The sequence below is a fragment of the Phalacrocorax aristotelis genome, chromosome 7 (assembly GCF_949628215.1).
Source record: "Phalacrocorax aristotelis chromosome 7, bGulAri2.1, whole genome shotgun sequence".
NCBI lineage: Eukaryota > Metazoa > Chordata > Aves > Suliformes > Phalacrocoracidae > Phalacrocorax > Phalacrocorax aristotelis.
Genome location: NC_134282.1, coordinates 41,768,900 through 41,876,473, shown reverse-complemented (window position 1 = coordinate 41,876,473; position 107,574 = coordinate 41,768,900). Strand labels below are relative to the sequence as shown.

The window sequence follows — 107,574 nt, the reverse complement described above, 5'->3', positions numbered from 1 at the left end:
AACCCTCTTTTGGGGTTCAATCTTGTCGGATCAGGGGTTGAATGGGTTATTCAAATTATAATTACACAAATACTGGGAAAGGGAAATGTACACTATCGACAAAGAGTGAAAATGTTTGTTTTTTGATAAACTTCTGCAAGTTTTTAACTCAGATTTTCCTGTCACACCTTAAGAGGTATTTGTTAAGTTGGAACTCTTTCTCCGCTGATATGTGTGGGAAGAACCCTTCCCATGCTGACTTTTCCTTTTGCAGTTGCCTTGTATCTGCGGACATATTTACTTCATATTGGTTTCTGTTAGAAACGTAACAATGTCAGACCTCTGCAGGGAGTGCAGAGTTTGGCTGGACTCCCAGTTCTTTTCTTCTTTAGCTGTGGTTTCGTGTTTCTTTCTTCCTTTCACCTCATACATAGAATTTGCAATCAGAAAAAACAGAAACATGATCAGTCTTTGTCTAAGAAAAGATACAGGTCGCTTGTATTCATGAGACATATAGACAAAAATATACATAGTAAAAATATTAAATTCAGATGTACACATCAGTGTTCTTACATTCTGCTTAAAACCACAGCATACAAAGCAAATGGTACCACACTTCAATCTCGTGTACAAAGTATGTGTTCTAAATAATTTTTCATTCTTCCCAAACTTCAGAATTAAAAGCCAAAAGCATTCAATACAATTCACAAACGTGAGCTACATCCCACCTACGGGATACACTATATCCCGTGTATGGGCTATACCTGCTATGATTCACATCAAACAACTGTGACTACCTGGACCGACTGTATTTCCAATGTGTGGGACTTCGCAAAATGGCACCCTGGAAACACATCTGACAGTGCAGAGTAAGGCTCCAAAACAGTCCTTTTTCCTGGTAGGAATCTTTGCATAATATTTTGCCCACCTAGGCTTCTTATGTATTTATGTGTTTGACTTGTTCAAAGAAGCACAGTGCCAGGGTTAATGCCCTAAGGATACAACATGCACAGGGACAGCTACTCTGGAAAAAGTTTTCCTCACTCCACAGGGCACCTTCAAGAGCGAGTGGTCCTGTGGGTCCCAAAACAATATATTTCCTGGCTCTGCCTTCCCTTTGACCAGTGACAGTTGGGTTCGGAGCAGCTGCATGGTGAACACAGTGCAGAGGTTTGGTGGTTTTCCAACACTGCCTAAACTGAACTTATTACCAGCATGGTGCACCAGTAAATCTCTAACTGGGGCACCTAAAAGCAAGTTTTATTTCACTGAACTATTTGTAGCCAAAATGTGGTCAGTTGTTTTAAATTGTTTGTTATATTTTTTAAATAAAAAAGCAGAGGGGCTGTTGTGATCTTTTAATCTGTTTTTCTTACAACACAGCTTGTAAGTGTTTGCTTAATTAATTCCTGCTTGAGCTGCAGCATGTCTTTTAGACAAACATCTGGACTGGATTACTGTGTTGTGCAGGTTTTGATCTCTTCCCTTATAGACCAGCTGTTGATCAAATTCAGTGACCTGTATATAAAACCCCTTGGTTCAATGCCTGATCAGCAAATCTTGGACCTAGGGCAGAGAGAAAATTTTACTCTTGTTCACATGCAAAATTACTGAGTGGTGGTGACACTGCTGAAATGGCTTTGAAAGAGAACCAATGTATGTAGTCAGCCCCAGTTCATAAGAGCCTGGTGATTTGGGCCTTAAAATGCTGGCCAGCAGCATCTTGAGTGGTCAAACAGCAACTATATTTAGGCTTGGATTTTTTAATTGCATTGGTCTGACAGATGATATGATTTTCTTGGACTGTTTTATAAGGCAGAGTACAGTAATACATTAAATAACACTAACTTCAAGTCATCTGCTATTTCACCCAAACTTGATTTCTGTGAACCCTTCTGTATCCATAGTACACTAAATCCAGAAGAAATGCATTTAGATTTGGACACTGCCCTTGCCATGGTAGTAACAATAATAACAAATACCTCATCTGTAGCAATTAATTTGCAGCAGTAGGTCTCAAATCGAATCACCATTTCCATTTTGCAGGTGTGGAAAGTGAGACACGGAACAGATGGTTATTTTAAGTCTGTGGCCCACTTGGTGGGCATGCCATCAGGGACAGGAACATGGGTCTCATGCTTTGGGACTCCAGAAAGCTGAAAGATGGAAGGAATTGCCCAAGGACATAAGACCACTGCTGACCCTGGGACTAGACCCCATCAGCTCACCACCCTCTATGCCCCACTTACAGAACTACGCAGCACTGCTCTGCTCCGGGCAGTGTGTCCAAAAGCGTGCCTTGGGTTGGGTCACACTTCCCCGGTGCCACCCCCGAGTACAGGCAACGTGACTTCTACTCCATCTGCTGGGATATGGTTGCTCCTCCTACCACCACAGCTCTGCTGTCTGCACTAGTATAAGAAGGAGGGGTCTTTGGAGGTATAAGCCAACTCTCCACCTCCTTTAAACTGTTCCGTTTAAAGTGGTTCACTCCTCAGAAGGAAGCAGGAGCTAACAGATACTGTCCTCCTTTCTTTACAGGATCTGCTAATGGTGAAGATCTTTCTGCTCCACCTCATTCTCCATGAATGGATCTGCAGGATAGCTTGTTCAGTGTTGGATTTCCTTCCTTACCTAAAGAGCCTGAGCCTCACAGTCAGACAAAGGCCCTCTGCAGCTGACTGATATGCACTGGGGATGCTTCATTTAGCACGTTTCTTTTATACAGCCAGTTCACAGTGAATTGGATCATTTTGGGTGTGCCTAAACTGTCTTAACGGTGCACTCGAGAAACAAAACCCCCGTGCAGTGTGGTGCCAGATGCTGGGCATTGCACCCAGCATGGATGGGAGTGCGTTAGACAGCATGTGGGCTCCTGCAGATAAGGCTTAGAATGCCGCGAGTCTGACAGTCGGTGCATGAGCTTGTCTCCAGACACGCCTCGGCAGGCTGGCCTCTGGCTGGCCACAAGGCAGCTGTCTGCAAGAGGGAAAAATTTCAAAACGTGTAGGTAGCTACCCCTCTGGCCTCCTACCAAAGGCTGTGTAAGCCAGCCCGCTTACAGAAATGTGCTCGTCTTAACCCTTCATGTTAGAATGTAAAATTCTCAAAGCATTAGAATTGTGTGTCAAGAGAACCAGGACAGAACCATGTCCTTCTTTGCTGCCACTGGAAGGGATATGATTTCTTCACTCATAATTTGTTTTAATCTGAGTTTGGCCACTGTCATAAAAAAATTATATAGGATAGATGGTCCAGACATCACCTTTTATTATCATCTAGTTTACTGACAATATCCTGCCTTGTCTATATCCTGTGTGAATTCCACAGCCAGGAAGATATTTCTGTCTTAGGCCATATACATTGAACCCATGTTCTTCATTAGTACTGCATCAGCATTGTAGAAAGTAAATATATTATGATTTAATCAGTTTAGGATTATGTCTGAGGCTTTGGATGTTCCTCTCCTGCCATGTGCAGCTCAGCTCAGTGAACAGCAGTGAGGACGCTTCATGCAGTATCTGCTCTTGCTTTGCATGTGCATCATTTCAGCACTAGTGCAAGTTCCACTGCTCTCCAGGTCTCCTACGTCCTTTGTGTTTTGTATTTGCAACACTTCCCTCACCATGTATGATTGTCTTAAATTCTATCACAGCCTTTGAAAAAGAAATCCCTCTACTGATCCTTCTGAGAGCATTATGTTTGCCCTCTGATACACGCACTGGTCTGTCAGCTTGGAAAATGCCAGCCTTCTAATGACTGAAGGATTATGAATCTATTGCTGAGCGTTTGCAGAAGTGGTCTTGTGATTACAGATGTGTCTCTTCATTCACCCAGGGGCTTGGTGCCAGAAGGGCTCAACGTGGCTTTGTGGGTCACTTGCCTCCAGTGCTGAACAAGGGGGAATCTCACAGCGGTCAAAAGCCCAGCCCCATCACCCGCTGACCGCTCCCAGCCTCCTCCTTTGCACGCACTGGGAGTTCCTCTCTTTGAAGCGAAGCACTCTTAGATGGTTCAGCCCAACACATTGGACTGTTCCATTTTAAGTCTGCACAATTTTGATTTTCGTATAATTTATCAGGTTAATTTCTGTCTCTATTAAAGTTAGTAAAAGCCTCACTAATGACTTCAGCACAGCCAGGACTTTGCAAAATATCTTTAATTAATGTATTAGTCATAGGTTGCTAGAATTTTACATATTTTAAATAAACTCCATAATAAATAAGATGGATTATGTATGTCGTTTTACACTTTATTTATCTAACATATATGAAATCATGGCACTACTGAAGCAGATGGCAGAACTTACACTAACACCAGTGGGGCCAACATTTCATGCCATTTCTCTTCCCAAATCTAGCAAGAGTTTCCGGTGACTGAACAAATTAGTGTCTTCGTATTACCTACTGTGCAAGCCTCAGAATAATTTTTCTGTAGGTCACAGCAGTACTATAGGGCCCTTGATATCTGGAAAATGCTTTGAGGTTCAAACTGCTATAGCTGTACTAATGATTACTGGTTATTTTCCTGCTACAAATGCTTTATTCTCAAAGCAGGAATGGCAATATCTACTAGGAAGGTTATTCAACAGTTTCCATTGTAAAACCATATTTTCCATTACTTTGTGTTGCTGAAACTTAGCCATTCAAATTCAATGACACGTGCCAGACAACTGCCTTAATTTTGGGTTTGTCTTTTTTTTTTTATTTTGAGGTGTGGAAAGTCTACGTTTCCAACATCAAGATAAGAAGAAAGTAAACCCACGGTAAAAAATAAACCTCTTTAGATTGCTGTCTTGAGGAGCTCCAGCTTTCATGTACAATGAAATACGATAGAGCACAGACTAAATCAGATAAGAGCTTTTACTGTATTTAAGACAATTTCTCCAGATTGCTTTCATGTTATAAAGCTTTAAAAAACCCTGTACATAGCTAATGTTTACTAGCACATGGTGTTTACGAGCACATGATATTTGGTAGCTGCAACATCTAAAAATTCATGCTCATTTAGCACAGGCCAGCCCTTAACAGGACATGTTGCTGCTTGGACTCCTGCCTCATGCCAACGGGAGGGAGCGCCGAGGGTGCTCTCAGCTCACAGCTTTGCAGAAGCCACCATTTCCTGGTGGTTGTGCCTTTTGTGGGGTCAGGGAGAGATGGGGCATCGAACCCAACCGCTAGGGACTCATCTCCCCGGTGCCCTGCCTGACAGACTGGGGCAGGGAAGCTGCATGTTTTGAATGCAGAGAGAACGTAACGTAGGCAAAGGTGAAGGCGAGGAGCCTGGAGAAGCCACACGAGAGAAGGAAGCTACCAGCGAGATCTACAGGGACGCAGAGAGCTGCACAAGCACAGAGGAGCTTCAGGGACACCCCGTGTCCGGCAGGGCGAGCAGGCCCCGGCCACTTTGGTCCCGCTGGCAGCACCCGTCGTGCCTGCCTCGGACAGGAGCTGGCACAGGCACACCCCGGCCTAAGAGCGAATCCTGTTCGTTCACTGCATTCGCCCGTGCTGCGGCCGGGACCTGCCAGCCTCCCTGCCGGGCCGACGGGCACCGCGCCTCCCGAGGGGCACTCTGATAACGGGTGTGAACACCAGCTCTCCCTCATGCAGGCGCGGTTTCGGGGGTGTCGGGGGCAGGAACCCCGAGGCCGGGAGCCATCGAGGCGCCGCACCGCGAAGGCCGCCCGCAGGCGAGGCCGTTGCAGAGCGGGGCCGGGCGGGGGGCAGAGGCGCACAGCACGGCCGGGGACACGCTTCGCCTCTCGGCGGCTGCAGCTGGGTCTCCCAGCGCCCGCAACCGCTCTGGGCTTTGCGAGGCAGCCCGGGTCGGCCCCACACGGCACGGGTAGACCCGCCCGCCCGCGCCGCCCGCGCCGCCCGCCGCCCCGCCCCCGGACTACAGCTCCCGGCGCGCTCTGGGGCGGCGCGCAGGCGCCGGGGCGGGCGGGGCGCGAGGCTGTTGGTCGCGGCTGAGGGAGTTGGGTCGCTGCCGCCGCCCGGGTGAGTGGGGAGCGGCCGCCGGGGCCGGGGCCGGGGCCGGGGCCGGGGCCGGGGCCGGGGCCGGGGCCGGGGCCGGGGCCGGGGCGCGGGCGCCCTGGTGGGAGGGCCGGGGGGGTGTGAAGGGGTGGGCGGTGGCGGGCGGTGGCGGGCGCAGCCCCCCGCCCGCTGCTACAGAGCGGCGGGAGCCCGCCGGGAGGGGCCGCTGCGGCGGGAGGAGGAGGAAGAAGGGGCTGGGTCGGCGCCCGCCTGCCCCGGACCCCAGCGGCTCACTGAGGGGGGCGAAACCTCGGTTGGTTTTCCGGAGCGGGAAACTCAGGGCTCGGTTAGCGCGGGGTGGAAGGGCGCAGGGCGGGGTTTTGGTGTTTACGTGGGGAAATGGGCTCCCCGGCAGCGGGGTTTTCCTGCTGTCGGCGCTTAAAGGGGTTTCGTGGGTTCAGGGGCCGAGAGGAGCTGGGTGGGTGACTGCTAATATTTTTTAGCCAGCACCCAGATCTGCTGTGAAATCCGAAAACTGTGACTTTAAAAACTTTACCTGTAGATCTGGTTAGCGTAATTCTTTCAATTTGCTGCATATTTTTTCTACAACTTATAAAGCATGCAAGTTAATGACGGTTAATTACGGAAGAAGGTTCTTCCGGTCGCTCGTGGCCGGCGGAGGGCTGTGCTCTGCAGCGCTGGCACCGGGCTCCGGCTGCCGGGAGCCCCCGGCGAGGCTCGCCTGGCGGGGAGCCGGCCCCGAGCGAGGCCTGGCCTGCCTGCGGGGGAGCGGACGGGAGGCTCCCCTGCACATCGCGCTTTCTCTGTTTCCTGAGAATTTTGCACCTAAGCTCGCAGGAGAAGCCTCTGAAAGCTACCTACCTGCTTCTTTGTGGGTAGGCGCAAGCTGTGTTGAAAATAAGGGATCTTCTAGACTGGTTGCTGTATGCTTTAAATTTGCTATAATATATTGACTGTATCCTCAAGACTAATGTTTTGCTGCTGTGTCAGGTGTACAGAGGTTGAAAGGCAGCCTGTGATGTAGGGGAGAACCTGAAATGGGCTGGTATTCCCCAAACAATGTGATGTGAACAAAGTGAACTTCTATTGTCCTGTTCTGGGATTGTAAATTTCGCTTTTCTGTAATGGACACAAATATCTGAATGTTTCTATAAGTGTTCAGTAGCTTGCATCTGATGTTTCTTTTTGACTGAAACACCTGTAGGCAGTTCCTCCAGGAGGAGATACTGTGTATCCATGTCTATGGGCGGTACATCTCTAAAATCCAGGTACTCTCTGAAAAAAAGTTACATCAAAACGTCCCTCCTGGTGGTCAGTCAGTAAGTCCCGACACAGTGGTGCTGCCCTGTGTGTTGGGAGGACTGGACAGCTGGAGTGGTGATTTCTGCCGGAGACACATCTTGGGGTGGGCAGTACCTGTGGTAAATGGGATTTTTAGCTTATCCCAGCCTTGTATTTATTTGTGATCATAACACCTGCTCTGCAGCTAGTTTAATGAGCATGCCTGGAAAGTGTCATGGAGATGGATGTGCTGAATGCATGCTTCAGGGCTCGTGGCTCCCCACCTCTGCTCTTGCCTGGGCTGGATGGGTACATCCATACAGCCCCATAGTATGGGTGACCGGTTCTCCAGAACAGGCACACGGGAGTAAGTTTTTATGGGATAATGCCAGCTTGGCACTTAGCCATCACTCAGAGCAGCACCCTGCCTGCAAGATAGCTGTGTCCTAGTTCTGTGTAGTTGTATACAGGACATATAAAAGAGCAGGTGGGCTTTGTCTGTTCCAGATGCCCTCCAGTACAGAGGAGGAGCTGGTAGGAGCTGGAAACACAGGTGTTCTCTGATTTCCTTTGTCATGAAAATCTTCATGGTCTCTGTAGTTACTCAGCAGTAGCTGTCTGTCCCACTCCACTCCTGGGGTTGCTGTATGGACAAATGTGAAGTCAGGGAACCTCTGCTTGCCATCTATAAAACTTAATAAATTGTTTCTTTGAACAGAATGAAGCCTCAGGCTTGTTTTCAGCCCAGAATAGCTATTCCTTACTGCCTGGAAAACACAATTTGCCCTGAGAAAAAGCATAGGCAAAGACAAGCTGCCACCTGCTGGCTCTGTAGAGCTTTTGGCTGGGGAATGTCTGCTGGTTCCCTGGGCAGGAGAACCTGGTTTGTGTATGCTACCCGAAGCTGGAGGCTTGGAAGTCTCAGGTGGGCTCTTGAGAGCTTTCTGTGAGGAAAAGCAGCATTGGGCTGTTAAGCAGACATATGATGAGGTGTTGCAAAACCATCCTAAGGGACTTGCTGGGATTACGGTAATGTTTACATTTACTCATTTTTCTCCTAGCTTTGGCAAATAAAGATAGCTCTTTCAAGTGCAGCACATTTTTCTTACAGTTTTGTATAATCTTGCCCACTGGAAAATAAAGTTGTTGCCATCACAGGGGTTCCCTGGGGAAATGCTCAGATTAGGTTCCTCCAAGTAGCTGGGATGGTCTGGGGCCCTGACTGGTGCAGGAATGCCGATAGCCCTCTGAACCCACCTGCCCTGGTCAGGTTCACCCAGAGGCTGGATGGAAGGAGGCTCTGAAGGAACAAATGAGATTGAAGTGAACTCTGCAAGTGTGCTAGTCAAAACCGGCTCAGTTCGTTTTTCATGATGTCACTTCTATTTTAAAATCCAAGTTATGGAAACCATTTACAGTGGACTTTAAAAAGACTGTAGTTTCCTGTGGGGAAGATATTTCTAAAGAGTTACTTCTGATAGGGTCCCAAGAAATTGTGTTCTTAAGTATCACAGAATCACAGGTTGGAAGGGACCTCGGGAGTCATCTAGTCCAACCTTAAAAAAAATTTCGGGGGTGGTTGTGTGAATTTTTAAAGAAAATTGGAAGCTAGCTATTTTTAGAACCTTGTGGTTTTTAAAAACCACACTTTCAGATAGGGGAGAACAAAAATATTTTAACTTGCAGTTAAGAAGTGTATGAAAGTTGCTTGACAGTCTCAGGGGATGATTCAAGTAATTATAAAATGGCCTGAAGTTAAAGTTACTGCTATCTTCTCATTTCTTGAGTTGCTCATTGATTTCTCAGGTGAAGGAATAATGGCAAGATTTTTGTCTTTGTGATGTCTAGCAGAATATTTTCATTTCTGATTTTTCAACTTCTGCTTAATAAACAGAGAATGGAAATTTGGTTGATTTAATGGCTTTGTATCCATTGCCCCAAATGTTTCTCATGCAGCTATGAAGTTGCCAGTGTGAAGAACTTAGTTTACCCCATAGTTATATATCTGAAAAAAGAACACTAGCTCTTTTGACTTTTAACATACGTAATGGTTTCATTCTAAAGCTAAGAAGGATAGAAGAAAACTAGCTCCGCTTATCAAAAAAGTGCAAAGCATTTGCAAAGCCAAAATTACTGGTTACAGCTTTGCCTGCAATTTTGCAGTCAGATGTGCCACAAATATTCATAGTCTAAATAACTGCTCCTTCTAAAAACTTTTAATTTGTTACACGTGTCTTTCTCAAAGCTGCTCTGCTACAGTGAGTTATTGAAAGCAGAGTAGTGAATGTGTTTAATGGGAGGTGAAGGGGCTTGTTTGATTAGATTAGGGCTTCGGCTGGCCTTTATGCCCTTTTTAGGCAATGAGAATTCCAGATACCATGTTTTAAAACCTGATTTTTAGCACGTTATATATGAGTGTCATATGCTGTGGTTTCTTTTGTAGGGAATGTTTCTGAAAGTTGTTACCAAGCAGTCCCTATGTAGTGCAGACATGCTAATCAGTGCTACCATCCTAACTTTTTAAAGGTGTCTCAAGTTAAGTATGCTTTCATATTTTAAATAACACTTTTGATAGGTATTAGAAAATGTGTCCAAAACTCTGTAAATTTAAATTTGCCAGGCCACATGCGATTCTCTTCCTCTTGCTGAAATAAAGACTCAGTTACAGAAATAGCGGGGGGTTTTTTGCTCTGCTGATTGATTTTTCACTTTTTTGCACACGTGAACAATGTAACTTTAGGATTTGAAATGTCTACTTTGATCATATTTTAAAAACAAGCAAGGCTAAGGGCTATGACCTGAACATTAATTAATGCATTATAAAGGATGAGTGGTTTTCCAATGTAAAGCATACCATTGCAGTAAATAAAAGGTAATTAATTCTGTGTTGACAGCATTTTAGAGTGATTCATGGAGAGGAAATATAGCCTATGTGAATGTAATGTATGGTTATGCAGTGCTGCTCTCCATCAGAGTAAGGGGAGCATTATTCTGCAGTATGTTAACTATTCTGCTCCTTACAATTACCTGTTAAAACTACATATTTTAATATTTGAATGCAAATGGACATGCAGAAATGTGGGAAATAGCAGTGTGTTGATGTAGGATTCAGAGGGTGCACCCTGGTCACAGACAATGCTGTGTAATTGGCTGCAAGAAATGTTTTTCTCTTATGATAGTGTGTAATGACTTAAACCGTAAGGAAGGGGAAGACATTAAGGCTCTAGGAATAAGAAGTTTGCATACAGATCGTGTGGCATCTGCTGCAGCTATCAGCTAATTGTCCTTCAGCTGTTATGCACCTGGAGAAATAAATACCATGAGACTATGAAAACTGTAGGAGGTGGCACACTAGACCACAGAGACACTCCTTTGGTTACTTTTGGAACACAGCTTTGAAAAACATAGGTGTGCTACCCTCTGCGTTTTTCTGCAGCCATTGAACTCTGATGTTCTTGGCTCTGTGGCCTCTTGCAAAAGGTCCAAGCTCTTCCAGTGTGATTGGTGTTAGTTCAGAGGAAGTCGGACAGTGTTCTTTTGACATAATTTACCATGAAATTGAGAATTCCTCCTGTTTTTTTATGTTTGAGAGAACTTTACCTAAGTTGATAGTTCAACGTTAGACTTATGTCCTGTCAATGTCAACTCTGGTTTACAAGCAAGCTCTACTGTTTATATCAGTAATACTTTATAGATATTTTCAGGATGTCTGATTTTAAAAATATATTCCTCATTCAGCTGTAGATGTTGGTAGGAACCGTAAATTCACTGATTTTACAAAGGCAATTGTTAAAACCAGATTTACTTTACAGGTAAACTTGACTGAAAGGTGTGGATGAACCTTTATGTGCTTATGTCTGTCTGTTCAGTGTCTCTGAATTAAAAATCACTGTATGAAATTGTGATGGCCAGGGAGACCTTTTTTGATGTAAACAACTGAGGTGAAGGAATGACTCCTGTAAGCAGGATTCCATGGTATAGCAAGTATATACAGCCCATCTTTTCCTTTTCCTGAAGAGGCAATTGATCTTTTTGAAATACAGTGTAAGTGTGGGTTTGTAGTAGTGCAGTTAGTATATGTGGTGTGAGCATCTGAACTGGAATGTCTGCTATTAAGAGAACAAATAATGTTTGCTGTATTGTTGTTATTGCTGATCTGTGTTGAGTATTGCTGTAGAGCTGAGAAAGGGGTTAGAGAGGCTAATGAGCCTGAATGTACGGATCTAGCTTTTGCTCCCCAAATACATTACAGACACTTGCTCGCTTACAGTCATTCAAGTTACCTTTTTTGTGTGTGTGCTCAACTTGAAGCAAGAATTTCGCTGAACAAAATGAGAATCCCAGAACTTCTTAGAGAAAAATGAGAGAAACCTACTTGTCTGCTTCAACAATGTCATGATTAGGTGGGTTTTTTTCCAAGTAAATGCTCAAAAATTGTGGCTGTTAGAAAAAAGGTTCCCTGTGCTCTCCTTGTCCCTGAGGAGTATTATATAGACTGTACATCTTGTACATCTTTTGAAGGACCCCAGTTTCTTTTAAGTATAATATTTAGTGAGGATTTATGTAGTCTGTTCTGTATCTTTGGGGTTTTTTTTTGGTAGTAGGATTGAATGGAGTGCTGCTACTTAGGAGCTGTATTCCCTAAGTCTTTAATCTTTCCTCAAGGTATTTTAGTTTTCCTCAGATAGAACAGAATGTTACTTCAATGGTAGTGCTATAATTAACTCGGAAGCAAACTTCCTTTGTTCCCTCTGTAGGTAATAGGCAGGGATGTGAGTCAGTAACAGCCAATTAACTTGTTTATAGTGAAGTTCCCCTTTACTGACCTCAAACAGCAGCAGCAACAATAAATGCAAAGCATCTTAACTCTTCTTTTGACTGCAGTATCTGTAAAAAATGATGGCGTTAAGCTGGACTCAAAAATACTAGGTATAATTGATGTCTCTTCCCTCCCACCCTGCAGCCTGCCCTGCTTTGTGGGAATTATGGGTTTGGAGTATTCAAGTAAACTGGGTACTGCCATTCATCTGAAAGTATATATAGCTTAGTTATTGATGGAAAAGGGCATGGCACGATGGGATTCTTGTAAGTGAAGCAGCAAGGTGTAGACAGCTTCCAAGCACACTTTGTTGTAGAATAACAGATAGATATGAATACTGGATGAAAAAGCCTTTTTTTCAGATATGTATTTGGAGGTTGAAGATGCTTTGTAGTTGGGATATTTACCTTACCTATGGTTATTTCTTTTTGAAACTTTTTTTTTTTTACAGATCTGCTTAAGAATAAGATTTGGGTTTTTGAGTGTTTGAGCATCTTGCTACTGCCCAAGTCATGACACTCCCATTTCGAAAGGATTTGGACAAGTACAAAGATCTTGATGAGGATGAAATTCTCTGCAAACTTTCAGAAGAAGAACTGAAACAACTGGAAACTGTTTTGGATGATCTTGACCCTGAGGTAGGTATGAGCCAAGAGAAGTTTGAATTTTTTTTTAATTTGTTCAGAAACTAGTCTGAAATAAATTGAGGCTCTTTTTACTTGAAAATATACTTTTGCAAAGAGCTTTTTCCTAGTCTGCTAATGATCTTATTTACAGATATATATGTGTATATAATGTTTCAGCTGTTTACTTCCTGTTTGCAATGTGAATACAACTGCAGTAGAGGAAAATGGAAGAAGGCATTGTTAGGAGGAGCTTTCTGGGATTTATTTAGATGTAAAAATTGCTCTTAGTCATGTTCTTGAAAAGTTGATTTAGAAAGGCCCGTTTAACTTTCCTGTTTCCAGTGCTGTCTGGTAAACAGCCCTTTCGCATCCATTTTTATTTTGTCGCTTTTGCTGTTGGAATTCGATGGGAGAGGGAGGGTGCTAATCTCTTCTGAAGATTTCTGGTCCTGTATCTAGTAGCCTATATCTATTCCTGTCCTTGTGCTAACTTTGCAAAGAGGAGGCAAATAATTACTCAGATCCTGAATGCTATGTCAGCATGGGGTATTGAATAAGGAATATTTTAACTCAGCCCTTTATAACAGAAAGCTATGTCCTCTACTGACACTGCAGCTAATGTCAGAGTCCAAGACTTGTATTTTCACCTCCTGATTCTCTGTTCTTGCTTTTATAGGACCAGGATTAAGTTTAATCTTTATGTTCAGGGATCAGTTAAGAATATTGTGATCACCTATTTTGTTGCACTTGCACTGCAAGATATTCTTGATATTTTAATTGGCTTTGGCTTTATACACATTTTAACAGAGGCGAAAGTGATTGGTTGTCTTTTATGGTAGTCTGAGTTTCAATATGTTCTGTTCTTTCCATACTAATAGCCTCCATTTTTTTCTTTTTTTTTCTTTTTTCTCTTTAGCTGAAATACATTGATGATAGCAAAAGAAAACCACTCCACGTTGAGTCAGGTCAAAAGTAGAAATGATCTGTGTTAAATGCCAGACTTAAAGAAGTCTTAAAGACTTCAAAACATGTGGATGTAAGTGATGGAGGAAGCAGTCCTCTTGCTGAAATGTCTAAACTGTAAATAGCTGAGTTTTATTTACTACTACTCATTTAAACAGTGTTAATTCTGGAAAAGAAATGCAAAGTAACTAGCAAGTCTAGTGCTGGGAGTTATTGTACTTAGAGAATTGCTTCAGTCCTATTCAGAGTGCAGCGAGCTGTATTTTTCATTATATTCTTGGTATCTGAAGAACAGATTACCTTCTGTAATCTGCCTGAAAAACCCTTACCCTGCCCTGAAAAAAAAGGAAGTTGGAAAGGGATCAGAGATTGCCTAAAAAGGAGGATGTACTGGGTTTGAACCTTGGGTAGAGGGACAAGGAAGAGGGAAATAAAAATTAACAGGTGTTCACTCAGCTTTCTAAGCTGTACTTGTTTGCTCCATTTTGTTTTGCAGAATGCACTTCTGCCAGCAGGCTTCCGACAGAAAGACCAGACTGCTAAAAAGGCTTCAGGTCCCTTCGACAGGGAACGACTCCTTGCATATTTGGAGAAGCAGGCTCTTGAGCACAAAGACAGGGAAGACTATGTGCCTTTTACAAGAGAAAAGAAAGGTAACACCACCCTTTCCGGTGTAGGTGGTTATGAAATCTCTGAAGTAGACTAGCCAGAACTACTGTGAACCAAAGTTTATTGAAGCACTGGCAGCTCTAATGCTTTTTAACTTGCAGCATTCCCAAATGAGTGCTAGTGTGCAGAGGTGGGATGCTTCCTGTTCAAGCATTTTGTGGCACTGGGGCTGGCATGCTGTTTGCAAGTAGCGCAGGAAGGAAATAAGGCTCAAAGATTTTTATCAAAGATTGCAAGGTTCTGATGGGGATGGTGTACTCACAGTAAGAGCTACTGCTGATTTGTGTCAAAAATAACAAATGCTGTCATTGTGCCTGTGGCTTATTGCCCTGTGGCGCCAAGTACAGACAGTAACATTTGTAATACTACATTGAATTTAAAAAATAGCAGTAGAATGATGTAATGGTAGATACTCAGTAATGTTCAGAGACGTTGTAAGCTGATAAGGCCAGGCCAGTGGTGTATGCGATCATGTTATCTTTCTAATATCCTTCCTGAGAGGTTTAATAAGATTGCATAGTTATTATTAAATAATTACACAGTTAACGTCACAAGAAGCTTTGAAATCTTGCAGTGGTTTGTGGTCTGAAAACCATGGAAACATTGACCCAATGAGTGGACACATTACTAAAGCCTGGGAATTTAAACCTATGTTTTGGATCTAGTCTTCCTGTTGACTTGATGAGAAACATTTTCGTTTTCAGGAGAAAATTAAAAAGGAATGTGCATCTTCAATATTGTAAGAATAGATTTTTTTATATATATATATATATATTTTATTTTTTCCCCACAGAACAAGAGTTCCCAAATTTGTGCCTTACTAAGCACTGTTGGTAGGGACAGAAACTCCCACTTCTGTGCTAGGTACCTATGCATAGGAGGAAGCTTTTGCTGTTGCCACAGTGTTTGTGTGCTGCTTGTGAATCCTACCTTGCCTGAACCTTCCCCAGCAGCTCGGCAGATATGCTGCAGTAAGACTTTGGTAAATTGTTTTATAAAGTTGTATTCCAGCTGACCAAGATGATCGGGTTCCTCTGTTCTTAAGGGTTTGAACATTTTAATTCTACTTAATTCTCCGGTGTGAGTCATTGCTTATTTCAGACTTGAGTCTTCATTCATCTCTTGAGTTTGTATATATGATTGTGATTGTGGCATATATTTGGTGAAAATTTTGTTGGGGGTATTTGCATTTTCTCTGCTTGTACTAGATAGCTGTTACTTGTCAATGTTGGTGTGTCTTATTTTCCTTGCAGTAATAGAGAGATTGTGACTTTATAACGTGCTGCACTGCGTATGATGTAGTACTTCCTTAATACACCATGTTTTGCCTTATTTGCGTAGTTTAACAGCACTTTTGTGGAGATATAACTGTGACACTCCTTTGCTGGCAGGAGAATTGGAGTTTGCTGACTGACTCTGTAAGAGTAACCAAGTTAAGGATAACACAATGTACTGAATGTAGAAGGCAGTCAAAGATACCTATAGCAGCAGTACCCTTATGGTACTTCTGCTGCTGGCAAGTACCTGTTGATCCCATGTTTGGCTCTGTAGTGTGCTGCTGTTTCCTCCCCTGTTCCATCTGTTGCCAGATTATTTGTTAGTATATGTTGGAGACAGCCTAATGGTTTAATGTGATTGAGTTCAAGTATATCTGGGCCTTGTAGCTGGTTTGGGGAATCCCTTGTGGCTTGGCGAGGTTGTACACCACTCCTTCAGGAGATGAGGGTGGACATGGAGGATTTGCTGTAGTTAGTACTTTTTCTGTGGAGTACTAGTGCTTCATTCAGATAGGTGGTTCTTTAGAGTCAGCTTATGTATACATGCACATGGCAAAACTATTTGTTTGGGTAGATAAAATCTGTGAGAATCCTGTAGAAAAACAGAAGGGTCCAGCTGTAATGCAGATCTTGGTTAAGAAAGATCAAATGTCATTTCCTTTATGTAGTAAAGTATTACTAAATAGCAGTCTGTCTGGATGTTGCAATATGTCATACCAGTTTAGTTAATAAAATTTCCCGTATATTGTAAAAAAAAAAAAAAGTTGCTATTTAATACTTTTTCTACCATTTATTTTAGTACCATAGAAAAAGAGAAGATAATATGAAAAATGAGATGTAGCTTACTTTCATCAAAACTAAAAATGTGTAAACAGATGTTCAGTATGGAAATTCATGCTCTGTTAAATGGGTAGCAGGAGGCAAGAAGGATAAGCTTGTTTTATAGTAGGTGAGGGATAACCTTTTATTTCCCCCTCAGGAAAATGTTATGGTTCAGCTTTGACTTATTGCCATGTTTGTGGCCATTTTGCACAAAAATGGCAAACCTGTGTACTTAATCTTTTAAATCAAGAAATCATGGTCTTTATCCAGATGTAAAAATTGGAAATGGAGTGGAGCAAAACTTAATACTTAAACAAATGACTAAGCTGGCTTGTAATTTTTCTCTTTGGCTAGATAAATATACTATGGAGAAATGCTAACAAATTGTAGAATGGGGTAGGTGAAAATCTTGCTTGATTATCCTGTTAATTTAGAAGAAAGCAGGCAATCATAACCATCAAATCTAGGGTATTTGAGGGGAGAGAGATGGATTGGAGTTGCAGCTATTTTCTTGGTGCCATTTCTGTGGGTTGGGCTTTACTGAAATATTTCTTTGTGCCTTGCTGGTCTCGCTGCTCTAACTTAGTCTAATTATTCATTTCATGGAGTAGGAAGGGGAAAATATGTCCTCTTCTCTTTCCTTCTCTTATTTTAGTAGAACTGATGTCCTGCATGGCAATTTGGCCTGCAGGTTTATCAAAGAACTTTACCCTGGGTTAATTTTAAACAACATGGCTTGCTATCGATTCTGGTAACCTGTTTCCCCTACTACAGCGTGAAGGAAAATTCTCTCTTCCAGTTGTCCAAAGTAGCCTGTTTTGGGGTAACATTATTAAAACAATGTGGCATCTTTCACTGATAGATAATGTGATTTTGCCAAGTCTTTGGAACCTTTTTTTGCTGTGTGCTATGAAATGTGGAAGATCTGAAATCATGTAAAGTGTCCTGATGTAGCAAGATGAAAAGCGCTAAAGAAATGTGAAGCTTAACAATCCCTAAATTATATTCTATTGCATTTTCCTAGTGCTTGATTTTGTTTCTAAAAGCATCCTTAAAAACATACTTTGTTTTTAAACATGATTTAATGACTTCAGTCACATTCTGTTCCAATTAAGTGTTGAACCATACAGTAAACCATTGTTCAAGAGATTCATCAGAGCAATGTGGTAATAATTTCCACAAACCTAGCTTTGTCTCAGTTTGCATATGTAAGTATGTCATAAAGATTTTACAAGGCATACTGCAAGGAGAAGGATCTCTCATCTAAACAGTGAAATTCAGCACTGGAGTCTGTTGCCCTCTAGTGTGTTCCATACATCTGACCAATGCTCCTCACCTCTCTTGGAACAGCAAAAGATGAGAATTATTAAAACATAAACCAGTATAAAACTAACATCGGTAATGTACTTTGTGCTGTATAGAGCAAGGCATTATCAAATTATGTAAACTGAGCTTTGTATTTCTAGCCTTTGCACTCTCCGAATCATGGCTTTCTTTTCCAACTCTCCCTCTGCATTCCTGCCGCGGTGTGTGTGTTCTTTGTAGATTTGCATTTCATGCAACTTCTGCTTTAATGTTGTGTTGTGGTTTGGTTTGGTTTTCCCCCCTTCTCTATCACCCAGGAAATATTGTTAGGCTGAAACTGTAGTCACATTGCTAGAGTGCTCTTGGTTCTGCCTGCTCAGTTGTTGCTCTAGATCACCGTTTGCTCCTGTTGCAGCAGGATTTGGGATGCTGTGTTCTCTGTCTGCCTTTCAACCACTGGTCTTTAAAGGAGGTGTGTTACCTGTTGTAGAATGAAGCTAATATCCTGTAGGAGCTTTGGAGAGACAACTTGTCAAACTGACATTCTCCATAGAACACCACTAGACTAAAATAACATGTGCTACTCTAGCCTCAACGTAAAACAGTTTTCTAACTCACTGCTATGTGCTCTGTAATCAGATAACGAATAACAGTACTGTTTCTACAGCAAGACATTAACGAAGTCACTTGTAATTTGAATTAAAAAATTAGTCTTAAATTGTGCTGAGAAGTGAACTGATGAACCTAAGTCTGTCACGTGGTAAGAACTAGTGACTGATGAATTGTCAATTATATCAACTTCTGGATTGATGAAGCTTTAAGGAACATAAGATGTAAGGAGTATATCAGATGTTGCTCTCTCTTCTTCATGAAGTCACTGATGAGATGAGCTTGTATTTGATTGCCCTCAGGTGACACTTGATTCTTTTTCTGCAGAGTACTGCAAAGTAGATTTTCTTCTTCTCATCTGACTTTCTTCTGATTTGCAAGTCATGGCTGCTTGCTGCCTAGTAGCATGGGGGTAGGACCATGGAATGTGTGCGAATAGTACCAGCAATATGCAGTGCATGGCCACACTCAACAGATCTGATTTCTGCAAGATTTGCAGTCCCACCTTAGATACTGTGAGTCCGTGTATGAAATGTCTAGGGCACTTGAACAGATGTTATCCAGTGTTTTGCCTTTTGAGCAATGCAATTGTGTGAAACTTGGAACTGAGAGTTCATTCTGTAGCAAAGAAAGCCTGTGACTTAATCCTGGAATGTGCATTGTTTAACGCGTTAGCTAAAGGCATAGAAGACCTGAATATATAATTATTACAGAAATCATGTGAACATCTCTGAAATTTGCCTCTTTGTGTTGTATTGCTTGATCTTTGCAGTATTCTTGCTGGCCGAAAAGGAGGATGTCTTATTCCTTCATGTGATCAAATCCCATCTATTTGGAAACGTTCTACATGAGGCCTGAGAAAGCTGCTTATCTCATGGGCTGCACAGATGTGTTGTCTGTTTTTTCTTTTTAAGCTTACATTAGTAAGAGGGGAAGGGAATTGCCAAACTGTCTTAGCAGCAGGCCTTGAGTTAGATCATTGTCCACAAAGAGACAGGGGTCTTTGCCTCTTTGAAGTAAGTTCATTACTAGAAGGGGGGAGTGGGGAAGGACCTGCTTTTGTATGTCCATTGTAAGCCTCTGAACTCTCTGGGCTAGGATGAGGTGAAGGCAATGAACAAGAGATTATATACACAAAGGTGTGTCCTGTTTTATAACAAAAACTGCTCCTGAACCAGTTCGTGTGACTGGTGCTGGCTGCAATGAACATTTCTGAAGGGGAGCAGCTTTTAACATTTTTGCTTTAATTAAAATCGATATACTTTTTTTAGGTTATCTTAGTCGGGCGTGTATGGATAAACTTAGTCTTAGTCTTCAGAAGCCAGTGCTTAGAAGCAGAAGGTCCTAACCTATGAACTTAAGAATTACCTAAAGTAACATCAGGAAAATTAGTTCTTTTTTGTTGGTACTGTGTGACAAACCAGACAGGAGGCTCATCTAGGTTGAAATATATTTTTACAAAGGTGGTTTTAACTGAGATCAGTTTCCTTCTCCCACTCGCTGCCTGCTGCACTGATGCTGCAAACAGGGTGACATGAACAAAGGCTGAGGAGCAAAAATCACTCTTTCCTTCTCTTCTCCTTCCTTGTACTCTGAAATACTCATGTTTTTTTACTAGTCTGTATTACTGAGGGAAAACAACACCAACATAACAAACAAAAGGCATTAGATCGTGTGTATGCTGTTCAGAGTGTTTCATGGGTTAATGAAAACCTCATCAAACATTCTCATATCTCTTCTGAAAATCACAATTTAAGTTGAAAGTTATCTCCCCAGTAGGTGATGCTGGTAAAATAAAACAGGGCTAGGAATGTACTGTTTCAATTATATCAAAATAATCTTAAACACTTACTACCTAAACCTTCAATTTATGAAGGTTTTCTTTTAATCCTGATTCACCACAAACATTATCTCTGTTGCACTGTCCATCAAACTTGAGGTATGGGTGGTAATGCATGTCAGCTGCTTTCAGCTACTCTTTGTAGTCAGCACAGTTATGTAAGATTTACTTTCTGCTTCTAAATATGGGTAATGACCATTTATACAACTTTCCAGAGAGACAGCAACCCAGGAACAAAAATACTCTGTTGCTAGCAACAGATCTTGGTCATCAGACTGTTGTCAGAGGAAAACCTGATACACTTTGTAATCTGTGCTAGTGGTAATGCATTCAGTTCCTTTAAAAAGAAAATGAACCACAAACTATTGTAATCTAGGATGGGAATTTGGAGAGAGAGAAAAGGTGGATGGATTTTTCGATGTCTGTATCTGCTGTGGGACACAGGAGCTGACTTCAGGCATTGCCTCCCGCAACTGGTGAAACCAAAATCCTACTTTGTTAGGATTTCCCAGAACTAAAAGTGAAACATCCTTATAAAGTTTCTTGTCACTGGGAGGTATTTTAAAATGCTAAACATAGTCTGTCCAAACATGTAACAAGATACATTTCTATGCAGTATGTGGAAAAAGAATCTTAGGCTTCTGGCGTCTGCCCAGCTGGTCTGATTCTGGTGCATGGTGGGTTGTCATCGTGTAATTGGGATGAGCTAGTGTGGTTTGTGTAGATGCTTTTTAGCTATGAATATGGAAGAGGTTGGGCTCCTGAATTAACACTGAGCCTTAATAGGAAGATTGTCGACACTACTTGCTACCCCAGGAAACAACAAAAGGAAGCTGGAAGCCCTTTTCCACAGCTCTGTCTGCTGGTAGCTTGGGCAACTTGGAAAGTTTCAAAAACTTTGAATAACTGTTAAGGTTAGATCTACAGTTTTCTAGTTGTGAATTACTTCTATCAAAGGCATCAGTTTTGTTCTGTCATACAGTACAGGAGCTTTCTTTTACCACATTAATTTGTCCTGAACCTAAGCACCCCTTACATCTTCTGGGTTCCTAACCAGTGGTAGACTTCTTTGTTCTGAAAGGCCAACTCTAAATCCTTAAAATCTGAACTGTTTTCAGAGTAACTGTTAGAATAGCTTTCTCATTCTGCTTTCTTACTCTAACTTTCAGCTGACGATGTATGCAGGAGTTATGCTAACCACACAGACCTCTATTTATAATGCATGTCTCCTAAAATAACTTTTCCCAGTACCCATCTGTAATGACTAAAAAGCTCGTGCAGAATGTGATGTTACTACTGCTCCTTTTCCCCACTGAATCTTCTCTGACCTTTCTAAGTATCATTTCAGAAAACAGTGTCATTGGCAGAGAAATCTATTCTCTTGGTTTGTGCTGTTTACAAACCATGGTTTTCTCAAGCAGCTCAGGCATCCCCCTTTCTACCTGAAAATTGAGTTAACGTCTGAAATTGGAAATATCGTGTATGCAGTAAAACTGCAGTGAATACTCAGGTCTGTGATTTCAGATGATTCTTCAGCTTTTGTTTCTCTGACACATCCAGATTATGGTTCTGTCTGCGTTCCTTTCTCCCTTGAGAGAATATTAGTCATCATTCTCTAGTAATACTAAATTTTCCATACAGGCACTTTTTCTAGGCTGTTTAAAAGGTATAATGGAGGCTTATATTTTACTTTCTAATATTTAGAAGAAACAAATAAGATTGGAGTCATCATACAGAGTCCTGAAAATTTGGAATAAGTAATGTTATATTCCTGCTTATGCTCTTCCTTTATTTCTGACTTTAAAGAACAAATGGAAGAAACCTCATTCCTTTACGTTGTCTTGGTGCTCTTCTCAAGATTTACTAAATGTAATACATATTCCTTAGGTATGGAAAAGTTTAAAGATAAGTAGCTATATAATACAAAGTAATGTCAGACTTTCCATTTTCTTTACTCCAGGGAAAATATTTATCCCCAAGCAAAAGCCTGTACAGACTTACACAGAAGAAAAATTCTCTCTGGATCCAGAACTGGAGGAAGCCTTGACCAGTGCCACAGACACAGAATTAGGTGACCTTGCAGGTTAGTTTTTTTAAGTATTAATGGGCTGGTGCATATTTAGACAAGGAAGATCTATAATTGAGGTGGTAGTGTGTTTGTTATCTGAAATGTGACTATATGAACCTGCAGTGTGATAGAAACTAGAACATGTTATATGCCAGTTTGGTTGCAGCATATCATCTTTGATTTTTGATAATTTCTAGGAAGGTAGATTGTTTTAGCCTGTGTATGATATCTGATTTTCAAACTCAAAACCTTTAAGTTCATTCCTTGGACGGGCTGGTTTTTGTTGTGTATAAGAATGTGCTGCTATGTGCCTGTATTCTTAAAGCTTCAGTCAAGAATTTTGTGACTGATCTGCACTTTCAACTTTGCTTGAACCCGGTGAGGTCAATTCTTTCTAAGATGTGAAAGCCAACTAAAAAGTCTAAAATTAATTACCTTTTTTTTTCTACTTTTATTTCAATTGAGAGAACGGTGTATTGTACTGATAACTGGGTGTTTTACAAACATTGGTTATTATTTAAAGGAAGTCTGCATTTGAGCTGAATTATTCAGGAACAGTAAAATTGTTTTTTTGCCTTTTCTTTTTCTCCTCTTACAGCTATACTGGGAATGTCCAACTTGATAACAAACAATCAGTTTTGTGATGTAGTAGGAAGCAGTAATGGGATTGACAAAGACAGCTTCTCAAGTAAGTATGTACTCAAGTGCCAGATAAATGAATTCTTTGTACTGTACACAATTACTATAGCATTAACTATTTTCTCTTGCACTAGCATTCTTTATAGACTATTGAGTCTTGATTTGAAAATGTGCATGCTCGCTCTTGAGGGGACAAAAGTAGGCATAAACATGCATTCATGTGTGTTGGTTTTTAAGTTTTGTGTTTGTAATTCAACTCCTACCTGCTTTCTGAAAAAAAAGCTGGTGTGCGAGAAAAGGAGAAAAGCTGTGGGGGCCTTTGGAAAAGAATTGAACTTTATGAAAATGTGGTCAGGAGAGGATGGTATGCTTTTTGGGTGGGGGAAAGATGTAAAGACTGGTGAAATGATCTTTAAATACAGCAAATATTTTGTACGGATATCATTTATTGACAGTGAATGCATGTGACCTGTTTGATTACAATTAATGCCTTTTCAGATATAGTAAAAGGTGAAAAAATGTTGCCTGTTTTTGATGAACCACCAAATCCCACAAATGTGGAGGAGGCACTGCAAAGGATTAAAGATAATGATTCCCGTCTTACTGAAGTTAATCTAAATAACATTAAGGTAATTACTGAAGTCTGCAGTAAATACACTGCTTTTTCTCAGTAGAAGGCACTTTAAGTTGTAAAACTGTACAAGAAAGTACAATAGGCTTATTTTAAGTACAGCAGCCTTTCTGCTAAATGTTGCAGCATGTGTGATCTCAGAAACCTGGAGCTAAACCAATAAGCCATCTTAGTTCCTTTTGCCAAATGTGTATTTAAAAAGTCTTAGATTTTCTTACTGCCAGCCCAGGCTTCTGTTGCTGCCAAGTTGGCAACAGTTCCAGCAGATCACCACTGTGGAGTTAACTACTGCTTTGAAGCCTTTGTCCTTGATGAAGCAATGTGCTCTCAGTTACTGCTGTTGCAAACAGTGTGATATTTGTATCTGACATCCTTCTGATTCTTGTACAAAAGAGCTGTCGGCAAATCAGGGCAGCTTCTCCTCATAGGTGTAACAGTTGTGTTTTTAAACATGATAAAACTTTTGTATATTTGGGTGAAAGAAAACAGAACTACAGCGCTCCTGATTTACAGCACAGACAGCAGTGATAAGCTGCTAGCTGTAGCCTTGCTGGAAGTCAGGGCTATTTGTTGCCTTACCAAAGGAAGAAAATAAAACACATGGTCTAAGAGTATTGTACAGTAGAGAAATGCTAGCCAAAATAAATGCCTAAAAGGCAACAGAACAAAATTTCGGATATAATAGACTGAGAAATTTGCTACTCTAATTAATTATCTAAAATTATCCCTTTTAAGCTTGGTTGCTACTACACTGTAAAAATTATCAAACTATGAATTGGCAAATTCTGGAATTATTCTTACTAGAACATAGAGAATGAAATGCTAATGGTTTCACCAGTTTCAAGCTCTAAATATTTTTATATTTGAGAGGTTAATTTGATGCTGATAGTTAGCAGAATGTTCAGTTCATTTAAATTTTGCTCAGTAACAGTTCCAAGTCAACTAAATGTATTTTAACACTTCTATTGTGGCAATGGCATCAATGTAGTAAAGATGACTTTGCTTTATAGAGTTGGTGACTCTAATAGCCACTGCATCTTACCTATAGCGTTGCTACACATGTAGGCCTTTACTTTGAGACTGGAGACCAGTGATAGTTAATACTATAGTACGTTTTGCTCTAAAGAGAGTAAGATGATGGAAGAAGTTGGGGGGGGAGGGATAAATTTGTGTATCTCAAGAGAATGAAATGCTATTTTTAATTCAAGAACATACCAATTCCAACGCTGAAAGAATTTGCAAAAGCCTTAGAAACCAACACGCATGTGAAGAATTTTAGCCTTGCAGCCACCCGAAGCAATGATCCTGTTGCTGCTGTAAGTACTCTTGCTGACATGCTGAAGTGGGGTGCAAGGGAAGTTAGGGTGGAAAGACAATGGTAAGGGATTGAATTGAATCCTCTTTGAATATTATGGGATAAAAATTATTAAATTCCATTATAGTGTAAAGTATGTTTTCTTTAACACACCTTTGTTGTATCAAAGTTGGTAAATGATTACTAGTTGATTAATAGGCAGCAATGCATCAGATGTATGATATGAGTGAGTTTTTTCCAGTCCCTCCCCCCAGTTTTTCATTTTGCTAGCCTCCTTCCTGTTTTTCCTTCTTTCCTAATTGTTTAGTTCCTGATGCTCATTCCACGAGCCAATAGTATATTCAAAATTAACTTTAAAAGAAGCATATTTGAGGACTGAAAACACTCATCTTTTTCAAATAATTAGAGTTGTAGTTAAAGAAAGTTGTAAAATACCTGTTTCTCTGATCTTCGTGCTACCAAAAATTGTCTTAAAGCATTGGTATATAAAGCCTAATATTAGTCAAGGTATCTAAGTTGAAACAATTGAAACTTAAGTATTTATCATCTGGTCCTGTTTTTCCTATGTTGAATCAAAAGCAGTACCTTATTTATTTGCAGATAAAGAAGTAAAAACTAGTTTGAAAGACTCCATTAAATGAACAAATGAACATTTGAAAGATTTGTTTTGGACCAATTAAAAGGTTCCTTTTCAGTAGAACTGACACAGTTCTAATAAAAATCTGTAAAGGCTTGTTTTCTTGGGTGAGGTTTTGTTGGTTTTTTTTTTTTTTGCATTGTGACTTGATACAAAAGAATTTAAAGGTTATGATTTTTGTGACAGTAAACCTAAGCAGTTATCTATTCTTGTCGTCTTATTTTCTCAGAAATAAGATCAGGTATATGCCATTACTATCAGAGTGCTTTTAGCTACATGCTGGTACTGTGCTTAGAGCTTTGAATTTTACCTCTTCCTACCAAATCTGTAGATGCAAGCATTCTGAAAGTCAGATCTCCTGTTTACAAATTAACCATGTCTAATTCTCCTTTCAGTTGACTAACGCCCTTTCTTTGGCCTTTACTTAGGAGCTTGCATTACTCATTGTATGCTGTGAAGCAATTACAAAATGGAATTGGTCCAATATGCTAATTTCAGACAATTTATATTCTGTGTAGCTTTTTAGTTTGTAACAAGAGAAAGACAGGCCTTTTCTTGACTAAATACTGTTTAAAAAGGGAATGTAGACAATGACTGGTTGAAGACTCACTTCAGTCTCAAAAGCAAGTGAAAACTTGCAAAGTTACACCATGCATCTGTGTACTTGTTGCTGCTATTGAACTAGTTAGTGCAAATGGTTATCACTGCGTCCTGTGATGTACTGTAGCAAAATTCAAAAGTTTAACGATGCTTTCTTGCATTCAAAGGCTCTTGCAGATATGCTGAGAGTAAATACAAAATTAAAAAGTTTAAACATAGAATCAAACTTCATCACTGGAGTTGGAATTTTGGCACTGGTTGATGCACTGAAAGACAATGAAACATTGACAGAGATAAAAATTGATAATCAGGTAAGCAAGATGGTGGTAATGTCAGAATTAAAATCAGTCTATCTCAGTTGACTGAATATTTTTGAAAGGCAGCTTGGGATAAACTTTCCAAAATATTTTACTTTTACATGTCTTAACCCCATGAATGATTGTCCTTAGGATTCTCAGAAGCATCCAGTTGAAGTTGATTGCTGGTTACTTCTGTGCTTGCTTGTGCTTTGAAGTGCACAAACATATTTTATGACCTTCTGCCTTTTAGATTAATCAAAATAAAGCTAAGTGTTTATTGACTAATGATGAAAGTATTCTGATCTCTTTTACGGTGAATACACATATGCTGTTTTGTCTTTGTGTACCTTTTGTGTTATCAGAGGCAGCAGCTGGGCACAATTGCAGAAGTAGAAATTGCCAAGATGCTTGAAGAAAACACCAAGATCCTCAAATTTGGATACCATTTCACACAACAGGGACCTCGAGCCCGGGCAGCTGCAGCTATCACAAAAAATAATGATTTGGGTAAGATCTGTCAGTAGAGAGTGACTATTAAATGAATGTGTGTGAGGCACAGGTTTCAAAGGTGTCTGTTTTTTCTGCTTTTATGTTGACGTAACCAGGGTAGAAAAACACAAGTAGATCAGTTTCAGATTTCTCCTGTGCTTTACTCCCACTATCCTGTTGCTGCTTGATGTTCTCCTTTTATTTTGTTGCAGAGTGTTCAGGTGTACAAATTGAGGATTTATAGCGTAGTCTAGAATAAGAACATTCAAATTCTACCTGAGTTGTGGCAAAGGGAGGGAAAATAATAGTTTTGATCAGTTTTATTCAGATAAGATTAATCCTTTCTTTAAAGGCAGTACTTGAAGTGAATAGTGCAGGATGCCCTGCCAGTACACGGGTCTCATTTTGATTGAGCAAGGAAACTGAACATACTGTCATGTGCAGAGGCCGGGACTGGGTCATCTTATGGTTAGCCTTCTGGTTCTGTTCATGCACTGGTACCTTCCCTGCCTCTCTTGAAGGCAGCTCGTAGCAGAGGCATCTTTATTTGCTGCAGTAAGTTTTGTTGGAGCTCATCTGATAGAATCCAAACTAAATGGACCAGCAGAAAAAAGGTTAATAGTATAGCATAGGAATGGAAATTGTTTATATAATCATGTCAAATACCTGAAGCTCTCAACTACTGCAAGATAATGTGGGCCATCTGTTTTAATAGAATTGCATTTTAGAACTTTAATTAAATAAACCTTTTGGCTTTAGATGCTTTGTAGTAAGGATTACACATCTCAACAGTGTGAAAGTCGTCTAGTAGTAATACATTAGAGGGAATGACATAGGAAATTGGAATTTGGTTGAAAGATCTGCTTCACCCCTGAGTAATGTTTAAAGTGGAGGAGAACAGATCTGAAAGAGATGGAGGAGGAGAAACAGAATAGAGCATAGAGAGAGATGAAAGGCAATCAGACACTGCATAACTGTTTCTCAAAACAGATTCTAAACCAGTTGTTGGGGTGTTTTTTGTCATAACACTTCAGGTATGTGTCTCTTTTGAGGTTTCTCTTTTCACTAGTTCTCATTTTAGGGTTTGACTGTTGGGAGTCCATGTTTCTATTGATATCTTGCCTTTTTTTCTTTGCTTTCTTAGTCTGGAGTATGCAAGTAAAAGTTTCTGCAAATACCTTTTCACCTCTCCAGCCCTGAAGCTACAGAGACAGGTTACTCTGAATACCCAGCTGGGTATTGAGCACTGAAAACTGAGCTGTTCAAAGTATCTCACTTCTGTTTTTGTACGTTTTTTCTAAAAAAAAATTATACATCATCTTTGTCCCTTGTTTACCCTGTGTTGTACTACCCTTTTCTTTGTCTGAAACTGTGTACGTGTTGCTTTTAACTGCATGATTGGAGAAGTCTGAGGTTGGAAACTCTTCCATCTGTTCTTGCTATTTGATGAAAGCAGGTATGCCTAACTTCTGTCACTGATGAAAACAATTTGGATTCAAGTGGAGATAAGCCTATGGGTTACTCTCAAAGTGAGCAATACATCGGCTTTGTAAAGAGTAAAATTCTAGTGTGATTCTATTCTGATTGTTTCTTTAGACTGTATCTAAAGCATTTCTTGAGACAGGAAGAGAGAGGGGAAACAAAACAGCTTTCCCTCAGTTATTTTTATTGGAAGGTAAAGAAGATCAACTCACGATTGCAAATATCTGTAGAACTACATAACTTCCAATGAGTGGTTTTGAGAACAGAATCATTTTCTTCTTATATAGATGTGCTTGCTCCACTTTTAAACAAAATGGATATGCCCTATAGAATTTCAAAGACCCATAGCCTCATTTGTTATGTCTGCAGAGAAAAAGAAAACATAATTAAAGAAAAAGATTAATTAAAGAAAAAAATTAAAAATACTATAAATATTGAGCAAAAATCCAGTCATTCAGTCAATCTTGTGTATTCTTAAGTCTAAACAGCATGTGAGCTTTTAGTGATTTTATTCACAATTCTTTGTTGCTTTTGCATTTTCTGACAATTTAATATTTCAGGCTATTGAATGTAACTTTTTTTCTCAAAGTGCATAAATCCTATTGGATATACTGTGAAACTCTTGTACTGTTTCTTTTGAAGCCATGAAACTTAATTTTCCACCACTGGAAAACTGCAATGTAAAAAAAGAGTACTGGCTAGATCTGCTTACCAAACATAAAATGATTAATGTTTCCCACAAGTCTCTCCTCACAAATATTTGAAGCTGTTCATGAATAACACAATAAGCACTACTAAAGCATAAGCCTAAAATTAGGATAATACTAAGTGTTAATTACCTTAAGTTGTACTATATGAAACTTTTATGCTGCAAAGTAACTCTTGATGTAGAAATATGAAAAATCCTTACAGTGATTAAATAGTTAAACATATTTTTTCTCTCTTGTCACAGTTCGCAAGAGAAGGGTTGAAGGAGACAACTAGCAGATCTTGTTGTCAAAACTGTGGAGATTTCAAGGGTTGTCAAGGCACGCTCATCACCATGGGCTCTGGCAATCTTGGATTACATTTACCTGGGTTAGAAGGGAAAAGACTGGAACCCCCATCCTTTTTAAAGCAAAGCTATATTAATAATCTGCTGGTATGTATCACATTTTTCAGATTGAGACACAGTAACTGCACCAGTCTCTACCATAGTTTCTGACTGTTTAAGAACTTTTTTGTATTTCAAGACTTTGGCTGTGCTTTGTACTAAAAATGTAATTGCAAATCAATGGTATAATTGTCCGTAGTCAAAGAATGGGACATTCAAGATCATTGGGCAAACTGAAATGTTTGTTAGAAAATCTGGGGCTGCTTATTTATGTGGAAGGGTGTGTATATTCTTGAAAACAACGCATTAGTGATAAAGGATTCTTCACAGAACAGTTGGACTTACTGTGTAGAGCTGTTCAGCCTTGTTCATATGCACTGAGGAGAAATCTTTCACAGCTGTCTTATTTGTAATTCTACTTTTTTTATTAGTTCTTGATACTGTGATTAAGTTTAAAGACATCCCTTTACACCAAACAAAAATAAATTGGCTAAGGACTTCTCCCAAGAGATTTGAGGGACTAATAAAAAAAGTGGAAGCCTTGGGTGGGAGGGTCAAAAAATGTAGGAGCCTTGCAAAATTACAGTTTTTCTATTACAGCTAAATCCTTCAAGTCTTTTTAAAAAGGTCCCTTAACTGTATCTTGCTCTGTATTTAAACTGGATATGTTTTTAGATTGATTTAATGTGTTCATCAGCATTATTTAGTTTATATTCTCTGTTTAAAAATCCTTATCTACGTTCATAAGTATCAATTTCTCTAGAAGTAGTGGACATGCATTTGTTAAATTTTGCATAATTCTGTACAGGAACAGCAGCCTTAACTGTAAAACCACTGTCCTAAGTTGCTGGCAAATGGAAAAAATCCTTTTTTTTCAAGCTGTTGTATTAAGCTATTAGTACTTCATATAAATCATATTTTAATAAAGCAATGGAGTAACACTTTTAAGAAAGGCTTTTTCTATTTATGTATGTCTTGATGTTGAAATGCTACATAAGACATGCAGAAATTAACAAATATGCAGTGTGAAATCTGTGTGGGATAGTGATTATTAAGGCAAAAGAATCACTTCAACTTCTGTACATAATCAGTAGACTGAAATACTATGAAAAACTAGAGGCTTTTTGGTGTAGGTCTGGACTGTACTGTACTAGTTTTCTCAGTGTCATGAGATCATAAACTCAAACATCCTAAAGGATTGCTTGGCTATATTTATAGCAACGGAATTCAACTGACAACTGTTTTCATTAAAGGATCATAATATGGTGTTTTATGTATAGAAAACATATTGGACTGAGATTTTTGCATGAGGTTGTATATACTATAAATTAACAGAGCAACTCACTGACACTGTGCCCATGTTATAATTTGCTGCAAATCTTATTTTGGATCTTTAAAGACAGACTTTATTTCAGAGTTAACTTCAAATTTTACTGCAACTGTACAGAAAATTTTGAACTACAGTGCTATCAGTGAGGTTGTATGTAACTGGTTTATACTTGCAGAAGAACACTTTTTTCCTATTTTGAAATCGGTCTTTTGTTATAATTACAAATAAATGTGTGCTCTGATAAGCAAGTCAGAAGTAATTCTGTTAAAACCAAAGACTATACATACTATAACTTCAGAACAACTACAAGTGATCTGACTAGTAACAAGATGGGCTTCTTTTGGTTTTTGGCTTTTGTAAATTGTCAAGAACTCTCTAGGTTTTGAAATTTAATTTTTTATATAGTATGAATAAAGTCGCAAGTTAAGTGCCTTTTTACAGGCAGTGCTGTATAAACATAGCCAAAACATGTCATGTGCTGAGTTGCCTAAAGCTGTACTTCACTTTTTATTTGCTAGGTACCATAATAATTTTGTGTCAAAAAACAGGCTGTAATGTCTTCCTTCATTTGTTGAAGGGCTGCATGTTCATGTATTGTGATTCTATGATGATCTATTTTATCATTATCTAACAAGATGAGGTAGTTATCGCCTACTTGAAGGAGAAAAATGAAAGGCTGGATTATGGAAATGAGAGCCCAAATCCCTTCCTTACTTTCTTAAATCAAGTTTAGCTGCTTAATGATTTATATTCCAATCAAGGGCAGGGCCTTCTAAGGTGCAACTGTCGGGTGTTCTGTCACAGATTATAGTAGTGGACCTTAATAATTGGTTTAGCTCTGTAGACAGCAGCTAAGTATTTGACTGCTTATTGGCACTTTCAGGATGGGTATCTGGCAGACTGGGCAGAGAAAACTAGGGTGTGTGGGGTTTTTTCCAACCAGAAGGGCTTGGCCTTGTTGCAAGACGTTTGGCATGGTGCATGAGAACAGTTACAACAATCACTTTTGAGTGTAGAATGTATATCCTTTTTGGAATAAATGAAGGACTTCAGTCTGTAGCCAGGAATCATAAACAGTTTCAACAAGCAAACTGAACTCTCTGATGTAATGCTATCAAGCGTAGTGAGATCTTGTATATGACCTTATTTTTTCCTGAGTGCAAAAGTCACTATTTTGATAACCGGCTACCATAAACACAAGGTCTTTTTCCCAAAAGAGGTGATACTTTTTTCTTCTTGATTATTTTCCAGACTTAATGCAGAAGTGAAATGACCACATACATTGATTCTCTTGGTTCCAAGCTAAGCATGGAAACGTTAGGCTATATTCCAGAGCAATTATCTATTTACTGTTGTATTTTTTAAAAATAGCCTCATTCTCTCTCAAGCTTGAGTAATACTGTTTGTAAGCTACAAACGAGCAAGTGTTCAATGTAAATTTCCATTGAGGAAACATGAATTGAGTGTTTTAGCATATCAGTACTATATGCTGTCAGATTGTAAACCAGTAAAAATTCTGGATTATTAAAGTACTGTGTTCTTGTTGTGGTTTTGGTTTATTTTAATTTAATTTAATTTAATTTTTTTAAATAGTGCACTGACTTGCTCAAAGTCGACCCGTGTGTTTATGTCAAGTCATTACTTTTTCTTCTCCAGTAGGAAAGTGAGTGACTAAATGGCCCCTCTGGAAGTAAGCATGGAATTGATGGAGAACTTGTATTTAAACTACAGGTCAGTAGAGCAGGGTGACCTGTACTCAGCAAGCACTAGGTGTGACTAGCCACCTGGCTGGGTGAGTTCCTACAGAGAGCATACCTGTAACTTAGTTTTTCTTTTGCTGCTGGCCTTTGCCCACTAGCTGTCCTCTTCCAGGCTTCTCTAAGGCCTCAGGGCACTGATGGAACCTGCATGTGCAGCTGTGACCAAATCATTGAATCATTAAGGTTGGAAAAGACCTCTAGGATCATTAAGTCCAACTGTCATCCCAACACCACCATGTCTCCTAAACCATGCCCTGAAGTGCCAAGTCTACATGCCTTTTGAACACTTCCAGGGATGGTGACTCCACAACCTCTCTGGGAAGCCTGTTCCAATGCCTGACCACTCTTTCAGTGAAGACATTTTTCCTAATGTCCAACCTAAACCTCCCCTGATGCAGCTTGAAGCTGGCTATTCTTGTTCTATTGCTAGTAACTTGGGAGAAGAGACCAACACCCACCTCATTACAACGTCCTTTCAGGTTGTTGTGGAGAGCAGTAAGGTCTCCACTCAGCCTCCTCCAGGCTAAACAACCTCAGTTCCCTCAACCTCTCCTCATCAGACTTGTTCTCCAGACCCTTCACCAGCTTCATTGTCCTTCTCTGGACACACTCCAGGACCTCGATGTCCTTCTTGTAGTGAGGAGCCCAAAACTGAAGCCAGTATTCAAGGTGAGGTCTCACCAGTACCCAGTACAGGGGCACAATCACTTCCTTGCTCCTGCTGGCTGCACTCTTCCTCATACAAGCCAGGATGCTGTTGGCCACCTGGGCACGCTGCTGGCTCATATTCAGCTGGGCTGGCTGTCAACCAGCACCCTCAGGTCCTTCTCCACCAGGCAGGTTTCCAGCCACTCTTCCCCAAGCCTGTAGCGTTGCATGGGGTTGTTGTGACCAAAGTGCAGGACCTGGCACCTGGCCTTGCTAAATCTCATATAATTGATCTCAGCCCATCGAATCAGCCTGTCCAGATCCCTCTGCAGAGCCTTCCTACCCTCGAGCCGATCAACACTCCCGCCCAACTTGGTGTCATCTGCGACCTGACTGAGGGTGCACTTGATGCCCTCGTCCAGATCACTGACAAAGATATTAAACAAATCCCCCTTCACTCTTTTCTCATAACGCCGCTCTGCGTTAATAAACGGTTCCCGGTTCCTCTGAGCGGGGGGGTCGCAGTACCGCCCGCCCGGCTGGCGCCGACACGCGTTCGTCACTGGTGGCAGCGGAGGTCGCCGTCATCGGTAACGGCCACGGGTCGCGGCCCCTTTAAGAGCAGGCTCTTCCTCCTCCCCTTTCGCGGGCTCAGCCGTCGGCGGCGCCGCGCGGCGGTCCGAGTTACGTCACAGACCAGCGCCGGCGGTGTGGCCGTGGGCGCGCGGCCGTTGTGGTGGCGGCCGGGCCGGCTTCTCGCCATGGCCGACATGGAGGAGCTCTTCGGCAGCGACGCCGACTCGGAGGCTGAGCAGAAAGGTGCGGGGCGCGGGCGACCCGGGCCGGGCCGGGCCGGGCCGGGCCGGGCCGGGCGGGGGGCGCCCCGCAGGCCGGGGGCTCGCGCGCCCCTCCGTGCGGCGCTACCCCGCGCCGCCTTTGCACCCCCGCTTTTCTGAGCGAACAGCGAAGGAGCCGCGCTGGCGTGGCTGCCCCCGCCGCGGCGCCGGCCGGCCCTGGGCGCGCTCCGAAGGGCAGGCCCCGGGCTCGCAGCCGGGGCTGCGCGGAAACGCAGCCACGGAAAACTCGCCATCGGGAACAAAAGCAAAGCGCGCTTCTGGGTTTGGTGACGTTTAATCGTGCGCTTGCTGTTTGGATTTGAGGTGGTGAAAAGAAGGCGCTTTTCCTGTTTGTCCCTTGTTATCTGAAAAAGTTTTAGCTGCCATCAGCGTCTAAAGAACAGCAATGGAACACCTCCCGATTTAAGTAATTTCTATGTTTTTAAAACGCTTGTCTTAATTTCTATAAATTATTTTTCAAGGCACGCGTTTCTTTTTTTTTTTCCCCCTGCTTGAAACTGCTTTCAACAACCTCAGCTCTCAAGAGTAGGTCCATTGTAACAGACGTGTCAGGGTACAAAAGGCAGCTAACTTGGATTAAAGACACGACGACAGTTTTAGATTTGTAGGATCTTGTAAGCCATATGTATGTATCTACTTACTTTAAGCCCTATTTCAAATTCTATTTTCTTTTGTACAATTGCTTATTCTTTTTACAACTTCAGAGCCTTAGACATTAGCTTGCGGTTTGTAACTTTATGTGGCATCCATAATTTTTTCGTTGTGTCTTGCATTGGCTGTGCCTGTGTTAGTAGACACTTTATTTTATTTTTCGAGGTAACTTTTTTCTTTGCTGTAAATTTTCTTTCTGGGTTTGGAGGCTTTCTTTTTTTTTTTAAAGCAATGCCTGTCACCTTACGTTGTTGTGGTATCCTTGTAGGGACAGCTCAACTCTTGAAAGGGTGATGTTTGTTTTGCAGATTCTGATTCTGGATCTGAATCCGATTCCGATCAGGAGAATGCTGGCTCTGGTAGTAACGTGTCTGGAAGCGACAGTGACCAGGATGATGACAGGGAGGCAATAAAACCTAGTAATAAGGAGTTATTTGGAGACGACAGTGAGGATGAAGGGGCATCTCATCACACAGGGAGTGACAACCACTCTGAAAGATCCTACAACCACTCTGAAGTTTCGGGACATTCTGAGCATGAAGATAATGATCAGTCAGACATGGACCAGCACAGTGTTTCAGAAGCTGCTCATGACGATGAGGAGGATGACCGCGGACATGGGTCAGATGAAGGCAGTCATCATTCAGAGGGAGATGGTTCTGAAAAAGCACATTCGGAGGATGAGAAGTGGGGCAAGGAGGACAAAAGCGATCAGTCGGATGACGAGGAGCGACGGCAGAACTCTGATGACGAGGAGAGGCAGCAGAACTCTGATGATGAGGAGAAAGTGCAGAACTCTGATGAAGATGAAAGGCCACAGATGTCTGATGATGATGATAGACTCCAGAACTCAGACGAGGAGAAAATGCAGAACTCCGATGATGAGGAGAGGCCGCAGGTCTCGGATGAGGAGAAGATGCAGAACTCAGATGATGATGAAAGGGCCCAGCATTCTGACGAGGAGAAGATGCAGAACTCTGACGATGACGAAAGGGCCCAGCACTCTGATGAGGAGGACCAAGAGCATAAATCTGGTAGGACTGAGTACAGTGGTAATGATGTGCTTCTGGTTTGATCTCTTTTTATTGTTTCATTTATATTGGCCTGAAAAGATTCAGACTTCAATATAAAGGCATTAATCACGTAGCTTTCAACTAGAGTCATCTTTGTAATGTTTTTTTATGCAGCACTTTTAAATCAAAGGATATTTAAATATGTGGGACAAAATTTTTAATTTGCTGAGAATAATTATGGTCCTTACCAGAGTCTGTGAGGGGCAGTGATAGCGAAGATGAAGTTCTGCGAATGAAGCGGAAGAAACCAATTGCATCAGATTCAGAAGCGGACAGTGATACAGAAGGACAGAAAGGTAAATGGTGATGTTGTTTTGGTGGTTTTTGGTTCATTTAATACTGATCTTAAGCATACCATTCATCTGCTACAGAACTTGATAAAATTCACAGCGCTTGCTGTATGGTGTATCTAGAGTGCCGTGGAAATAACAAAACAGCACAGCAAGAATTGTGTGTGGGGAAGTACACGCTGTATTTCTGCTGATTATCTCTAGTTAGCTTTATCAGTTTTTCAGTGTCCTCCATGAGAGACAGAGCTTTTCTTTTGTGAATGTTGTTTCACACACTTTTACTGAAGGATGTTAAGAAATGGTTCCTCTACTCAGGGCAGCCCAGAAAAGCTATACTGGTGTTTGTGATGTTTAGCTGGCTGAGAAAGAGGTGATGATTCTTCTGAGAAGTAAAACCTCCAAAATGCATAAGTTGCTTTTCACATATATTTAAGTTGTTTACTTGAGTAAAGGATGATCTTGTACTCGTGATTCTTCTGTTGCCATTTTTCAGGTAGATTCCCTTATTTGGTAGAGCATTTCCAGGAGAATATACCTTGAATCCTTAGCTTAAAAATACAAAGAAAAACTGTTTTTCAGGATAAGAGAATAATGTGTGCTTCATAAACATTGCCAATTTTTAACCTTTGTAGGTAATCTTAACTGGTAATAAAAGTGAAGGCTATGTTAGTCTTCTTTTCTAAGTGTGCTTGCATGTAGTGGGGTGTGTGCACTTATATATGTATTTTTAAATAGTAATTTTTCTGCTCAAGAGCATGCAGATGTCATGGATCTGTTTGGAGGTGCAGATGATATTTCCTCAGGGAGTGATGGAGAAGACAAGCCACCAACTCCAGGACAGCCCATTGTGAGTAGACTTGACTTTTGAAAAGTTTAACATACCATTCCACTCTGAAAAGGTAAACACTGATTGAGTTTGATAATATTTTAGTGGAAAAAAGATTTAAGAGCGTTAAGTAAGCATTACGGATAATTTTGCCCTACGTAAAAGAATTATTAAAGTTGTATACATAGCAATATCAGATGGATTCATTTATCTGACTTCCCCCTTTGCTGCTCCACTTTTTGTACTAAACAAATACACTGAATAGCTTTGATTTGTCATTAACATACAAAGTCATAGCTGTCTTTGGTACATTAGTACAGCTGTTTGACAAATATTATCATTCTGGGTCTTGATGATAATACATAATTATTATTTTTTAACCTGGGAAAAATTGTACCTCAGTTACTGTCCAGCACTTAGCTGAAAACTGTGTGTCAGCTCCTTTGCTATTTCCTTACTGTCTTTGGTGTCTTGAGTTTGCAGTGGTATTTGAAATCACTTAGGTGGCATATGAAAATGATAAATTGAATTGCTTTCACTGAAAACGTGCAAGTTCTTTTGCCCAAAGCTTCCTGATCTCTCTCTGTGCATATGGATGATTTTTCTTCAAGCAAAATATAAGTGCTTAATAGAGCAACAGTAGCCAGATAGACTTCTTTCACTTATGCTGCTATTCTCCTTCTTTTCATTAGGATGAGAATGGACTGAGTCAAGAACAGCAGGAAGAAGAGCCTATTCCAGAGACTAGAATAGAGGTAGAAATACCAAAAGTAAACACAGACTTGGGTAATGATTTGTATTTTGTGAAGCTGCCCAACTTCCTTAGTGTGGAGCCCAGGTAATTGTACATTGAATATGTGATTGATAAGGTTTTTCTAGTGTTTCCCTATATTGCTGTTGTTTTAGTAGCACAATTAAATATGTTGGCCATATTTAAAATGGTTGACATTAAGATCCGTGCTTTTGGTTGTGATCAGTCAATAGTACTATCTGTTGTTGTCTAAGCAAGTGCTGAGTAGTTTTCTTATGAGCTTGGGTTTCAGCTTGACTGAGTAACTTTTTGTCTTTAAAAACCAAACAGAAACACGATTTAACTGAAAGCACATGCAGTCAGTTGAATTTTAAACATAGGTTCAGGCTCTCAGAGATGTAAAAGTCAAATGCACAGGATCTTCATGCACTTCTGAGTGATTAAAAATATAATTTTGAATTTTAGAATACGCCCTTATTTATTTGTGTACGCTAAATGTACTATTTAGTTATGAAGAGGCTGGTTACTCATATTCCTATTTACTTAACCCAAGCTAAAGAAATTTTCTGTAATTCATAAAGAGAAACAAATTATTAGAGCTGTTGGTCATGTTAGGTTTGGCCCTAAAGCCTCCCTTCAGCACTTCTAGTAAATTGCTGTTAAATCTCTCTCTTTGAGTGTTTCGTTAAGTAATTTTATTGCATTGTTTAATAGGTGTCTTGTTAGCTGGTAGTGTAGCATTGTTTCTGTTATACATTAGTTAAATCATTCTTCCTGGCTTTCATGCTATAATTTCAGGAGAGAACTGTTAAAAATCCTGTTAGTGGCTGTAATCAGTGAGAGAAGCCCTAAGGATTTTTTGGGGTCAGACAGGACTGAAAGTAGAATTGTACAATAGCAGAGTCTGTTTATCACTTCTTTCCCTTGCAGCAGCCACCTAGAAACTATTAGGAAGGAGGCTAGGGAATGGCCTTCCCCCACTCACTCTCACCCTGGTGGTCAGGTTTTTTTAATGGAAGAGAGGAAAAACAATCTCATCTTCCTTTCCCTTTGGTTTGAGATTCAATTAAAAAAATGACAAAGGTTGTGCTCTCAGAAAATCCCTAATTAACCACATTTATAAGATGATAATTTTTATTTTTTCTGTACAATATTGTACATATTTTGTTCCAGACTTAACCCTACGTCATAATCCTGATACTAAGGAAACAGTATTTTCTGACTTGTTTCTTTAGCTAGAGCCATTTAGAGGGCCTGAATGTTAAAGTGGCTGTAATTGATGGTAGTGAAGACACTTGGGTAGGCCTCCCGTGCTGTAGAATCAATGAAGTAAATTACATTACTGCAGAAATGGCTGTCTCACAGCTGCAGTGCATACTGTTGTGTGCAGTGTATAAATTAAACGTTTCAAGCGCCCGTTATTTTGCACAGCTCTAGAATGATCTGGATTGGTTTTTAGAAGAATAAAGTCTGTGTTATGTAATTTATTGCAGACCTTTTGATCCTCAGTATTATGAAGATGAATTTGAAGATGAGGAGATGCTTGATGAAGAGGGTAGAACTAGGTTAAAACTCAAGGTATGATGTTAATGTTCCTTTTACACTTATCTAGCCACATTTCTTCAAATTCTATTTCTAAAAGTATTTTAGAATGGCATTTTAAGTTATGGTTCAGATTATGAATGTGTGGAGCAGTTTAGCACTGAGGAAAGTTGATCTATTTCAGTAACAAATTTAAAAAAAGCTTGACAGCTGCATTTCACCTGTAAGAGCAATACCTTTCACCTTTGTTTCTTTGCATCATGCAGCAAATTACCTAGCATTTCTAACTGTAATTTTCGATCTATATAGAGAATATTTTACCACAGTATGCCTTACTATGAGCTAGAAAAAGTGGTTTGGATTTTTTCCTCGCAGGTAGAAAACACAATACGATGGCGGATGCGACGAGATGAGGAAGGGAATGAGATCAGAGAAAGTAATGCACGGATAGTCAAATGGTCGGATGGAAGGTTAGTTTGGACTTTTTGCTATTGAAGGAATAAAATTGTTCATACAGTGAAATGCCATCACATGCAAAATTGGAAGGTCAACAGGCTTTGATGTCAGTTCTGCACAGCAGAAATTATTTTAGTCTCAGTGTTTTGAAAAATTTTATGCTCTGCTTAGTTTGGATTGAGATAAAATTGTTGGCTATATATAAAAAAGAGACATGAAGGCTTTCTCCATTTATAAATGAGGCAAAAAATAGTCTGTAGTGGCTTTATCAAGTAACTGTTATATGAATTTCTTTTAAGCATGTCTCTGCACTTGGGCAATGAGGTCTTTGACGTGTACAAGGCACCACTGCAGGGAGATCACAACCATTTGTTTATCAGACAAGGCACAGGTCTACAAGGACAGGCTGTTTTCAAGACAAAGTTAACCTTCAGGTAAACAGGCTATTCTATATCAAATGTTGATACTACTTTTGCAATTAAGTGTTTTAACTAGTATATAAAAACTAGATACCAGTTTTTAAATCTTTGGAGCTTAACTGTTGAATAAGAATGTGCTATTTTCCAAAGTCAGTATTTTGACAAGATTTTTCCTAAATTAGGTGTCCCATTTTGAAAGGTTAATATGCAACTCACTGCAGTATGTAGGCTACATGTATTTTTAATAGGTATTTTAATTTGCGTTTTCAAGTGCAAGTCCCTGTCTGAATCAGAATGAATATTAATATTCCCTGAAATGAGCCTTCCTTCTGATGCACAATTGCTATCAAGATGATGATTATTTCTTGGGATATTGATGTGAAATGTGAGGATGATTATTTAGGCTGGTAATGGACTGCAGATGGTTTGCTGAGAGAGGAATTGATGTCTCCAGTAGCTGTTATAATGCACATAAATAAATTAAAAAAAAAAAAAGTATGATGCTTTTACTTTTGTGTAGGTGAATCTTTGAAATCTTAAGTATGCTGGCCTTACTGTTGTCCTTTAAAAATGGATTTGTTCCTTTAAGAAGTATTTAACCCATAGTAATTTTTTAACAGGCCACACTCTACAGATAGTGCCACTCACAGGAAGATGACTCTGTCTCTGGCAGATAGGTGTTCAAAGACCCAGAAAATTCGCATTTTGCCAATGGCAGGGCGCGATCCAGAGTCTCAGCGCACAGAAATGATTAAGGTATTGTGGCATGCAACTCTCTCATCTGCTGATTTTAATCTAAGAATCACAACTGTAATATAGCTGAACATTTCTGAACGTTCTATGCCTTTATGAAAGCCAGAGTCTATTTTGGAGTTATAGACAATAGTTGTTAGCCATGGGCGCAGTTTGCTTAACCTTACAGATCACAAAAAAATCAGAGTATATACAATCTTTACACTGCTGTGAAATTATTTCAAAAGCTACAGTAGAATACATGGTGTTGTTCGGTATTTTTTTTCTTCATTTGTCATATATTGCTTCTCTCTTTGGATAGAAAGAAGAGGAGAGATTAAGAGCTTCCATTCGTAGAGAATCTCAGCAGCGAAGAATGCGGGAGAAGCAGCATCAGCGTGGTCTGAGTGCAAATTATTTAGAACCTGATCGCTATGATGAAGAGGATGAGGGAGATGATGCAATCAGTCTAGCAGCTATCAAAAACAGATACAAAGGTGGCATCAGAGGTAATAACAAACCTTACCAGCACGTACGTAGGGCCTGTGTGATTCAGGTGGATTAATTTCACAGGCGAGTCCTGGTGAGATTGTATTTTCCAGTTCATTTGATACATGAGGAGATATGAATTGAGTTTGTATAAGTTTATTTTGTTTACTCTGGGGTTAGATTCTGCCAGCTTTTTGTGGGACTAAATGTAAGAGAATTATTTTTAATACTTTTCTTCCTTACCAATTTCAAGTAAACATAAATATTTGTCTTTCCATTTTTCTCTGTAGAGGAACGTGCTAGAATCTACTCTTCTGACAGTGATGAGGGCTCAGATGAAGATAAAACACAAAGACTGCTCAAGGCAAAGAAACTTACTAGTGATGAGGTAAGAAAAAGATTTTTTTCTTAAGGTACTTGTTTTTGGCTGGGACCATTTCCTGCACTAAATCTAGTTTTTAAAGCTGAGACTTTTGTGGTTTCATTTATGCTGTGATGAATGTGTTATTTGACTTGGCGTGCTTTCCATGGTAATTAATCACCAATTTCTTACACACTGCATTAGTTCATAGACCTGAGTTATTCCCAAAGGAGGTCACTATTGTTATTGCTGATTTAAAGGTGGAAAAATTTATGCAGAGTTATGTAAAATTACTTCACTAAAATTATGCAAGGAGTAAGAAGACTTAATATCAGAATCCTAGTGTAGTGTTGTCTCCTAAGCTACTTGGTCCTCTCCTCTTTACTATGGAAATAGCAGAAGCACTTTCACATAGTATTTCTGCTCTTTTTAAATAGAAGAGTTAAAAAACTGTGTTAAAAACAGTTGAATTCCATTGCTAAATAGACATTATTCATCACCCAAGAGTCATCCTAAACATTAGGCCATGATCAAGTTAACTGTTAGCTACGGCAATAGTGCTGTTTCCTCTTCTAAAATTGTGTTTTATTGGTTTGTAATTTATCACTGCTGGGTATGAGCAAATGAATCTCTGTGTATATCACATCTTCAGGTTTAGTTCATTTCAACTAACATCACTGCTTCTGTTACAGCACTGCAGTGTAACACTTTCCAAAATTGATAGATACCATTTCTGAGATTAAAACTTAACTATTTTCAGCCAGTGATAGAAGTGGAACCAGGAAGTACATGGACTCTGTCCTATATCTGCTATACCTGTGTAATCTATTTTCCTGACCCTTGCTCCTCGTAAAATGCTCCTGTGGCAAAGAACCATGGGACATTTACTGTGTACCTTGGGAAGCTGAAAGAAGAGGGAATTTTGGAATTCATGGCAAAGGACAATTGATGCTGGCTTCCTGGCTTCCCACTGCCCTGTCGAAGGGGGAATTGGGTTGGGTCAGGTGTATGGCCTACTTAGTTTTAGTAGCCCATTAGTTTGCTTTCTTTTAGACACCACCAGTTCTGTATTACTGTACTTGTGCTGTTGATCATGACAGTGCAGCTGTGAGTTGCAGCTGTGCTTGCATTTCTCTCAAGCCAAGCATGGCTTAGGAGTGGTAGTTTGGACACATCTGAACTCTGCTGATAGGCACCTTCGCTTATGTGGCAGAATAATAAATAGAAGCTAACTTAGCTTAATAGGTTCTTATTACTCCCTTGTAGGCTATAAGAGATATTTTTACAGTGGCATGCTAGTTTGATTGATCTTCATGTCAAATTATATTTTATTTAAATGTTCATGTGTAGAATATCATGCAGAAGTTAAAAAAAGGAGGTTTGAGTGGGTCAGTGTAAGCTTATGGAATTTTTTTAATGCTTTATATCATCATTTCCTTTAAGAGATTATTTTAAATGTTTACATTATTTTAACTATTAGCCTAGGATTTCTTTCAGTTGGTTTCCTACGGTCATATCTAGTGTGCTGCTCTGATAGCTGCTGAAGTGGCTAGAACCTTATCCTTGGATTTGAGAGGCTTCCATAATAAAACATTCTTTTCTTCTTAAAAGAGTAGTTTTGCAGCATAGCTTGTTATGTATCCTTCTAGTGAATGAATGCATGTCAGACTTCTGTAATCACAGCTGCTGAAATTCCAAGGTTGTGTTTAAATGACCGATATATGACAGTTTTTAGTACAATACATACCTCTGTAATGTAAGAAATCTTCATTTTTGAAGGAGTAAGTTTGCTTGCACTTGCATTTCTATACTGTGCTTCCTGTAACTTGGGAGGCATATCTTATTTCCCAGCCTGTTGGATGTTTGCTAGTCTGAATGCATGTTCTTGCTGCTGTGACGCTAATCCTCTTTACTGTCAGCTGAGTATTTGCATTAATAGGCATTGTAAAAAAAATTAGTTTTTCTTTTAAAGACAAAGATTCTGGCTTTTTATGACACACTGAGGAAAAGTTAATATTTCAGAAAGTATGACAGTAATCCTGGAGACAGCCATAGTGAGGCATATATGCAAAACTGTAATTTTGTGAGCTCCTTTAGTGTTTGTTAGTAGAAATAGAATTGTTTGTTTATAAGATAAATAAACTGTTAGTTTATGATACAGCAATGTCAGGACTTTGTATTTCCAGTCTCTTGGAAGAAGAGGTCTAGTCAACAGTGTTTCTCTGCTGCTTTTGAGGAACAATAGCCTCCATTTTAAAATTACGTGAATTCAAGGTAATATTCCCATCAGGGCCACGGAGGGGTGCTACAGTATTAAAAAACCCTCCAGTGATGCCTAACTACTTATTTTCAGTCATCGTGTAGGAAGTATGGTATTTGCAATATGTATCCACATACGTGAAACACAGACTTCCTTGTACACACACTTGCTTTTATGTGCTCTCAGTCAACAACACAGCACAAATCTTTGTCCTGATGATAGTTTGTTACCATTCCTGAAAACGTCAGTCTATTACTGATACACTTTATCACCACATGGCAAGTAGTTTTACTCTTACTGTAGTTAATGGGGATAGTCTGCTAAACAGAAAGATGACTCATTTAACAATAGACTAGCTAGACAACAAGAGAATGCTTGTTCTGAGCAAGAAGCTGTCACTGAAATTCCCACCCCTACTAATTTCTGTTTTCCATGTTTAAAATTCCTTCCTGAGAGTCTCACTGTACTAACTTGATATGTTAATATAGCATAAAATGCGTTGAATAAAAAATCGTTCATTAGAGTTCTGAAACTCAATCTTTGCTGCTTATTAAAAGCCAAGCAATATGAGTTGCTTTAAAAAGAAACCAATAAAAAAAAAACCCAAAACCAAAAACCAACCAACAAATGGAAAAAGGGGTGAGGTTACTTTAGACCTGAGGGTATTTTTAAAGATACTCTTTTTTTTAAACAACAATTGTTACCACTTGTTCTTCATGTCAAAATTGTTGAGTTTTGCAATAACAACTAGTGATTTTTAGTTTGATTAAACATTTCATAGCATTCTGATTTAAAATGTTGTTTGGAAGGATGATTTAATCTGAACTGGTGTAAATGCACATGGCATAAAAATCAACCTGTTGACTCTATATTTAGGTGCTAAAAATTTGGCATCCAGCCTGTAAAAGTCATTATGGTATTGCTTGCAAACAGGTAATCAACTCAATGATTTGAGTTCCTTTGACCAGCTCTTTGAAGCCTCCTATTTCTTGGACTGTGAACTGTTGTGTTGATTTGCAGTACTAGTGGTTTCTCATCAGTCTTTTGCCTTTATGCCAGAGAGCAGTTTAATATTTTTTTTTTTAATTTAGCAAACAAACAAAATGCTTACCCACTTACTGAATTTCTTCTTTGCTTCAGTAGCTCTAACTTAGGGTGTACAAGAGTCAATAGTCTGAAAACTTAGCAAGGCTACACAGGCTGCCTGAAGAGAAAGATTCTGCACGTCAAAAAACTCACTACAATTTCTAGGTATTACCCATGCTCTTAAGACTTGCTGAGAATAATATTGTACGTGCCATAAATCCAGATTATGATGTAAATTACTTTCATGCCATAGTTCAATTTGAAGCAGATATGGTTGCATGTCTGTTGAGGTAAATGGAGCTGCAGCTGTGTTATGGACCTTCTTGGATCGGGGTTTGAGACTGGTAGCAAAGTTGACTGAAGTCCTGCATCACAGTAGCATGAAGTGGAAAAACTGGAATTAGCAATTTTGCTTTTCTTATAAAAAATACTTTGAGGTCTTTTTGCTGTTCTTCTGAGTTTATTTTAGCTCAAAGTATGTTGAGTTTTAAAAATTTTTGTCCTCCTTTGCCTTTAGGAAGGTGAACCTTCTGGAAAGAGAAAAGCAGAGGATGAAGACAAAGCAAGTAAGAAGCATAAGAAATATGTGATCAGCGATGAAGAGGAAGAAGATGACGATTGATATTAAGGAAGCACAAAAGTTGATTTTCTTTTTTTTAAAATATATATATTTATATATATATATTGTACAGTTCTCTTACAGCAAAGATGTAAGTAACCATAATGGGGTTATTTTGATAAAGGAAAATTCCATTGAGTTCTATGTTTCTGGTGTGAATAAAGTTTTTTGACTTCCTTTCATTTTTTTAAGATTTTCTCTTATTGCAGCAGCTGTTGCACTAGGGATCATCACAGTGGCATTTTTTATCTTGCACAGCACATTTCAGTTTTGAGAATTGTAGTACCTGGTTATCCAAATGAATTAATTGGTGATTTTTACTGAATTCTTTAGGAGAAACCCGTCTAATCATTATAGAATGCTTAAATGATAAGTTTGCCTGAGAAGGATATGGCAACGTAGCTTACTGTTTGTATGGAGGGGTTGGAAGTACATATGAGTGGTACAGTACAATTCTGTTTTTTTCCTAGATATTCCTTATTTCCTGTTGACTGTGGACAATACACTACTATGCCAGTATATTTTGATGACTGAAAATATTTCTTGTCATGTTTGAGTAAACTGTGAAGTTCCTGCAGTTAGAATAGTTAACTGATCACGTAAGACATTTATTTTTCATGCATTGAAGCCCAGAATGAAAATCTGCATCCTTCTTGAGCATTAATAACAATAATAATAATAACATAATAATAATTGGCACATGTCAGAGTAAAAGCACTTACTTATATAAAACTAAGAAATTTCTGCCAGCAGAGGTGGTGAAATGAACCACAATGCAAAAATAGGCCCTAACAGTAGTGTCTCACAATCTTTTATAATCCTTACGGTGCTATTTCCTATTGTTCCTGGTTGGTTTTATAAATAGTTTTGTTTAGCTGGGAAGTCACGGAGGAGAATGTTCTGGACCGAATCATTGCTGCATTTACACTATTTCTAAACACCTTATTTGTTGATGCAATACCAGTTGTAAAGTGGGGAAAGGCTAGAAGAAATATCTGAACTCTTCCACACTTTCCTTCCAATATGAAATACCCCATATGTAGTTTCTCTCGGTGAGAGAGCGTTCAGGTGTTATCTGTGTAGCTTTTTTAACTGACTTTTCATACAGTCCTACAGAGTTTGGATGCGACTTGAAAAAGGTAACAGAAAGAAAACAGAACTAGTTTAAGGCCTCTTTAAACCATTGACTGATGCTGTGAGAAGTTTATCATGTGGATTTGTGTTATGTAAGATGAAATAAAGTAGCTGACAGTTGTGTAAAAAGGACTGTTACCGAGCTCTCTCCTGCCGAGCTGAATTCTGCTTTTTTATAGAATGGTTGATGTGCACAAGTGCCTCGTAGTGAGAATATTGGTCTCGTGACATTCCCTCGTTCTTTGAGATACAGCTTTGAACCTGGACATCTTGGTTTTGTCATCTTTAATTAGACTAGTAGTATGTCAAAATACTCCACTTCCATTTCTCCTGCCTGGAAGGTACAGGAAGCATTCTAGCTGCAGTAGCACAGAGCTCTGCATGTGTTAATGTATTCTGCTCAGCAGCTGACTGCAGTGTAGACATTTGCAAGTATGAAAACAAAGTGAAAAATTTCAACTCGCAAGTCTCAGTGTCTGAGAAACTGTTCTTTTCTTCTATAATTAAATTGTTATCTAAGAGTTCCTGTGCCTCTTTAATGTGCAGATAAAACCTTTCTCCATCTGCTGGAATTTTGACCCTGTAATCCTCTTAGTTTAGACTTCTGCTGGGAGACTGGTTGCTTACATGAGTTTACCTGCTTTCCATTAGTAACCTTAGGAAGAAGCCAGCTGTATAGAAAGGGACTCATTCTGTATGGATGTAACATGCTGTACCTGCAGGTAAAATCCTGCCAGATACCTCTTAACCAACAAACTTGGCATATGTAAACACACCACCATTTCACTGGTGAGGTGTTTGCTTTTATGTCGTTTTTTAATTAAAGTGTTGGCTATTTTTATTTTTACTACACCCCTAAGAGTGAAAATGTTTTAATCACTTTCATAGGTTTGATGCTGACTAAGCCTTTACTAAGTGGTCTATTTTAGCTTCCAAAAATGAGGCTTTTTGTGGATTACAAAGATAAAAAGAAATAATTTTTTACACTGTCTTCTTCTGTAAATTGCTCTTTTAAAGTCTTATTTAAACATGGAATTTTAGAAAGTGTTTTCTCAGCTTAAATTGGTTTAACAATCATCTTGTAATTAAAGTCACTTGAATGAACTTAGCCTTATCCACAGTATTTTTTCAGTTGTGAGTTCAATGTGTAGTTTTATTTAACTCAAAGAGTTTTTGCTACCCCTTTTCCCAGTCTCCAAGTATGTGAGAATTACTTGGAATTGTTTCTTTTTACCCACACTAAAAATATTAAGCCAAAGGAAAGAGCATGTAGATTGAACGTTGTTTATTCTTGTACTGACTGGTCAGAATACTGCCAGAAAGAGCATGATTTGATCAACTTCCAACAAAGAAAAATTTTGTTGAAGAGCTGCTATTAAGCTATGTGAGTACTAGATTTTCTGGCTAGTAGCAGGATGTAGGATAAACTTTCTTGAAACGGTCACTGAAAGCTGTTCTTGGCTATATGGTTTTGTTACTTCATGTGTAGCTTTCAGCTGTATCCTGGTTTCCAGTTGTTGGTCTGGAGTCTTCTTTCTAGTACCTGGTAGCATTTTCTACCAGCCATTTTTCTCCATCTAGCCATGCAGCTTGGCATGGATTTCATATTGTAGCACACCTGATGGATTGGGGGGTGCCCACTAAAAGGAGCAGCTGCTCATGCAGTCCTTTGCTATTCCTAGTGGGAGGTTTGGCAATAAATAGTCAAGCTCAGTGAGTCAACTTGCTAAACAGTCAGGAAATTTATTTTCTGCTGAGTTCTTGTGTTTTCTGCCAGGCATGCCTGCAGAACTGCCTTATTTGCCATGTGAGCATCAGAGCCAGCTCAATAAATGGGTGTGGTTGTGACTTGGGGGACATCAGGGAAGGGTGATCTCTTTGGCAGAGGTAAACATTGACTTGACTTTCTTTTGAAAACTTCCCTGACCATACAGAAAGAAGTGAACAGTTTTCTACTGGTGTAGCTGCCTGAACTGGCATGTTGAAAAGTCAGCTGAGCTTCGAGGTGGTGCAAGGGGAAGCAGAGGTGGAACAGCACAGATCCTGTATATGGCAGCAAGTTTTGGCTCAGCTCTGACACGAAGCTGCAGCCTGAGGAATGTGTTAAACATGAGATGGTGACTTTCCTATGAAGTCATGGGTATTTATTTCTCAGCCAGTAGGCACAGGGGCCCTCACTGTCAGCCCGTTCTAGTAGAGTGCTTTTGTTTAACAGCATTAGATTGCTAATCAGGCTCTCTGGGTGTTATTGAGATTGTTACGTGGGAATGACTGAGAAGATGATTTGTGTCTGATGAACATTCTTTTAATTTTTGCTATAAGAGGTATAACATCTTACGCTTGTGAAACTTAGGCTATTCTAATGCTCAGGAACTTGCAGGTGGCTTGACTTGTAATTGCTTCTTGGAGAGCAATGTGACTAATACTGTTGCCTAGTGATCCCCTTTGACTTGAGCTGGGGTTTTCTTAATACTTGTTTGGACATAAAAGATGCAGAAAAGCTGCAAACCGGTATTGATTGATAGCTTGTCTCTTTAATTGCTTTAAAACTCCTGGGCATTCTGAGGAATTATATAAACAAAGTACTTGAGAAAGTAACATAAAATTAAGGAAATCTATGCTGAAACGATTCTCTGACACAAAGCCTTTTTATTTAAAAAAAAGGAAAAAATTATTTGACAAGACTTTTGTTTTCTTGAGGGTTTTGGTCGCTGTTTTTAAAGGGTATGTTTATGCTTTAAAGGCCTGTGACAGTCTACTGGGCTGATATTTGGAAGAAATCAGTTGTTAAAGTAGAAGCTTAACTTCAGAGAGTGGTTTTTGGTTTGGTCTGGGTTACTTTTCCATTAAGGCTTAGTCTTGAAGAAATGGGAGGTGGTAGATCCAGTTTACCAACAAATGTAACTTCATGTCTCTGAGTTATGTTGAAATTTCCTGGGAAGCACTAGTATTCATGCAGTTATTGTTAGTCATGGAATCATAGCCATGATGTATTCCTTATTTGTTGTAAATTAAAGATAAATAAAATCCTGTGAAACAGTGGAAGTATTGACTAACATACTTTTTTTAACATCCTATGACTGACTCAGGTGATACCTCATTTTATATTGTTTCATGCTTTTCCTGTTCTTTGCAAGATACCTCATTTCAGAATATAACTGTGGAAGTGAGGTGCTAATCTTAGCCTGATAATTTAGCAGTTTTCTGAGCCTCTGTTTTTCATCGAGTGTAAAGATTTATGATAAACATTCTGTATGAGAAAGGTTGTTACAGTAAGACTTATTATTGATCCTACGATAAATCCATTTCTGGAAAATATACATGGATACAGAAGGAGCACTCTCATTTTCAATATGTAAAAGAAATAAACATTAGGGGTTTGGTAATAGCAGTACCAGCCCTTCCATTCAGGTGTTTAGTACATTTGTATTTAGTGTTCGTGTGCTTGGTTGGGGGGGGTGTAATTTTGAGCTCTGGAGTACTGCTATAGCTGTTGGTCCGGTGTTGGTTCTGATCATGTTTACTGCCTGCAGCTTTGAGGTTTGTTTACTGGTATAGGATAATGTAACTATTTAAACTGCGTGAGCTTGCTGTCTCCTAGACTTAGTTTTCAACCTAAAATAAACTGCTGCTTGGGCTATGTGTGAAGGGGGGAGTATATCCCAGAGAAGATAAGGAAGGATCAAGCCAGTGTTGTAGCTAAAACATGGTTGGTTGGTTTGTTTGTTTTCTTTTCCCGGTTTTTCCCTCTCAAAAGTAACTGGAAAAAGCTGAAATGCCAAAATCACAGTTGTGCAATTTAAAATTGTCCCAGGGCAGTTTCGCATTTCCAAATTCACACCTGATAATATTAGGGGGTTTCTTCTTTCTTGCAAGCAAGTTAATTTGTGTTGGTTTAAGGGAAGCGGTTAATTTAGCCTGAAAGGTAGTTTTCTTAAAGTAAAGATAGGTTTTTCACATTTTTCTTACAGGATATCTCATTTTGTATAAACATTAACACAACTTGAGTTTTACCCCTCTTCCATACCCACCTTGCTACACTATGTATGTCAGATCAGTAATTTGTCTTTTAGATTGAATTTTCTGTGTTGTTTCTCTCAGTACCGATTTTTCTGGTGATTAGGGAAGGAAATGAGAAAATTCTTCCTTTAGGGGGAAAAAAAAAGCAAAATACCTACTGTCAGTTGGAGAAGCACTGGTGATCATTTACAGCTTCATGTCTGATGATGAAACAAGAGGCTTAAATATCAGGGACAGAAATAGTGGAGTGTTAGCTTACTGACTAAAAATGTTTGTCTGTTATTCTTCCCAACAGTTCTATGAATTGCCTTGGGATGTAGATGGTGTTCCTCTTCTTAGAACTTCCACCAGTGCTTTATTGAACATGGACAGTCTTAGTCTGATGTAAGAAGCTCATGGTTTCATGGAACTGCAAATTTTGGTCCAAATATGTTCGGTTTCTTAAATCCGTCCCCTGAAAATAACCAGTACATGTTCTTATGTAGGGACTAACTACATTTAGATCATCCTAATGGGAGAATATAGGGTACAGATCAAACTCTTGCAGTACCTACAGTAAAGACAGTTAATCCCATAGCATCTCCTGTACTTTCAAAAGAGTTAAATTGATGAAAGCTAAACTTTCAAATTATAGTTTTAGGAAAGTATGTAAGTTTTGTAACAGTCCAGCTATGTATAAATGGTCCAATATACCTAAGATGATCATTGCATTGGTCTGTATGTAACAAGGAATGGAAATCAATTTAGAGGGAACAACCTTGAAGTCGGGAAGTTGACTTGACAGGCCTGTAGTTTTTAAGGTGGGTTGACACTTTCAGAAGCATTTGGGATTATGGTGAAGGATAGCCAACCCAAGCTAAAGTATTGTAGAGATAAAATGGAATTCCGGAATAAACACACAGGATCCTTAACCCGGTGAACCATAGGCACAGGGTTGAGGATATGAAAGCCGTCTTAAGGAAAGAATCTGTCTATTCATCTAATGAGGGTGTATAAAGCCTGTTATAGTCCCTGGTGAGTTTTTATGGTAGGCTTGTAAAAGATTCAAGAAATGTGTTGTGCAGTGGAAACACCAACTCAGCCTTGACCTGTCACTGTGTGACTAGGCATTGCTATAAAACCAAAAGATCGATTTGTTTCGGGTAAGAGGGGGATCAGGTTCCCTGAGAAAATAAGTTTTCTTTTTTGTAAGTAGGATGTGCAAATAAAGCATGCTTGGGGAGGAAAAGATAGACAAGTACCTTCAGTAGAAAATACAGGAATTTGTTACTAGCTCTTTTCTGAAGTTATCAAGACAAATTGGTCTTCATTTCAGCACCCAATGAAGTGTGCAGTTACAGGACGCGCCCGGTCACTGCCAGTATTAATTTCAGGTCTGTACTGAAACTTTTCCAAGGATTTACAGGATGAGCCAGCAAGCAGCAATACAGCTGCCCTATGGGCAGGTTTTGAACAGGGTCCATCACATCCCAGAGCGAGGAATGCAGCATCATACAGGTAGCAAGTTCTGGCACCCAGTCAGTTGCTATGAACATGTTTAATGTTCACTTTAGGAAAGAGAAGTCTCACTGAGCATAGCACCCTTAAAACATTGCTATTCAACTGAGTCAAAGTATTCCAATATAGGGTTACATCTTCACTAAACTCCGGAGCACTTTCTTCTTTTGTAGTCATGCTTAGTCATGGAGAGTGGGATATATATAGAGAAGAAATTTTTATCTTGACAGCCGACTGACTTGATCTGGCTGCTGTTACTCTATGGACATGTTGGATAGGATGTTGCTGTAAATAAAAAGGAAAAAAAGATGGGTATTCAAATATCCATGTCTGAGTTTAAATATACTTAATTGCAATGGGATAAAAAAAAATTATGGGGTAGGGGAATGAATATTCAAGGATAGCTGGAGTTGTCCTATATCAGCTGAATGAGATCCACAGTTTTCGGCAGATATAACTGTCCCTGTTCTTATCACAGAAGTTAACATCTGTGCATCTATTGAGGTTATTTATGGTGCTTGTCTGGTTGATAATTAAGTTTGTGTCTTCTCTAACCATTTAGATAATGTTTTCCCAGGATCTCCACTGGCAGTCGTTTTCTGCTTTTGGATGGTGTGGGATAGAAAGCTCCCATCAGAAGGGTCCCTTCTTGCCCTTCCAGTGATGTCTGCGGTTTGATGCTGCAAACAGTCAGCTTAGTGCACTGAGCAGTATTCTCCCATGGTCAAAGTGGACTGGGTTTTCTTTTGGAAGCAGTTCATTCACAGTTGCCTTGGGTGGAGGCTTTTCTGTTGTGAGCTGAATGATAACTGATATTTTCATAGTAGTGGCAGAGCACAAAGTATTAAGAGCAGAGGCTTGGAAGTTTCATATCTAAGCTATTTGCTAAGGACCTTGGCAACGATGAGCTCTGGGAAGCTCTTCAGAACTGTTAATTGCTGTAATTGCAGGTTAGGAGTATAGCTGTGTGCTGGGTTGTAAGATGCATCAGTGCATAATTTTAGATTCACTATGAATTAATTGTAGATCATATCAGCATGGACTTTGCTTAAACAACTGACATTTTGATAGTATCTTTAAATACTTTCATCCTTCTGAAGAAAACCTTATTTAGAAATATTGATTACTAGAGAATATTGATGGGCTTTTCTTTGATAAGAAAGAGATGCTGTGCTCTGTTGGTGTGTTCCCTTTGTCGATAGCACGTATGGCTGTGGGAGAACCTTCCTGTATCAATGAGCAAGTCAAAATTTGTAGGAAGGATAGGTAAGGGGGGATGGTGTTTTATGAATATCATTCCCAGTTTTTTTCATATATGTTTATATATATGAATGTATATTTTTCATGTAATTCTACTGTCTCTGGACATGGTCAAGAACTTACTTTATATCTACAGATAAAAGTGCTTTCTGAAAATGATTGCAAAGTGACTACACTTAAATTGAGAACATTTCACTAATCTATGAGTATGTTACCCTTTTACAAATCCTGTTCGATCTCTCGGAACTAAATAGGATTATTCTCGCTCTCAGACTTTCTCAAACACTAAATCTGGAGTAGCTGCTGGCACGTAGCAGGCAGCACCCTGTATGTGGTTGTCTGTCTTGAGATTTAGTCCTACCATAGCATGACATTTCTAGATGCTGGGGAAAACTAAACCTGTGGATGCTGCACTGCTGGTTTGAAGACTTGAGTAATTTTGTAATTTGGCACTTTACTAGCCTTTAAGGCTGCCATTTTCCTTAGTTATTTACTACCTCTGCTCCTGTATTTTTAGATTTTAGGACAACTTTTCCTTCAGTTAGCCAGTGAAGGCTTGGCATAAGCAGGGTAATCTGAGGTTTTTCAAGTCATTTAAAATGTCCTTGATACATGTGTCAATTACATTTGTTAAAGGCAATTCTGAATTTACATCATGTGAATTGCATTGTGATTGCAATATATTCATTAAATAATACTTGCACCTCTGCATAAGTCACATAGCTGTGTAGAGCAGCATTTTTAAATCTGATTTCTGTCTCTGAACTTACTTGCAAGGGATCCACACCATGTAACTAAGAAAAGCTGGCCAGTTGTGAATAGGCTTATGTTGGAAATGCAGAAGAGCCAATACTACTGTTAAGAATTGAGGCTGCAGGATTGGAAGAGGTTGACAGCCTCTGACTTGGACGCAAGGGACAGTCCATAGGTTTGTATGTAATACTGGATATGACAGGAGTTTGCATCCGAAATACACTTGGCTGCATAGAAAGAACAATTCCCAGAATGGCTGGAAGGAAGCTTTTTTTAAGGGAATAAATTATTTTGGGGCATCTTTCATAAACTCTTTTTGAGCCTATCTTTATCCCCCTTTTTTGCCTTCCTTTCACAACATCTTATTAAATTTCTTCAGACCTTCCTAGGCCAAACAGGTTTTTGTTGTTACACAGCATCATTCCAGGTGCACTGGCAGATCAGCTAGCATTGCTGGGGAGCTAGAAATGAGAGCTCAAGCTTTTTCACAGTTAAGGAAACAAGGTGTCACATTTGTGTTGAGATATCTCGGAGTAGTTTGAGAGACACATTGCATGCTGCAGGGCTGAACTCTGAGCAAACACGCATTTTTTTTTCAGCAGATTCTGATTGTAAAATTTAAAAAGAATATACAGCTTTCAAAAGTTATTAGTCATTTTAGGTAGATTGTCTTTTAGAAGGCCTTTGCCCTTGAAGGGGTTAATCTTTTAGATGTTTCTTAAATCAGGTTGTGTGTTTCAAAAACCTCAAAAGCTTTAAAATTAAAGGAAGTCTGAAATAGATGGGGGAAAAATCTGTTGTTTTGGAAGCAGAGAAATGGCAGAACTCTTAGGAGGTGTGTGATCTAGCAGAGTGGTTTTGTTGGATGAAGCTACAGCTGTCTGAATCTGCAGTGCTTGCAGCCGTTTTGCCTGCCCATGGAAAGCCACCTCCCTGGGGCAGAGCTGTGCAGGACCACCAAAGGCAAATGTACAGAAGATGTGGGGGGGAACAAAGGTGCAGGTCACTGCCATTTATAGCACATTATATCTTGGCCTTGTACACAGGGATTTGTTGCAGCTGAGTTTGAGAAAGGCAGAATGTTACTTCTCACTCTTTGAAAAATATAATTAATGAAGAGTGGGCTCACAAATAAAAAAACTCAAGCATGCCCTGTCTTTCTGTAAACACACACTAATTACTCAGAAGTACACAAGCTGTCTGACAGAAGGATGTGTTTTTCAGGACATGATTCCAGATGGTTCTTTCTAAACCATATATGTATTTTAAAACTAGTAACAAAGAAGACTAAAATAAACGAAAAACCCCAAACTTGCATAGAAAAACGTTTTAGAACATATAACAGTGCGATTTAGGCTGAAAAATTATTTGGATTCGACAACGAAAGTATGTGATACTTCACATATATCTGCGCACACAGGTTCTGTGCCTTTGCACCCCAGCGATTCAACCAAGGGGTGCATCTCTACAAGTGCAGCATGCTGGGGTGCAAAGCAGACTAATCCAGGCAGATCCCTCTGCTTGTGCAGCAGGGCTCCTTGTGCCCTGCTGTCCCGTGCAGGCCTGCCACGTGTGTCTCCTTCCCTATTAGTCATTTGTTTATTGTTCCATCTCAGTGGCTGAGCTCTCACGGTGTGTTTCTGCTCTTGCAAAGCAGGGCTGTACTTTTCTAGATATGAAATGTTTGGCTGTTGCATAAGTTATGGTCTGTTAAGTGTTCTTCAGACAAGGTGCAATTTTATTCTGCTCCAATATCGTCAATTTATGGGAAGGATCCTGTGAGTGTGTGGAGTCTGTTGGGGGGTTGTACATTAAGTATCCCTCTGAGGCTTGGGTTGTGATATTAGGGCCATGGTGTGGCATGGCAGTGAAGGACCAGCTGGAGGGCCCGGTGTTAGATGGATGGGACCATAGCTTACAAATCCGGTAAAGAGTTTACTTAAATATTTAGAAAGCAGGTAAGTGTTTGCTTGGGTGTCAAAGTAGCAAATATCTACAGCCATACCCCTGCAGTACTGAATACTTTGGTTCTTGAGTTGCTCAGCATCAAAAACCAGTGGGTTTAGGTTCACAGAAAAATAGACTTGCGTCTTTGAGAGGTTATCTAGCCCACCTCTAATCTCTGAGACAGGATAGCTTCACATAAGCATTTCTGACAGATTTTAACCTGTAAATTCCCAGTGATGATTGTGCTGCTTAGCTGTCTCCAATTTTCTGAAGGCTTTCTGAGTCTCACCTCACCTTTGGCTACAGCTTCAGGCAGTACGTTTTCTACGCTTAGTAGGCAAGGACAAGGTGCAATTTTCATAGCTACTTTTTGAGTGTTTTTCTAACTGTGGTGGTGTCTCATTCAGTTGTGGACCACCGAGCTTTTGCCAGCTCCCATTTGCTTGGACTTTTGGATTATTCCTGCTTCCAGGAAAAAACGTGTCTTAAGGCCTTACAACTTAAAGGTCTGTTGTCTGTCTGTATATGGGGATTCCATTCTGTGAAGATGAAGCGAGGCTGCACATTGCATGAGGCCATTTGGAGGTGGCAGGTGAAATATCTTTGTGCTTTTTTGTGACCCTTGATAATGCACTGGCAGAGCTTTCATGTGAAAAGCTTAGGTTGCTGCTTTGGGCTGGCTGTAACTAGTCCATGTTGCCATTCATCAGTGTTAGAGTTTCAGAAAGGAGCAGGGCAGATCAGGAGAGAGCAGCACATGAAATTCTTGTCTTTGGGCAGCTGTTTAGTTCTTGTGACCGGTTTCCATAGCAAGAAAATACGCAGCTTTGGTTAAACCTGTTATGTGTGACTTTGTTGTGCTCTAAAATCGTTCCTGTATTTAACAACAGTGCTGAGCAGTTTAAAAATCTGCTGTTGCCAGATAGCGAGTGGGTGTTGTGCCAGTGTGTTTGTGCAGATAGGAACTGCTCCGGCAGCTGAAGGGCAGCTGGCAGCTTTCCTGCCTCGTCATGCATGCTGGCGTGCTCTCTGCTGCCTGGTGAACTGATTTACCTCACCAAAATAATTTGCTGGTCTGGGGCGTTCTTGTGAACCCTACTGGCATCTCAGCATGATCAAGGGTAGAAAATGAGATGGCCTTCTGTATGCAGCTGATAGTTGTGAGTTTGTGTATCATTAGTACTGAGTATGAAGAGAATTTGTATTTTGAGCTGAAGATCACAGCATATGCTGGGATTCCTCTTGTCCAAAGCCATGCACCTTTTGGAAAATGAGTTAAGCAGTGATTTTGCTGCCAGATCTACCCAGGTGATCCCACAGAATTGTTTCCATGGAGTGTGGCACAATTACAGGGGCTCGTGTAGCATGCATGCTCTTCCACTAGCAAAAGAAGTCTTGTAATCCCAGTGCTGATCAAATTATCATCTGTTCAATGACAATTCCATGTGGCAGCTTTTTGTTTCTCTTTGTGAAAATCCACCAAGTCTGTACAACAAGAACAGTGGTTCACAGCTGCCATTTGGAGAAAAGTCATGGCAAGGAAGGATTTAAGATTTCTGTAGGACTGAGAGATGTCCCTGGGGAATGTTTGTAGTAAAAACCTGGTAATCCCGCCCCCCAGGAAATCCCAGGAGCTACTTCTGAAGTGGAGGGATGGGTTGCATAAATTCGTTTCCTCTGTTGGACGTGGGCAGCCTGTTGCATTAGGCTAGCTATCTGAGCAGCCTCAGGAAGGTGCCAGGGCAGCTGTGCAGATGGTCCTCTTGCCAGGGCACTTTCTGCGCTTCACTGCTGCATTCCCCTCCTTTGCTTTGGGTCCTCTAACTTCTCTACAGAGGTCAATACTGTTGTCTTCCTTCAGCTTGTGGTAAATTCTGAATTGAATCATGTATTCAGCAGTGGTTTGAATCTCTTTAAAAAAAGATTGTCATGTTTGTTTCTGTTTTCAAGAGCAGCTAAACACCTTGTTTCTCTCCAACCTCCTTCTCCTTCCCCAGGCTGCTGAGGTGCAGAATCGCTCTCTCCATGACTGCTTTTAACTGATAATAGTTAATCACTGCCTTTTGCAAAATGACCTGTAATATATTTTTTTTCTCTTGCTCTTCTGCTGGCCTGCTCTGTTCTCTCATTTTGATTTATAGCTCTACACGTGGGTATGTTAATGGAAAAACCTTGAAGGGACAGATTGTGTATGCTCAAACAGCCACGTCAGGAAGAGTATGCATTTAGCTGCTTAGATTTCCATGTATGTACCGCATTAGGGCTCAGCAGAGCAAGTGGGGTGTGCATTTAATTTAGTAAGTGTCTTTCCTAAGCTGTCACATTGCTGCTTGTTTTTGCTAGAGCATATGCTCTGATGGAGGCTGTTGATTCAGCAAAAATAATGATAGCCAGTAGAGCTGATCAAATGCTCTAGAAATAGTTTATCACATAAATTATTCAGTGACTGTTGCTGTTTCTTATCACATAATGTGTTTGACCGCTTGGAGGTTGGTGTGCTTGTGCTCTTGTGCAGAAGCTTGCTGAGGAGGCTTTTCTCCTTCACTCACCTTTGGCGCAGGTACAAAGGTTTTCAATGTTCCTCACGGGCCGTACTGGTGGGGAGGTGAGAGCCTCTGGTAAAGGCTTGAAGTCCTCTTACAGCAATTCCCAGTTGAAGCTCTCCAGTTAGCAAAGCCACAGAGGGCCCCTGAGAGCTGCTAACCATGCATGTTAGATGTTACCATTCATTTTTGCTCACCAGTTGGACAGTTTTGTGACAGTTGTGCCAGTAAAAGGGACCATTGAACATGTATGGGTGGTGACTTCAGGGAACCTGTCTCGAAGCTGGACTTGCACAACCTCTGGGGCTGACAGAGCTGAGGGAGTGGTAGGCAACCTCCAGGAGAAGCCAACAGGTCCACTGGTTGTTCAGGGAGTGGGAGTCTGGCTGTGTTGCAGCATAGGGTTGCACACAGCTTTGCCAACAACAAACCAGTTTAATAAGTTCTCATGCACTCCAGCAACCCATTCTTGCCCCCTGCCACAGCAGCTGTGGAAATCAGGAAATTTAGGTTCAAAAGTGTGCAGCAGGTCTTGTTTGGGTGAAGAGATATTGTGCCTCATGTTTTTCTACAGGAAGTTTGTTTGCTGTCTGATGTGACAAATGTATACTTGTATCAGGGCTTGTGGGTTTGCTTTTTTGTTTTGTTTTGTTTTCTGGGCCAGCTAAGTTATTCACTTAATGCTTACGTTAATTATACGAGTATAATTCTTCTATGATACTGATAAATGGATTATGTATCAAATACTGAGGGCACTGTGTAAAACTGCACTTAAGAAAGATCTTTTGTTATCTTCCATATGCAGTTGTTCCTGTCACCTGCCTCATTTGACATGGTATACCCCCGGGAGCAGCCTTTTCCCCAGTGCTGGAGTCAGCTTGCTGGGGATATGCGACATCAAAACACTTTCTGATGCTGGTGGGTGGCTTGGGTGTTGATCTTGGTAAAGTAAAAGTAGGCAGTAACAGGAATGGGTACATCAGGAGTGGCAGGAAAACCCCCAAGAGTTTGGAATTTTTTCCAGAGAAATCTTTGTTGAATTGCAGTTGAAATAGCTGGCTTGTTCCTCCTCTAGTAGTTGGCTACTGGGCAGTTGTTTTACTCCATGAACATCCATGGTGAAAATCCCAGTTTCTGTTTTAGAAGCAAAAGAGGATCAGGCCTGCAGATCTGTCCAGGATGATAACTTGCCTATGCGCGGTCAATTTGCATTGCAGATGTGGTTTCCTCACAAGCCAGGGGCTGGAAGGCAGGCTGTTCTTCACAGGCATCCTGCAGTCGCCACACCCATCCTTGCCTGTTTTGCACCATCTTGTCCCTCAAGCACTACAGCTTCTCTGAGCAGCCTCTGCTGTATTTTAACCAAGCACTTCTCCTTGGGATGGTGAGTAGCTGAAGCGGCCAACTAACCCCTGTTCCACCAACCCAGCACTGTTTCCTTGGCGTTGAGATGCCTCCTAGTTTGGTGGAAACGTTGGTTTCTGTGGTTATTTTTGATACATCAATTCTTGCATCCTTTTTGAAACAGTCGTTAAGGAGGTGTGGGGTCCCTTAGATCTGTGAAGAAAGGTTGAGGCGAGCAGAGAACATGAAGCCGTGATCCTGACCACGCTCCAGCATGCTGTCCTTGGTGTGCAGAGCTTAGGAGGCACCTCCCATAATGCTGTGCTTTTCCATGGCCACCTATGTCACATGGAAGAACAGGGGAAAGGAGGCTTCCCTTGAAGGGGTCTGGATGCTCTGTGGTCTGAAGGCTCTGCTTCACTCCTTGGGAGGTCTCTTGGGAGATCTGTTCAGCTGGGGACCTGTGAAGCAGCCTGCTCCTCAGCCCTGTCAGTACTGCTGCTGCCATCGTGGTGGTTCAGTGGGAAGTTGTCAGTGAAGGACAGGGCTGTTCTTGCAGTGGGCTGGTGTGGGTGTAGTTCCCACTCCACCCTTGGCTTCTCATCCCAGCTTCTGAAACTGAGTGAACCTCCCCTCACAGTGACGCAACTGCGCATGGGACTCTGCACCAAGCAGGTCTGCTTTTAAAGCAAATACAAAACTGATTTTATCTTTCTTGCATTTAATATTATCAATTTTAAGACCTAGATCTGTTCCTTAGTGAAGCCCCATAAAAAGTTCCATCACTGACAGTCCATGGGGCAGCCTGGTGTGAGGTGAGGAGGAGATGTCAGTCACTGCTGCTGCCCAAGTGGGGTGAACTCCCCCTTGCTTCAGAACCAGGCAGGGTTTTGATCTTTTTCGTGATTGATCATCCCTAGGTTATGTGGACCTCGTAGTCAGTGGACCTCACAGTGAGAATTTCTGTGGCAGTTTGTGCTGCTTATACCATCTTGTGCACTGAGAATTCAGCAAACTGTTTGGAGAAGGAAGAATTTAAAAGTCACAAGCCAAGAGCCAAATGTCTCCTAATGTTACCTCAGTGCCTATAACCACCACCCATTACATGCCTCTTGGCTTTTGGTGGGGTGGGATTTAGTCTGCTCTTAATACATTGGCCTGTGTAGGGAGAGCAACAGGGAACTGCAGTCTATGAGAATTATTTAATGTATCAAAATGTGACTCAAGGTGCCATGTTTTCTTTAGCAACAAAACCTTTTGACAAAACAAACCAAAGCCACTTGACAAAACTATTCGTGATCCAGCACCCTGGACTTTCCCTCATGACACTTTGCTGATAGACCTACCTGTGGGGCCACAGTGTAAGTGGAAGTACTGAAATAATCAGAGTTTATTTTTTAAAAAATCCTTTCAAAAAGAGGAAAATTTGTTCTTGAAGTAAACTCCTCCATCTGTGAACTGTATCGTCCCTCAGCATCTGATAACACTGTAAAGCAGTAGAGAGCGTTTCTGGCCTTGCAAGTGTGTGACTGAGGAATCTGTCTCCACCCTGAAACTGGGGAGAGGAGGAAAGCAGGCGCTGTATTTTTGGCAAAGGCTTCTTCATGTATTTACATTTTCTGCTGAGACAAATGGCCAAATCTGAGCAATTCAGTTCATTGGTTTTTTGGTTTTTTTCCTCCAGCCTTGTGGTAGTTCTGCAGTTGTGCACGGAAGCAAAACTGAGGCTGTTTAAATATTGCTTACTTTCACAGTTTATCACAATTATTCTTGATCTTTCATCCTGCCAGTGAAGTGATGCCTGTGTCGGGTGGCAAGCATTCAAGTTATTGTTAGGGTCAATTTGTTATTAATAGCTGAGGACACCATGCTTGACTACCTCAGCGTACTCAGGGCAGTGGTACTGTGGTACTGTGTTGGTCATACTACAGTTGGGAAAACCCCTCTAACAGCTGTGATACCAGCCTATCCTTGAGACTGATGAATGGCAGGTAAGCTTAGAGGAGCACTGTGGTAATTCATCGGGGAGCTGATGCCCTGCTTCCTCAGGTAGATGTTTTGCAGCTGCTGTTGAACTTTCCCTCTTTGCAATGCGGCCTTGTCCCACCTGGCAGTGCCAGGTCTCCCTCTCCGAAGGCAGCAGCATGTGTGGAGTGAGGGCAGTAGTCGCAGCAGTGGTTCTCCTCTGGTTATGCTGGTTTCTCCTGCAGCCTTTACGTTACTGTAGCTCTGACAGTCCCAAAGGCTGCCCGAAATCAAATTCTTGGGACAAAGCATGACACGTGGAACAGAGCACCACGCTGTGCCAATAACCAATGTGCTGTGGTGGGTTAAAATACCTGCTGCCCCTGGGCTATTTGACGAAGGACGGTGCGAGGAACCTCGGTGGCCTTCCCACAAACCTTCCCGCTGCACAGATGTGCCAGGCAAGCTGGTGTGGAGGCTTGTAAGAAGGATCCAGCATCTGTTGAGAAACTCTGCCTGAGAAGGGAGCTGCCTGCAGGACCGAAGTTTACAGGGTGAGGTGTGAAGTACATAGGCAGACATCATTGTAGACATTCAAAGTCAAAGCTCACACTCCAGAAGGTATGTTGCTGTTCTGACTTGCAATTTACTTCCAAGATGTTACTCTGACCAGAATTTTATTTTTCTTTTATTTTAGTAGCTGAAGGAACATCTTTGTCCCATGAGAATGTACTGTACTAGGCAGAGAGGAGTTACCTCTCTGGAGTGATACTAATTTGGGCAGTGCCAGGCTTTTCATTGTCATGGCAAAGGGTCCTATGTGGTATGAAAATAAGATGAAATCCATTACCTTCTCCATCATCAACTTCAGCAATAATTGCAGCATCCACCAAGGACTGCGAGTCCTGGCATTCATTCTGCGAAAAGCAGTGACTCTGCGAGGCCATACCAGATAGGTTACACACAGGTAACTTAACCCAGCAATAGTAAGGGGAAACGGGCTTGAACATGAGAAGGTCATGTTGTGTTGCTTCTCTGGTTTCCCAAGCTAAGGCCCACAGTCTGTCCCCGAAAGACCTAGGTAAAGCTAAAATTAAGTCACTCATAAATATTTATAGTAGATATGTTAGGATATAATCCTCTAGGGGTGTGATTGCTCTCTCTGTGCTCTAAAATGTACTAAAGGGGAAATAATAGCACTATAAATACGGTCGTGTTTAGCTAGGTCATTACCTTAATGGTGTTTACGGTCATTCTCTAGGCACTAGAGTTGGAGCAGTGAAAAAAATTAACAGGGAACTGAAAAACCGGTAGGGGGTGATCCCTTTGCAAATTATACTTTGGTTGCAATGCTTCAGTTATGCAATGATTCATCATTACAGTAGCAATAAGGTTTAAAGTCCTTGTATGCACAAGTCACGGCAGTAACTAGTGCAGCATTTGTACAGGCTGACCAGGCCTATACAAGGCAACCATTTTGTTGCAGATTTCTGTGGAGAAGCCGAGGCCATCAGCTCTTTTGGGTTGTTTGTGGTGGGTTTTTAAAATTTCTTTTTCCTTACATTATAAAATAGAACAGTGCACCAGAGTTGGAGGATTCAGACAGAAATATTATTATGTTATTTTTCAACTGTCAGTTTTCCACACCAATTTACTTAGACAACTTCCAAAGTATTTAATATCTATATACAAAGTGCAATGTTCAAATTAGTTTCTTTGATTTTTTTTTTAATACAGAATCACAGATTTGGTTTTGCTCTTTCTTTTTATAGGAGCAAAACTTGGTGAGCTGCTGAGTATGTGCTTCCCTTGGAACAGGCTGCTCCAATTTCAGTAATAAAGTGGGTAGAGTTTGCAAGGATTAAAAATGGCTTTCACAGAAAATAAAAGGACCTAACGTTCGTAAACCCGTGATCCCCAGCTTCTGTGGGAAAAACTTTGAGGTTAATGTGCTGCTCCTTTGACCAAGAAGTTCCTGGTATGTGAAAGTCTTGCTGGGAAACGTTTAGTTGTTAATTTGGTCCGATGATCCCCCGTGGAGGAAGGGAGGCTGGCTCCCCGGGTTAGGAATGTGGGGGTGTGCCTCGTGCCTGTGGCTGCATGAGCCTTTCTGCTTGCGTATTGGAAGCGCTCTCCAAAAGAGTCAGGAGGGAGTTGTGCAAAACGATGCTTGCTTTATTTTCCGAGAGGGAAGCCAGCGTACATGCAGGGACTCTTTATCCGTCCTCTTTCCTGTCTGGTAACTTGAGCCCATGTTATCTCCTTAATGTCATTTAGTCAGTACTTGTTAGACCTTAGCAACCATGCCACTTTAATTTCTATTTCTCTGTAGTTAACTCTGAAATTTAGTTTCCGCAGTATAGCAGCCTTTATAGCAGTGTAGCAGGTTTGGATAAGCGTGTATTGTTTAACCTACATATGACACCAACGCTGAAATCCAGCTAGCTGGTCCACGCATAGTGTTTTACTCTATGCAGACAGTACATGGGGTATATTTAGGGTTATGACTATATTTAGTATGTTGTTCTGAAACATCTGACAGCCATAAGGTCTGGGTTACGGAGAGTTTGGTTTTTGAGTATCAGCAGCGAGCTGAAACTTCCCCCTGTGGCAACAGTGTTTGGGCTACATAAACAGCAAAGAATTGGTTCTGCTTGAATTTGTCATCACTCTGTTGTTGATTTTCAGCTTTTCTGTGACAATAGGAACTCTGGAAGAGAAAGAATAACATCTCTTTCCTTTGCTGAATGTAGTATCAATGATGTGGGAAAAGTAAGTGAACAAAGCATGCTGTGACCTGTTTTCTGGCCTGGGATTCCTGGGTCTTCAACTGGTTGTTCCAGTGTATCTGAATATGCAAAAACCTGTGACTGTCAGCGTGATGAAGAAGTAGCCTGCAACTGTGACCAAACAACTTGCCCACACCCAGAAAGGGAATTTAATTTCTTACTGTAAACCATGTTTGGCACAGGCTTTATCTAGTTTCATTATTCATCTTCACACCTAACTTCCTACACTCTCTTCCCTTTGACCTCTGTTTCAGATCTTTCTCTTGTGGTTGTGTATAGTTGTGTTGAACAGGTGGCTGCAGACACTCCCCAAACACCTGCCAAGCTCTGGAAATTTTATCACAGATCAATCAGCATCATGTGGTGGGACTAGATTATGCTGAAACAAAATCCTCTTTATTTCTCTCTCTCTTTTTTTTTTTCTCTTTTCAGGTGGATAGTTGAAAATAGCCTTGTTCAAACAGACCTCCCACAGAAGCCTGTATGAGTCTGGCAGACACTAGAGTTTGAATAAGTGCTTCATGATTTGGTTTTGACTTAATAGTTCATATCAGCATTTGAAAAAAAAAACTAACACTACCCCTTCTTCACTGAAGAGCTTTCAACTTTGTGCTCAATGACTGCATTTATCTGTTAATGTACAAGAAGATTGATTTTCATGTGATTTGCTTCTAATGTCAAGCCATAAAGCAGCCTAGAGTCTGATCCCAGAAGACCTTACCCAACATTGTCTGCTGGCTGCAGCAAACAGCATTTCTTGCAAATAATTAAATCCCTGGGGAATATCAATAGCTGGGTTGCTAATACTGCATTTAGATAAGAAGGAGGAACTGTAGGTGATGTGGGAGAATTACTTTGAAGAATCCACTGTCTCTCTAAAGCACTTTCTACTGAGGGAAGATATCTATCAAATTTTCCTCTTGCCAGTTAAATTTAGGGCTGAAATTCCTGCTACTGTAGAGATTCAGGAGGTCCAGCCCTTCATGACCACATCAGCTTGTTGCTGCAGTTGTCTTCTGGATTGGTGCAGGCCAAGGCTGTGATCGGACATGTCCTAAAGTACCCCAGACCTGGTATGCTCTCCCCACTCCTAGCTGCCTTTAACTACAGGTACCAGGGCAAGAGCTGGAGTTGGAGCTTTCCCAGCAGGTGCACCCTCTTCCCATCCCTGCTTGGGGCAGCATCACGCTCAAAGCCTGTGAACACAGTGTGTTACAGGCTTCCCTGAGCATGCACTTGCACTTGCCCTTCACATCAGGAGCAGAAACTTACTGGATGTGTCTTGAGCCTTCAGTTGGAGTGGAGATGCTTAAACCCCCTCCACGCATCCCACTGTTGTGTTTCCAAAGAGCTAAACGCTAGCAGCTTCTTTGACAGCTAATGGGAGCTGCAGTAAGAGCTCAGCAATCATGGGAATCAAGCCTTTAATTACACTCTTGGGAATGAAAGGAGATGTCTTATCCTGCCATGAACCTTTAAAAGCCCTGGTAAGTGCAGTGGAAGTGGTTTGTAATAGCAGGAATTCATTTGTTAATAAACTTCCCCTTGCCTGTCCTGTCACTAATTCAGTGGGCTTCCAGTGTGAGCCTCAGCTGCAAGATGGCTGGTGCTCAAGCTGGGGAAAAGCAGCTCAGTGTTTCAGGGGTTTTGGTAGCATCATGGTTCTGAAAAAAGCTTCCTAGCTCATTTTGGTATAGATGGGGTAATGGATGTACCTATTTACTAGCTTGATTAGCAGCTTGTTTCCTTCTGGAGTAAATGCATAATATATGTAAAGCAACTGAAAAGTTGTTAGGAGTAAGTTTAAAGAAAATACATAGGAAAGAGGGCTTGACTATATAGAACACTAACAGGTAACAGTCTTGCACTGGCAGGGATAAGAAAAATGTTTTAATGTGTTTCCCTGATTACCAAGGAAATCCCTGTGTGTTTTACTATTTTATATATCAAAAATACAAAGTCATGGATCTGGAAGTTAGAGGGCTATCAGTGTTCTTCAGCCTCACCTGGGTCTCATGGTGCCAGGAAGAGTCCCGTTGGCTCCACTGGTGCTCCTTGCTCGTGCAGCCCGGCGCATGGTGGCAGTGTCCAGCACGTGTCCCCTCCTGCTTGGCATCGCTTCCTTGGGGCCTCAGGTGCTGACTCCATCTCACAGAGTGAGCAGCTGCACAGGGTCACCTCGAGCCATCCCATAGGCTTCTCAGGGCAGCAGGGGACATTTGTCCACATCTTGGGGACTTCAGTTCCTGGTCCAGCATCTTAGTGCAAACCTGAATTTGGTCACAGCTGACTGCTGAGCTGGGAACTGAGCTAACCTAGATACAGACCCAGGAGTGGCGTTCTCCAGGAGGCACCAGGGAGGTGGCTAAGGAGGGTAACGCGTCTTTGTGGGGCTGCAACTGGCTCTGCTGGAACTCATTGGCCAGAGCCCTGTGTCAGGCTGCTCTCCCTCATGTCTGGCTGCTACTGCACTCTCTGTTCTTGAATTTTCCAATAACTTGTTTCTCCTGCCTATTTTTGTCTCTTTATCATCTGCCACAATCCCACTGCAGCCTGGCTGTTTGCCATAGAGGGTCTCCTCACCTGACCATCGCCGCATTTGGGAACATTTTGGAGATTGTTTGCGCTGGCAGGAGGCAGAGCTGCTGTTTGGTCTGTCACAGCAGTGGGTTTTGTGCAACATGAATGACAGCTGGCCTTTCTGCTCTGCCACGCAGTGCAGGATTGACCAGAAGTTGTTTTATAATTAAGCTATAAGACAGGATACACCATGTGTTTCTGGGTAACTGAAACATGCTGTGGGTGACGGTAGTTCTCAGGCAAAACAATAAAGTGACTTCAGTGTAATACTCACCTGACTGATGTACATCGCCAGATCCTGCAGTATTTTTATAATAATCATGCTTACTGCTAAGTACTTCACACTTTCCATCTTTAAAGCACCTTGCAGACATTAACTAATTAATTGGCACAACAGCCCAGTGAGGGAGGCGAGACCAGGGAGAGATTATTAAAAGCAGAGTGGGTCCTCAGGGTAGAATTAAGTGGATAAGATCGGTAACATTTTATTGCATGACTATTTTAGCACAACAGAAGAACCTGAAGTGAAATGTATGAGTTTGATGAATGCCTTTCTTGTGTGTTACCCAGGTAGGGAGGAGAGGACCCCCTGTTCCAGGAGGCCCAGCTGTGCCCTGAGTGCTGAACCATTGAGGACCCTGCAGCGCTGCCTTCGCAGGCGGTTACTCCAGGGCTGCTTGTGCACATCAGGGCTATGTTCTACAGCATGCATCTAGAAAAGCCACAACATAAACAGGTCCTTTGCAAAATGAGACTGTGACTTCCTAGAATTCTGTGGCTTTTCTGACTTAGTAGAACTCTCTACTTCCCTTAATGAGAAATAGCTGAAATCTCCTGACTTTAGGAGTGACCTACATGTGACATCTTTGCTTGAGGGAGAGGTGGGAGTATTCAGTTATTTAAGGTTGTCTTTTGAAAGAAATGAAATGGTAGAATACCAGAATAACTCATTGCATCTCACCTGTTTTTTATCCTCTCCTGAAAGTAAAAAGTTAAATGTGTAATCAGAAATTTCAGAAGTGGTGTTTCTTTTGTTAGTTTATTTTGGGTAAGTCTTGCTCTTAAAGAGGGGTAGGAGGTTGGTGTTGTTTTCAGAATGGCTGCTTCTCCATCTGAAATATGGAGAGATGCTGCAGAGCCTCTCTAACAGGCAAAGGATCCCTTTGGATCCTGGATTAGAAAGCAAAGTGCTGGCATTGAAGCCCTATGCTGTGTCATGGCCACACATGGAAATCAACCCCAAAGTAGGGCAGAACCCTGTTTTCCCTTATGGTTTCTGTTTGTACCAAATTAATGCCCAGACTTGTCAGACCAGGGTACTGTCGCATGTAGCGCTGCAGGCATGAGTGCAGGGCTTTGGCCAGGGAGAGCTGTCAGCTGTGCCTGATTCAGGTGTAACTTGTTTTCATGATCCACATTCAAGAGAAAAGCATTGACATATTTTTTGGTGCTACAGTCAGACTGCTGCAATGTCCTTCATTGGGACTGACCTTAAATTTATCTTGAGTTAGTGCCCTGTACACAGCACCACTGGTGCCTGCTGGGCCAGGTCTAATGCAGGGGGCACAGGTGAGAGCTCCCTCTCCCCTGCTGCTGGCTGAAGTCCGAGTACGGTGCAGCTTGGCCCTGTCAGTGCCGGCACTGTGGCTGCTCTGCTGTTTGTAGGCAGGGAAAACAAGTGGAGTGATTTTTCCAAAAGGTGTTGGTGGGGAAATGCAACACTCGGCGGGGGTGTGTGTGGAATATGGGAATCCTCCTGACATTAGGGAAGTTTTGCAAAAATCAACTCTGGTGTGGAAAAGAGGAGAGGCAGCAAGGAGGGGTATACATGGGAGGGAACTTGGCATTTCCCAGTTGATCTTGTCAGTTGGTTTTGGTGCTGGTAAATTCCTGTGTGTGCGCTATTATTAGTGAATATTTACAGTTAAACATTGAAGAGACTTCTCTTACAGTCAAATAAAATTGATTACCCTAAAGGCCCCTGTCATGCCCATCACTTAACAAGCCCTCTGCCCCTGAGTCCTTTACGAGGGTGAAGGAAGGTAGCCTCCCACATCCCCTGCGGTCAGACTTGTGGTTGGAAGGAAATGCCAGCATGGTTGTCCGTGTGGTCATAGAAAGTCTGCAGATTCTCATCTTGGACTAGATCCAAGAGGTCTTGTGCTTTATGTACAAGCCCATCCTTAGAAGGACGTGTTGTTTCCTGATATTCCTGGAAAACAGTTTCCTGCCCTGAGATAACCAGGAGTTGTTAACCTTAGCTAGGATTTATCCAGACATCTGATTTACTTATCAATACCCATGCAGGAGCTGTGGGAACAAATGAGGCTGTCAATGTGCCAAATTCTTCCATGAGGCTCTTCAAGCCAGAGTAGGAGAGGCAGCCGCTGCTTAGCTCACGTTATTTGAGGGAAGAGAGGAGGAAGAGGGGGAAGATAGAATGCAAAGTCTGTCTTTCTTTCATTTGCATGTATTTTCTGGATAGATTTTCCTGCTCTGACTCAACATTAGTAAGCCCTTGTTTCCCAGTGTGTAATTGTTCTCTGCTGATAGAGGAGGAAGGCGGCTGTCATCATGTGCAGTCGGTGAAATGGCCTCTGACATTTGTTAACTTGTTTAAACAAATACATCTCAAAACCAGTTCTGTTTAAGAGGGCAGTGCACAGAGGTTAACTCTGTGTATGCTAGTAAGTACTTGTATATGATGTTCTACTTTTTCAAGGAGGCATAGATATATTTTCATAGAGCTCAAGCTCTAGGCAGCAGCTAATTTTAAGTTGTTTAGCAAGATGTAGCTCCATTGCAAATAAGTTAATATGGATGCATCTTCTGCTGGTTGTGGAGCTTTTCTTGCTCTTTAAAGGAATATAATAAAAATACCCTCTTTGCCTATCCAGACTTTCAGGTATTTTTGTAAGTGTGGCCTTGTTTGTAAAACTGGTAAGATTACATCATGATACTATTTTCTCATTTTGAAGAAGGCTATGACACAGAGCTATTATGAATAGACAAAAATTGCCAAAGAAGCCTGTGATGTAGCGATCTCTTTATGTCCTTCATTACTGCAGGCATGTAGCCTGCTTTCTCCCAACAAATTCATGGCATCCTTTGATTAATCCCTTGGACTGCACATGTTTTAGTCTCATGTTCATGCATGTCTCAGAGGGTGAAAGAAACAGTCTGTGAAGAAACAGCTGGAAATTAGGAGGACTTTTATGAGTTTTTTTCCTGTCATTTTTGTTTTACTAATCAGTCCCCCCAAGTGAGCCACTGTCTCCTCTCCAGGACCACATAAAGCCTGGATATGAGAAGCAGTGTGCCCCAACTCAAGCCCCCTGTTTCCCATGCTCCTGGAACAACATGATGAGTTTCCAGATGACTGGCAAAAGGATTTGAAGTGAAATAATGCCCAGGCTTGTTCTGTTCCTGACATCCAACCCCCCAGTTCTCACTCTGGCATCTCAGATGTTTTGTGAAATTCAAAAGCCTGTACTGTACCGTGTGCAGCAGGTTTGCTGAGTGCTTTTGGAAAGTCCCTGACAAAGACCCTCCTTGGTATGCTGAGATAGAGAAGTCTTTTAAGGATTGGGGTTAGCTAAATTGTGATAAGCTGCCGGAAGAGATTTTTAGGTTGCATGGAGCTCAAGGAAAAAAACCTTAATCCACACATCATACCTCACTGAAGGAGGTTTTGTTTTGCATAACTGGTCAAATGGCAGTTTGTCTGTGTTTCCATTTCTGTTTAGAGCTTAGGAAAAACACGGGCCTATTTGAAACCTGGAAAGAGTTGTACAGAAGCTGACAAAAGCAAAGACCTTATCCCTTCGAGCGAGGAGCCACCAGGCTCAGAGCTGTGTTGTGTGAAGGACAGAAAATGACCCAGTAAAGGCGTGAATTCAGCCCATGTGTTGCGAGCTAGAAAAGACAACAGTGCAGAGAGCTGCTGGTGGTAGCCAGTAGTCCAAGAGAAGAATTCTGTCCAGGTTTATGCTTGCTTTTGCACTAAGAATATTAATAATCTCAGAAAGTCCCACTTGCATTTTAACTGAAGTTCCTTTCCTTGCTCCTCCACCCTCAGGGGAAGCCCACAGACGTGTGGGTAGTTGCTGTAAATATTCCTGTGTCTGAGGAGATGCTGTGGGGAAACGATCTCCTGAAGCACATCAGACAGTGCAGGTGTCCTTAGCCTGTCACCTCTCTGCTGAGACCACCAGAGCTAATTCAATTTGTGAACCCAGTATGCTAGTGGCTATGTGGCATGCTGAGTGGGTCTTGGACAGATTGTTGTCAGCCTGTGGGCCTTAGAGAGCTCTAGCTTGCATTTTTGCAAATGTTTGGCATTTAGTAGCTGTGTTTGTGCCCATAGGATCATTTTACATAAAGCGTTTAGCACTCAGCATGCTTTGCTCCTGTAGGAATCTCTCTCTTTAATTCCTCTCCAGTGCCCATCGGCATATCTGGAGAATCTCTCCGAGAATCTCCTTGTTGTGTTACCATTATTTTAGCACTCAATTGCACTTTCTTCTCTGCCAGTTCAGTAATCCTTCCCAGAATGCATCCTCATTCTTGCTTCTTTTTTTTTTCCATGCAAGCATGACCAGCAGCTTTCTAGCTAACAGACGCAACTTGTATGGCTTCAGATGACCTTGATATCAGAAAGAAGTTCTTGTGTTGCTGACTGTTGTGCACCTAAGTGTTTGACACAGTTAGTTATTCAGATGTTTGAGATTAGAAGAAATCGCGGGAGTGGAGCTTTGCAGATACAGTTTGGATGAATTTACTTCTCTCCAGGGAACTGCCTGGGGGTAGCAAAGCATGCCTGCAGAGATCTCCTCACCTCTCAGTGGTGCACCTGAGGTGGCTCACTGACAAGCATCAGGCAGGAGCGATGCTCCTGTGGCAGTTTCTGACTGCATGGTGTCATGCAGACACTTCGAGCTGATTATGTTTCACCACCTGAGGTTTCCAACCCTCAGCTGATGTGAACAGGCTTCAGTCGACACACGTGTCTTTCCATTCCCAACATGACCTCTGTGCTGGGGTTGGGAGAATCCCCCTTGGAAAACTGGCTGTTGGCTGACAATCCTTCCTGCAAACGCTGGTGAAGATCAACACCTCTCTGAAGCAATATGAGCCCCAAAGAGATTTAGATGAAGAACAGCTGGGCATTGGGAGCTGGGCAGTCCTCTCCTCATGGATACTGCGAGTAGGTATGCTCCTGTCATGGCTGTGCCTCCTGAGAACGGAATTTGTAGAGGTCTGAAGGAGCTCGAAAAGACCTGGGTACAGTTGGGGGAGCTGGTGTGGAGGTGTAGTTGCAGGCTGCACCCTGAGGGCTCTTTGGCAGCCCTGGTAACAGGAATAAGGCAGCAGAGCTTCAGGGATTAGGAGTGCCATTCTCCAACTGGGGGGAGCACAGTGCTGCAAATCCCAATGTCCTGGCTCTCCAGGTGAAACTGCACTTCAGAAATATTTCTTCTAAGGCTTGACCTGCAAACTGCTTTGCATCAGTGTAGCTGAAGAAGCGATTTTAAACCAGTACAGCACCAATCCTCTCTGGACACTTATCTAATGAGAACTGGTGTACTTCTGTTTGGCTTGGCCATGGCTCATGGACAAATGTCTTCTTCCAGCTCCTGCCTTTGTAGCAGAATCATCTGCCTTCACAGAGGTTTCCTCAGATCTGCTGCTGGAGGTGCTCAACCTCCTGCAAAGTTAATTAGGTTTGGAGCTGCTGTTTATATGTTTATACATATAACTTCTGTGTACAGCTGGACTTGTAAAGTTTACAGCAACTGTTTTCCTATAAGTGTTGCTTGTGAGCTTCTCTGACAAAGACTAATCCTTGGCAAGTGTCACAGCCCCCTAATAATATCACAGCTTGAAGGGCCACACGTTGAAGGCCTCTCCTGTGGCAACAGATTTATAAATTTGTGCTTTAATGTCTCGTTTCTGCCCATTGGAGTGAGGTTTCCCATTTAATGCCACAGGAACAATCACAGCTTGTATTTAATCTGTGCCTCAAAGTGAGCCTTGTGCTGCAAGCCCTACTGGTGCAACAGAACCCACTCAGGAGCCTGGCACCGGCATTGACTGCCATCCGGGAGTGGCAGTTCTGCCTGCTGCAAACATCTGCACTGGGGGCGCCTTCAGTGGTAATGTGTGGTGGTGAAGTTTTCTGACAAAACATTTTTTAAGGGAGTCATCCAGTTTGCTTGGAGGGTTGGCAGCGTGTCTCTTCGTTTATTGTCTTTGGGAGTCAGCATGTGCTTAGAGCTCACTCTTGCCAGGAGAATGGTCACTGGTTTCAGTAGATGGCCTTGGGGAAGAGACCTCATGACTCTGTGTCTTCATTTCCCTTTCTGTAAAATTGGGTTAGCAATGCCTCCTTCACTGTCACACTGAATCCAACTTGTAGATAATGACATACTTCGAGGCAACAGTAAGTACGGTCTTGTCATTGTGGGATGAAGTCATGTGAAGATCTTTAAATTATTTCCCTTTCTTTCCATTTCTAATCTCTGATTTCTCCATTGTGAACAAACTATTAAGATAATATATAAAATCAGGAGCATTGCACTGAGATTACAGAGAGCAGTCTTTGACTGCAGGTATTTCTAAGCTCCTTCTTTTGCTGTTACAGCCCCATCTGAAGTGGTATGAAATGTAGCAAGTCATCTATAACATGTCTGAGCAAGCAAAAGAAATAAAAAGACTAGTATTCTGGTAAGTCAGCAGATATAAAGTCCGGCAGTTAAGTAAGTCAGGCATAACTTTGCCAGCTCTGTGCTGGTTAGTTCAGGTAGGATAGCACTCTAGCTCCTCAGGACAACGCGGTATTCAACACAGGTTACAGAAATTGGTTAAATAAATGCATACACACTTATTCCATGGTAAGACCTTGTGTGGCTGTAGGTAATTTTCTACTGTAACCCCAGCAGCTGTGCTTTAGTGAGAGGTGTTAGCAGTGTAAGTGAGCCCTAGTGCATCATGGCCTGTAAAACATTGCTATTTTGAGATTACTGCTCTTGCAGTTGCCTTTGCATCCAGTTTTATGGGTACCTGGGAATATTCTTTAGCAACTCTGATTCCTTCATTATGTTCTCTTCTGGTAGCTGTTTTCATTTTTTTGCTAATTGTAACTGTGTTTAAGTAGAAAACTGAAATGGCTAGACATATTATTTAGACACTGTGAGAGGTAAAAGTACAAAATAAGGCAGTTTATTTTTCCTAGCCACGCATTAGCTTATTCAGTCAGCCCTCCCAGCCATGGCTGGATCCAGCCCAGCACTCCCACCAGGAGCTCCCAGGCTGCCGTTACTGGACATACCCATTGTTCCCAGCTGCAGAAGCTGACTTTGTTTGAACTGCAGCACAATGTGACACCGAGCATCACATTGCCTTCTATCTCACTCTCCTGTGGTGTGTAGCAACCTGATACAGCTTTGACTAAGATAAATGCACGTGGCTGTTAAAGTCAATGTGGCTTTTCCATGTTCTGTGAGTGTGTTGAACAGAGTAATGCTGATGTGATGTGGTCTTGCATGAGCCTCCGCTGTTGTTTGAATTAGCTAGACTGGTCTTCTCCCCTGCCTTCAGGCAAGCTAAGCTGTATTAATCACTTTATAAAGAAATAACAGTGCAGTGGGGTAAGCTTTCTGTAGACTGAGAAACATGGGAGAAGTGTAGATCTTAGTCTAAAGCTAAGACTTACTTTCATCTGAGTTTTAAGGGCTGCCCAAGTTCTTTTGCAGGCAGCTTGTTTTGGTTTTCTGGCTTACCCCTCTAAGGCAGGGGTAACTCCTAGGCTTTCTCTGTTTCTCCTCTGGTTCCCTGTGCAGGCAGCTACTCAGTGGTGAGGCTCCCTTTCGACTTTCAAGTCTTAACATCTCCAAGTCATCCTGGAGCAACTCTTCCCTCTGGTTGCTTTCACTGCCTTCCTAGTTCCTTGCTTGGCTGCAGCATGTCAGGATGTAAATTAATATCCCATTGTCCAGCACTTTTCCTGGGCTCTGGTGATGTATTTGCAATGTGAAAGCAGCTGGAGCATTCAGAGTTCCTCCCAGCAGCAAGCCTTACCTCACCATGCACCGTGTCGTAACTCAGTGGTGTCCCGTCTGCGTCCCAGCCTGCTCTGGCATGTACAGGTGAGATGATTAAAGCATTTTCATTGCAAGTCCTAGTCTGGTGGGGTTTTTTGGTTTTGTTTTGAAGGATTATAACACAGTGTTATTACATGGTTGTACTGTGAGCTGTTCTTCTCCCCAGCAGAAGAAAAAATGCTGCTGCAAGTCACTCCCTCCACAGGGTAAATAACTTGCAGATGGGTCCACAGTCTTTCAAGATCCATTTGCATCTCACAGCTCATATGACATGCATCAATACTTGGTATTTGTTCAAGTGAAAGAGGGAGTGTTTCTTCCTAGCTTGGGTCCCTTTTGTGTGTCTGTATGCAAAGCCATGATTATACTCTCTAATCAAATTCTAGGGATTCCCTGGTGCTCTTTAGGTGATGCACAGCAAATCTTTCATGTTGGTATTGCTTTGTTTTTAGGCTGGGGTTGTGGGGTTTTTCTCTGTTTCTTTGTTTGTTTTTAAAAGTAGAAATAAATTTGCCCCATTTTCTGTGAAATGACAGTAGCAATGGATGTTCTGTATGTAAGAAACTTGTTCCAGCATCTTCCTAATAAGGTTGAATTTAGATGCACAGAATAATGTTTCACCACTTGGGTAGGGAGTGATTGGACAATATTCTCGTAGTGAATATGAGTAACAAGCATCCTTAACCTTGTGAATGAAATTGAAAAAGCAAGAATTCTGTGTGTCTGCAGTGTTACCAGCCTTCTCCCAGACAGTTCTGGGTCACCAGGTCTGGGCAGCATTTTTCTCTCCAGCCTCTACAAGATGACCTGGCTCCATGGCTTCAGCCCTCAACTCTTCTAAGGCTGGTTGTATGGAAGTTCTCAGTCAACTGTGTGCTGTCCGCCCAGCTGGATGTGTCCGATTTTAAGATGTGCTAAGCTAGGGTTTGATGTTGCTGGTGCTTTCAGATACCAGCAGATTAATGTTAGGGTCCTCATTCTGTACGTACATATGATACTATTCAGGATTTACACCATGTTAAATTAATTTCATAATGAATTGTTTCCAAGTGCTTCAGTATCTCACATGAAAGTTGATTTGAAAGCAAAGATTAATTCGTACCTTCAGAGGGACAGGAATTAAGGCAAGTAACTTGTTGATTTAAAGTATTTACCAAGGAACCAAGATACAAAGGTGCTAACCCTGTTTGACGTCAATTTGTTGTGTCACTTTATGTAAACTGAGTTTCCAATATCTTTGTTTCCTTCTGCTAAAGCTGGGACACTGCTACTGCTAGGGCTCCAGTGAAACACTGCTGGGTTGGATGGCATTGCCCATTAAGAGGGTTGTGAGAAACAGTTCAATTCCTGTATGGAGCAGTAGTCGATCCCCCTACCTAACACATCACCACATGAAAATCAGGGCATGCTGGTGGAAAGGACATGTTGGGTTCTGTTTATGTGTGTGTTGTGTATGCTTGAAGGAGACAGAGCAGCAGAAAAAAGAAAGAGGGAGAGGAAAAGTAATCACAGCTGTAGCAGGAGTTCAAAGAGTTATTGTGGAATGGCCGTCCCACTAAAACTACTTTTGATTAACTTGTCTTATACACACATTCCAGATTGAGTGTGGGTTTTTTTTTATTGTGGGTTAGCTTAATGTATTTCCAAAAGTGTTTTTGCTCTAGAACAGCAGTGTCTATAGCATTCATCCAAAATAGCTATTTCACTTTAAAATTGTAGTATTCCTTGATTTAAATTAACTTTTCCAAAGAAAGAGAACCTCTGTGGTTAACTGATAACTTTCAGGAAGAAAATCCGTACAAAGAACCTGGCTGCTGCTACCAAGTTCCTTTAGCATGCAGGGGAATAGGACTTTGCATGTTCCTTATAAATAAGTCCACTCACTGATTTTAAGTTTTACAGTAAAATTAAATTTTCAGAGTTACTGTGTTACTTTGATGGGTGACCTGAAAATGCAGAGGAGGAAAAAAAATTTTATCACTTTCACTCCTGCCTCATTTTAATAAGAGATATACTTAAACCTATTTCACTTGGGAGTAAACATGGATGGAAAGGGTACTGAACAGAAGAAGACAGAGACATTTAGAGGCAGTCCAAAGAAGAGAACAGTGGATTTTCATATTTCTTCCCACATAGCATGGTTGGGGCCTGGAGTGCTGCTACTTCATCATCTGTTTATTAATGTAAATTTTAAACTTTCTCTTTGCTCTCAGTGAGTGGATCCCATTGGATTTATGAGCCTGGATTCCATGGATTAAAATTGTTTATTATTTTTATGAAAGTTAATCACCATAAAATAAGACAGTTGCATAAATAAGTTCATTGGAATAAGTCCTTTGTAGTATTGTTTGTTTCTGCTCAAATGCAGACTTAAGAATTGGTAAGATAATTTTCAACAACAGTTGACAAACGGTGGAGTCTTCAGTCCCCAGGTTGAGCCACCACATATTTTATAAATAATTACCCATGGACATGGTCTGTTAGAACCAGCAGTGTTTCAGCTGTGGTCTGCTTATGCTGAAAGTTGTAATAACTCCAAAGTGGTTATGGTATGGCTGCTGACAGCTGCAGATGATCCTTTTTCTCTCAGTGTCCCTACAGTGATGAGCTTTAGTCAGCATTGCAAATAGTCTACTAATGCTAATCTGTGGAACCTGAAGCAAACAAAAGGAAACAGAAATACAAAGTGTGCAGAATGTCCCGCTTCTTAAAGAAATGCACCAGGAGACCTGAAAATATCCTGAATCTTTTCCCTCCACTCAAATAAAAAATCCTGGTCAAATAGCTAAGCTGGTATTTTCTAAAGATAGATGTCTTTAGAACATTAGATAGATGCCCTGGTGAGGAAATCCAAATCCCGTCTGATTTGCTTGCTGGTCAGACACGGTGGTGGCTTTTTAAAAATTCTGTTTATATGGGGTGTTATTTTAATAGCCCTGAAGAGAGCTGATGTGCTTTGACTAGAGCTGTGTGTCATCAACCAAACTGCCAACTCAAGTTTGATTCTTCATTGTGGATGGCCAGGACTGAAGTCAGAATGAATGGGAGAGATTTTGTCTTTCCTCAGTGCTGGTTTCCACGTGCTGTGGTGAAAAACTCCCCTAAAGCAAATTTTCTTGAGCAAATACTACACTCAATAGCTATAGCCAGCATTATGTTCCCTCTGCAGAGCCTTGGCCACAGGACAAAAGTAGATGCAGAGCATGAGACCCTTGATCTCTGCATGCAAAGAATACAAAATGCCTTATGAATCTGGCCAGGGATCCTATTAGCTGTCCCTGCCAGTGCCCTTTGATGTAAGATATTTGAGCATGAGGGTGGAACCTCTACCATAAGTTTCTTTGCCCTTTATTAAACTATCCAAATGTCAGGATCAGACACTATCCTTTTTGCTCAGAGAGCAGGTGAGAGGGATCCAGTGATTTCTGTGTTGTTTTAAATGTAAAGCTATGCAGGAAGAGCCTTTAGGATAGCTTACCATACCAGCCTGGACCTTCTGATTCCACCCATCCTCAGAGTGGGGGCATCTGCTGTAAAGCCTGGTTAAAATTTAAATGTTAGAGATAGATGGACGTGCAAGTTTGAACCTTCCAATTGAAACTGTGAAGCAAGTCTTGTGGCCTAGGGAAATCAAGGTGAATGATTACAGAGGGCTCTCCAGTCTTACCCTCCTCTCCTCTGTGGAATATTGGCTTCGGCTTCAGCTTGTGGCTAGCAGTATGAGGCAGTCTTAAAATTATTGAAATGCTTCACAGCTATCAATCAGTTGGTCTAACTGGGTCTTTATGAATGGATTTTCTTTTTTCTGGTGAAAAGCACAAATGTGTGGTTCTTACTGAACACTAAAGTCAGCCTATAAGTATGCATCAGTTACTAACAAGAAAAACAAATAGAAATATGATCCAGAGAGAGAGGCAGTTCTGGGTTGATGTATAAGGACAAATAGAAAGCTCTGATCTGGAACTCCATAACTTTTTACAAATAATCTGAGCTATGACTTCCTACCGCTTCCCTCATCTGGAAGTATGCTACATGAGATATATTTGTAGTTACCTCTACTGTAGAGCTTATATATTTGGGGGAAATGTGTCTCTTTCAACCTGCTCTGTGAGCCTTACCTGGTGGAGAGTAGTGGGGCTGGAAGACAAGAGATGTGGCAGTTAATGGCAAGTGCTGCAGTCAGACAAGGCTCTGCAGCTCTTGCTACTGCTTCTTCCGAAGTTATGTAGACCGAAACAGGAAGGGCTGTGATTTCTGTGCAGTTGGTAGTGTAGATTTCCGTCTGATACAAGAGGAGGTTATTTCAAAACAGGCATATAAAAATGTTGGCAGGTAGGGTCTGGGGCAATGGCTGGCAGTGAAGGGGCTGCTCGTGCTTGGTGGGCATGTGGGAGGACAGTGAAGTGGCATCGAATTTAAAGCTGCTTTTGATCCCTTATAATGAATTTTCATAATGTTAGATGGTTAGTGGTTTTCTTTTTTTAAACTCTTTTGGCTTTGAAATATCATAGTGTTTTAATGTTCTACTACGTAACTGGGTATATACAACAGTGATTAGTTTGGGAATTTCTTCAGATCTTTAGGTATGCCACAGTTTTTTCCTTAACAATATAATAATATATGAGAGCCCATCTTGGATGCAGATTGTGGTAATTAGCTTGTTTTGGTATAAGGTTGTTCTAGCAGTGCTTTGAAGCTATGCCAACTGACAGAGCCCTTCAACTCAGCTAGGGCCATGCAAGATGCTGAGAACTGCAGGTTACTTTTATCGATGTTAGTCTCTAAAACTATGTATGGCAAATGTTGCAGACAGCAGATATCCAGCTGGATTCTGTGGGTTCAAAGACTGTATCAAGAAGTCATGTGTAAACACTGCATTTTTGTAAAAATATTCCAGATCAGTCTTCTTCCAGAAGGCAATATGAGTGAATAAGCTAGGCACCAATGGTCTAAGTAAAAGAAGTGATGAAACTCATCTGTGCAGTGAATGGGAGGTTGATTAATTCTTACCTAAATCAGACACTGATTGGTTCTGGTTTTATTTTCTTTTGACTGTAACTGTTCCTGTGTTGATCAAAAAGGCTGGATTATCTCCAAAAGTTTATTTTTAAAGAAATCTAAAAGGATGCTACTCAGAAGATACTTTACATAGAAAAATAATATACTTGGAAAAGGCAGTGAAGTGGGGGTTGGGAGCCAAATCTAATGAAACAGTCCAAGAATAGGATTCCCGAATGATCAGATGAATTTGTCTGTATGCATGCTTCTAAGAGTCTTTCAGAAATGATTACAAGATTTCAGTCCTTTTTCTTGTAGTAATGCAAGTCTTTGCTAACACTTCAGCTACATTTCCTTTATTTATGATTTGTAACATATGGCTTTCTTTACTATGCATGCTTTTTCCCTGTAAGTAAGTAACACCTCATAAGCATTCAAGATTATATCTTTAAATGAAAATATATCCCATGTTTGTCCTAGAGAACAAGCAGCTATAGCACAACATATTATTTACCTCTCTGGGTTTGAGACAACAAAGCTGCAACAGAGCTTTGATGTTAAACAGTGAGTACAGCTGAATACAATAGTTTTTAAGATGGCTGCTTTCTTGTCTTTTATTATATGACTGATTATCTTTATTTACATTATGTTTTTTCAGAAATGTTTTACTTTAACAGTCGGCATTTGTCTTCTCAAAATGTTGCAAAAGTACCTACCACCTCCTCCTCACGTCAGTGACTCTAGAAGCTGTGTTACTTTTTAGCATCCCCATCAGCCACTAGCTGAACTGGTACGGAGATCTTCAGCCAAATGCCAGTAAGAACACAATAAGAGATTGCTGTGGCTATTCTTCATTATATTTGACCACATCACAATCCCCAGTGAAGCTACTGCTTGCATGAGATCAGCTCATGGAGGAAAATCAGCTGCCATGGCAGACAAAGAATGTTCTCGGGGACAGAAGAAAGCATTCTGAAGAGTCTTAAGACAAGGTGTGGTATCCTTGGTTGAAAATATAAAGCTTGTAATTGCCCAACTCTATCTGCAATCTAGGAATACTGTTGGATTTCACAGTGCTGCTAAGCTTTTTCACAATAGCACCCACCTGTCACTCTTTCCGGTACCTCAAGTTGGCTTAAAGTCTTGGCTTATTTCACTCATTTTGTCAAAATGTTCCCACAAACGGGCAGAGAGCTACGAAGTCATATTGTTCAATGTCTGCTGGGCATTTTTCAGTCAGGTCTAATAACGAGATTCCACCCCTGCTCTAAGCAGGAGTCTTCCCTCTAAACATGTCTTTCTTTGACATAGAAGTTTTATCTGGGGAAAGGTTGGACATTTTGGGAGATTCCTGGATGCCTGGAAATCCAGGGTATGCAAGTGGTCACCTGGCTTTCACTGTTTTCTGGCTGCTTTGGACCTCTTGTACCTTTCTGGCAGAGACAGGCTATAGGTATTAAATCTGATGCATTTGGTATGTCAGGCATTTTGCACTTCTGCAATCTGTACAAGTGCATTCTCAGTAGGTTGGGTACCTCCCAAACACATTGGTGCTTTGAGGCAAGTTATGCCCCAAAGAGACAAGGAGAGTGAGCTGCAGGTGCCTTGCTGTCTGTGACAAAAAAAGCATTGGGTACAGGCAAAGTGAAATGGAGGATTTGGCTAGCTCCACAGATAGTGCTCTTCTGTCATATACCTTCGTCTGTGGTCCAGTTCTGCACCATCTCCAAGGGAATGATGAATTCTGCCACTGAATTCCTCCTGATTTCATCCTCTTCTGTTCTTTCCTTGGTGTCCTGTATTGGCCAGTGTCAGAAACAGGGTTAGGTTAGATTGACTGTTGGTCTGATCCAGTCTGACCCATGTGGTGGCTCTCTTCTTAAAGAGTGCTGTTAGGACCATAGGCTTTGCTCTTTTGCTGGAAGCCCTTGCCCGTTAGTATTGTAACACTTGAAAGCTGGAAGGATTTGAGGTTTTCATTTTTTTCTGTAATGTGAACCTAACCCTGCAGAAACTAATGGGTGCAAATGGCCTTACAGAGTAAACAGGACTCAGGAGGACTGCTGAGAGGAGAGAGCAGCAGGAGTGAGAGTTTGCCTGGTGTCACAGCACTGGCCACCAGACACTGTGTATTTTGGGGATTTGGGTCTCAGTGTCTGCTGCTATAGGAGGTACTCTGCAATTATATACTCTGGTGCCTTTAGGCTTTAGGAAAAAATGTATTTCTCTTAATACCTTTTTGTTACACTTTTTCTACTGCCTCCCGTCAGGCAAAACATATCTGACCAGTGCTGGGCAGGCACTGCCATTCCAGCTTTCCCATCTCTGCTGCTTCTGTGTGGGCTTTCCCTGACTTGATCCACTGAGTGGGTTTTGCACAGAGCTCCAGGGCTCTTTGCTGGCTCTTGACCTGTTTCACAGTGGAAAATTCTTCCACAAGCATTACTTACAGGAAGTAAATGAACATCTCCTTTAAATGGTCTGGCTGCACGGGGAGGAAATGGGTAATTTTGTCAAGTATACTGTTTACCGGATAGCCAATGGACTGTCTCCAAAATATATACTTAGCCCGAAGGATGAAAAATATCTGAGGTAATTCAGTTTTTATGTCAGTGTTTAAGTATTATGTGGTTCATAGCTAATGAAAATGAGCATTTTTAGGTGGGCTAAAAATGTCCTATCCTGTATCAGGAAATTGGTAAAACCAAGTTTTAAATTTCTTGAAGTAAAAGATCCTGGGTGTGTATGGCTTGCCAAATTTTGTTTTACTCTAACACTTTATACCTTCATTATAGTGGTTTGTGACAGGGGTATGAAACAAAGGTAATGTCTCCAAGTGATACTGATAAATTTTGTACTTGTTTTACTCAGTTATTCTAATGCAGCAGCCAGCTCAAGGCTGGAGCATGATCTCAGTTTTATGCAGGGCTGGTTTCAAGGTGTCTTCATTTATAATTACAGTTTCTGCCAGCATCTCTTTGGTATTTTTGGTCCAACCTCAGGCTGAAGGGAAAGTGCCACATCCCCTAACCCAGGAGACGTGAGTAAGTGTGTTGACATGGATTCAGTATAAGAGTAGTGCTGTTTTGGCATCAGATTATCTAGATCAGACGCTATCCTGTAATGTGATACTCATTCATCCAAATTCAAAACATTGTAATCTGGCAAAAAAAAATAATAAAAAAAAGCAGCCGAACACAGTGTTTAATGAGGAGCTAAGGCCAATTTTTGCCGTGGCATGGTTACTGCAGTGTTGCCAGGGGAGGCAACCTCTAGTGAGCATGATGTGTACGTGAGTGCAGCACTGGGCTGTTGATGGTGCTTTCAGGGAAACTCTGCCTGTAAGCACTACACAAATACCTGTAACATTCATTATGTGGGTGCTCATTGCTTCATACTGTTAAATCAGTACCTTCTTTTGATAACTGTCAAATGTAAAAGAAAATAGAAAAAAAGAACCAGAAATCTCTAGGTATAGACGCTGAACCCCATGGAAGTGAGCAGAACATTTTGGGCTTCTCTAAAGGTTAGTAGTTGGTGAAACACCCAAGGGTCATCCAAAGCTTCATGGTCAACATTTGAAACTGCGTCAGAGCACAGAAAGGATCCTGCATGTGTCTGTGTCTCTGGATGAGCTCCGCGATCTCTATTGGATTTGGTGTAATCAGTTACCCAACTGTTCATGTTTCCAACAAGTAGATGTTTGCACAGTGGATAAAAGCCTTCATTTTCAATCCAAAACCATTCATCAGTCCGCTCCAGAGGACAAATCCTCAGTTTGGTAATCCTAGCACCATCTTCTTTTGCGATTCCAGAGCAACCTGGTTATGGACTTTTACTTGAAAGTATGTCCAGCAAACTCCTCTGAACTATTCTGTTAAGCAAACTCCCATATCTCTAGACTTTGCTTAACAATTGCAAAATGGTAGGCCAGTTAATATTTATCCTATTGTTAGTAAAACTCACAATTCTGTGTGTCTTACTTCAGAGAGCAGTATATATGTCAGTAGTAATTATGAGCTGTTCCTTGAGTTAGAGCATCCCATGCTAAATTAAAAACAACTGTGGAGCTAAATGACTAAAGGACATGTTTTCAAAGGCAGCCAATTACTTAAAGATACAGTTACATTCAGTTTCTACCACCTATCCTTTTGGATGGGTATTTCATTCCTAACCTACTATGGGATTTTGTAAGTCCCTGGGTATATCTACTCACCTTAAAAAAAAAATTTTTTTTTTTACAGTTCTGCTTGAAATCTCCCAGCTGAAGACTGTTTCAGTCTAGCATCTTCTGTGGATGACAGACAGAATGGCACAAACCACATACTGCCTGGAGACTGCATCACTTCATGAACAGCAAAAAAACCCAGCAGTGATCAAAGAGAAAAACAGTTGTAGAGCTGTTCCACCAGCTGTAGGTTTTACAAGGTTCTGAGGATTTTTTGGTACTCTGAGCTAGGATGTCTCAAAGGGACAAGATTTGTGTGAAGTTGTCTGCAAGACGGTGTGAGTAAGCATGGGACGTGATGCAAAGGAGGGAAAGGTGGTTTTAATCTGTCTGCCCTGGCTTTGGGTTGAAATGGTCTGTGTGCAAGAGCCACAGCAGGTGTCTGCCTCCTTTCAGCTCCTCAGGAGCTGAGCTGCCCTTTGTAATCCACAAAGCATCACAGCCACCTCTGTTGTTTTCTGGACCATGCACAGTGCCTGTGAGATGTTGGGAGGTGCCAGCTCTGGGGATGTTATAAACTCCCTCCTTTTTGCATTGGGCAGGTCTCCATCGGCCAGAATCACTCTTTCAAAATGTGGGAGCATGCTCTTCACAAGGCTGCTAGTGGATGAAACATGCTGGATTGCCTGTGTGGCTTCAGTACAAAATTGGCTGTATGTCCTTGTCACAAGGACTTGTTTTCCCAAGCACTTGTTTCCTAGTGTAGAAGGAGCAACTTTGGTCCAGTTTGGAGTAAGTTGGCTGCCAGCAGCCTGGCTGGGAGAGGTGATTCAGTGCGGCCGGCTGCTGCCCAGGAAGATGTACCCAACCACGTGGTTCCTGCACCAAACAACTGGAAAAACTTACTTGCTTAATGGGATGCAGGCTCACAAGCTGAATCAGCCTCAGCAGGGTTTTTGTTATTTCAACTGTTTCTTGTATTGAAAACTCCACTCTGCAGCCATCTGTGAAGGCTGGCTGTGTACCAGTGGTGTCAAACCAGCGCTGATGATAGTTGTTAAATGGGGAGGGCAAGCCCTGCCCCCAGGCAGCGAGGGGAGGTGGAGAGGGGCAGGCTAAACCTCGACCCTTTGCTCTGGGGTGGCTCAGCTGAGGCAAGGGAAGGCATATAGCCCAGCCAGCAGCGCGTCTCTTCTGCCCTGGGCAGCAAAGCACAAACTGTGCATTTTTGTGGAGAGCAGAGAGACAGCAAGAGGGTGGCAACTGTGTCAACCCACACTGCATGCTTAGTCTATTAAGGTTTTGTCTGTCAAATGCATGCGGGCTCTGCTGCCTTCAAATATTGTTTGCAGCCACAGCCATCGCTGCCCTTTGTCTGGTGCAGGCAACTGTGCTGGGGCTGTGCTTGCTGGGGGCCTTTCAGGACCTGCTGGCTTGCCAATGGAAAACGCTTTTCAAACATCCTCTTCTCCTACCACGTAGAAATGGACACAGAGAGAAAGGGAGGTACAATCGGGGAACGTCCCACATACCTTCCTCCTTGAATTCCCAGCTGCCTTTGCCTTGCCTAGATGCAGTGAAACTGTACGTTCGCAGTACATAGGGGGACTGTGCAAGGGGACTGTCACATTGCCTCAGATAAACAAGTGTAGCCAGTAAGACCCAGGCAAGTGATTCTCTGGCCATGCTCAGCAGAGGTGCAGCTACAGCTAAAATTCTGGGTCTGGGCTTTGCCCATGCTAGTTGAAGGAAGTGGTGGATCACACTAGAGGAGAGCAGCAAAAATAAAAGTGGCAAACCCCAGCAAAAGTAAGAGCAGCAGTGTTCCCCCACCCCATTTTCTGTATGGAACAACTGAAATAAGGGTTATCCCACCTAAATGACAAAGAATTACAGAGGGAGAGAACAGGCTTCAAGTGTGAAGTCAGGGCCATACTAAAGAACCTGCTCCCCAGGTCTGTGGCAGATTGCACAAGAAGACACGGGCTGAATCTGCAGCAAGAAGGGTTGGAGTGAGGCAGGAGGAGCCTGGGGCTGTACTCCTGCCTTTCTGCTGCAGGGAATGCGATCTTCATGGCATGCACAAAGCGTAGAGTTCCTTTACCTGAGAAATGGGGATAATGATGCTTCCCTCCTTGCGTGCATGTCTTTATCACATGTGGGGGCCCTATGGGAAAGAGCACTATGCAAATGCCAGGTATAAAACCTGTGGGAGCAGGTCTGCAGCAGAATGGCTGGTTGCTTTTATCCCAGCAATCTGCTTGTTTCTGAACCACTTGAGTACAGTAGAGGTGGAAGGGAGCTCAGCCAAGCATTGCACTTGAGCAGCAGCTTGTGTTTATGGTGTAAGGCTGTAGCTGGTGAGCATGTGCACACAAGGAGTGTGTGTGTGCTGGTGTATACATATGCCTGAGCCGATGGCGCTCCCTGCACACAGAGCAGATGCTCCCTGCATGTCCAGCTGCACGAGCGTGGTGGCTGCATCCTGGAGAGCAAATGGAGAGCAGCCTGTGTTTTGTCTTGTGACTGCATCAGTGTGGCTGCTGGCATTTTCAGGTCTGTTTTAAAGTGTGGCAGAGGGTTGGTGTATACAAGCAGAATGTGATTTTGCTGTCAGCAGGCTCTGGCACTGAAGTTGTCAGGACCATGAGAATTTATGCAGCCAGTGTTGTCTCTTGTGGATAGTAGAAATAAGGCCCAAAGCAGGGATGTGTCTTTCCTTTTATCTCCCAGAGCCTCCTTAACCACATGCACAGGCAGCTTTATCAGCTCTTGAGACTCAATCATGAGTCTCAAGATACTTGGTAGCTTGGCAAAGAGACAGCTTCTTGATGCACAATATTTCAGGGAAACCTAAGTATTTTATTAAAGGGAGATGAGGAAGGAGGGATGTTTCTAGCTCCTGTGCTTGCAGAAAAAGTCTTGAAAATGTTAAGGGGGACAATCTATTTTTCATGCTGAGCGTTGGTTTTAAGTTCAGATCTGTGCAAAGTTTGGTACTGGTACTACTGCCTCTTGAAAAGCACCTAATTCAGAGTATTACACTCCCAGGCATTGTGCAAGACTAAATAACAGCACGGAAATTACTGCTAAAAGAAGAGCCCTCCGTTAGACTTGTCCAGCAAGCCAAGGGAGGTGCTTTATGTGCCTCATAGACTGGCTGCAGGGTAGAGTGTGTGGGAGGAGGAGGACAGTGCTGGGGAGTGGTCAGGAGAGACAGAACTGCTACTCTGGGTTCCCTTGTACTTGCCACTGATTTAGACAACCAGCAGCATGAGGTGAGATGCTGCTTGCGTATGTGTTTGCTCTCTTTTCTTTACCTGGGTGCTTGGGGTTGGCTCCAGCTCCCAGCAAAACCCCTAAAGTCCTTTCAAGGTGGCTGGTTTGAGTAGTTCTACCATTCTCTTCATGAGAGGATCTGAGCACCCTGGGTCTGAGGGAGCACTGAGGATTAAACATTATGTCAGTGCCTCCAGTTTGTATTTTTGTAGCATTTTATAAATAGCAGGAAATATGGTCATTTTCAGCATGTTTTTCTAAACCCCCCATTACTCATCCTGCAGCACAGCATCTTCTACATTTAAGGCCATCTATAATTTCTAGCCTTGACCATGACCTGGCTGGAGTCAGACCTCTATGAGCACTGCAGGGCATCTTGGAAGGATGCTTCAGCACAGATCTGTTTCTGCCTGGATCTGATGTTTGGAGGAGCTGAAAGCTCTCTGTGCCGATTGCTCATTGAAATGCAAACCTCATCCCAGTAAAGCTTCTGTCTGCCAGCATCCCTTTGACAAACTTATAATCCATGATAATAGAGAATTTTATCTCCATTCTTAAACATTATTGGTGTCTTCCTATTGCACAATAAACAGCACAGATCCCTCAGCTTTTCTGAAAGCAGGAGGCATGCAAGTTACATCTGTACTGTGGGTGAGCTGTGCATTTTCTACTTCTGCAATCAGCCAACAAACCCCTCCAGATTTCCGAGGCCAGACTGTTGCTGCTGGCAGTTTACCTCCTTACTCAACAGCAGAGCAGACTCTCAGGGTGAAAAGCTGGGCCTGTTGAAATCAGTGGCAAAGTCCTGCTCGTTTTACTTGAGTCAGGATTTCTCACTTGATCTCTTCATTTCAGAGCGGGCAGAGGAAAAAGTCCTTTCTCTTCTGAGTGTGTTTTTTTGGAGTGCAGGCTGTGTAGGTGTTCTGGTTTTGGTCATGCAGAAGGTGTGCAAGGTGTTAGAGGTCCTGCAGTCCTGGCCTGCCTGAGCTAGCTGTCCTTGGAAAGGCAGGAGCAGGAGGGCTGGATTTGTCTGTGCCCCATGTGCATAGCACATGGCTTGCCAACCTGAATACAGTACCTGGTTTTCACCCTGTCAGGATTGAAACACATCTCAACAACATACCCTGACAAATTCTGGTTAGGGTATAGTCCAGGAACTTCTCTTTTTGGTTCCTTTGGTAACTTGCGTGACCCCATCATCTGATAAAGGAAATGGTTTGCTTAGTGCTGCTAGAATAAAATTTGCCAAGTGTGAACTTCCCTACAGGCATCCTTGACTTGTTCACAGGTATGTGTGCAGAGTTTTACTCCTGTGTGTAATGAAAGTAGAAGGGTTTGTGCCACCTTCCCAGTGGCTGCAGCAGGCAGTGACACAGCTGAGAGGTCCGCAACAGAGTCTGAGAAATCCAGTAGCTGCAGCCCCACCATATACATGTTTATGGTCAATTTTGAATCACAAAAAACCCTGGAAATAGCAGTTCAAACACGTTTTCTGTCCAAGTATAGATTGAATAGCCACTGTGCTAGATTTAAGTGGGAATAGAAACATATATAACTCTAAACTCTGTTGCTTGTAAAGATGCACTAATGGCATGTACATTGCAAGGCACTGTAGCAAGTACCTTGCTGCTTTCCAGAGAATGCTCTGACCTGCCAATGGGCCGCCTCCGGCTCTGTGCACAGAGCAAAGTCATGGATGCCAACTGCCCCAGAGGGCAAAGACCCCGTGCCTCGCCTCTTAGGCACTGCAGCAGAATTGGCTTTTCTTTCACAGTTCCCAGGAGCCTTCCCCAATTTGCTGTCTGAAGAGAAATTACACAAGCCTTTATCTCATCTGCTTATTTTTGCCTAAAACCTCAATTGCACCTGGGAGGTTTTTTCCCCCTTTATCTCCTAGAGGCTTTGATGCGCCTGGCCCCTTGTTCTTACGACACTACCTTGATCACAGAGCACCTTACAGATAATTCTGGTTGTGTTGTTTCAAGGCATTTCCTCTTTCTCTCTCTTTGTGGTAAACATTGGTAGAGCTCTGCTGAAACACTGGCTGAACCTCTAGCCTGGTATGAGTTTTTGCTTTTAGAGTAAAATCCTTCTAAGATGTCTTTTCTTGTGCTCCAGAAGTGCCCCGACAAAATCCGAAGTAACGTGGAGGTAGAAGTCATTCAGCTGTAAGTAACCATGCTTGCAGTGATGCATGGCTCGCTTGTTTTGACCTGAATGCAGCCCCAGTGCCTACATGCCTGTGCTGCACTTCTGTAGAGCTGACGTGCGCTTGAGTCATTAAAACCTGCATCTGGCACAGCCTTTGTCGAACTTGATCAAATAAGGAAAAAATAGAGGTAGAGGATAGAGGCTGGCTTCTCTGCAGATGAGACATTGCCGAGCTCTAGACTGCAACTGCAGACATTTTCTGACACGCATCTGCAGAGGGAGAATTTGGCAGCCCTGTTTACCAGTGCCACAGAATGTGCAACTGTTGGTTCCCTTTTTCTATTTTTCATTTTTATGTGATTAAAATAAGCAATGCCCTTGTGGGGATGACTCAGTTTGAAAAGGTGGCAGGAGGGTTCCCAGCTCTCTTCTCCACACTGTGAGGGCCTGGTCTGTTCACCCCTATCCAGCTACTGCTGGAAGCTGGGCAGAGATCCTGAAAAGCCCCAGTGAAACCTGGGGCATTTGTGCCTCCTCCTGGGAACTGGCCCGAGTGCTGTGCTGGCCGTTGGTGGCAGGCCTCTGGTGCAGGTGAGATGGTGGTGATGAATCAGAAGGCAAGAAAGAGTGAATTATAAGCAAAATTCTCTCTAGCTCCTCTGTAGTACAGCCTGTGCAGCAACTGGAATGGCAAGGTCTGGTCTCTTGTCTCCAACCTCCCTGCACAGGACAGAAAGCATGCTCCATTCCTGCTCCTGGCGGGCAGGCAAGGATCTCCTCTGGCCAGGCAGGGCAGGGCAGGGAGGGGTGCTCCTGGGAGCTGCTCCAGGCTTGTTGCAACCCCACGGAGTGGCACAGCATGAGCGCCCCACGCGTTCAGGCTGAGGACAGGAGGATGGATCTTGGTTGGCATCCCTCCTTGCCAAGGGAATTGATTTAGCGGTTGCAAGTTATGATGGGCCTGGTTGTCCCTGGTGGGAAACTCTCTCAGGAAGAAACAGGTTTCCACACAGAGGGTTTCCTGCTCATCCAACCAGGAGATTGCCAGGCCTGAGCTCTGTGGAACCAGCAGCCTCCTGAGGCCCTGCCAGTCCAGGCACATCAAGGCTGCCTATGCAGCACTCCAGTCCTAAGCTGGGCTGCCCGTCCTCCGCTGCATTTCCCTGGGAGCAGGAGCTATTCCCATTGCTCCCTTGCCCGCTGTCCCAGAGGGGTAGTGGGGAGCAGGAGAGCCCCTCCAGTGGCTTCAGACCTGCTGCTGCAAGGGAGCACAAGGACAGGGCTAGTTTGCCAGCTCTGCCCTTGCCCTGGTGCAGCCTCCTCTGGAAGTTGTGCAGACGTGGCCCCAGGTAGGGGTTCCAGCCAGGCCTGGCACTCCCTCTCTCCCCGCGCAAGGCCAGAGGCATTGCCCCATATGTTTGGGCACTCACAGTTGCCTAGCGAGCCTTCCCTGAGACCTCTCCCCTTCTCAGAGCACCTGGCCTTGTCATCAGCCAGCTCCTGGTGCCTAGCCCTGTGCTGTCAAGTTCATGTTTTACCCAGCACTGTTCACTTGCATGCCAGCTCTGCTTATCATCTGGCTTAGTGAGCTTTTTGAGGTATAAAGATGTTCTGTCTTGAAGTTTTATCAGGCAGTTTACCCCACCTGAGGTATCATCGTCTTTCCCCTCACTGAAAGCCACTGCTGCTTCAAGAATTGAAGGGTCTGTGCATTTGCCTTTCAGACATGGTTGCATGGGGGAAACAAAAGCGACCATGAACATTCATAGGGTGGGAGTGATAGAAATAAAGGATCAGCTTCCTTAGGCTCTCCTCTGGGCCCACAATAACAGCATGCAAACATCCTTGCAGAAAGCAATCCTCACCTCTGGTCATGATTTGGGTCTGAGCCCAGCGCCATGCCCAAGTGCCATGGCAAACTTCGGTGACTTTACGTCGCCGGGATCCTAGGGTTCATGGGGGGAAAATGCCTGTAAACAAGCTCAGCTGAAGGCCTCTTCTTGATACTTCCTTTTTCTTAGCAAAACTGGAAGATATGGGACACACCAGCTCTCAGTCACTTGTGGTTTGATGCAGTTCACACAAACTCATCTGGTCTTTGGCTGCAAGTGAAGCTTCTTTGTGCTCCCAGCAGTGATTGCACTCGCCGGTATTCAGAGCAATATGCACCCACCAGGTAAGAAACCCAAGTAATCACTGGATCATAGGAAAATCTTTGAGATATTTCATTTTTTGTGGGAAACATGGAGAAAAGCACTTGACCCATCCTTTCATCTTTCACAACGGCCTGTGTTAAGCTGCTGTCTGTCTGAAGGAGCATGGCTGGACAGGACACACATTCTGTTGCTCCTCACTCAGCCAGAGGCATTGGGGTTGAGCAACCCTGGGCACTCCTTCCCCCTGCAACCAAAACACACTGCCTGCACATGTGTTGGTGCCTGGCCCCAGCAGATCCTTGCCACTGGCCCCACAGCCCCCATGAGGCAGCCTCCAGCAGAAGCAGGAGCAGCAGCACTGGGCCCCTGCCTGGCTTACAGAGCTGGGGATGTAAATCCAGCAGCTGCTCCAGTGCTAAGGCAATCAAACCCTTAACACTGGGGCTGGATCCAATGCCAAGCATCTGCTGGAGGACTGGTGCTAGACACAGTGCTATCTGGAAGCAGGACCTCCCTTTGCAGTGAAATGTGGGAATTAATGTGTGTCTGTGTGTGCACTTGCATGCCCAAGCCATCACATTGGTTCATTTATATTTGGATTACCACCTATTTTCATGCATTAAACATTGCTAGCTGTGTTAATGATGGCTGCCGCACATCAATGGCTTCTTTTCTCTCCTGGACTTGTTATTGTTCCCACTGGTGGTTCTATCTGTTTCATGACAGTGCTACAGAGCAGTTTCGTTCACACAGTCTCAGGTAGGAAATTAGTGTAAAGTATATATTTTTAGCATAACTTAATTTGGACTGGCAGGATCCTGGGTTTGTTAGAGCAGAGAGAGACCTCATAGCTGGGATCAGCTAGTTAGAGAGGGTAAGGCAGACTGAAAAAAGAGTATGTTATAATCTTTGGGAGATTTAAAAAACCTATGCCTCCCCTCCAGTACTCCAGACTATTGAGCTTTATCAGTTTTACTGCAATCTACAAATGTTTTTTTTGTGTAATGACAGCTCTTTAATTAGAACTTGAAAGCAATAGCATCTGCTGATTAGAGCATGGTCCAGCATGTTCATATTCCTGAGTTTTATTTCCAGCTCTGCAACTAAATTGTTGCATGCCTCAAGGCAAGTGACTTCACTTCAGTGTCTTTACTTCCACAGATGGAATTAAAACCTGGAGATCCCCGGACAGAACTGGCACAAATGGCAGTCTTGGGTCACTTCTCCATCCTGTGTATATTTGGGAACCTGTGTCTCAGTCCAGTGGATGAGGGTTTGGGATTTGCCTTGCCCAGGCATACCCTGTGAGATACTTCAGGTTGGAACAATGGAAATTTTATAGGCTTCAATTAACAGACTGGGCAAGAAACAACAGCTTTGCAGTAATGAGTTCTCACTTGCATGGAATGCCATTTAGTGTCTGATCTCTCCTTGCCAAAGAGAGATATTAAAATCTGTTGATCCAGAGAGCATTTCTAGAGTGATGAAAAAAAGGAAAAACTCTCTCAGTTTGCAGCAATCCTCGGTTCTGTTAGCAAAAGGGTTTGTTTCCCAAGAGGGATATTATATACTAGTGATTATGGGGAAAAAATGAACCAATGCAGTTCCAAGAGAGACAGCACGGCTAATTCTGTATCTAATCTTTCCTCCCACCTTGGTGGGGATACTGGTGTAGATGACGAAGATGATGGTGGTTTCTGTGATGCCTCTCTTTAAACCCTTCATTTTGGGATTGCCAGTTTGAACAACAGGAATAGAATATTTATCCTTACAGCCAAAGGTAGCAGAGTGCTGTGACATATATTGCCCAAGTATAATATACTGCAGTCCCTTTCGTTAGGGATTTCAAATGCAGGCAATGGAAGATTCTTTTAAAGTAGCCCCAGTCACTAGATCAAACTGGGGCAAAGTCAGAAGGGAAGTACCCAAGGAAAGAGAGGTCAGATCAGTACTGAGAAGTGGCAGAAAGGATGGTAAATTAGTGTTACATGTGCTTATGATCAAGCAGTGGTGTAAATTGCAACAAGAAAATTTCAATTTTTTTTTCTAGTCTTACTTAAAAATGTTCCCAAAATCCATGACTACAGAATCGCAGAACGCCTGATATTTTGTAATGCTGCAAATGCTGACCTTAAAAAGCACCAGAAATCTCCCTGGGATTTTTACCCATTTGCAGTGGAAACATGAGGTCTTTAATAGTAAGAATGTTTCAATAACTTTCCGGGATTTTTTCCACTTTGGCACAGCTATTCCCTGACAGATTGCAAGAGAGGAATTCAGTAGTAACAGCTTGATCCTGCAGGATGCTAAAGCCTTTCTGCCCAGGGCTGCATGCCCTTAGCCCTTACCTGGAGCAACTCGGCATCTCAAAGGATTACTCATCTTTTTGCAATGTGGAGCCTTTCTTACCCACTTGGCCTTGCCACTGACTTCTCTATTTCTATTTCTGTGGAAATGAGCCAAAACTGGTGCCATTCTCTGAAGGGACTCATTAGCCTTTCTGTCTAGGAAAGAGCTTAGTGTTGTCGCAGGAAAGCTGTGTAGCAATGATACAACTTCAGAATTTATGCTTTAGAGAAGCAGCATCTTGATGCTAGATTTAGTAACAATGGCAGCATAACTGAATTGTTTATTACATTGTATTAAGGTTATGTGGAGGAAATGTCAGGGGAAATAGCTTCCCCCTGCCATTTCTAAAACTAAGTATAAACTCCAAATGGGTGTTTATTCTGACAGAATTTAACAGTTTGGGAAGCGGTGGGTTTTTAGTTGATTAAACAGAAAGAAATATGGTATCTTTGCTACAGCTGCCATGATCAATGTTAATTAAACCCTTCATTCAGTTATAAAATACCCACTACTGCATAAACAGTCCCTGGGCTTTTACCCATACAGCACTAATAGGGTCAATGGTAAAGTTCTTGCCAGCTTCAGCAAGCCAAAGGGGTTTCATGCTGTTCTGACCCTTCCTGGTATTTGCTGCCTCACAGATCAGTGTATTGCAGAATCCTTCGTTCTTCAAAAGAAGGCAGAAAACACGTCTTCCCTCTTTTCCTTGTCAGAACAAGGGAGAAAAGCAGGAGGCTGAAGCAAAACAAAAATGAGCAGGGCAGGATGATATTTGGTTACTTCTGGGGCAACTTAGCTGGAGTGAACTGCTCACTGGTTTTAATACAGCTGTGGTATTCTATGTAAGAGGAGGACAACCCCACTTTGCACCAAGCACCCCCAGGCTGCTGCTGCTCTGCACTGGGAATGGCTCTGCCCTCTGCAAGGTGATGCTTTCCCCAGAAACAGACCCAAACTGCTGCACTGTGCTGGAGCTGGGAATGGCAATTTTGCTTTTTAGCTGGTCCAGCACCCAGAAATCCCACCTCCTTGCAGCACAGCATGTCGATCATTGCTTTGGCACCAAACTCACTGCTGCCAAAGCACAGCCAAGGGGAGAGCAGAAAGCCAGCCCCCTCCCTGGCTAGTTTTGGAAGTCCTGTATCTTGTGCTATAAGGGCCCCCTAGAAGAGCCTATGCTGCAGGCAGAAAGGATAGCCAGACCACCACGGGTGAACCAGCTGTGGTGGTAGGGAAGTGTTGACTCCCTTGGCAAGGACAAGTGAACTGGCATTGTTTGCGTTCCCAGTGCATAATCAGACAGCACACCTCCAGTCACCTGCTGCAGGGAGTTTAAACTGATCAGGTTGGTACTTTTCAGCTGCTGAATGGTAATTTTTTTTAATCGCTCCAACTTGATTGCATGCAATCATCTGCCCTTCAAGGAGAAAATGCAAGGAAGGATGTTTTAACACTGAGGTCAACCTCTTCTAATTACTCCTCTAGGCCTACTTTCCAAACTTCCTTTTTCACCACTGCTGAAACTCAGATGAGCATTTATCCAAATGGGAGACTGCTTTTGCTGTCCTTCACTAGCCTCTTGGTCATTAACTATAGGAATTAATGTAGGGTTTCAGCTCATACATATACAAAACAAAGATATATAACAAGATGTTGGATTACAGCCCACTGAAGTATATGTGTAACTAAATGGGCCGTATCCTGCAGTACTATCATTCCTGAGATGAATTTTAAAACATAAAGCCATGTGTAAGTAACACCAAATGTAAGCCTTGATTCAGTTTTGTTGTTTTATTATTTTCTTAATAAAAAGCTTTTCAGAAATGAACTGCAAAGCCTGCCTTCCAAGCTGTTGGTCTGATGGGACACGATATCACACTGATTCAGTGCACGCGGGGCTGGGAGCAGCTGGCCCTGACTTGGCTGCTCAGGAGGACCTACCGTCCTCACTGCGGGGCTTTCTGCTCCCCCGGCACTCATTTCCTGCCTCCATGAAGCAAAGCTTGTTCTTCCCATCCTCCCCACAGCAGTGTGACTGTGCATGTTTATTTTGAAAAGCTGTCTGCAAAACTCTTTAGGGTTGTTCTCTATTGTAAAGGGGGAAATTAAAATCAAGTGAACAGTTGTCTCTTTAAAAAAGACCCAAAGCAAGTGATTTTGCTTTGTGTAGCAGGATGCACTGGCTTCTGCATCTGCAAAGGATAATGGTTACAGATTTTTCCCAGCATAAAGTGACTTACAGCTTAAATTTGTCCCACAAGTCCCTAAGTCCAGGCCTACATTAGAAGCTTATGATAATAAGGAAATGCTGGTTAAAGAAAAGATTCCTTTTATGTCATTTCAGTATCATTAAAATCCCATTGTATGTGTATAATTAAATCAACATGATATTTTTTCCTGTTTAGGTTATTTTTCTTACTGAACTGGGAGATGCCCTGCCAGCAAAAGTACCCTTACTAGGAAAGTTTGTCATTTTTACTGCATTGAGAAAATCTGGTGTTAGAGACAGGGCTGTTATGTCAAGGCTTTTTTTAGTCTAGACCTTGTCTTCAGACCAGAGATTTAAAAGTATTTTGGGTAGCAGGTAGTTGCCAAACTGCCTTTAGCAGCCTGACTCCTGGGGACCAAAGCCCAGGAGTCACTTCTGACAAGGTGACCTGCCTGTTAGTACCACCCAGGAGCACTGGTCTTGCCATGGAAAAAATAATTCTGTTAGAGATGGGATATGCAGTCTTTCCTACAGAAATATCAGCATTAAAAGCATGGGCAGGGGGAGAAGGGAGAGAGATATACTTCACTTACATGTACTGTTTAAGTAAATAGCATAACTGAGGTATCAAAGCAACTTTTGAGTGGAGAACCTGAGCACTCGATTTTTATTCAGCAAACCGTTTATGCTTATGCTTATCTGCTACAGATCTGCCTGGTTATAAAATAAAAGCGAGAACTGAAACGTAGTAGCCAAATCTCCAATGCTGATTTAAGGCTTTTTCTTCCCTCTGTGGTTTTCTTCTGTCTGTGGTTTATAGGGAAAATAAAAAAGAAAAGGCAGAGCAGCTTCTGGCTGTTCTGGCAGCCCTGAATGGCAGCTGAAAGGTGCAGAATGGTCTTTTATCCAGGGAGGAGAGCAGCAGATCCAACACACAAGAGGAAAGAGTTGTTCCCACATTCTCCAAGGCTTCCAATGGTGTTTGTCAAGTGAGGTTTGTCAAGCCGCAGTTCTGCTCAGGGAGCCAGGGGAGCTATTCCTGACATCAGGCATCCCATCCAAGGGCTATTGCATCCTACGTTTTTAGCATTGCTGAGTTTATAATAGATAAGGAGAACAAGCTGCTAAAAAGAGTAAGTGAAGTAGGCTTCCAGCTTGGATTACAACAGGGAGGGAAGGCACAAGGTTATGGCTGGAGCATGGGCAGTCTGTGGGCTGCACAACCCATAAAGCGGCCACAAAATGGGGCAAGCAGAAAGCTCATCAAGCACCCATGCAAGTGTTGGAAAGGTTTACTGTCCTTATTCCCAGCGTGCAGCAAACAGATGTGGTAATCAAGGCAAAGAGCCTCATCGTCATGTACAGGGATTTACATCCAGAAATGCTGACCGCTCAGGAACAGGTTTGATGGTTCAGGCGATATGCAGAGCTGCTGGGCTGCACCAAGTATGGGCTGCTGCTCAGACAAGCAAGACTTGGCTCCTGACTTGCCCGTTCTCTCTCTGCCTTAGTCCTTCCCCCTGGAGCCCCCAGCTGCTTTTTTCCTCACCAGCCGGAAACCCCGTGCCCTGTCTACAGGAGAGATTTGAATTTTGAGCAAACCTGTGCTAAGGTAGATATTTTGGGTGAAGATTCTGTAAAAGCCTGTGGTTTCAGCAGTTGTGCTTTGAGTTTTGGGTGGAAATCTGCACTCAAAGCAAGGTTCGCAGGCTGCAAAAGAACCAGGTAGAAGCATTTGCACAAACTTCTGAAAGTTTAAAGTTTCAGATTTGTTCAGCCCCAGAACACTCTCTTTTCAGTTCCCAGGGTGCTGGAGTGTAAAGGTGTCTCTTGGCAAGAGCAGAGGCAGCATGCATCCTTCTGCTTCTCACCCTTCTCCCTCTCCAGCATTACCTCCAGGAGGTTTTATATGAGGGGCTTCTGGCTGGCATCTGGCTGGATTGTTCCACCATCGAAGGCACCCTAACTTTGTCCACTGTGTGGGGCAGTAAGACCTTGCACTACACGCTGCCTGGCTGCCTGGTAGTACACTGACTGTCAGCTCTTGTGGGGTGGCCCTGGCTGAGGAGAGGAGGGTGGCAGGACCTGCTGCTCAGCCTCTGGAGGGATGGTGGAAGAGAGAGGCAGGACAGAGCAGAGGTGATCCTGCCGGTGGGATTAAAATCTGAGGGCCTTCTGAAGACCAGGGGAATTGCATGGCTGGGTGCTTTAACAGCAAAAAGGGTGGGAGCCTGGGATTTCAGTCCCAAACTTCCCTCTGATTTTGGAAGCCATGGATGGTAAAGGTGGACATCTGAGAAACACAGGAATGGTCAACCCTCTTTAGTGGGGGAGACAATATGGAGTGGTAGCATGGCCTGCAACAGTCCTGCTGCTTATCTGTACAATCCTGGAGACTTCTTGGCTCTTTTGGTTGTGTGTGTTGAATATAGTCATTGAACCTTAGAGACTCTTGACCTGCTTCTCTTTGGCTGTGGGCCTGTTGCTGGTTCCCAGGTCCTGCTGCATGGATAATATCCGGGCTTCTATCAAGCCCAGATTTTAAGATGGCTCTATATCATTGAGCTCAATCTTTATTTCAATGCTAATCCACTGGCAGGTCATGGGTGTAGTTTTTTTCCCTTCCCTTGTCCCATAGTCTGGTTGGATGCCTTGGCTGCATGCTGGAGGATTTTTCCTTGTCCTGTGAAGGATGAGGTTGTGGCAGTGCCCTTTATGACAAGTTCAGTATCTTTTGGCAGTGCCTGGGCTGAAATTTGTGAGTAGGAAAAGAAGGGACCCAGGTTCAGGTGGTGGGCTGCTACCTCCCTCCCTCCCCTGCCTTCCCAGCCTCAAGGGAGAAGCAGTACTGGTCTTAGTGACAGATACTGCTCCAGTTGTCCTCCAGCATGCTCTCCGTGCTGGAGCTGGAAGTCATTTACTGGCATGTTTCCACCTACTTTGGACTCTGATCTAAGCTTATTATGGCAGAGTTTCCTCTTTGGATCTGTGCAGGGCTGGTTTTGCTGCTACTCTGATGAAAGAACAGCTGTTTAGCAGCTTAAACACTACCTCTTTGCTTCCAATATGCCCTTGTGACCTGCTCAGTAGATACAGGCTTAATAAGGCAGTATTGTAGGTACTTACGGTCCCACCTGTGTGGTGGAAAGGAAGTGAGTGCCTGTTTAAATGGGAAGCTGTCTGGGATACAGGAAATCTGCTCCGGAACAGGTAGTGCTGGAAGGCCCTGGCAGTATATAAGAGCCATATGTAACCTGGAGCATTATTAAGTTTGTTGCTTGTCCCACGGGACAAAATGAGGAAATGAGCTCCATTCATCTTTGTTATCAGTGAGATTTTGTCTGAGCAAGTAGAGTAGGAATCAAGATGTTGACTAACCCTCTGGTAAAAGCAAGGATTGAAATAGAAAAGTGTAATGTTGCACCAACACTGCCTGTAGTGAACTCAGTAGATGGGGACAAAAGGTTTTAAAAGTAGGATATTGAAAGCAAATCCATGACTAGCTGGTCCTGGAGAGGTTTAACTGAGGGATACCTAAACCGTTTATTCTTTCCCAGGGATAAGGAGAGTCATGAATAAACCAATGTGTGCTTTGATTGACAGTTAATGGCTGCATTCAGTTCTGTCCCTTATCTCACCATGAGAAATGGTTATCTAACAAAGCCCTATCCAGTCTGAGGGTATAAATGTATTAGTTTCCATTTGAACTTGATATGCTGATCTAAAGTATTCTGTAAGTATACAGGTGCACACCACCAGTGATAGCATCTGGTTCCAAAAGGAAAAAATACTGCATCATTCAGGCTGTTGTAATAATCACTAAGGGTAGCTACAGTTTCCCTGAGAACAGCTACTATTTTGTTTTACTGCAAGAACATTTGTATAAAGGATTTTATGTCACTTCAAGCTGCCTGATCCTCATGCACAATACAATCTCTGTTGATTTTTTTTCCCTTCCTTCTTTCCCTTTCCTCTTTCCCCTGTTCCCCCTCCCTGTAACAGTTGTTTGTTCTAAAGTTTGAGCTCCTGAAAGAGGTTTTGCTACCTTCACCACTGTTAGGCACTGTTAATTTACAGGGGCAAGACTAAGCCAACTACAGTGAGGATGTGGCAGGAATACTTCCAGGTTTGGGGTGGAGTATCTGTTGTGGATGTTATGCTTCTAGCCTCTGAATATACACATCCAAACCTCTTGGGTCAAGTCAGTAGGCAGCAGGGTGAATTGCTCTTTATGGATTTACCTCTCATGGTTGGCCACGAGTAGCAGGCACTAACTCCATCTCTTAACTTGTGGGACTGTATAAGGCTGGTCTATGCTGCCCTGTTACATCTTCATCCCAGCTGTGACCTTAAGTCTAAATGTTTTACCATCCCAGTTGCTGAAATGACTTTAGCTGGGCCAAAGGAGGGCTGTAAGGGAGATTGAGCAGGTAAAGCAGGTAGAGCAGACAGCTGGGTTTCTCAAGCAATATCTCAGCCTGCTTTAGCATCTTTGTTGAAAGTATGAGAGCTGCTGGTGCTGAAGGCAAAATAACAAAGAGTTCAGCCACAAGCTCTGGAAGGAGATGCCAGCCAAGAGAGTATCCCATAGATACCTCCACTGACAACTCCTTCATGCTGAGTTGGCAAAAGGCTGAGGACTTGCCAGGTGGCCAGCAACCAGCAGGCAGAGCAGTCCATGCAGGCAGCAGTGCTGAGGCCCAGGTGCCAAATATGCAGCATTATCACCCTCAGTGGTGGGTGCTCCAGGCTGCTCTCATAAGTAGAGGTGCTAATTGGACATCATCAAGACAGCCAAGGGCCATATGGATTTTCCTGTGGATTTCTTCTGCTGAGCCTTGCAGATAGATAATGGACACCTCTTAATGAGCATCCCAAACCTGAGTCTCATGTTCAGAAGCACAGGGCAGCTTAGGGCCCTTTGTTACCTTGTGCCCAGCAGAGCTTGGCCAGGACATGGGCACTTTGTACCTTGTGTCCCTCAGGAGCTGCCCAGGGCCCCTGGGAGCACAGGCTCCAAAGAGAAGCCAGGGCACAAGGGGGAGAGAGGAACCTGCCTGTGCTGGACTTGGCCAGCCCTGGGGAAAGCATGGGGCCCTCCAGGGAGCTGTGAACTCTGAGCTGTGTGAGCTTTTTCCCATAAATTGACCTAATCTCTCCTTGGCTGTCCTGGTTGTACTGTGACTAGTGTGTGCAGGTTGCAGGCAGAGGGCTGACTTCTGAGTAACAGTGGGTTTTTTGTTTGTTTGTTTTGGCTTTTTTATTTCTCCTGCTGCAGCACTGTCAAGTCTGGGCCAGCTAGCAGGGCTGTAACAGCCTTTCTGCAAGAGGCTGTGCAGTCTACTTGCACTGCAGGAAAAGTGGGTTTTGTTTTGGTTTGTTTTTTAATGAAAAGAAACATCTTTTCCTTTTTTTTTTTTCCTGTGCTCTTTGTGAGCACATTAACCTGGCTTATTTTTCTCTACCCAGCCCCTTCCACAAAACACACTTCTATACTTGTCTCTAACAACTTCTCTTGCCTGAGTGAAGCATCCTAATTACAAAATAGCTCCGGGCTGCTGGCACAGGCTTAGCAAAGCTGTGCAGCCCTCCTGAGATGGATACCTGTGCAGGGCAATGCCACCAGGCATAAAGCTCCTCTGGAGATGAGTCAGAAAGGGAGATCTGGTGCTCTGCTTGGTTTGTATCCCAAGAGTAAGGGGCCTGACCGAGGCTTCCTTTACTTCGCTTGCTAGCAAGAGTGAATAGTGTGGTGTGGGCTTGTCAGCATAGCCAGGCTGCATATTATGACAGGTAGAGGAGAGAGAATTGTGGGTGTGGAGAACTGTGGGTGTAGAGAAACTACTCAGTGGAGGGGTGAGGTTGGAAGGAGTGGACAGAGAAGAGCCAGAGGTATAGATGTCAGTTAGGATACTGGAGAGGTGGATCCTGCCCGTGTGCTGCTCTGGCATCATGCATGACCTTCTTCTGGGCAGACCCTTTCTGGGGGGTTGTTGGAGTGAGGAGTGGTCTCCCAGAGCATCTCACCCTCTGAAACCCTCAGAAAATTATCATAAGGTCCTAGAGCTCAGTGGAGTGACAGCTTCAGTGTCTCAAGTGTCACAGTTCCTGCCCAGCAGCAATGGGTACAAATTTGTGCCCTATTTCACTGCAGGCAAAACCAAACATGTAATGGCATTCAAGTGTGTGCCACCCATGTCACTCAGCCTCAGAGACCTCTAAAGTGGCAGTGGTGCTACTGGACTTGCTGGTGCTGCCCAACTGTGCTACCAACTACTGGGCATGGCCGTGTCCAGGGAGCTCTGTCAGGGACATGTGTTATATCACAGGTGATGGCAGGCAGAGCCCCTTACATCAGGCAGCTGTGGGGGATATGTGTGTCGGGGAAACTGAGCATCCCTGGATGAGGAACAGGTGGTCCTGGAACATTGTCTGCCCCGTCTCACTGTATAAAATGCCCAGCAGAGACAAGGAAGAAGTGGAAGTTGCTTTTTCCCACCTGCTTTTTTAAATGTAGGTGCCATGTAACTCAATGCTGAACCTCAAGGAGGTATGCTGAAAACTTGGGAGTCCGCAGCAAGGTCACTCATCGGTCACAAAACAGCAAAGCATAGTCTCTGCCACCACAGGGCTGAGAAGGAAGTTAATGTTTTGCGGTATAGTTAGCTGAGTGGACTAGCTCTGTCAGTGTTTCACTCGGTAGGAATTATTTATTGACAAGGACGGTTTCCAGAATGTCCCAGGGAAAATTCTTTGGGAAATGGTTGGGATTTCTTCCAAGTTAAGAGATGCTATTTGGTTCATGAGTGGAAAACTGACCTAGGGGTGCACACTCCTGTCAATCAGTTACACTTAGGAAAAGAAAGACTAAAAATCTCTGAGGCAGGGCCAAGCACTTAAAAGGCAGAAGTCTTCACATCAATTCCAGTGGTAAAATGCCAAGCCTTGTGATTTTCTGGACCAAGTGCAGAGAAATGAAAAATATGAATAGGCCAAATACTGAGACCCTCATTACAGAAAAGGGCCACTTGAGAGTACCTAAGATCTGGCCTCTCATCAGGGAGATACAATAATTGAGGAAGTTCTCGTTGCAGTCCTCAGCCGTAGCCTTGTACTCAACATCCTCAGCAGCCTTCTTTTTCCTCATCTGCCAGCTTTTTGTTTCCACTCTAATTAAAAAAAAATAAGAAGGAGACAAAACTACCTGCTCTATTTTTAATCCTATTTGTCTGTAGATAAACTGCATGTTAGATGATTCATAGATCTTTATCACTTCATAAGTTTAGGCTATAAAAAGCCTGCCCCTCTTTTCTGACTGATAAACAACTATGTAAGCCTTGCTGCAGTTACTTGAAATCTAAGTTAGACACAACACTTCTGAGAGCATTTGTTAGTTCCTCAAGCGGGCTATGTGGCCTTTGCAGAGCCAGAGGGGAGTTTGTCCACTTGTGTGGCCTTCAAGAAGCACGACTGCATGGTTTCATCTAGAAAGACCAAGTTATGGAGCCCATCTGGTTAAGGAAAAGATGGGCATGGGTACAGGCTGTGTTTGACCGTGCCAGGAGCTAGGCCCAGCAGTCTGCGTCTGGTGGTTGTACCTTTAAACCCTAGTGCTGCTAATTAAATTAAAATTTGCATGTGATGAGGGTTTGGGGGTTTTGGTGCCACCATGGCTCTTCACACCGACCCCTCTGTTCCTAGGACAAGGCAGTGGCCAGCCTTGCAGTGAACTCTTCTATGTCCATGAGTTGCTCTGTGACTGTGGTGGGGGCCTCATGCTTGGTTATAAAAGGAATGAATGAACGGTGTGATACCTCCAGAGTTAGGAGTTAGGTTACTTCTTTTGAAATGAGACTCACCAATGTAGCTAACTGCCACTGACCAATCTTTGAATTTTGTACTCAATCCTACTCTAATTGGCTCATCGTCTTCTCCAAGGTGAATGGAGGCTAGCCTCAAATCCATAGGAGAGAAATTTCAGCACAAAAGTCCACCCAAGGGCACTCAAGAAATTAGCAGTAGCCTCCTTGGGCAGGATTTCATTGTTAATATTGTATTTTAGAAACAAAAAGAATTGGGTGAATTTGCCACTTGCCCCACCCACCCCAACCCCCCTTTTTAACTAAGAGTATAGGCTGGAATGGCGTGGCATTTAGGCAGACGTTGGACAAAGCCTGAAAAAGCCTTGACCTCAAAGGTACTTGTCAACAGAGGCTGGAGCCTCTTCTAAACCAAGACCATGGATTTGGATTAAACTAGCAACTTCTGTCACTGGAAGAAGAGCAAACTGAGCCTGGGCTTTGGGCCTCCTCAAACTTTGTACATTGAACTGGTTGCCACCAAGCCCAGCTGGAAATTGATAGTTGCCCATAAAGACAGTATAAAAGCTATTGAGTGTGGTATATTACAGAAGCTATTGTATCTGTCCGCTGACCCAATCTCTACCTGAAAATGTTTATCTTCTATCACACATTCACCTTCAATTAACAGTTCAGTGGTTGCAAAGGCTTTTTAACCTTTGTTCGCAGTTTTTCTTCTTATTTAAAAGGATACATTAGCCTTCTCTCCTTGTTAATATGTATGACTATACTTTATGCAGTTGCTTTTTAAAATGCAGACTAAAAGAAAGGAGGGAATAGTAGTGAGACCTCTTTGGCTTGCTAAACTGCTGAAGATCAATGGGGAAACATGGCTGCTCTGCAAATTATTTTAGCAATTGTACATGAATTCTTTGAAATGTGGACAACTGCTTCCACAAGGAGGATTTTGATTCTGAAATAGTATGTGTGTATATAGTATGGAGGAGGGCGTACAAGGAGGATGGAAGTGAGTTTGACCTAGCTTAAATCATGTTTGGTACTAGTAGTACAGAGAGCAGCAAATATTTTGCATTCCAGTGGACCAGACCCAAGCCCTTCATGTAGAAAGGGAGGTTCACTACTTTAGGGACTATTCTGCTTCTTTCTGCATTTTTCCTCAACTCCTCTGTGACCAGGGACACAACTAGGCATCCAAGCTGATTGAAGACTGAGACCTCTGATTGCTGAGATACTAGCAGATGATAGTAATCAGATGATACTTGTTGGGGCTGGAGCTGTCACTAGAGGCTGACACAGCTCAGGGAATTGGAGGATGGCTTCTGCCTCTGCATGTGACTGGGAACATGTGAGTCCCAGGTGGGAGTGCTAACAGGGTAGGTGGCTGGGTATCTGTCCTACCCATGAGGAAGCAGCAGCAGTGGTGGAGCTGGAGGGAGGGCTCTGCCAGGGACTAGAGCCAGTATGGCAGATCTGTTCTTCCAGTGCTCCCAAAATCCAAGGAGGAGGAGCCCAACCTCTCCTGTGTTAGAGTAATTACTAGTACAGAGAAGAGTGTATCTTCCTGCAGACCCTTGTCATCTAATCTTGTGAGCAGCCTAGGTCAATACTCCCCATTCCCCCAGGGGTGCTCAGGGGTCTGATTTTGCTTTATGTACAAACCTTCATAGCAGGTTATGAAGACCAGTTTTAAATGGTCACTTTACTGGGACACTGACAATGGATATGGAGAAGATCTGATGAGTGGTATTTTCTGCAATGTAGTAACACCACAAATCCTCTTGTACAGGATGCAGCAAATAAAATTTCCATATCAGTCAGCTAAAAATAATATCAGTATTAACTTAGGCTATTTGCAAACTTGATATTGAAGGATTATGCCAATGAAATGAAGGGGAGGGGAATGTCTTTGCTTGGATAGGAAAAAATAGAAAATTTCTGATGAAGAATTTACCTTGGTGTGCTGAAAACTGATGTTACTGCATGAGTTTGGCATCTCTTAATGGCTGTATTTTGTGTACCTTCTATTTTCATGCTGAGCACTAAGCTGAATGCTTCTCTGTGGATTTGTTCTCTTACAAACTATTTGTTATTTAGCCTCATGGCCGTTCTGGAGTCTGTGTCTGTACTTCTGGTAAAATGGTTGCTTCTTATCTTTATAGTGTTACGTAGCCAACAAGGCGATGCTCAGCCAGGGGTGTCATAGTAACACTCTTTCTGCTAACAAGGAGGAGTTGTACAGAATTATAAAGAAAAACCCTAACCCCCCAAAAAGCTAGCATGTGAGAGATATGTTTATATTGAATTGTTGGATAATATTGTGCAACCCTATACACAACCAGGCATGGTCAGGCTGCCTCTCCTGCCAGGGATGCCACCCACATCTGTCTGGGTTATGCCTGCATCAGCTATTTCCTCCAGCCCTTCACCTTGTGCTGAGCCTGCTGTTGCTGGGTGTTGCTGCTCTACCTCCTGAAGCTCCCCCAGGCTCTCTGGGGCTAAGGTTCTGCTCCTCACAACACCTCCTCCTGCAGGCAGCCGCTCCTGCTCCTCCTCAGGTGCCACAGGTCTCCTGAGCCTGCCCGTGCCAGAGACCCCGATGGGCCAAGATAATGGAACAAGCCTGGAGGTAAGTGAGCCCTGATTAAAGAACTGTTTTTTATCAATGTGTCTGTAGATAAATGGGAAAACACAGCAGCGATTCAGCAATTCCTTGGGAGGAACCGCCAGGGGAGGCTCCAGCGGGCGGCTCTTTGCAGGAAGTGCAAGAAGCTTGCTGGAAATATTCTGAAATCCAAGAAACACCACCTATAGACCTAGAGCACTGGTTGCCGGATCACTTTGTTCATTAGGTAATGGCTGCTTCCAAGAGTATAAACAGAATTTAACCTGCAGTAGTAAAACCAGGATAATTTCTGGAT

At 42.3% G+C, this 107,574-nt stretch overlaps 2 protein-coding genes and 2 long non-coding RNA genes across 10 annotated transcripts; all 4 read left to right on the top strand.

Moving 5' to 3' along the window:
* Positions 1-5,908: 5,908 nt before the first annotated feature.
* LOC142060307 (tropomodulin-3-like) lies at positions 5,909-32,320 on the top strand. 3 transcript variants are annotated; one of them, XM_075100353.1, is made up of 10 exons: positions 5,909-5,981; positions 12,530-12,716; positions 14,164-14,320; positions 22,150-22,272; positions 22,856-22,945; positions 23,395-23,525; positions 24,736-24,843; positions 26,247-26,390; positions 26,741-26,885; positions 29,302-32,320. In XM_075100353.1, the coding sequence occupies exons 2-10, from the start codon at positions 12,591-12,593 to the stop codon at positions 29,331-29,333; spliced, it is 1,056 nt and encodes a 351-aa protein (XP_074956454.1). In that variant the 5' UTR covers positions 5,909-5,981; positions 12,530-12,590; the 3' UTR covers positions 29,334-32,320. The 3 variants fall into 3 exon arrangements, with proteins under 3 accessions (XP_074956454.1, XP_074956456.1, XP_074956455.1); XM_075100355.1 differs by lacking the exon at positions 5,909-5,981 and adding an exon at positions 6,149-6,270; XM_075100354.1 differs by lacking the exon at positions 5,909-5,981 and adding an exon at positions 10,020-11,662.
* A 1,529-nt stretch (positions 32,321-33,849) lies between these two features.
* Positions 33,850-45,774, top strand: LEO1 (LEO1 component of Paf1/RNA polymerase II complex). 2 transcript variants are annotated; one of them, XM_075100351.1, is made up of 12 exons: positions 33,850-33,999; positions 34,997-35,722; positions 35,953-36,057; positions 36,804-36,898; positions 37,570-37,715; positions 39,122-39,206; positions 39,546-39,640; positions 39,926-40,060; positions 40,666-40,801; positions 41,100-41,286; positions 41,557-41,654; positions 45,491-45,774. In XM_075100351.1, the coding sequence occupies exons 1-12, from the start codon at positions 33,942-33,944 to the stop codon at positions 45,593-45,595; spliced, it is 1,971 nt and encodes a 656-aa protein (XP_074956452.1). In that variant the 5' UTR covers positions 33,850-33,941; the 3' UTR covers positions 45,596-45,774. The 2 variants fall into 2 exon arrangements, with proteins under 2 accessions (XP_074956452.1, XP_074956453.1); XM_075100352.1 differs by having other exon boundaries at positions 45,495-45,711.
* A 17,719-nt stretch (positions 45,775-63,493) lies between these two features.
* Positions 63,494-68,558, top strand: LOC142060305 (uncharacterized). 4 transcript variants are annotated; one of them, XR_012661699.1, is made up of 4 exons: positions 63,494-63,588; positions 63,828-64,827; positions 65,277-66,331; positions 67,995-68,558. It is a non-coding gene; the product is annotated as an uncharacterized LOC142060305 (long non-coding RNA). The 4 variants fall into 4 exon arrangements; XR_012661700.1 differs by having other exon boundaries at positions 63,500-63,588; positions 63,828-64,033; positions 64,744-64,827; positions 65,277-68,558; XR_012661697.1 differs by having other exon boundaries at positions 65,277-68,558.
* A 12,624-nt stretch (positions 68,559-81,182) lies between these two features.
* LOC142060304 (uncharacterized) lies at positions 81,183-85,028 on the top strand. Its single transcript, XR_012661696.1, has 3 exons — positions 81,183-81,516; positions 83,486-83,568; positions 84,769-85,028. It is a non-coding gene; the product is annotated as an uncharacterized LOC142060304 (long non-coding RNA).
* Positions 85,029-107,574: the final 22,546 nt, after the last annotated feature.

Excerpts from the sequence above, each read along its gene's own strand:
- LOC142060307 (XM_075100353.1), top strand. The coding sequence starts at position 12,591 with ATGACACTCCCATTTCGAAAGGATTTGGACAAGTACAAAGATCTTGAT. Across the intron at positions 22,273-22,855 it reads AGAATTAGGTGACCTTGCAG|CTATACTGGGAATGTCCAAC; the intron begins GTTAGTTTTTTT and ends CTCCTCTTACAG. Across the intron at positions 26,886-29,301 it reads CACAAAAAATAATGATTTGG|TTCGCAAGAGAAGGGTTGAA; the intron begins GTAAGATCTGTC and ends CTCTTGTCACAG.
- LEO1 (XM_075100351.1), top strand. The coding sequence starts at position 33,942 with ATGGCCGACATGGAGGAGCTCTTCGGCAGCGACGCCGACTCGGAGGCT. Across the intron at positions 35,723-35,952 it reads GGACCAAGAGCATAAATCTG|AGTCTGTGAGGGGCAGTGAT; the intron begins GTAGGACTGAGT and ends GGTCCTTACCAG. Across the intron at positions 41,655-45,490 it reads AGAAACTTACTAGTGATGAG|GAAGGTGAACCTTCTGGAAA; the intron begins GTAAGAAAAAGA and ends CTTTGCCTTTAG.